The following is a 127,076-nucleotide window of genomic DNA, read 5'->3' on the forward strand; positions in this document are numbered from 1 at the left end:
GATTCATAGTGTTATGCTGCCCCCTTTCCCTATTAGTGGGAAAGACGAAGGAATGTGCTCTGAATTAAGGCTTCCTCCTGCCCTCTTGCTAGCTGGTGGACGTGGCTCCCACACGGGGACCAATGGAAACTTCCTTTTGTCATCAGGATTTATTTTTGGCAGTTTGTGCAATGCATCCAGGGGGGCGATGCTCAAAAGTCGTCATCAACAGAAACACCATCAAAGAAAAACATACAATAATATATAATATTAAAAAAAAAAGTAACCACATAATCTGGTATCAAGTCCACAAGGGAGCAGCAGAGGAACACAATAAATAAATATAATTATCACAGAAATACTTTATACAAGCAAAGAACAAAACATCTTAAACCCTAATCAACCATAAGAAAACATGTTTACACTTTATTTAACCCCTTGTTTACTAAGGTGTGTTAGAGTTTTTAATGTGCCTACGATTAGCGTGCACGCTAACCGTGTAGGCATCTATAGGGATATTGAAGGTGCATACATGGTTAACGTGCATTAGTAAACAGGGCCCTAAGCCACATGGCAATGCTGAATGGGCCATGTTGACGCTAGCGCAGCTCACAGTAAATAGGGCGGTTACTACTACTACTACTACTTAACATTTCTAAAGCACTACTAGGGGTACGCAGCGCTGTACAATTTAACATAGAGGGACAGTCCCTTCTCAAGGAGCTTACAATCTAATAGATAAGTGAACGGACAGTCCGATAGGGGCGGTCAAATTGGGGCGGTCTGGATTTAGTGAATGGTAAGAGTTAGGTGCCGAGTGCAGCATTGAAGAGGTGGGTTTTAAGCAAAGACTTGAAGATGGGCAGGGAGGGGGCTTGGCGTAAGGGCTCAGGAAGGTTGTTCCAAGCATAGGGTGAGGCGAGGCAGAATGAGCGGAGCCTGGAGTTGGAGAAGGGTACAGAGAGGAGGGATTTGTCCTGTGAACGGAGGTTACGGGCGGGAACATAGGGGGAGATGAGGGAGGAGAGGTAGTGAGGGGCAGCAGACTGAATGCATTTGAAGGAGAAGCTTGAATTGAATGCAGTATCTGATTGGAAGCCAGTTAAGTGACCTGAGGAGAGGGGTGATATGAGTAAATCGGTTTTGGCGGAATATGAGACGTGCCGCAGAGTTCTGAACAGATTGAAGGGGGGGGATAGATGGCTAAGTGGGAGGCCAGTGAGGAGTAAGTTGCAGTAGTCAAGACGAGAGGTAATGAGAGCATGGATGAGAGTTCAGGTGGTGTGTTCAGAGAGGAAAGGGCGACTTTTGCTGATGTTAAACAGGAAGAAGCGACAGGTCTTGGCTATCTGCTGGATAGGTGCAGAGAAGGAGAGGGAGGAGTCAAAGATGACTCCGAGGTTGCGGGCAGATGAGACGGGGAGGATGAGGGTGTTATCAACTGAGATAGAAAGTGGAGGAAGAGGAGACGTGGGTTTTGGTGGAAAGACGATGAGCTCGGTCTTGGACATGTTCACTTTCAGGTGGCGGTTGGACATCCAGGCAGCAATGTCGGATAGGCAGGCTGATACCTTAGCCTGGGTCTCTGCGGTGATGTCTGGTGTGGACAGATATAGCTGGGTGTCATCAGCAAAGAGATGATACTGGAAACCATGAGATGCGATCAGGGCACCCAGGGAAGAGGTGTAGATTGAGAAGAGAAGGGGTCCAAGGACCGATCCCTGGGGAACACCAACAGATAGGGGGATAGGGGTGGAGGAAGATCCATGAGAGTGAACTCTGAAGGTGCGGTGGGAGAGATAGGAGAAGAACCAGGAGAGGACAGAGCCCTGGAACCCAAATGAGGACAGTGTGGCAAGAAGTAAGTCATGATTCACAGTGTCAAAAGCGGCGGATAGATCAAGAAGGATGAGGATGGAGTAGTGGCCTCTGGATTTGGCAAGGAACAGGTCATTATAGACTTTAGAGAGAGCTGTTTCTGTCGAGTGAAGAGGGCGAAAACCAGATTGAAGTGGATCGAGGATGGTATGAGAGGAGAGAAAATCAAGGCAGCGACTGTGAACGGCACGCTCAAGTATTTTGGAGAGGAAGGGTAGGAGGGAGATGGGGCGGTAATTGGAGGGACCGGTAGGGTCAAGTGATGGTTTTTTGAGGAGAGGTGTGACTACGGCGTGCTTGAAGGTGTTAGGGACAGTTGCAGTGGAGAGAGAGAGAGGTTGAGGATATGACAGATGGAGGGGGTGACAGTATGAGAGATGATGTTAAGTAAGTTGGTGGGGATGGGATCAGAAGAGCAGGTGGTGGATTTCGATGAGGAAAGAAGGCGAGCGGTTTCCTCCTCGGTGATGACAGGAAAGGAGGAGAAAGAGGCCTGGGTTGGTTGGGTGAGGGAGAGGGTTGCAGGGTGAAGAAGAGATGGCTTGGTAGTGAACTCAAGGTTGATCTTTTGCACCTTGTCGCGGAAGTAATCAGCCAGTGATTGAGGAGAGAGCGAGGGTGGGGTGGGAGCGGAGGGCACTTTGAGGAGGGAGTTAAGGGTGGAGAAGAGACGACAGGGGTTGGAGCTGAGAGAATTGGTCAATTGGGTGTAGTAGTCCTGTTTGGCAAGGAAAAGGGAGGAGTGGAAGGAGGATAACATGAATTTGTAGTGAAGGAAATCTGAATGGGTGCGGGATTTCCTCCAGAGGCGCTCCGCAGATCGGGTGCAGGAGCGAAGGTGACGGATGCAAGGGGTCAGCCAGGGCTGGGGATTAGTACGCTTTGTGGGACGGGAGGTGGAAGGTGCGAGGGTGTCCAGAGGAGAAAGTGGCATTGTAAGCGGAGACAGCCTTGTCCACAGACTCGGAGGGCATGTTAGAGGGGAGGAGATTAGAAAAATTAGAGGATAGGGTGGGAGGGTCGATAGCCTGGAGATTCCTGGAGGTAGTGGTTAAAGTTGGACGGGGCTGAGGGGGGGGGGTGAAGAAGTATGAAGGTGATTAGGTGATGATCAGAGAGAGGAAGAGTTGAAACATGGAAATTGGAGGGAGAGCTGGAAGAGGAGAGGACGAAGTCAAGACAATGGCTATCACCTTATCATGCAAGAACTCTTCTAGCTGTTGAGAATCATTAAAAAAAAAAAAAACTAAACAGTCATTTTGATAAGTAATTAAACATTTGCAAGGAAGAGAAAAAGTAGGTCCAGTAGCCAAGACCTTACTTTTCAATTGCAAAAAAAGCTTTCCTCCTTCTCTGAATGGATTTAGCAACATCAGGAAATATACATTTATAAGGGGAGCCGCTTCTAAGGAAAATAAGCTCTTAAGATTTCCATCTTACACATGGCTGATTGCAAAACTACTATCGAAGTGGCCCTTTTACTAATTACATCCTGAGAGGACTCTAAATATTGTGATAAGTCTAGACTATCGGGGGAATTAAGAGGATCCAGGGCTCCCGCTTCCTTTTCAACTCTGGAGCTCTTTGGAAGATAATAGATACTAACAATCACAACTCTATCGCACTGTGGGAATTGTAATACTTCCTTATGATATTTCACAAACAGCTCCCTAGGAGGAACATAATGAGTAATAGAAAAATGTAACAAACGCAAATTAGAAGCCCTGGCCATATTCTCCGACTTTTCCAGCTGCATATGTAGACAATAATTGTCCTTAATAGCTGCAGTGGTGACTGATTGCATTAAGGGAAATGGGACTTGATATACTGCCTTTCTGAGGTTTTTGCAACTACATTCAAAGCGGTTTACATATATTCAGGGCAATGGAGGGTTAAGTGACTTTGCCCAGAGTCACAAGGAGCTGCAGTGGGAATTGAACCCAGTTCCCCAGAATCAGAGTCCGTTGCACTAGCCAGCGGCCTACTCCTCCACTAGCAAAATTCCATGTAGAAGCCCGCCCTTGCAGATCAGCAACGCGGCCGCGCAGGCTTCTGTTTCTGTGAGTCTGACGCCCTGCACATATATGCAGGACGTCAGACTCTGATCTGCAAGGGCGGGCTTCTACATGGAATGTTGCTAGTGGAATAGCAACATTAACGTTCCATGTACAATCTCAAGTAGGGAAAGGGAACTAGGACTTGATATACCGCCTTTCTGAGGTTTTTGCAACTACATTCAAAGCGGTTTACATATATTCAGGGCAATGGGGGGTTAAGTGACTTGCCCAGAGTCACAAGGAGCTGCAGTGGGAATTGAACTCAGTTCCCCAGGATCAAAGTCTACTACACTAACCACTAGGCTACTCCTCCACTAGCAACATTCCATGTAGAAGCCTGCCCTTGCAGATCACCAATGTGGCCGCGCAGGATTCTGTTTCTGTGAGTCTGACGTGCAGGACGTCAGACTCACAGAAACAGAAGCCTGCGCGGCCGCGTTGCTGATCTGCAAGGGCAGGCTTCTACATGGAATTTTGCTAGTGGAGGAGTAGGCCGGCGGCTAGTGCAACGGACTCTGATTCTGGGGAACTGGGTTCAATTCCCACTGCAGCTCCTTGTGACTCTGGGCAAGTCACTTAACCCTCCATTGCCCTGAATATATGTAAACCGCTTTGAATGTAGTTGCAAAAACCTCAGAAAGGCAGTATATCAAGTCCCATTTCCCTTAATGCAATCAGTCACCACTGCAGCTATTAAGGACAATTACGAGAAGCGACAGCCACTGGATGGAAGGAGAGAGCAAGGGTCAAAGAGAAGGGACAGCCGCTGGATAGAAGGATGGAGAGAGGGGAGAGACACTGGAAGGAAGGGTCAAAGGGACAGGTGATGGATAAAAGGAGGGCGAGAGGGAGCAGACACTGCAACAGGTGGGTGGGCATATTGCCTTCTATGTGCAATGGCTATGCCCTGAGCTCTTCCGCAGTGGCATGGTCCTCGGGGGAGGGGTGGAAAGGTATGGAGGAGATGGCACAGTTGACAAGGGTGGGTGAGGAAGGGAAAGGTCAACAGAGGGCGTAGGGCAATGCTCTTCCCTTGGCAGGTCCACCATCACCTCCTCCTCCTCTTGCCCTGGAAATAAGAAGAGCACATGTAAGGAATTCCATCCAACGGGCACATACCCGTGTTGTCCATCCTGAATTTGTGTCGTGACGGTGTGAAACCAATGGCCATCCTCTGCAGTCTTTCTCTCATGGGGGTCACGGGAGGGACAGAAGGGGCAGGACCAAGAAGTAAGGACAGCCTTGAAAGAAGGCATTCTGAAAGGGGGAGTCGGAGCAGTGCTAACCTGGGGCGCTTGAAAAGAGGGGTTTGGGAAGAAGGACCTCTTATTAAAAGAACCCCTACGCTAAGTAATCGTTTACAGACAATTGAAGAATATTGAATATTTGATAAGGTGGTGGGACAATGTCGTCATGGACTGGTGTGATGATTGATATCTTTAGATTCAGTCAGACACTGGAGAGTGGAGGAGTGGCCTAGTGGTTAGGGTGGTGGACTTTGGTCCTGAGGAACTGAGTTCAATTCCCACTTCAGGCACAGGCGGCTCCTTGTGACTCTGGGCAAGTCACTTAACCCTGCATTGCCCCATGTAAGCCGCATTGAGCCTGCCATGAGTGGGAAAGCGCAGGGTACAAATGTAACAAAAATAAAATAGATACTATTGGAGATTCTACATGGAATGTTGCTACTATTGGAGATTCTACATGGCATGTTGCTATTCCACTAGCAACATTCCATGTAGAAGGCTGCGCAGGCTTCTGTTTCTGCAAGTCTGACGTCCTGCACGTAACGTGCAGGACGTCAGACTCACAGAAGCAGAAGCCTGCACGGCCACATTGGTGATCTGCAAGGGCCGACTTCTAGTGGAATAGCAACATTCCATGTAGAATCTCAAATAGTAGCAACAGTGGAGGAGTGGCCTAGTGGTTAGGGTGGTGGACTTTGGTCCTGAGGAACTGAGTTGGATTCCCGGCACAGGCAGCTCCTTGTGACTCTGGGCAAGTCACTTAACCCTCCATTGCCCCATGTAAGCCACATTGAGCCTGCCATGAGTGGGAAAGCGCGGGGTACAAATGTAACAAAAATAAAATCAGGTTTGAGATTCTGAGCACCCACATTCACACTTTATTAAAACTTAATTATTAAAATGTATTTAAATAAGAATAATATTTTCTCCTTAATATTGTTATTCTGTATTTTCTTGTGAACATCATCCTTATTGCAACAAATGGCAAACAGAAACAAGCAGAACAAAACATTTTACATGATATCCAACCTACCCGTATACCCCCCCCCCCACCCCCACACACACACACACATACACACACTCATTTCCACACTCAGACCTCCAGACCTGGTGTACTCTTATCTCGATCCAGAGCACAAAAGAAAAAAAAACATAAGGTGTAAACAATCAACAATTCAATATCCCATACTGCTCTACGGCGTTCCATGTTATTCTGTATTTTAAATTCGTACCGTATTATGTATGTTGGAGAAGTAAGCCGCCTAGAACTTTTTGCGATAATGCGGTTTATACATTTGTAAATAAAATAAAGACCATCCTCGATGGAGATGGTCAATCAACAGGTCTCACATCTTTCGAAAACGATCCTGGTTCTCCCTTATAGTTCCTGTCAGCTTCTTTAACTTCATAATTCCTCACATCCCAGTCCACTCCTGTAGCGAGGGGCCTCATGATCACCATTCTTGGCTGCCAGCAGCAGTGCATGAATCAAGAGTGACCTCAAGAAATATACACGGCAGTCCTCCACCACACCAATTTCCATAAGACTTATCTAATTTAAAATTCCTCCCCAGTAAGTCCATACCACTTCACACTCCCATCACAAAAGACCATTTCACTCCACACTCCAATAGCTCTTGCATGGGGCTCTACCCATTTGATTTGTTACATTTATATCCCACATTTCCCCACCTATTTGTAGGCTCAATGGTGCTTACATAGTGCCAGAGAGGCGTTTGCAGACTCCGGTGATGTTGTGGTATGATAAGGTTCATGTGGTAGGATCACGTGAAGGAATCGTACAGCGGGAGAGTTGTGTGATGACCATTACGAACTTTAGTTTAGTTGTGTCGCAGAGATCAGGCATTTACGTTGGGTCAGGGTATGCCTTTTTGAACAGGTGGGTCTTAAGTGTTTTTCTGAAGTGTAAGTGGTCGCATGTAGTTTTTAAGGCTTTTGCTAATGCGTTCCATAGTTGTGCGCTGATGTAGGAAAAACTGGATGCGTAAGTTGATTTGTATTTTGCAGCTTGGGTAGTGGAGATTTAGGTACATTCGTGTTGATTCGGATGTGTTTCTAGTAGGTAGGTCAATCAAGTCTGTCATGTAGCCCGGTGCATCACCGTATATAATTTTGTGAACCATAGTTGAGATTTTGAAGGCAATGCGTTCTTTGATTGGGAGCCACTGTAGTTTTTCGCGGAGGGGTTTTGCGCTTTCGAATCGTGTTTTTCCGAAGATGAGTCTCGCTGCCGTGTTTGGAGCGGTCTGGAGTTTCTTTAAGGTTTGTTCTTTGCATCCCACATAAATTCCATTGCCATAGTCTGCATGGCTTAGTACCATTGATTGTATCAGGTTGCAAAATGTTTCCCTCAGGAAGAATTGTTTCATGCATTTGAGTTTCCACATTGAGTAGAACATTTTCTTTATTGTGGATTTTACTTGGCTCTCTAGTGTTAAGTTGCGGTCCAATGTCATGCCTAGGATTTTCAGGCTGTCTGAGACAGGGAGGGTGTATTCTAGGGTGTTGATGGTTGTGGGATTGTCTGTGGTGTGTTGGGATGAAAGGATGAGACAGTGAGTTTTTTCTTTGTTGGGTTTTAGTTGAAATGCATTTGCCCAAGAGTCCATGGTATTCAAGCCGGAAACATAAGTGAAGTGATATAAACTCAACACATCAACTTATATTATACTTGTTTGAACTGGTGGCAGTGGAGAATTATACGCTTGCCAAAGTATTTTCTTCCTGGTCTCCTCCTCTATCTGCTCACCAAGCCACTTTCTCGACTCCCCCCCGGTGATCCGGCCCCCCATCCTCAAACAAGGTGCCCTAAAATGCCATAAAGTATCAAGATCAACCCTAGGGGAATCTCCCTTAAAAAGAGCTGCCTGGTGTCAATGGTGAGTAGGAATTAAGACTGGGATAGGGAAGAGTGTGTAGGAGACAAGAGCTGGGGAGAGAGAGTGTTGAAGGGGGAATTTTTATGGGGGACAAGGATAGAGCATTGTGATGGAGGAAGATGTAACATAGTAGATGACAGCAGATAAAGATGCGTATAGTCCATCCAGTCTGCCCGACAAGATAAACTTTTATATGTATACCTGACCTTGATTTGACCTTGCCATTTTCAGGGCACAGACCGTAGAAGTCTGCCCAGCACTAGCTTTGCTTCCCAATTATCGACATTGCCATCCAATCTCCACTAAGCTTCTATGGATCCATTCCTTCCGAACAGGATTTCTTTGTGTTTATCTCACGCATTTTTTAATTACTTTGCCGTTTTCATCTCCACCACCTCCTGGTTCTCCCTTACATTTCCTGTCAGCTTCTTTTACTTCATAATTTCTCATGTCCCAGTCCACTCCTGTAGCAAGGGGCCCCTTTATGACTTTCACCGTTTTGGGGGAGAGAGATTATGGGGAAGTAGATTTTGTTTTAATTACATGAATGTGCCTCAACAGTCAGGCCAACTCCCCAAGGATGGCTGATTCAGTGGAGACAGATTCATGGCTTTCACATTGAAGGTTTTGTTTCTTTCTGCCATGATGGCCCCTGGTTGAAAAATTGTGAAGATCGCTGCTTTCCTTAGTACTAATCTTTTAATTTGCTCAGCAAACTCTTCAAACAGCGTCGCACCTTGTGATTCTAACACTATTTTGGTCCCAGTTCTCCAAGCTATCCACCAGGTGTTTATACATCTGACATTTTACTTAAAGGTCTTTCCATTTTCCGATTCTGGGGACCCAGTGACCTTTCCAGCCCTGCTGCACTGGGACCATCTGCCTGCTGCCTGAGCTTCTGAGCATTTTCGTAACAAGGCCACTAGGACTGGACTCCAGTGAGCTCTGGAAGTCATTAGGAAAACGACAGACCTGTTTTGTTGACAGGGGTCAAAGGGACAACGGAGAAAAGGGAAGAAAGGTTCATATACTGCCAAGTGGTATCGATTATTCTCAAGGACAAGACAGGTGTGTGGAATTCTCAGATCAAGGCCAGTGGGCAAATGTAGCTTTTCAGTCTGAGAACTGCTACTGTATAAAGTGGTAGGTGGAAAAAGAAAAGTTGGAAGGGTGTTGGCGGCTTACATAGTAACAGAGATTACAGAGTATTGATGAAGAAAAAATAAGTTAAGCATATCGGAATAATAAAAGAAATAAGTAGATAGAGATGGGCAAGAGTGAAGGGAGTAGGAGAGGTAAGAGCAAGGGTAGGTGAGTATTTGAGGAGGGGTAGAGGAGGTGGAAGGGGGATGGAACATGGGATAAGCATAGGGAAATTAGGTGGGAGAAGTGGTCTAGGTCGTTATCGTTGTCTCCTGGATATGTGATGGGTAGATGGGTTCATAGGATTAGTCTTGGTCATTAGGGTAGGCTTGCTTGAACAGATGGGTTGTTAGCGATTTCCGGAAAGGTAGATTGGTCTTCCAGGTTACGTCAGGCATTGCTCATTTATTTTCTATTTTATTTAATGAACTTGGATAATGTTTTGTTTTGGGATAGATATGATTAGTTAATGATGATGGCTATGTCTTTTGTATTTTTTCCTAGTGATTGCCTAGAATATGAATTTTGCATGGTATTGTACTTTATTAAGAATTTCCACTGGCGAAGGATTTGGATGCAAAATTGCAATGCAGAGAATGACAGTAGACTAATTTTTTGGCCGCCGTGTCTTCCCATGGTCTGAATAGAGTTTTTGATGCTTAAGAAGAATTTTAATATGTTTTTGTTCATCTAACTCCCTTGGTTTTTGTTGGGTTTGCTTTTAAATACGTATACAGTTATTGTGTACAATTAGTAGGGCATATCATTTAGATGCTGCTTGGCGCGTGGATAAATGGCTTTCATATAGTTTATTTTCAATTGATAAGCCTCACGGCTAATTTACATCTTTTGACATCACCACGCAGCCTGATGTTTGATCTTACGATGCCAGCGTTTTTGTGGCTTTACAATGGTTGGCGGTAGCAGCAGCTTTGCTCTAAACCGACATGGTGCTGTTTTTTTGCCAGTGAAAGCACAAGCATGCTCAAGTCTTATACTACTACTACTTAACATTTCTAGAGCGCTACTAGGGTTACGCAGCGCTGTACAAAATAAACAAAGAAGGACGGTCCCTGCTCAAAGGAGCTTACAATCTAAAGAACGAAATGTCAAGTTGGGCAGTCTAGATTTCCTGGGTAGAGGTGTAGAGGTTAGGTGCCGAAGGCGACGTTGAAGAGCTGGGCTTTAAGCAGAGATTTGAAGATGGGCAGGGAGGGGGCCTGGCATATGGCCTCGGGGAGTTTGTTCCACGCGTTGGGTGAGGCGAGACAGAAAGGGCGGAGCCTGGAGTTGGCAGTGGTGGAGAAGGGTACTGAAAGGAGGGATTTGTCTTGAGAGCGGAGGTTACAGGTAGGGACATAAGGGGAGATGAGGGTTGAGAGGTAAGGAGGGGCTGCAGATCGAGTACATTTGTGTATATATATATATATATATATATATATATATATATATATTTGTGTGTGTGTGTGTGTGAATTATATTTTGTGTCAGTGACAATATGATTTTGTGTGCCTTATAATTTTTTTTCTGTTAATAGTAATGGTGATACATGTTTCATAGTCATTTATGCTTCGTATTTTTCAGTTCTCAACGACTTTCCATAAGTACATAAGTATTGCCACAATGGAACAGACCAACGGTCCATCAAGCCCAGCATCCTGCTTCCAACAGTGGCCAATCCGGGTCACAAATACCTGGCAAGATCCCAAAAAAGTTCAATACATCCCAGAAATAAGCCCCGAAATAGGTTGAGAGACCAAAATGCTATTTGTCCTACGTAGACGTTGGGTGTTTGATTCCTACAATGTTGGACTCATATGTTTACTAAGTGGTCGGTGTTTTCTTTCTTTTTTTTTGTCTTTTCATCATTTTGAAATTGGAAGGTTGCAAGCTATTGCTATAAATACATTCCTCCCCGTGAACTCCGCTCACTGGACAAATCTCTCTTGTCGTCCCCCTTCTCCTCTACTGCTAACTCCACCCTTCGTTCCTTTTCCCTCGCTGCACCTTATGCCTGGAATAGATTTCCTGAGCCTGAACGTCTAGCTCCATCTCTACCTGTTTTCAAATCTATGCTAAAAACCCACCTTTTCACCACTGCTTTTGGCTCCTAACCACTACTCAATTTGCCCTCCCCTTGTTCCTTCTCTCCTCACCCAGTACTTCCCTTGTCCTTGTCTTGTCTATCTGTCTTATTTTTCGATTGTAAGCTCTTTTGAGCAGAAACTGTCTCTCTCTACGTTGGATGTTCAGCGCTGCGTGTGTCTGGTAGCGCTATACAAATGTTAATAATAATACTAAAATAGCCTTTTTTTTATAGTTACGTTCATGGCTTATTGCAAGATAAGCACACAAAAGACAAAATATGAGGAATGTTGAGGCAAATGATTGGTGACTGCTAAAGAAAGCTTGAACTTGGAATCGCTGTGTGCTATAAAAGGTCCGACAGCTTGGCTTGTGGACTCTTTGATGTCTCTTTTTCCTTTTTTTCAAAAAATGTATAAGATTGGATTAGTTGAAATAAATAAAATTTAGTTATTGTGACTGTTGAGTATTTTTTGAACAAATTAAAGCGTTATATCGTTATTGATTACCACGATGGTAGTATTCCTGATTTTTGAGAAACCCAATTAGTAGCAACGTTCCAGAACCCAAAACAGTAGCAACATTCTAGGCTACCAATCCCGGAGCAAGCAGTGGCTTCCCCCATGAACATCTCAATAACAGACTATGGACTTTTCCTCCAGGAACTTTTTTTTAATTCCAGATACGCTAACCGCTGTTACTACATCCTCCAGCAGCAAGTTCCTGAGCTTAACGATGCATGGAGTGAAAAAAATATTTCCTCCTACTTGTTTTATATGTATTTCCATGTAAGTTCAAAGTGTCTCATGTCTTTGTATTTTTTGAAAGAGTAAAAAAATTGATTCATTTCTACTTATTCTACACCACTCAAGATATTGTAGACCTCAATCATATCTCCTCTCAGCTGTCTGTTTTCTAAGCTGAAGAGCCCTAATCGCTGGAGTTCCATCCCCTTTTTTCATTTTGGTCGCTCTTCTTTTAACCTTTTCTAATTTCTCTATATCTTTTTTGAGATACGGTGACCAGAACTGAACGCACTACTCAAGGTGAGGTCACACCATGGAGGCATTATAGTACTCTTGGTCTTATTTACCATCCTTTTCCTAATAATTCCTAGCATCCGGTTTGCTTTTTTTTTTTTGGCCATTGTTGCACACTGAGCAGATTTCAGTGTATTGTCTACAATGACACCTAGATCGTTTTCTTGGGTGCTGACCCTTAAGGTGGACCCTAGCATCAGGTAACTATGATTTGGGTTATTCTTTCCAATCTGCATCACTTTGCATTTGTCCACATTAAATTTCATCTGCCATTTCGATGCCCGGTCTTCAAATTTCCTAACGTCTTCCTGCAATGCTTCAGTCTACAGGTGTTTAAACAACCTTGAATAGTTGTGTCACCTGCAAATTTAATCACCTCACTTGTCTTTCCAATTTCCCCATCATTTATAAATATGTTATAGCACTGGTCCCAGTACAGATCCCTGTGGCACTCCACTATTCACCCTCCTCCATTGACAGAAATGGCCATTTAACTCTCCCTTCTGTTTTCTGTCCAATAACCAATTCCTACTCTACAACAGAACACTGCCTCCTATCCCATGACTCTAATTTTCTCAGGAGTCTCTCATGAGGAACTTTATCAAAAGCTTTCTGAAAATCTAGATACACTACATCAACCGGATCACATTTATCAACATGTTTATTCACGCCTTCAAACAAATGAAGCAAATTGGTGAGGCAAGACTTCCCTTGGCTGAATCCATGCTGACTTTGTCCCATTAAACCATATTTGTCTATGTGTTCCATAATTTGTTTCTTTATAACAGCTTCCACTATTTTACCTGGCATTGACATCAGATTTACTGGTCTGTAATTTCTCGGAACCCTTTTTAAAAATTGGTGTTACATTGGCCACCCCCCAATCTTCAGGTTACAGATTGCTAACAGTAGATTAGCAATTTCATGTTCAAGTTCTTTCAGTACCTTAGGATGGATGGATGCCATCCGGTCCAGGTGATTTACTACTCTGTCAATTTGACTCAGTATGGCTTCCAGGTTCACATTTTTCAGTTCCTCTACATCGTCACCCTTGAAAGGTAGATCGCTTACATCTTCTTTCATAAAGACCAAAGCAAAGAATTCGTTCAGTCTCTCCACTATGGACTTGTCCTCCCTGAATGCCCCTTTTGTTCCTTCATCTACCACTCCCACGGATTCCCTCACAGTCTTTCTGCTTCCGATGTACTGTGAGTTTTTGCCCCGCAGCAAGTTTATCTTCATATTCTCTTTTAGCCTTCTTTATCAATGCTTTGCATCAGCTCCTTGTGACTCTGGGCAAGTCACATAACCCTCCATTGCCCCAGGTACAAATAAGTACCTGTATATAATATGTAAGCCGCATTGAGCCTGCCATGAGTGGGAAAGCGCGGGGTACAAATAAAATAAATGTCAGTACATATGTTGCTTCTTATTTTCTTCATTTGGGCCCTTTTTCCTTTCTTTGAAGGACGTTCTTTTGACTCTAATAGCCTCTTTCCCTCTTTCATGCTGTCGTTTTCTCTTCTTTCCATCTTTGTAAATATGTGGAATGCATCTGGTCTGGTCTTCCAAGATGGTATTTTTAAACAATGTTATATGAAACAAAAAAGCGAGGAGAATGAGTGAGGATACCAAGAAAAATGTTTATTCACATAAAAAATGACCCGACACAGCCGTGTTTCAGCCAAAAGGCCTGCCTCAGGGGTCTTTATAACCTCAGGTAATCTGATGTGAAGCGTGCACTCTGAGAAAAATGGTGTGGGTAAACCCTCTTGGGTCTCCTCTCCTCAAATTTTTAGATATTAACCAGGAACTAGCCTGTTATACTCCTCTCGTAATCGCAAACCGTTTTTACGAGAGGAGTATAACAGGCTAGCTCCTGGTTAATATCTAAAAATTTGACTAGAGGAGAGGAGACCCAAGAGGGTTTACCCACACCATTTTTCTCAGAGTGCACGCTTCACATCAGATTACCTGAGGTTATAAAGACCCCTGAGGCAGGCCTTTTGGCCGAAACACGGCCGTGTCGGGTCATTTTTTATGTGAATAAACATTTTTCTTGGTATCTTCACTCATTCTCACTTTTTTGTTTCATATCTCACGTTTCGTGAGGGATTTCACCTTCTTTTTGTTTTTCCTTCCATTTTTAAACAATGCCCACATCTGATCTTTGCAGCTCATCCTTTTAGCTTCTTTTTAACCATTTTCTCATAGTTGCCCTTACAAAAATGAAATGCTTCTACAGTAGAGTTCCTTTGTGGCTTCACTCCAGATATTAGCTCAAGCTTGATCATGTTACTTCCCCCTAGTGCTCCCTTATGTAACATTTATCCAGACAATACTGAGATAAATGAAATCACCTATTATTATACTGTTGCCCAATTTACCAGCTTTCCTAATTTCTACAAACATTTCTTCATCTTTCTATTTGTTCAATCCTGGCAGACGGTAGTAGAGCCCTACAAGAATACCCCTTCCCTTCACACATGGAATTTCTATCCATAAGGATTCCACACTGCTATTTGTTTTATGTAGAATGTATATTTTGTTTGACTCAAATCCCTCTTTAACATATAGCGCAAAGCCCCCCCCCCCTGCAATTTGATCCACTCTCATTGCAATATAATTTTTACCCTGATAACATTGTCTGAGATGCCTACCGTGTTTCCCCGAAAATAGGACCTACCCGAAAATAAGACCTACCAGGGTTTTCCTGCAAATTTAAAATATAAGACATCCCCCCAACAGTAAGACCTACCAAACTTTTTTTTTTAAGCAGGCCCGCCGAGAGCCACCCGAGGTCACCAGGCCCCCCCTCCGTCACTCCTGGAACTAACCTGAAGTTCCTTTCACCTTCGCAAGTTCGGATTCGAAGCAGCAGCGCAGCAGGGCAGACCTCTCCTTCCTTCCGTGTCCCACCCTCGCCTGACGTTACATTATGTCAGGCGAGGGCGGGACACAGAAGGAAGGAGAGGTCTGCCCTGCTGCGCTGCTGCTTCGAATCCAAACTTGCAAAGGTGAAAGGAGCTTCAGGTTAGTTCCGGGTGCGACCAATGTTTCCCAGAAAAGAAGACATCCCCCCCCCCAAAATAAGACCTAGCGCGTTTTGGGGAGGAAAAATAAATATAAGACAGTGTCTTATTTTCGGGGAAACACGGTATTATATCTACCTCAAGCAAACAGAAACCAATCTCCCATAAAAGAGCAGCAAGCGAGAGCCAAATGGGGTAGAAGTGACCAAGCCCACAAGTTCCAATTGCAGTTGAGAAGTTCCAAAATATGTATTCACACGTAGTACAACACGGGCCTTGTTTCAGCACGCTGGCCTTCGTCAGGTGTCCTGTATGAATGCCGAGCACTAAGCCTGAACACTCTCCACTATAAGACAGCAGACACCTTTGCCCAAAGGTCCTCAAAACATTCTCAGTACGCCACATACAGAAGTGAGTTCCCAAGTATACGTTACCCTGGAGGATCTGGATTTCAGCTTTCTACCTAACAGACTAAATTTGCTTCCAGAACCTCCCACCCACATTTTCCTACGTCATTGGTACCCACATGTACCAAGACAGCTGGCTCCTCGCCAGCACTATCTAAAATCCTATCTAGGGGACGTCTGATGTCTGCCACCTTTGCACCAGGCAGGCAAGTGACCAGACGATCCTCACATCCACCAGCCATCTAGTTATCTACATGCCTAATGATCGGATCACCAACTACAACAGCTGCCCTAATCCTTCCCGCCTGGGCAAAAACTCTTGGAGACACATCCTCGCTGTGAGAGGATATTGCATCCCCTTGGCGGGCAAGTCCTGGCTACAGGAGTACTTCCTACTTCATCAGGCTGATGCTCTCCTTTTAGGAGACCTCCCTCCTCCAAGGCAGCACAGGGGCTGCCAGACTAGAAGTGGGACTTCTCTACAACATCCCTGTAGGTCTCCTCTATGTACTTCTCAGTCTCCCTCAGCTCCTCCAAGTCTGCTACTCTAGCCTCAAGACAACAGAGTTGTTCTCTAAGAGCTATTTCCTCTTTGCACAAACAACAAATTTCAAAGGACAAATGTGACAATTCAACCATAGAATGCCACTTGTCCCTTGGCCAGGGCAAGATTACCACTATATTTTTTTACTTATTTATTGGCATTTATTAACTGCCTTTATGAAGAGATCCACCCAAGGCCCTTGGTAAACATACAGCAGCTGGCTGTGTGCGAGCATGGGGTCTGCACAGATATGGTCCTGTAGAGGGTTGGGAACTAGGAAAGTTGAGAAAATAATTTTCCATCATACCTCTGGTCCAAGCCAGACAGCCCAAGGGTGGACTTCCCTAAAGAGCGATGCAGGTGATGTATTCTAGGTATAAATCTAGACAGATTTAAGTGTTACAAAGCTTTCTCACACACTCGTCTGCTGCACATGCCTTCACTTTGAGTGACCCCTCCCTACCCCTCAGCAGTTCTGTCCATCACAATCATGTAAAGTTCTCGTACTTGCGGCCACACCCCCTTGTCCTCATCCCTCCCCCTACCCTCCACAAATGTACATCGGCTCTCTCCAAGGTGCCTTCACTTTGAGTGACCCCCCCACCCCTCAGCAGTTCTGTCCATCACAATCATGTAAAGTTCTCGTACTTGCGGCCACACCCCCTTGTCCTCATCCCTCCCCCTACCCTCCACAAATGTACATCGGCTCTCTCCAAGGTGCCTTCACTTTGAGTGACCCCCCCCCCACCGCTCAGCAGTCCTGTCCATCATCATCATGTAAAGTTCTCGCACTTGCGGTCACACCCCCTTGTCCTCATCCCTCCCCCTACCCTCCACAAATGTACATCGGCTCTCTCCAAGGTGCCTTCACTTTGTGTGACCCCCCCACCCCTCAGCAGTTCTGTCCATCATAATCATGTAAAGTTCTCGTACTTGCGGCCACACCCCCTTGTCCTCATCCCTCCCCCTACCCTCCACAAACGCACATCGGCTCTCTCCAAGGTCAAGTCGGTACCTCTTGAAGAGCTCACCCCTTCCGGAACCACCACCACAAGCAGAAACTTCACTTGTACGCAATAGATCGACCCCGGCTCACCCCCCTCCCTTTCTGCGACTACAGCCACCGTCCACTGCTCCCACCCCCAGAGCCTTCCCAGTGGTTCTCACATTAACCAAGATATACTGATAAATCCAAGCAAGGTGTTTTCAGAGCAACCAATAAATGCATATCCTCTTACTAATAAGCCCTTTTGTTAATAAACAACTATGCTTAGTTGCTTGAACTTGTTCGGTGTTTGGCGTTCCATTCCTGTCCTATGCCTTTCAATCCTTTATCTCAATAGATAAAAATCGATTTTTGATGATGCTTCCACCCATTTCAATAAAAGCGGATACGCAGATAACACACTGCAGCTTGGAAAATTCTTTGGACAGAGTGGTAAAATCGTTAGTCTCGCGCACACGTCGTATACCAAAAACGAAAACGGTTTATGTGGTATTTCGGTATTACACTCAAGCCTGACCACAGAGGGCACCTGAGCAGTGGGGAAGCAAAGATGTAACGCCAGAGATTAGCAGTGTATGAAATTACCATTACTATTTTATTTTTTTTGTTACATTTGTACCCCGCGCTTTCCCACTCATGGCAGGCTCAATGCGGCTTACATGGGGCAATGGAGGGTTAAGTGACTTACCCAGAGTCACAAGGAGCTGCCTGTGCCTGAAGTGGGAATCGAACTCAGTTCCTCAGGACCAAAGTCCACCACCCTAACCACTAGGCCACTCCTCCACTGTTGCTACTATTTGAGATTCTACATGGAATGTTGCTACATGGAATGTAGCAACATTCCATGTAGAAGTCGGCCCTTGCAGATCACCAATGTGGCCGCGCAGGCTTCTGCTTCTGTGAGTCTGACGTCCTGCACGTACGTGCAGGACGTCAGACTCACAGAAACAGGAGCCTGCGCAGTCTTCTACATGGAATGTTGCTAGTGGAATAGCAACATTCCATGTAGAATCTCCAATAGTAGCAACATTCCATGTTGATTCTCCAATAGCAGCAACATTCCAAGTAGAATCTCCAATAGTATCTATTTTATTTTGTTACATTTGTACCCCGCACTTTCCCACTCATGGCAGGCTCAATGTGGCTTACATGGGGCAATGGAGGGTTAAGTGACTTGCCCAGAGTCACAAGGAGCTGCCTGTGCCTGAAGTGGGAATCAAACTCAGTTCCTCAGTTCCCCAGGACCAAAGTCCACCACCCTAACCACTAGGCCACTCCTCCACTCTAGAGAAGCCGACAAAACAAGCAAAGCCTGGTTGGAACTTGAAGTCTATCTGTGCATACTCTTGGGTGACAAAGGACTTTATTAATAATACCACCAATTATATATATACTAGTAAAAAAAAAAGCCCGTTTGTCATTGAAATGAAACGGGCGCTAGCAAGGTAATCAGCTTCTGCCATTAATGTTTTTAAGGGAAGTTCCAGCGTCCCCCCTCCCTCACAATTCCAGGGTCCCCCCTCCCTCCCTCCCAGTTCCAGGGTCATCGTCCCTCCCTCCCTTCGAATTTTAAAAGTCATCCTGACCTCGTGCGGTAAAAAGCGTGCAGGCTCGGCCCTTACTTCAGTTTCCCCTTCTCTGTCTCTCAGCTCTGGTCCCGCCTTCATTTCCTGTTTCCGCAAGGGCAGGACCAGAGCCGAGAGACAGAGAAGGGGAAACTGAAGTAAGGGCCGAGCCTGCACGCTTTTTACCGCACGAGGTCAGGATGACTTTTAAAATTCGGAGGGAGGGGGCCTGGAACTGGGAGGGAGGGTGCGGGGACGACCCTGGAACTGGGAGGAGGGACGCTGGGAGGGAGGGGGGGACGGACGACGACCCTGGAACTCAAGAGGGAGGGAACGAACTTCCTGTGGGCGGGGCAGTGATCGCGAGTGCGATTACGAACCCTACACGGCTTCACTGCCACGCTGCCAGCTTCAGAACGCTGGAGGTGCAAATTATTATATATTTATATTGCTCAAGACCGACTGGCACATAACACCTTCAGGGGGTTTATCATTTGCTTTTGATGTTTATTGAATAGCATACATTTCCACTACAGCTGAAAATATTATCCCACCCTCAAACACCTTTTGCATAGCCAAACTGATACCATAATTAATGAAATTAACTTTGTCAACCAAGGACATGTACAGCTTGAACTCAAACCCAAAGCCCCTCATGTCAGACTTTACTTGCCGGCAGATAAGGACCGCAAGGCCTATCCTACCACTCTCGTGCAAGAAAACACACTTGCTTGGATCTCTAGTCGTAGGAGCCAGCTCAGTGGGTGCCGAGCACCCCTGACCTTGAGAAAGCTCCTTCGCCATGTCCAGGGAAGGGTCATTTATATTGCGTTTAGCACCCTCAGTCATCCTGAGATGTTAGTGTTACTTTTAGCCTCTTCATTTCTCCACTGGCGAGGATCCCTTTGAGCCCAATCCTAGGCTTTAACCGCACCCCTCCTTAACTCCCAAGATCTCGGATCACTCTGAACCAGAAAGTTTTGGATCACAGTAGAGGAGGTTGCTCCATGGATCTGCCGACCTCCTCTGCAAAGAAATACTCCCTTACATTTTATCTTCTAGCCTCATACCCTAAATCTTCATATAAGGGTTCTATTCATTTCGGGAATAACCCCTCCCCCTTCTTTCCCTGTACAAACCTATTTCCCATTCTCCTTCGTGTTCTACCCATTCAGTGTTTTTCCCCAAGGCTGCCAAGTCATCGTGACAGGTGGTGATTCTCTTTTCTGGTAAGCAGCTGCTGCTGTTGCCCTCTAATACTGTCATTTATTTAACTGGTTGTCACACCTCCTGCCTGCTGGCTTTGCCCTGCTGCAGGAAGATAGTAGATGACGGCAGAAAAAGACCTGCACGGTCCATCCAGTCTGCCCAAGAAATGTGCCACTTTTTTGTGCATACCTTACCTTGATTTGTACCTGTCTTTTTCAGGGCACAGACCGTACAAGTCTGCCCAGCACTATCCCCGCCTCCCAACCACCAGCCACTCCTCCCACCACCGGCTCTGGCACAGACCGTATAAGTCTGCCCAGCACTATCCCCGCCTCCCACCACCGGCTCTGCCTCCCACTACCAGCTCTGGCACAGATCGTACAAGTCTGCCCAGCACTATCCCCGCCTCCCAACCACCAGCCCTGCCTCCCACTACCGGCTCTGGCACAGATCGTATAAGTCTGCCCAGCACTATCCCCGCCCCCCCCCCCCCCCCCTAACACCAGCTCTGGCACAGACCGTATAAGTCTGCCCAGCACTATCCCCGCCTCCCAACCACCAGCCCTGCCTCCCACTACCGGCTCTGGCACAGATCGTACAAGTCTGCCCAGCACTATCCCCGCCTCCCAACCACCAGCCCCTGCCTCCCACTACCGGCTCTGGCACAGACCGTACAAGTCTGCCCAGCACTATCCCCGCCCCCCCCCCCCCCCCAACCACCAGCTCTGGCACAGACCGTATAAGTCTGCCCAGCACTATCCCCGCCTCCCAACCACCAGCCCTGCCTCCCACTACCGGCTCTGGCACAGATCGTACAAGTCTGCCCAGCACTATCCCCGCCTCCCAACCACCAGCCCTGCCTCCCACTACCGGCTCTGGCACAGACCGTACAAGTCTGCCCAGCACTATCCCCGCCCCCCCCCCCCCCCCCCCAACCACCAGCTCTGGCACAGACCGTATAAGTTTGCCCAGCACTATCCCCGCCTCCCAACCACCAGCCCCGCCTCCCACTACCGGCTCTGCTATCCGATGTAGCTACAGTTTATCTGAAGAAACTTACTTCTCAAAACCTGGACCAACACAGCCTTTATGCGACGGAGTTATTCTGGCATCTTTTCCTAACCTCCACCCAGAGGCAGGACAACACATTCAAAAGCTGAAGCGGATGCCAACTTCCGATTTATATGATTAAAACCAGGTGTGATGGAGTCAGAGGAAATGTAAGAACACACCAACAAACGTTAACCAAGAAAAGAAAATTCAGATTTAATGTAAATGGTACAGACTTCGCTGGTTGAATTGGATCACTCCTCTTAGCCACCAGTTTTACCTTCTTTTCCCCCTTGGCTGACACTGAAGAGTGGATTGGAAAGTACCAAACTAGTGCTAAGAGGAGGGGAGTGATGGGAGGCAAAGGTAACACCAAGGAGGGAGGGGGCGATTCATTACTTCCTCTCATTGGAAAAGGATGTAGACACGATGACAGGCATGGAGATACTTAATGTCATCTCTAGCTGTTAGAGGTCACCCTGCCCATACTTGTCCTAGAAATCCCTGGGTGCTGCTTGTACTGGATGTGGTGTTGGCAGTTCTGTAACTGGTCACCCAAACTGGTCATACAAGTCCCAGACAGCTTTCTGCCCTGGTTGAAAATGGGCAAACGCTGGCCCACATCGTATGGAAGAACTGTATCTAATCAAACACCCATCCTTACCTGCTCATTCTGGACTCAACTGGTCCCAAAAGCTGATCCCATACTCACTCTGCACCCTGTGGCAGCCGCGTTCTCCGCTCGATTTCTTGGTGCCAATTCGTCTCCACGGCCTGTGACTTGGGAGCAACCCTCCCTACTGCCACACCACAAGCCCCCTACCCTCCCGGTGCTGCCTTTGCCAAGCTCAGAAACAGAAAAAAAAATTGCAAATGCCACCTCTCTCCCCTCTTTTTATCCATATTCCCAGAACTTAAGGGTGATAATTAACAACAAAATCAAAACATCCTATAGAAAAAAATCCAGAGACACAACTTTTCATCTATTTACAGTGCTAAGTCAACTTGTGGAGGAGGTCACTCTAGGGTCAACCCTGACCCACTAGCCTCCATGACACGTTAAACAGACCTTCTCACTTGTTTATTTTTAATTCTTTATGTAAACCATAACTTGTTTTTCAGTCCCTTCTTTCCCCCCCCCCCCCCCCCCCCCCACATAGGCTCTTTCGTCTCATCAAAAACAATTTTAAAAAAAAAACCAAAACGAAAAGCAAAAATTCTCTAATTATAAACAACAAAACTCTTGGGTGTCCTCTCAAGTCATAGGCTAGTGAGAAACTCTCCCATCCCATCCCCTTATTAAGAGGATGATCTCTGCACGCCAATCAGCGACGATGGCGGAAGGGAGAAGATCTCCGAGTGCAATTCTTCACAAAGAAAACATTTCCTTCTTTCTATCAAGAGTAAAGTCAAATGGTCAGAGGAGATCTGTAGCTGTCATCGCTTGCCGTTGCTCTGGGAGGAGGACAGAAGTCCAGGCAGTTGGCAGAGGCCATAGAAAGAAGACACGTTAACAAAAGTCTTCTTAATGTTTCTTGTCCGTCCATCTTCCCTAATATCCTCCCCTTCTTTCCTGGGGGAGCGGTTTCTTCCCTCTTGTTGACGGGAGATGGTGGAGGTGTCGTGACCTTGGGTCAAATTGCATTTTCCCCCCCTCGACTCTGTTTCCTCCGGGAACGGAGGGTGTCAGGGTAGAGAACCCGAGTTCGACAGGGCGAGGGGCCACGGAGGCCTGCTGCTTATAGCTCCCCTTTCGTGCCAGGCTTGTGGGGCTCCACGTGGGGGCGGCCGGCTTCCTTACACTTCTGGCAGAAGAAGATGTCCGGCACGTGGGTCTTCTTGATCTTGGCGCATGAGAGGTGGATCCATGTGCTGCACTGGTTGCACTCGATCATGGGACGACCTGCAAATGGTTTCTCGCAGTAGCATGTGATCAGGTCCCAAGAGTCATCACCTGCAAAGAAATTTGGGGTCAGTACTATCGCAAAGACACATCGAGAGCTGCATCCCACCCCGACGACACCTACTAGGCGGAGAACAAAGGGTACGATATATGTACAAGCTGGCTAAGTACTGGACCACATGCCCTTATCGTTAGCTGGGTTCAAGCCACCAACTGCAACCATGGAAGGAAGATCAGGTACCAGGAAAGGTCTCCTTGCAGAATAAGGGGCCAGGTCCAAAGGAAAGTAAAGGTTGATGGCATTGTCTATTCTCATTCCCAAAGTAATGCTTAGTAATTCCCAGTCTACCCCTCCCTACTAACCTGATTCCACCATGATGTCCTCATCCATGACCCTCATCTCCCCCTCACTGGAGCTGCCGTCCCCATCCTGGCTGGTCTCTGTGCTCACGCAGTCTTTCTCCTCCGCCCCAGGCAGGTTCTGCATGAGGCTGCCCTGTAGTTCCAAGGCTCCAGCCCGGGCCCCAGAGGACAATAGCCTCAGGCCCTGCACCCCCTCCCGGTCCCCCTCTTCCTCCTCCTCTGCATCCTCAGAGTCCGTCTCGCTCGGTGATGACTTTGCTTCCTTCTCAACTTTTTTCAACTTCCTTTTCTTGCTCTTCTTGATGCGGGAACGCTTCTCTGGTGCAGCGTCATGGCTCTTCCTGGCGCCCTCCAGGCTTGGCTTGCGGCTCTTCCGCTCCTTCTTCCGGTCTGAGCGGGCCTTGTCAGAGAGGTCAAAGAGAGAATCCTTCAGTTTCATCTTCTCGAGAAGAGCGCTGTCTGACTTCAGCCGCCGGATGGCCGATTTTTTCTTGGATGACTTTGCCTTTTTCATGAAGGTCTCAATCGTGCGCAGATCTGAGTGGGCAGACTCCCATCCATCGCTGTCGGCAGCACTCTCTGTCTGGATAGGAGAGTTGGAGCCAGACGGGATCCAGGTGTTTTCCTGAGAGAAAGGAAATACAGTCAGTGTTTTAGGCAACTGACATTGGTGGTGGTGGGGGGTCTGGGTCAGTTACAGCCCCTCTACCAAAGCATGTGAATTCTGTATTACCAAGGAGATCTGGGTTCTACCCTCAGCTATGTAAGCAGGAGACCCTGGAGTCTATTCCCAAATCCACTTACTAACTCTGCTCAAGCAGGAGGGTCAGGGGTCCCATTCCTGGCTCCACCTTCTTATTTTTGCACTGTCCAATACAGAGAGCTCAATTCCATTGCCAGCTCTGCACTTCCCAAGAAGATCTAGGCTCCATTCCCATTCCTCCCTCCTCAGTGCTATACTGCCAAGTGGGAGACTTGACCACCACCCCTGGCTAAGCCTTCTGCCTCTTAATATATACACCGAGTTTTGTTTTGTTTTTTGTTACATTTGTACCCCGCGCTTTCCCACTCATGGCAGGCTCAATGAGTTCTGGATTTGAGTCCATTCAGCCGTTATCTGTTTGGGACAAATAGTTTCTACAAATCGGCTAGAATCAAGGGCGCATTTTGCTACCGTCTGACTAAAAAGCTCACTTCAAACCACACTATGACAACCATGAAGGTTGCAAAAGTCCCAGGCATCTAAAAGAGCAGCTCTAATCTAGATGCCCCTGTTTACGTGCACTAGTACTCATGGGTCTAACTGTACACTTGCCCGAGACAGTGCAAGAAATGTGCTCAGGCAGTAACAGTACATAAATGAAAGGAGGTGGTACACACGGGCAGGGCTCCCACTTACACATGCAACTTACAAGTATCTGTAACATAGTAGATGACGGCAGAAAAAGACATGCACAGTCCATCCAGTCTGCCCAACAAGATAAACTCATATGTGCTACCTTTTGTGTATACCTTACCTTGATTTGTATCTGTCATTTTCAGGGCACAGACTGTAGAAGTCTGCCCAGCACTAGCCCCGCCTCCCAACCACCAGCCCCGCCTCCCACCACCAGCTCTGCCACCCAATCTCTGCTAAGCTTCTGAGGATCCCTTCCTTCCAAACAGGATTCCTTTATGTTTATCCCACGCATGTTTGAATTCCGTTACCGTTTTCATCTCCACCACCTCCCGCGGGAGAGCATTCCAAGTATCCACCACTCTCACCGTGAAAAAAATACTTCCTAACATGTAAGTTCCTCTCGTCCCTCTCGTCCCTGTAACAATTAGGCGCTCACAGTTACACCAGGTCTCTGCCTGCTGACCTGCGGGCACTAGTATTCCATAAATTCCCAGTTGTGTCTACAGTCTCTGTCACTGGTATCCAATCGATCAATTTCTTTCAAAGTTCTCAAATAGATCAATTTCTGACGATCCAGTATTCAAAGATAACTTTTCTTATTTAATTCACAATATTCAATGTATATTGCTGACCTCAGCGCTGCTCATTGCTAATACTTAGCAATGTAACCAACAACCACCTCTTCGTCGGCTCACCCGATTAATTCTTGTACAGTCTTACTATTCACTCGTTAATACTGTTGTTTTAACTTATAATTACACCCCTGGGGTTTGTCACGAATAGTAAAAGCAGAGCTGGTGCTAATGAAGGCTTGGGGGGGGGGGGGGAGTTGAGACAGCTCGTCTTCGGGTGAAACATTGATGTCGGACATTAAAATCCCTGGACATTGAGCCTGCAAATAGGTGGGAAAATGTGGGGTACAAATGTGAAAAAATAAAGATGGGTATTTATAAGTTAAAATAACAGTATTAACTAGTGAATAGTAAGAATGTACAAGAATTAATGATGAAGAGGTGGGTGCTGGTTACATTGCTATGTCTAAGTATTATTAACTTTATACCTGGTACTTGCTCGAAACAAGATAATATTAAGTCCACTGTCAGCAAGTAAATCTCTCTGCTTGATATTTTATATCCTTCGAGGAAAAGACTTCAGATACTCAGTGGACCGCTTCGCTCAGCGTATATTTTGAAATATTTCTTTTCATGAGGTAAATCCGCTGGCGAATATCGTCATGAGTCAAAAAAAACCTTGTTATTCAAACTTTTAAGTCAAACTTTTTTAGTTGTATTTAATAATGTAAATAAATTGGTACTTAGCTGCTGTACGCTCTGAAACTAATGGGTACGTCCGACAGCGAGCTCCTGTTTCGCCGGTGCTTCCTAAGGAGCTGAACCCAAAGTCTTCTACAGCAATCCGATACCACCGTTGGCTTTCATTTTCATTAGTTTCACAGCGTACAGCAGCTAAGTACCCAGCATGGTGTACAACGGATTCTTTAAAAATAATGTGGGGAAACACATCAACCAATCAAAACGTGGGATGAGCACAGAACATCCTGAGCAGAAAGGGAGTGAGGGATACATTAGAGGACAGGCACAAGGAAATCTCTGCAGTAAGAAAATGAGGGATAAAGGCTGGGATGGACACGAAGAAATCTCAGTGAGAAAATCAATCCTGGGACAGGCAGAGGATCCTCGGCAGCAGAGAAAAAGAGGAGATATTCCTGTATGCCAATCCAAGATTACTCGGCGGTGAGGAAGTGAAGGGTAAGTTATATTACACGGAGTCTGCACTGCTGCAGCCAGAAGGGAGAAAGAAACAGACTAGACGGTCCTGGAGGTCGTATTCACATACTTCTCTTTTTTCTGCTGCTTGATAGACATTACTGGTTGTTGCTATACACATTTCAGGCTCTCCCCTCGTTAGAGCATAGGATTGCGACTATCTGAGAAGACCTCCTAAGCATGGACGCTGTCGGCACTCACCTCCTTTGCAGACGAGGGGATGTAGCCGGCATAAGCCAGGACAAAGCTGCAAAACTTGTTGAAGTCTTCGATTGTCCGCCGCCGTTTTTCTGGTGGCTTTGAGTAAAACAGGAAAAACATAAGGGCAGAGGATCAGAAAAAGGGGATCTCTTTACATCAAAATAAACTACTCATTTATAGTCGCTCCTACGATGTAAGTTTTCTCTATTTCAATATCTGACGCTCGAACGAGGATGGCCTCGATATTCAGGTCAACTTGATTCTTAAACAGAGTATAGGTATATCTTTTGAATATTATAGTTGTCTAAAAATCAATTACTTTTTTTAAAAGGGGGGGGGGGGGGGAGACAGGGCCAGGAAAAGATTCAAATTTGCTCCTTTATGAAATCTGTGGTTCAAAGATTAGGCAGAGCAGGGAGGGGACAGAATGGCAGGGAGGGTCACGGTGGCCAAGCTCCCGAATCCAAACATGGATGCCCACACACCCTGGGAGTGAGGAATGGAGGCACAGAATCAGCAACAAAACAAGGAGAGGCAAACTCGGCTGCTGCAAACAATATCCAACAACCAAGGAGCAGTGTGGAACTAGCAGGATAAGTAGATCAACACGTATTACATAAAATTTAAAATAAAAATGACTTGAAATCAGTTCAGCAGGGATACAAACCCCCAAGCACAATAAAAACGTATCAAAGGCCTGACACGTTTCGGTGCACTGCCTGCATCAGGGGCTTGTGATTTCCTACATGCTGGTCAAACAAAGGGGGTTAGAGGGGGAGGGGAAAAGGAGAGCAACCAAAATAAGTGATGTGATAGTAACATAGTAGATGACGGCAGAAAAAACCTGCACGGTCCATCTAGTCTGCCCAACAAGATAAACTCATATGTGCTACTTCTTGTGTATACCTTACCTTGATTTGTAATCTGCCATTTTCAGGACACAGACCGTAGAAGTCTTGCCCAGAACTAGCCCCACCACCCAAACACCAGCCCCGCCTCCCAATCTCGGCTAAGCTTCTGAGGATCCATTCCTTCTGCACAGAATTCCTTTATGTTTATCCCACGCATGCTTGAATTCTGCTACCGTTTTCATCTCCACCACCTCCCGCGGGAGGCCATTCCAAGTATCTACCACTCTCTCCATGAAAAAATACTTCCTGCCCCCCCTTCACTCTCATATCATGTCCTCTCGTTCTACCGCCCTCCCATCTCCGGAAAAGGTGATGTAACTTAAACCTCCAGGTTATAACTCACATAATATCTGATCCTGCCTCAATCAGGCTCAGCTGTCAATCGACGGCGTTTAAAGAGCTGTCCTGCTGCGGCTGACTTTATACATACTTCTGATGCTTGATTTGGAGGTGGTGGTTAGTTTAACAGGTAGGAAACAATTTGAAGCCACTTTCTAGAAAGCTAACTCCTTAGCTTAATTTATTTGTTAGGTTTTTAGCGGGGCTGTATTCTATTAATTACAGAAAGGGATCTCATGTATTTGTTCCAACAGTTATTTACATTTCCTTGTGCTGCATGACTCAGAATATTTTGTCACTGTTCCATTCTGAAATGATGCAACCCCCAAGAAAACATTTAAAATTATACAAAATTATAACCAAACAGTTGTTCTGGACTAGGTCCCTGGTTCCTCCAGTTGGTGAGACTGGCATTATACGGCCCTTTTAAGTTTTTCTAGCCTTTGGATTTCGAGAACTCAGGATTGCTCACATGGGGACCTGATGTAAGTGCTTTACTGGTGATTCCTATTGATTCTGCATCTCCATACAACTGTCTTGAAATAGGCGAGAGCCTGCGACCCCAAGCTCTTTTTCACTGGCTGGATAAACGTCATATCTAGAAAAACCACTCGAGATAACAAGAGTTGGATTCTTTTGAAGTGTAATCTTTTATACAACCGTAATAAAAAAAAGGTGGGGGGAGTCTTTTATAGAGTATGCGTATTTATTATGTTAATTTCTATAAGGCCATTTTTGGTTTTTTTTATAATGTGGCGGCTCATGTGAATTATAACCCAGAGGAGTAAGTTCCATCATATCACTTATTTAAAATTTGTTGCTTGCTTTTTCCCCTCCCCATCTTACTCCCGTTGTTGATGCTCCCAGACTCCCATTTGCCCTTGACCAACAGACCAGTCTTATCCAGAAAACCACAAGTCCCTGATGCAGACAATACAGTGAAACACGTTGGCCCTTTCATCAAGATTTACTACTGGGCTTTGGACTGTTGATTTATATACCTGCTGGACTTGTTGTTTCATATAATTTACATTTATGTAATAAAATTTGATGTACTTACCTTGCTGGTCTTATACTGCTCCTTCATTACTGGCATAGAAGACATTTATTCAGGAAACATGTAAAGGAATGTCTAATGAGCCACCCCAGTACTATGTGTGGGTTCAGGTAAAACTTGGATCCCATGGATCCACTGTGTGTAGGTGGTGACAACCCTGGAGTGAATGTTATTCCTGAGCTGGGCTCTGAGCAGGTCAGGGGAAAGAAGCATCGGTAATCTATGTCATAAAAACGGCCAAGGCTTCCACAGAAACACAACAACAACAAAAAAAGTCACATAAATATTATTATTTCCTACATTTTCCAACTACTCACCTGCGATTCTACTTTCAGATTTGGTGGCAGATCTGAAGGAAGGAATGAGAAAAGCACACTTTAAGAGTCAAGTACGAAGGGAACACACTCCTCATTTCTTTGTAAAAACATCAACTTCTACCATACAAATCTTACACACCAAAGCCTCACCCCCCCCCCCCCCCCTTTGTCCATACAAACACACTTCCATATGAATTACAAGGAGGAGAAAGACTGCAGAACAGAGGGATCGAGAGAGAGAGAAAAAGAGGGAGCAATGGAAGGATCAAAAAGGCATGAAGCGGTGTCCAGGATTTGGTGAGAGGGGAGATGGGGGGGGGGGGGCGCTGGGGAGAAACAGAGAAAACAAACCAAAAAAAAAAAAACTTAGCCCACTAATTAGGAGGAAAGGACAGAAGAATCGGACTGGCAGAAGGCTTCACTTTTTGAGTCCCTACAGTCAGGCCCTTTCTGATCCCGAGATGCGGGGGGCGGGGGGGGGGAGAGATCGTTGGCTGCAGAACTCACCCCCCCCCCCCTCTTCCCCCAAAGAGTCCTCCTTCGTGGCCGTTCTTTTAACTTCTGCCCGTCCACACGCATCTCTCTCCCCCCCCCCTTTCCTAACTCACCTTGTTTCTACTTCTCTCCCTCCCCCCTTCCCTTCCTAAGTCTTTTTCTCCCGTCTCTCCTCCCCCTCCCCACTTGGTCCCCCCCACCCTGCTCGCCCACTTTTCCCTCCAGTCGGTCTCTCACCCTCCGGGGCGGCCTCCGCCATGGCCTCCAACATCTCCTCCTCCGCCGCCGCCGCCCCTCCCGGCTTCCTCCCCGCTCCGCTCCTTTCCCCCTCCTCCCCAGACGGCCTTCCTCCCCCTGCGCGCCCCACTCCCCGCGCACGGTACCCTGGGAACTGTGGTACCGCCCTAATCCTCCTCGCTGTTACTACAGACGCCGGAAGCGTGCTCGTGAAACTACAACTCCCGGTAGGCAAGACGCGCGCCTCCCCACTCTTGCCGTCGGGGATTTGCGCCCTCGGAACTACAGTTCCCGAGAAGCATTAAGTCACGCATGCGCATTGCCGCCCCGAAAGAAGCCGAAAAGGCGCCGGCGCTTGAGCCAAGGAGGTTTACCGGGACCGGAGACGGCGTGAGCCTATCTGACCCATTGCGTGAGATGAAGCCAATAGACGGAGCGTTTCACCCCATCAGTTACATTGTTTTAGGTATGCTAAGATGGCGACAGCTACGGTGGGGAGAATGAAAACATCCCTCGCTGGACCGGCTTCAGCTTTGTGACGTCACACCATTTCCTGTCATCGATCTCCTTGACTTGGGCAAAGTAGTCCTTTGAACGGAAATCTTCCCCTTAAGGTTGTATTGACTATTGGCAGTTGTAGTTTTTAAGGTTAAAAAGGCTTTGCGTGTTCAGGAGGCCTTTTACAAAGCCGCCTAGCATTTTTAGCTTATGGTAAATATCAGCTGGCAATAAATGCTGAGACATCCATAGGAATATAATGGCTCTGCAGCTTTGTAAAGTACTACTACTACTTAGCATTTGTATAGCGCTACAAGGCGTACGCAGCGCTGCACAAACATAGAAGAAAGACAGTCCCTGCTCAAAGAGCTTACAATCTAATAGACAAAAATAAAGTAAGCAAATTAAATCAATTAATGTGTACAGGAAGGAGAGGAGGGTAGGTGGAGGCGAGTGGTTACGAGTCAAAAGCAATGTTAAAGAGGTGGGCTTGCCAAGGATGGGGCAAGACGTAGGGGCTCGGGAAGTCCATTCCAGGCGTAGGGTGCAGCGAGACAGAAGGCGCGAAGTCTGGAGTTGGCAGTAGTGGAGAAGAGAACAGATAAGAAGGATTTATCCATGGAGCGGAGTGCACGGGAAGGGGTGTAGGGAAGGACGAGTGTGGAGAGATACTGGGGAGCAGCAGAGTGAGTACATTTATAGGTTAGTAGAAGAAGTTTGAACAGGATGCGAAAACGGATAGGGAGCCAGTAAGCGACTTGAGGAGAGGGGTTAAGTATGAGTAAAGCGACACTGGCAGAAGACAAGACCCCTTTTCTTGGTATGGTGTGAATAGCTCTAAATGCCAGCTCAGCTCTTTGGCATAGGTACCAGACCAGGATTTACAAAAAGTGTTATGTCTGATGAGCTAGGTGTAGGCCAAGGGCAGGGGGTTGTGCCACCACATTTCCACTCTAAAGTCTGTAGCAAAAGTCCACTCACACACTGGCTCTGATTTTATAAAAATGTTTCAACTTTATCAACAGTGAAGTAAAAGAGCTTAACTAAAAAGTTCTCAATAGTCCCAATAAGGAAAAACACCAACTGTAAAAATATACTACAATCGTGGTACTTTCTCCACCATCGATCAAGATCCTGCTTTTCAGATTCTGTCCCATCCCACCCAGTAGAACTTGGGATTGCTATCTGTCTCACCATCCAAGCAGATGGCCCACTGGGCTTTTCCCCAGTAGCTGAACCAAACTGAGGATCTGACCTCCATTGTCTGTCCTCCTCCAGCTGTATAGTTCCCTTCACCCAGCTCCAGACTGAGTAGGTCACCTCTCTGCTCTTGGGGGTTGCTTTCTCAGGCCCCGATGTCTTCACACATCTGCCTCTGCTCCTGAGCAGAGACAACTATCCTTTTTCTCCATTGCCCATTTCTTGTTTCGGACAGGATACCCCCTTAGATCCATGGAGCCTGGTGGGGGTTTGGGCAACCAAAGACCTTGTGCTCAGCAGGTAGTTTTATCCCTTACCGTCCCCACTGCCCATTCACAACCAACTGCTAATCATCTGTATCATATTTGTCCATAACAGCTAAACATTCTCTCCAACCCCCCCTCCTCCCCCCCCCCCCCCCCCCCAATGAAAGATAGAAAGGAAGAGGTTGCTGGGAAAGGTAGGAGATAGAAAATGGGAGAGGTAGATTGGTGAAAAGTAAAAATGAGAAAGGTGAAGAAGAGGGTGAAACTTGAGTGTGCAAAGACAGAAAAGAAAGGCGCTAAAAGGGATAGATCAATATGTTAGAGTCAGGGGTACTGAGCAAATGGAATACGATAGGAGAAATGACAAATAGACAGCAGCCACTAGATAGTAGCAGATAGATAAAGTAGAAAAACGAAACAGAATATGATAGAAAAACAAAATGTCCAGACGACAAAGGTAAAGAAAAAAATGATGCTTTATTTCACAATGTGCCTGGTAGCAAACAGTGTTGGTGCTATTACTCAGTTGACAAGATCAGAATTTTATTTTTGGATGGTGACTTCCATGGAGAAATGGCTAAGATTTGATCTGCACCTGTTGTTGAAGTTGGCTGTTTGTATTTTACATTTAACTCATAAGAACTGGCATACTATGTCAGAATAAAGGGTCATCTACGCAACGTCACATATGTGCATGTCATCCATTCTGCCTACTGCTCTAACCATTAGAATACTCCTTCTCAGCATCGCAGGAACATATTTAGTTATACTAAGTGCTGCAATGTACTGAAAGGACAGTTTCAAGGCTAATTTTGACTTTTCTTTATTGATAAGAAACCCCTGTAGTTCTAGTGTTTGTATTGTGGTGTTTAGACAGTTGCTGGCTTCCTACTACATTTGGACTGAAATAAACCAGTCACCACAGTAGCAATTATAGGCCCAGTCAGTAGAGGCGGGCCACTACCATGGCACAGCATTTTGTGAAAATTTGTGGTTCTGAGAAGCCTAGAAGGGGCAAATCACAAGAACTTTCAGGGAGGTGAATTGGGAGTGTAGGCATCCTTGAGATCCAGGGAAGCCAGCCAACATTTCACTATATGAGCAGCACAACAATTCCCAAAGAATCAATTTAGATTTAGTACGGGCCAGAGCCCCCCCCCCCCCTTTCCTCCTATTTTTGAGTAGCAGGAAAACACCTTGACCTTTGCTGTGCATAGGTACCAGTTCCCACTACCAAAAAAAATAATCTTGCCAAAACTTAGTGGTTGCTTTTTTCAAACCTATGTGCAAAACGCTTCAGGGTTCCTGAGGTTCTTAACTTGAGGTCCCCTTTGAAATAGACATCAAGACAAATACAGTACATTTTCCCCTTCCTGCCAGCACAGTCTACTGTAAACAGGTCAACAGGAAGTCAGTTTCCCATCCCCTTCTCTTAAGCCATGCAAAGACGTCTTCACATAAAACAGCCCATCCACAAGCTGCTTGTTGTGAGAGCTCAACCTCGCTCTAAACCAACTTATTCAATCACTCTTTGAGCCCATTGGGCAAATGTTTGGAAGACTTCTTGATAACCTGCGGCAATGATAGCTATCAGAGAACTTCAAGCCCTCGTTCATTAACCCCACCCACAATGGGGCAATTCCCATACTTATGCTGTAGTTTTAACTAAGATTATGCTTAACTTACACATCAAAACCTTTGATTTCTGTAGATCAACAAAAGCCTTAAGGAAGCAATTTCTTGGCTATAAAGTTTTAAGTATTGGCGCTTGGAGCAATTTGTTTTTTATTTTTAAACAAGTTCCCTTGTTTGATTATCCTTGAGAAAAATTTTGAAGTTTTTGATCCACCTCAATTAGAGGTTTTTCTGTTAAATGAAGAAAAAGTAGCGTTTAGGCCTTATATGATAGCTGGATCTTTATGTAACTACTAGGAATAAATGCCCGTTTCTGAGGGCAATGAAACGGGCGCTAGCAAGGGGCCCCCTCCCTCCAAGCTACTTGCCTTGTTCGGTGTTCGCGTCGCTGTGTGTGGGGTTTTTTTTTTTGTTTTTTTTTTTTGCTGCGCCTCCGTGGCCATGCATGTGGCGTTTCGGTTTCGGGCCTCGAGTGTTATAGCTCCGCCCTCGACGTCATGACGTTTTGACGCGAGGGCGGTGCAGACACTCCAGGGCACACCGGATATCTCGGGCACCTCAACTTCCGTGGAGGCTTCAGAACGTTGGGGTTGCCTTTTAGATATATAGATCTGGCTTATTCTAGTGTTGGTAATTCACTCTGATATGAACAGTTTTGTTGTTTTCGCATAGTAGATAATGCAATGGAAAACATTCTAACTAAAACAAAAAAAAAACAACTTATCTTGCTAGTCTTCTGCCCTTCCCCCACCCCCCCAAAAAAATCCATTCCCATTCACTTGAATTTGTGCTACACACATTGTACTAGAAACAAGCCCTATAATATTACTTAAGAGGTAACTGTTCATTTTTTTTAAACCCAAACACTCAAAGTTCTTCAAATGACTTCACCCTATTACTATTATTAGGATTTATTTACCACCTTTTTGAAGGAATTCACTCAAGGCAGTGTACAGTAAGAATAGATCAAAACATGAGCAATAGACAATTACATAAGTACATAAGTAGTGCCATACTGGGAAAGACCAAAGGTCCATCTAGCCCAGCATCCTGTCACCGACAGTGGCCAATCCAGGTCAAGGGCACCTGGCACGCTCCCCAAACGTAAAAACATTCCAGACAAGTTATACCTAAAAATGCGGAATTTTTCCAAGTCCATTTAATAGCGGTCTATGGACTTGTCCTTTAGGAATCTATCTAACCCCTTTTTAAACTCCGTCAAGCTAACCGCCCGTACCACGTTCTCCGGCAACGAATTCCAGAGTCTAATTACACGTTGGGTAAAAATATTCAAAAACAATACAAAGTATGGCACAGTACACTATTTACAATGTCAACACAATACATAATAGAACATAAGTGATAGCAAAGGGTAAGAAAGTAGGAAGAGTTAGAAAATAAGGTGATTGATTTAAAGAAAGTTGCACGTGAGGTCAGAGAAATGGTTAAATGTTATCTCAGCAAGGGTAGGAGTGGATAAACATGTCCTGCTGCAGTATATGCAGCCTGAGTACTCCTTGTGCGTGTCAGTGAGACTAAAGTTAGTTACTTCTTCCAGTAAAGGCCTGGTTGAAGAGCCAAGCTTTCACCTGCTTCCTGAAGTAGGACATAGTCTTAGAGGATGTCAGATAGTATTGACTTCTGCTCCATCAGAGTGGGTAGCCATTGCTATCCATTAACAGCATCGATCAGCAAGCTCAGCTCCGTCCACAATTTTACCAAGCACCACTGCATGCGTTCTTCCTCATACCTGGACAGTGTATTTGATTTAGCCATACTACAGCCAGACACGGGGCAGCAACTGCTGCCCTGGGATTTGTAGTATGGAATGTTGCTACTATTTGGGGTTCCAGAATGTTGCTACTCTTTGACATTCTGCATGGACTCTTGCTTTTTGTTATGATTCCGGAATCTTGTTACTCTTTGGGGTTCTGGAATGTTGCCACGATTTGGGTTTCTGCCAGGTACTTGGGACCTGGCTTGGTCACTGTTTAGAAAACAGGATACTGGGCTAGATGGACCACGGATCTGACCCACTATAGCTACTCGTGTACAAAACCTTTGATTGTTAACAGTTATTACAGGTTACCAGAAGTGCAAGAGGACCTAGCAACCCTCATCGTGATAATCATCACAAGTGTGTGTGCATATTCCCTATCTGTCCACAGAAAAAGCAAAGTTGGTTATCAGTAACAGGGGTTTTGCCATGGAATGCCCTCTTTAGACTATAAGTCCAGCTTTGTGATGAACTGAAAGGGAACAGCAGGAGAAGAGAGAAAATGCCAGCATATGCTCAAGCATGCTGTTAAAGTTTCCTGAGCTTGGTGAGAATGTTGCAATACACCAGAAGCCATCACAGAAACTTTCCATTCTATGTTCGAAATTCTGCTTTATAAGATTATGGCCAAAGCATCCCATTAAGAGCCAACATTGCAAAAGCAGACCCCACCTTGTAGCTCAGGCTCAAGAGGAGATCAGGACCCATAGCACAAAAAGGCAGCTTCACACCCGTTTGGAAAGCTGGTGTTATGCTCCAGAATGACATGGCGGACTCCAGTTTAAGTCAAAGTTTGTGCACTGGTTTTGCAATCCTTATCTGTCCTATTACATCCATTCTATGGTGGAATTTTAAGGCACAGGGTTCATTGCTGTTACCTTTATGCCAGCTCAATTAAACAACACTTGAGAAATGTTAGCAGAAGGGCTGTGGAGTTGGTACACCAAACTTTAAAACTCAGATTTCTTTATTTGTTTCTACTATCTGACTCCTACTGATTTATGTTTTTAAAAAATTTTTAAACTGGAGTGAGAGTTGGTACATTTTTACCGATTCCAACTCCATGACTGACTCCATAGCCCCTGCCCTGGTTAGAAGCAGGCCCTGTTATCTCCGTCTAGTGCAGACAAAAGGCAAGTCTCTTCTATACCACAAACTGGTCTCTTTTATAACTAGAACACAAGCAGCTAGTTGTACACTTATCAGGAAGCTGTCACGTGACCACGGCCCTATCTTATACACCCCTTTAAAAAAATGACATGTTTCTTTTCCTCTAGAATTCTACTGAATTGAAAATGAATACATAACAGAAAATTTCAGTCTATAAAAAGTAAAAAAAAAAAAAAAGACAAAATCTCTAGAATCTTCAAAGAGTTTATTATTTAATTTAAAAAAAACCAACAACTTCTGCATCCCTGTGTCCCCCTAGAGAGAGAGACTACTCCAGGGATGCAGAGTCTATGGGGTTAGTACCAACTCCAAGTGTTGATCTCTCAGACCTCCCTTCCACCACAAAAGTCCCCAGCCCCTACAATATCATAAATCAAACTCGCATTGCATATCAGCATCTTCACCTCCATTTTATTAATCTCCTTGTACAACATTAAGGAAGATGATATTCACCAGGTTGGCAGCAGGAGAGGTTATGCCACAATCCGACTCACCGCTTCTTGAGGGGGAGAGGGAGCCAGGAGAGAACTGGCAGTTCCTATCATCCCCAAGAGAACATTAAAATTAAAGCATGGATGAAGGTAAGAAAGGAAACAGGAGATAACTTTACATTTGGAGGTGGGAAACCATGGCGGAGTGGGGGGAAGGGGGAGAATTAGGTTTGCTCAGGTGTCTTGCCAGCCCCTCTCTTACTCGTCTCTCCAGAAGGGCAATGGTGATGCTAAAATGGATTAATAAAAACAAAAACAAAAAACAAAAACAAATGCTTTATAATCTGAAAGTGCAGGTCCTTATGGATACAGGGGCTGCAGAACCCCTGCCGGGGTGGGATTTTCACATTCCATAGACGCTTTCATCACTGTAGGCGATGTACAGGAAGAAATCCTCCTCATGATGTTCCTACCAGGGAAGAAGTAGCAAGGGGTTATGCTTGGCTCAATGCTTCACATCTACTATTGTCCCCCCCCCCCCCCCTTTCCCCATCAGACATTGCCCTTCTAAACACTGTAGCCCTCCCCACCCCACTACATGTACCTGGTATAACTGTCCCATTGTTGCACTGGTGGGAGGGATAACGTTATTAACAAAAAAGAACAAGGCATCCTCTGCCCGGAGGTGAATTCTCTTCCGAATCAGGAAATAGAACTGTCCGACTGTAAGAAAGGAAAACAGGCTTAGGCATGGAGAAGTGGCATACAAAGGACAACTATTCCAAGGCATTACGTCACTGGGTAATGTTCATCTGAATTCTCTGGAAAACAAAAACAGAACAATGCTCTTCTCCTACACATATTCAGGATCTATACAAGGGACAGAGTAAGAAAAAGATGGGAGAGTGAGGTGGTGCAATGCCTATGGTTGGCACAAGCATCAGAAGTAAAAGGTAGAGTAGGATCCCCGTACTAACAGTGTGACTGGAAATGGAACCACACGACCAGATCACATTCCACAAATACCTGGCTACACACACGTCTAGTACCTGTTAAATCTGAGGGCACTAGGTATTTCTTCTTATCCAGGTCTCCGATCCGTGCCTTTGGAGCTTTCTCAACAATGACCTGTAGAAAAAACAGTAGGTTAATAACATTATTACAATGTGAACACCCTTCTCCTGACTTTCTACGTCATTATGCCCATATTACATATGAAACTCCTCAACTAAGCCAAATATCAGCTCTGAAAGTACTGCAGTATCAACAGGTAATGCAAACAATGCAGAGCCAAAAACCTACAATCTGACACATGTTCTCGAGGTGAGATCAGACAAATGTTTACAGCCAAGGATATGACTACAGTCTCATCATCATATTTTACACCGTTACTCAGGGATAATTAGGCACAAGATTTGCTACATCTCAAAGCTCTCTCTGTAATACAGCTACACCCCATGTTTCACCGCATAAGCAGGATAATCACATATCACTTCTTAGCTCTTGCAAACACAAGTGTATACGTATATAAAAACAGTACATCACCATGTACACACAGCTGCAAATACTAGTTACAATTACAATTTATTAAGTTTGCTAGACTATTTAACCTTCATTACGAATAAAATCAAAATAAAACAGAAAAAATATTAGAAACTGGAAATCACACACAGCCAAGAGCAGTCATGCTAGCCCCTAGCCACCCAGCGACTACTCAGTCAACCCCCACTGGGCAAAAGTCCGAAGGCAGTAACAAAATCTCAACTCTTCCAATATCACTGCACATCCGTGTGCAAAAAGCAACCCCACTGTGCGTCTAAGTACTAGGAGCATAGGAGCCGACTCTGTGGGTGCTTGAGCACCCCCAATATTGAGAAAATTTCTTGTATATGTCTAGGGAGGAGTTATTTCCACTGGGCATAGTACCCCCAATAATTTTGAAAAGTTGGCTCCCATGACCTGCACCCAAATTCCAGCCCCACCACTGCCCTTATCTCATTCTATAGCTGCCAGTATAGTTTTCCACAAGCAGCCACCATGGTCTCTAGGGAGAAACTCACTCAACCACACCAACCCATATGTAAGAAGCGATGGTGGTAGAGAAGAGGCGTGCTGGGACAAAATTATGCCTACTGATGGTTAAGGCCTTAATACAGCCTCAAAACGTACATGGGGGGGGGGGGGGGGGGGGGGTGGGGCTGACTTAGTTACCCATCAAACTGTGCAAAACCCTCAAGCCCAAAGGAAATGTCATAAAGAGAAAGAGGAAGGCAATCAGGACCAGAGCAGAGTACTGTGTGCCTTAAGCAAATCTTTAGCCATATGCTGTCATGAATTCGTTTTTAGGTCTCCCCTCCAGTTCCGATTAACCAAAAAAAACAATCATCCTACAACACTTCAACAAATACATATTTGAGCATCATACTTTTAGAACTTGATTATTCTATATGTAAACCAACCACCTACTCATCCCTCTAAACTGATTATATTATCCATATTATCATTTTTTTTTCTTTTTTCATTGTGTTATGTAAATTATTCCACAGACATATCTTCCTTAATTCTTACATAGTAATTTGTTAAACTTAAAACAAACCTCTTACTCTGTTCATAACTATATCTTTTGCAAGATAACGTAAGCCACATTGAGCCTGCAAATAGGTGGGAAAACGTGGGGTACAAATGTAGCAAATCAAACATATAAACGGCAAGTGACCGACTCGCCTGCAAATGCGCAGTACAGGCTTCCCTCTCTGTCCCGCCCTCGCGTCAAGACGTCACAGGGCAAAACAGAGAGGGAAATGGAGTCGGACTGTCGGATGCCGCCGCCTGGAAACGAACATTGTGCGAACCAACCTCCACGCCGCCACTCCCGCCCTCCGTATCGGGCCCCCTGCGCTGACCTGACGGCGCCTCTCACCTCCGTGTGGAAGCGCTGCACACGGAGGTGAGAGGCGCCGTCAGGTCAGTACGGGGGGAGGGGGCACGGAGGGGGGAGGGAGCGGAGGCAAGGAGGGTAGCTGGACATGGGGGGAGGGGGGAGGCCAAGGGAAAGAGGAGGGTAGCTGGACATGGGAGGGGGGAGAGGGCATGGTTGCTGGACATGGGGGGAGGGGGAGGCCAAGGGAAAGAGGAGGGTAGCTGGACATGGGAGGGGGGAGAGGGCATGGTTGCTGGACATGGGGGGAGGGGGAGGCCAAGGGAAAGAGGAGGGTAGCTGGACATGGGGGAGGCCAATGGACAGAGGAGGGTCGCTGGACGTGGGGGGGAGGGCAGGGGGAGAGGACATGGTTGCTGGGCAAAGAGGAGGGTAGCTGGACATGGGGGGGGGAGAGCAGGGCAGAGAGAAGGGTTGCTGGACATGGGGGGAGGGGGAGGCCAAGGGAAAGAGGAGGGTAGCTGGACATGGGAGGGGGGAGAGGGCATGGTTGCTGGACATGGGGGGAGGGGGAGGCCAAGGGAAAGAGGAGGGTAGCTGGACATGGGAGGGGGGAGAGGGCATGGTTGCTGGACATGGGGGGGAGGGGGAGGCCAAGGGAAAGAGGAGGGTAGCTGGACATGGGAGGGGGGAGAGGGCATGGTTGCTGGACATGGGGGGAGGGGGAGGCCAAGGGAAAGAGGAGGGTAGCTGGACATGGGAGGGGGGAGAGGGCATGGTTGCTGGACATGGGGGGAGGGGGAGGCCAAGGGAAAGAGGAAGGTTGCTGGATATTGGGGGGGGGGGGTCGGTGGACGGGGTGAGACCAGGGGAGAGAGGAGGGCTGCAATACTCCCCCGTTTTTACGGGCTTAACGGCTAGTAAATAAACAAATAAGCCTTGCAACTAGAAGAACGAGCAACTTCTTTTTAGTTAACACAGCTCTAAAGGCTGCCTTCACTTGATTTCTGTTCTCCTGTCATGACAATGTTTTCAAATGCCATCAATCAAGCCGTTGTTTTGCAGCGATCCCAGCCTTCCCCAGGCCCCCGACTCACCGGCACCCGGTCCGGGTACTTCTTGCGGATCTTCTCCCCCTCGGAGCGCCGCTTCTCGAAGGCATGCTCCTCCTTGTACACGAACTTCATGGCGTCCCCCTGGCTCGGTCTCCGCTTCCGGTGTCTCTGCCGCTCGTCTCGCACCGTCGCCTTTCACCCCCACACAAACAAGCTCCGACGGCGCCGCCCCCACTGCTCCGCATTCACCAAGCGCCAGCTACGCCGCCGGCGTACCCGCTTTCAAGCCGGGGCTCCGCGCCGACGGCGTACGCCAGTGGCGGCGCTACGCACTCCGCGTAACTTTGACAGTTGTGGGGCGGAGGGGGTTAGGCCCCGCCTCCGTTCCAATTTCAACGGCCGGAACGTTCAACCGTCGCCTTGCCTTTGGTTTAAACCTGTTGGAATCGACTCGAGCGTCATCATGGCAACCAAACAGTGGGAAATGAGCAGAAAACACATTTTTAGATTGAGAGAAAAAAAAAAAAATAGCCGCACCGAGCCTGCGCAGACGGCAGGTGACGTCACAGCGCCAACAAAAATAAGAGCGCGTCACAAACTTCATCTCTAATTCCCGCACCCCCCTCCCCCAACTTGTCTGCTCTGGGATCACAGTTATTATATAGTCGCAGTGGTGTTTTATGAACCATCCCCTTAAAATAGGAAAAGAACGTGGGGGGGGAGGGGCCGTAAACTAGTCCCTGCTGCAACGTCAGCGCGGAAGGATACGAGCTTGCTTTGACATGCACGTGACAAAAAAAAGCTCCGTTCAAGCAGGTGACTGATAGCGCTGTAGTTACGTGGATTTCGCTAGCGAGCACGTGACGTCTGCTTACTGGACAGGGAGCGACTGAGCAACATATGTTGCGCTGCCTGCTGGGAAGCCAGAACTTAAAGGCAAGGTTGCAGAGCAGTACTGGCACTCTGACAATAAGGCTCTAGCCGTCACCCCTGCAGCAGCTTACAGCCATGGTGCAAAAATGCACCCCCATTCCACTCCATATCTGCGGGGGGGGGGGGGGGGGGGGGGGGGGGGGGGGGGGGGGGGGGGGGGGGGGGGGGGGGGGGGGGGAGGGGGGGGGGGGAGGGGGAGAATGCCCCAGGCCCGCGTTGCAGTCCCAGCCACCCTCCAGCATCGACCATCTGCCACCGAGCCAGGGCCCCTGCATTTTGCCACCACAGCGCCATGTGAAAGCACTGCAGGAAGACCTCCTCCCTTCAGGCCTCATTCCCTCCCCCGCCCTTGTCTGACATAACTTCCACGAGGGTGGGCTACAAGGAGGCGATCTGCTTTCCTGGTGCGCTTTCACACATAAGTGAGAGGCGCTGTGATTTCAATGCAGGGGGCAGATGGAGGGGAGGGGGGGGGGGGGGGGGGAAGCAGCAGGGGGCAGGGTTCCAGGTCCAGCCCAGTCTCTCAGGGGCCCTGCTCCTCTCCCAATAGCACTTCTCAGCATGCGGGCTTGGTTTTTCCCATTTCTATTCAACGTATAGGCAGCAACTAAGCCAATACACTGAAACCAGGAGCGAAAGCCAAGTTACTCAGTTTCCAAATCAACACACGCTGCATTTTAGAAGTTTTACAATGTTTTTTAACAGAGGCCTGACTTAAAACTGCCCTACTTCTCTTCTCCTTAAACAGCCTTAGGGGCAACGCACAAGTTCCAGCATGATCGAAGTACAAGAAAAATCTCCTACTGCACTAGCATTTTTAAACAGATTGACCAAGCGGGTACATTTTCCTATCAGCCAGGGAGGACACAGCTTACAAACTATTATCCATCCGTTGCACAGGGCTTCTTAGAAGGCTAGGCGTGAGATCAACTGTGTCCACTCTGTACTTGCCTTAAAGACAAGGAAGTTGCATATAAAGTAACTGATAATGGAGAAGATGGTGAAACGTCAAAGCCTATCAGATACCAAAGCCAGGTCTAGGAAGTCCTACCTTAAAGACATTAGCATTAAAGCACATCTTCACAAGCGCTACAGTTTTAAATCAGTTCTCATTGGCCCATTACCAACTCAGACATGACTAGTTTACAATTATTTTGTACAAAAATCAATGGTACCAACTTAGCACAAGAGAAGTAAAGGCTAACCACAGACTAAAGCAACTTGGGAGGCATTGAGAAAATGCTTTATTGATTATTCAAAGGCCCCGACACAGTCCATGTTTCAACACATCAAGGCGACTGCCTCAGGGGTCACAACTGAAATTCACAAAGTTCACACACAGCTCCTTGCCTTAATGCTGTGTGATGTCTTTCTCCTTCATTTCTGTATGTGGAGAAAATTTGAATTGCACAGAGTGCACCTTTGATAGCAATTCCATTTAGCGTGTGTACTCTGTGAATTTCAGTTGTGACCTTGGTGCATCGAAATATAGACCGCCAGGTCCTTTGAATAATCAAAACGTTTTCTCAACAACACCTCCCAAGTTGGTTTAGTCTGTGGTCAGCCTTTACTTCTCTTGTGCTGTGTGGATTCGTCGTAGAGGCTTCTCCCATTTTGGTACCAACTTAGGTCTGCTAAAATAGCTCAGAAAGGTACTAATGCACACCTTAAAAATTGTAGAATGAGATGACAACAGTCTGCCAAAGTGCACCCTAACCACTTACTAAAAAATATTTAAAAAAATGTTTGAGGGGGTAGAGTGTGGACAGTTGTACACAGATCAGCACAGCTATATTACCACACCCAAACTGGTTAGTACAAGAATGGGTAGAAGATAGTGAGCACACACTAATCACATCAGTAGCTCATAGTCAATACAAAAAATAGAAAAAAAAAAGCCATTTTTACAGCTGCAGTAAAACGTGCAGAAGGGCATCCTAAAGATATTTTTTTTACCACAGCTTAGTAAAGGGCCCCTTAAGGTTTTCAGAGGGCAAGCCATTTAGACTGCTCAATCTTAACTTGATAGTCCTTGGCATGCCTAGGCACATCCTTCAACCACTGCATTCAAAATACTACTGTTAGATTCTTTTTGTCTTTATGGAAGCAGGATAGAATGTCTAAAGTTTATGTAGAATGCCAGTCGTTCCCAATTGAAACCAGGATTCTATTCAAATTATCTTAGATGCTGCATCATATCCCAAATAGTGATTACCCTGAATATCTAATATCCCACTTTGAATTTGTAGCTCCCTCTATAAGGAGAAGGACTATGAATTGTTTGCCATTTACCCTTCCTTTAGTTAAGGGTATTCAATGATTCAAGATATGCAACAGGCTTCTTGCTTACCAAGTCCTAAAGGCTGGCAGAGATATGACCCTTGTTCTATAATTAAGCTTGAATACACCCATTTTAGAAAGATGTTAAAAAAAACACTTTTCAATTGAATTTTTTTTCTTTTTTTTGAATCTTAGCATAAACTGCTTAAACCTTTGACATTAGCAGGTATATAAACTGTAACTGTTAAGTTTCCTATAGTTTTTTGGCTTATGGTGCAGGAAGTAGAAAAAGGGTTATTATAATATGCGTCTTCTCGTACACAGAATCGTTACACATGAAGGTAAGCATTGGTCAATTATTAAGCGTAGCTGCTTTAGCCCAGTCCATGCAGTGGTCAAACGTATTTGGTCTTCTCCACAAGTGGATGTGTTGCATGACGTGGTAAGCAATCACAATAGTTCCCAACCCAGTCAGGTTTTCAGGATAGCTATACCGAACGCACATGAGATAGATTTACACGTACTGCCTCCTCAGTACGCAAAACCATCTCATGCCTATTCATTACTGATATCCTGAAAACCCTTAAGTGTCTATGCCTAGCCAGAGGACTAGGTTAAGAACCACCGAGTTCAATCAGACCTTAACACAGCATCCTTCCCCTTCCCCAAACTACTAGCATCCAGCACACAACCACAGAGTATGCCATACAGTCCACTGTCACTCAACAGTAATCTAGCAGGTTAGAATGGTCTGGTCAAAGCATTTGTTTGCACTCCTGTAACTTAGCTGGGGGGGGGGGGGGGGGGAGGGTGCTGGAAGATAAATTAGTTACACAAAGACCACAATGAGAACATCAGCTCCCAGTAGGAATATGTTTAGCACCTGGAATCTGTGGCAACAGGTTTAATTAAACACTCAAAAAAAATAGAAGGTTAAAATGAAAAAAAAAAAATAATAATAATCCTCAAAACACAGCAGGTCGAATTTTCTTCTCTTCTACCCCTGCATTACAATTCCTAGCTGGAATGTGCAGTCAACAGCGAGAAGAGACTGAGTAAATTTCTACATTGTCAAATTCTTACACAATTAAAATGTTTTGACCACCCTCTGGACAACACCACAGCTGAAACCTGTATGAGTGACACTGGGTCACTACATCCTAAGGGGATCTTGTCAAGACCCATACTCGGCGATGCTTTTAGAAATAATAATAAAAAAAAAAAATCACAAGCCAAAATAAAAAGAAAAAATTAGAGCCACCAGGCAGGCCTCTAAAAAAGGACTTCTTTATACAAGAAAAAAACAAAAAACCAAAAAGTTCTCCTTAAAAACAAGTGATGTTTCTCAGTCCCCCCCTACTGAGGGCGCTGGAGAGTTCCTGCTTGTACTGTCTTGTCTTGCTCATGGTCACTAGCCCCCTTTCATACAGACAGCTGTATACACACCAGGGGGCACTGTGGTATAGATATCACCTCCACCCTCCCAAAAGTGCTCCAGTTGCCAAGGTCCTGCTGGCATGTCCAGGGCGCTGCAGTGTCCTGGATTTGATTTCTTTTATTGTTGTCCTGCTTCTTGAGTCCATTGATGGTTGCAAGATTTCTGCTTTCTTCTCCTCTCCCTGCCTCAGAGTCCAGGCAGGCCTTTTGGAAAAAGGCAGACAGGGGGTCAGGCAGAAGTTGCTGGAGGCAGGGTTGCACCCTAAAGAAAGGAGGGGGGACCACTGTCACCATAGTCGATGCTGGTGCAGGTTTCGGCTCAGCACAGATCTCACATCTGCAGTAAACCTGGAAACATAAGTTAATAAATCTATGACTACATGAATTGCACATGCTGGGAAAGAAGTGTGCTTTCTAACTGGCACACACTGTAATCTCTGACAATGGTCTGTTTATACAGTCAGCAGAAGAATGTAGATAAAGTAAAATCCAGACTAAGATCCTCCTGTCTTTCCCTCAACCCTGCTAGGATTTTGAATAGTACAGGACATGCCCTTTGTGTCTGTCTGCTCCAACAAAAGACAAGAACCTGTTTTATGCAGCTGAAAAAAAGAAACAACAAACTGGGAAGTACATTGCTGCCTGTCCTTTTCAATAGCTGTGCCAAAGCCCACTCCTTCACCCCTCACCAACACTGCTACACACTTCCCCTTCATACCTCAGGGCATCCAACATGGGTAACAGGTTCAGGAGGGCAGTGTCGCTGGGGTCACTGAACCAAGATTTTATTGGTATGGCATTATCTAGAAGGAAAGCAGAGACGGAGGGGTCAATGCAGGAGGTTACAGTATAAGGGAGGCCCCGCCCACACATCAGCTGTGTCTCCCTGCTCTTTATCTGTCTTTCCTGTGCACACTTGGAACAAGACACATATGGGCAGAAAGCATTCTCCTGTAACAGCTTTGCTTCCATTCTATCCTCCTAATTTAAAGGGACACCCCTAATCCTTGTTACCTCTATGAAAATCCTACGAGTTCTTCTTGATGTATGAGCTTCCAGATTCTGTCCCTAGATTTGACTATTGTAATAGAGCATATTTAGTTTGTACTCGGTCCAACATTAAGCGACTTCAATCACTCCAAAATGTTGTTATTCGTCTGCTTTGTCATGACCAGCACCCCCTTTACTGCAGAAATATCACTGGCTCCCTGTGGACCAGCACATCATCTTCAAACTCACTTTCAAGGCCTACCGAGTCGTATTCCCCCAGTACCTGACCTCTCACCATTCCTTATTCACCTGCCCGCCTTCTTCGCTCCTTAAAATGACGGTCGTCTACTTCTGCCCAGTCCTAAACGTGCTCATCCGGAATCAACCAGACGTCGTGCCTTTCTTCACTGCTCCGTCCCTATGGAATTCTCTTTCCCCTACCTGTTCATGTACAGCCTTCCTTTAAAAACTTTAAATCTCCCAAACATGAAAATCTAGAATCAAGCCTGCTTATTTAGGCATCTGGATGACTGGTTTTGTCATACTTCCACGCTGCTGGAATTTGAAAGGGCGTACTATGCACTACATAACTTTTATTCTTTACTAGTAAAAAAGGCCCGTTTCTGACACAAATGAAACGGGCGCTAGCAAGGTTTTCCTCGGAGTGTGTATGTTTGAGAGAGTGTGTGTGAAAGTTGTGAGAGAGTGAATGTGCGAGTGTGTGTGTGACAGAGAGAGACTGAGACTGGGTGCGAGTGTGTCTGTGAGAGAGTGTGTGTGTGTGTGTGAGAGTGAGAGTGTGTGCCAGGGGCCCCTCCCTCCCAGTTCTAGTGTCCCCCTTCCTCCGTGTTCCAGGGTCGTCGTCCCCCCTCCCTCCCTCTGTTCCTCCGAGTTCCAGGGTCGTCCCCCCGCTTTTTAAGTTTTTGTACAGGTGGTGCATTCCCCCCCTCCTCCCCTCCCCCAAGTTCCAGACCTCCCTCCCTCCCTCCGAATTCCAGACCCCTTGCAATAGTGGACAAAACCCAAACCCCCTAATTATAGGCATTGGAGAAACCATATACACTTATTAGCGACTTGAGAGGCCAGGAATACCAAGCGTTCGCTCAAGCAAAAGAAAAAGTTCTTGTTGATTTGGGAACCCTACCTGAAATCTTTTAATCCATGGGCCGGGGTTTGATCATTAATACCCTATAGACCCAAGCAGTCACAAGTGGCCATATGTTCCTAAAGTCCTGCATTATTGTTGGGATGGGGGAGGAGGGGGGAGACTCCTGTAGTTGCACTGTAGGCTGGGGAGGCTGTAAGAGTATTGGCTTTTGGTAGCCGCTATGAAGGAGACTGCATCTTGGAAGCGGGAGCAAGGAGCAAGGGGAGTGGTAGGATTATTACCTGGTTTATGTAATAATACAAATGATAAATACACTGTGCTGTTAGGTTTCATGGTTTACTGTGTTTAATAAAAATTGTTTATACATTATAACAACAACAAACAAACTTTAAATCTGGTCTGAAGGCCTGGCTTTTCACTCAGGCCTTTGCTCCACCATAAAAAGAAAAAAAAAATCCTGTTATCGTTCTTGAGGTAGTCCACTCTTGTTTCTGTACTTTTGCCAGCCCTCCCTTCTCCCCCTTTTGCCTGTCCCATCTCTTTTCTCTCCCTGTGTCCCAGTCTGGAAGTGTCTTTTGGTACGATTATCTTTCCTATCAAATTTGCAGTTCCTGTTTTAAACTCTCTCCTTCTTTGCGCATATCCAGCAGATAGCCAAGACCTGTCGCTTCTTCCTCTTTAACATCAGCAAAATTCGCCCTTTCCTCTCTGAACACACCACCCGAACTCTCGTCCACGCTCTCATTACCTCTCGCCTGGACTACTGCAACTTACTCCTCACCGGCCTCCCACTTAGCCATCTATCCCCCCTTCAGTCTGTTCAGAACTCTGCTGCACGTCTCATATTCCGCCAGAACCGATATACTCATATCACCCCTCTCCTCAGGTCACTTCACTGGCTTCCGATCAGATACCGCATTCAATTCAAGCTTCTCCTTCTTACCTACAAAAGCACTCAGTCTGCTGCCCCTCACTATCTTTCTACCCTCATCTCCCCTTACGTTCCCGCCCGTAACCTCCGCTCACAGGATAAATCCCTCCTCTCAGTACCCTTCTCCACCACCACCAACTCCAGGCTCCGCTCATTCTGCCTCGCCTCACCCTATGCTTGGAACAACCTTCCTGAACCCTTACGCCAAGCCCCCTCCCTGCCCGTCTTCAAGTCTTTGCTTAAAGCCCACCTCTTCAGTGCTGCGTTCGGCACCTAACCCTTACCGTTCAGTGAATCCAGACTGCCCCAATTTGACTGCCCCTATCGGACCGACCGTTCACTTGTCTATTAGATTGTAAGCTCTTTGAGCATGGACCGTCTCTCTTTGTTAAATTGTACAGCGCTGGGTAACCCTAGTAGCGCTCTAGAAATGTTAAGAAGTAGTAGTAGTAGTAGTAAACTGTTTTTGATTTTGGTAAACCGCCAACATCTGCCGGTTAGTCATGGCGGTATAGCAAATCTAATAAACTGTTGTAAAACTGCCTAGAAGAAAAATGTTTGATGGATGATATAATCAAATGTTACTAAACTTGATACCTGCATCAGAAAGGTGAACCTGAAATGCAGCAATCCTTCAGAGAGGGGACACCGCGGCTTCAAATGCAGAAAAGAGGGCCATCTCACCTGGATGACTCCTGTAGGCCCCGGGAGAATTGTCCAAAATGACAATGCTGGAGAGGTCGCCGTGGACAACCGAAAGGTCTTTGATGTAACTGCCCAGCTCCAAAGTGCAATGCTGTGGGGAAAGGGAAAAAAAATAGAAGAATGCGGGATGGAGGTGTTATTAATTGAACAGAAATACAGCCTGTAGGCAGAATAAGTTCACAGGAAAAGAACAGTTGGAGAAAGTGGGACGTCACACAAGCAGTCAGCGATAGGACAAGACATAACGTGAGAGGAATGTCCATGGCCCAATGGAGGATGATACTTTACACCGACGTTTGGCATCCCTGCTGCAGCCACGTCTCACCTCCCTCCCTCCTCAGGTCATCTACACCACCCACTCACCTGACGGTAATATCTCCTTGATAACACACCTCTGTTGTTGTCGAGTTTATCGGCCACAGCTGAGCCGTAAATTTCCATGCTGGCGGTGAACACCACAAGCTCGTACCACTGGCTGACCTGCAAAAGTGAAAAACCAAGACACGCATGCTCATTAGCAGCGGCAAAACTAGACTAACCACGGACTGACCCAAGTGTCAGGTGATATACAGAATCGAAGGGCAATCAGATCATCACTCTGTCGAACCTACCACCCCACTGGCTGAGCTCACGAGAGTCACTTTAACCTCCCCTATCCACTGCTGACACCTGAGCTCCCATTTTAACCCCCTGAAAGATCTTATTTTATTTATTTATGACATTTGTATACCGCATTACCCCAAAGAGTTCAGGTTCAACGTGACTTACAATCCAGACAATTTAGTGCGTACATAATATAGTTATAAATCTTCTGATAAAGGAAAAAATGTTGAGTAAATCTTCTATATATGGCCATATAAAACGTTAAAAAAATTAGTTTATGAATTATTTTACAAGGTTATATTGTGTAACAAACATCAAATTATAAGCAATTATAATTGAAATAGCTTTTCTCCATAAAAGTGGTTATTCCTGTCTTCCATTATCCTGCTACAGGAACTTTTTGAAAAGAAAAGGTTTTTAATAATTTCCAAAAGCAACTGTAATCGTGTATATACTTTACAGCCCTTGGAAGAAGATTCCACCAATTAGTACGCTGACAGGAGAAGTCAGCGGAGAGGACTGTTTTGTAAACAAATCTTTTTACAATTAGGATGATGGAGAAGCAGGAACTCTCTGGATCCAGGGATGGAATTAAGCGTAGGGAGGTCAAAGGGAGCATATAGTCAAGGGCAACGTTTCCTTGAGTGCGGAAGAAACAAAGTGAGGCAAACTCAAAGAGGCTGCGGCTAAGAAAGCAAATACAATGTTGGGCATTATTAGGAAAAGGAATTGAAAAAAAAATGAGGACGTTTTATAATTCCTTTGTATCGCTCCATGGTGCGACCGCACCTCGAATATTGTGTTCAATTCTGGTTGCCGCATCTCAAAAAAGATATAGTGGTCCAGAGAAGGGCAACGAAAATGATAAAGGGGATGGGATGACTTCCACGAGGAAAGGCTGAAGCGGCTAGGGCTCTTCAGCTTGGAGAAAAGGCGGCTGAAGGGAGATATGATAGAGGTCTATAAAATGATGAGTGGAGTTGAACGGGTAGATGTGAAGCCTCTGTTTACGCTTTCCAAAAATACTAGGACTAGGGGGCATGCGACAAAGCTACAAAGGGGTAAATTTAAAACGAATCAGAGAAAACTCAATGTGTAATTAAACTCTGGAATTCGTTGCCAGAGAATGTGGTAAAGGCAGTTAGCTTAGCGGAGTTTTAAAAAGGTTTGGACGGCTTCCTAAAGGAAAAGTCCATAGACCATTATTAAATTGGACTTGGGGAAAATCCACTATTTCTGGGATAAGAAGTATAAAATGTTTTGTACTTTTTTGGGATCTTGCCAGGTATTTGTGACCTGGATTGGCCACTGTTGGAAACAGGATGCTGGGCTCGATGAATTTGGTCTTTCTCAGTACGGCAATACTTGTGTACTTGTGTTCAATGAATCTTTAATTCTGACAAGCATAAAAACAACCCAATGCTTGTCAGAATTAAAGACTCAATTGAACATCCTCTCTGAGTTCGCCTCACTTTGTTTCTTCCGTACTCACATTCATGTGAGAGACTTTTCCTCCTCCTTCATTCTGTCCAGTGGCCTAGTGTGTGCAAATTTTTTTTCATGTGAGCAACAAGTTTTAAAAACCAACTATTTTTGAGCACCAGTATTAGCAATGCATTTCTATATATATATTTTATTTTTTATTTTTGTTACATTTGTACCCCGCGCTTTCCCACTCATGGCAGGCTCAATGCGGCGGGCAATGGAGGGTTAAGTGACTTGCCCAGAGTCACAAGGAGCTGCCTGTGCCTGAAGTGGGAATCAAACTTAGTTCCTCAGTTCCCCAGGACCAAAGTCCACCACCCTAACCACTAGGCCACCCCTCCACTGTTGCTACTATTTGAGATTCTACATGGAATGTTGCTATTCCACTAGAAGTCGGCCCTTGCAGATCACCAATGTGGCCACGCAGGCTTCTGCTTCTGTGAGTCTGACGTCCTGCACGTACGTGCAGGACGTCAGACTCACAGAAACAGAAGCCTGCGCAGCCTTCTACATGGAATGTTGCTATTGGAATAGCAACATTCCATGTCGAATCTCCAATAGTAGCAACATTCCACGTAGAATCTCCAATAGTAGCAACATTCCATGTCGAATCTCCAATAGTAGCAACATTCCACGTAGAATCTCCAATAGTAGCAACATTCCATGTAGAATCTCCAATAGTATCTATTTTATTTTTGTTACATTTGTACCCTGCGCTTTCCCACTCATGGCAGGCTCAATGCGGCGGGCAATGGAGGGTTAAGTGACTTGCCCAGAGTCACAAGCAGTTGCCTGTGCCGGGAATCGAACTCAGTTCCTCAGTTCCCCAGGACCAAAGTCCACCACCCTAACCACTAGGCCACTCCTCCCCCTAGATAGATAGATAGATAGACAGACAGACAGACAGAGAGAACAAAAAAAAACATTTTTTATGCAAGCATGTAAAATCTGTGAGCGATGCTCCTAAAACATACGAGCAATCGTTCATGTGCTCCGCTTAGAGGGAACATACCATAGATAATTCGGAATGCAAAGACATATAATTTGAAGGCAACCCTGGCTTTGATCAGAATCCAATATAATGAGTAAAGGAGTGGCGATGCCTTGTTAAATGAGATGTTACGTACAAGTCTTGCGGCAGTGTTTTGCGCAATTTGTAGTTTATGACCCTGTCCTTGTATCCTGCATACACTGCATTACAATAATCAAATTGGGATAGTACTAGGGTTTGGGCTAAGTTTCTGAAAATTTCTTTTGAGAAGAGGGGTCTAATGCTGTTCATAAAGTTTTAAAGACTTTATCACTAGAGATACTTGCAGATCAAGAAAGGTGTTGATCGATTGTAATACCTAGAATTGTCATGTTCTGTTCAAGCGGGAACTTCCATTGATCTAGAACAAATTCTTTGGTAAGGTAAGAAAGGAATGGATCAGTAAGGGCTAGGAATATGGGGGTTTTTTCCCCTATTTAGTTTCAGTTTGAAGGTTGGTGCCCACGATTCCATCAGGTCTAGTCCTGCTTTAACAACATTCAAAACTTTGCTTAAATCGTTATTGAAAATTACATAAACATCGTCTGCATAAAATGAAGACGTTGAAGCCATTTTCTTCTAGTTTGCTCCCAAGTGGGGCCATGATGATGTTAAAGAGGACAGGAGATAACGGAGAACCTTGTGGCACAGCACATACAGGAGTCCATGATGGGGAAACGAGACCTGTGAATTTCACCGGATATGCTCTTAACATGAGGAAACCTTTGAACCACTGAAGGACTCTTGCCACGTATTCCCATGTTGGGAAATATTCTCACTAATATATCGTGGTCTACCAAGTCAAAGGCACTGGATACATCAAACCGTAGGGCCTACTGCAAACTGAACAGCCACTTACCACTTCCAGAAAGAAGTCCACATGTGGCCTCTTATGTACAAAGAAACGGACAGGATGCTTGTCTATGACAACCTGAATAGAGAAATCAGGATGGGGAAGAAAAAAAAAAATAGGTCTGTAAAGGACAACGTTCACCCAGCCCAGTCTAGCCTGGAAGAGAAGCTAAGTTACCCAGTCTGGAGATTTTGGAACGGTCCTGGATTTGACCGCTCTATCCCGGTGCATTATGGGTCTTAGCAGCACCGATTTCAACGGGCAAGATCAGGCACTAAACATCCCAAAGCAGAGTGGGATTTGAAGTTCAAAACTAGGACTAGCTTAAGATGTCCAGTCTGGACTGGGTAACTTGGCATCTCTGAAAATAACAGTACATCGGTAATAGGTATAATAAGTACCTGTCCCCAGGAACTTACAATCTAAGTGAGTACATGAGGCAACGGGAGATACAGTGACTTGCCCAAGGTCACAAGGAGTGTGTGTGAAAAAAATGTAGGATTTGAATCCTGGTTTCCCTGGTTCTTAACCCTTTGCTTTAACCAGGCGTTCTCAACCCAGTCCACAGGGAACCCCAAACCAGTCTGGTTTTCAAGATCTCCACGATGACTAGGCATGAGATATTTGCATGCACTGCCTCCACGGTATCCAAACATCTCTCATGCCTAGTCATTGTGGAGATCTTGAAAACCAAACTGGTTTGGGGTTCCCCGAGGACCAAGTTGAAAAACCCTGCAAAGCCAATAGGCCACTTCTCACTAGATGAAGGCCAAAGAGGGCTACCTGGAGGCTGTATCTGAAGGTCAGATCACAATCCCGGTGACCCACTCGTCATATAAAGGGTCCAGACTGGGGAGGGAGGCAGGGGGAAACTGCTTCCCTCCCCAGTCTGGGGGCAAGCGATGAAGCTACAAAGTAGTAAATTTACAACGAAACGTAGAAATTGTTTCTTCACTCAACATGTAATTAAACTCTTGAATTCATTGCCAGAGAATGTGGTAAAGGCGGTTAGCTTAGCGGGGTTTTAAAAAGGTTTGGATGGCTTCCTAAAGGAAAAGTCCACAGACCATTATTAAACTGGACTTGGGGAAAATCCACTATTTCTGGGATAAGCAGTATAAAATGTTTTGTACTTTTTGGGGGATCTTGCCAGGTATTTGTGACCTGGATTGGCCACTGTTGGAAACAGGATGCTGGGCTTGATGGACCTTTGGTCTGTCCCAGTATGGCAATACTTATGTCACTGTTCTGACCTTTAAAATGAAGTCCGGCGGCGTGCCGGGTCGAACTGTGGGTCGCAGCACACCATCGTGGTGGGAGTGTATCAACGTCTCGTCCAGATCCAACACCAGAATCTTCCGCTTCACCTGAGCTGTGGAAGAGAATGGATATCACCCTGTCAGCAGTGATGTCCATACATAGTGTCCTTCTGAGGACTGTCACCAAGTAAAAAGCTGAAGGGGCTCTCTGATGACAGAGAGGGCTTAAGCTGCTTTTGGAGCCTTACTCGTCACACACATCCAGACCTAACCCCGTGGCTCGGAGTCATCCAGGCAGATGCAGTTCAGTATTTAAACACCATATGTTCCTATTTCAGTACCGAGACCTCACACACAGCTACGCCAGAGAACCTCAGGCCTTGCTCTGCCGAGACCCCCACCACACATTCTGCCAATGCACCTCAGTCTAGTCCTGCAGCCAACTCTGCTATTGCAGTCTTGAAATCCCTAACAGAGCTCTGCCGGTGCACCTCCCTTCTTGTCCTGCAGTATCCCCTGCTATTCCAGAACCAAGCGAAGAGGAATTCAGGAACACAGCTGGCAGCAAAACCCATTGAAGTGTGAGACCCGCCTCAACTCATTTGTGTGGCAGTTTGTGCAGACAAAATGGGGCTTTTGAAAAAAAAAAAAAATCAGTTCCATACTCTCACCATCCATTCCTCCAGGTCTCTCATGATACCTTCCCAACCACGGATCCACAACACAATGTAGTACTGTAGTTTCCATGTCTTGCATATATATATATATCTGTCCACGTAGAGACCATGTGCAAGAGCACCCTCCAGTGGTCCAAAGCAGAATGCAAGCAAGCATCCTTTTGCTATGCGCTGGATATTCACAAGGTGTCATTTTAAGAGCAACAATGGACTGTCACCTTCCACTACCCTTCCCCCCCCCAGTCCAAGACCACTACATCAACAGTCAGATCATGATGGGACTGGAAGACTGCCAGGTCAACTGAACCCCCCCCCCCCCCCCCCCCCCCCCCAAGCACTGAGGCCCCATCCCTCTCCCCGATCCTTTACTCACCAAGTCTGTTCCGGGAGACGGGAGAGAGCGGGAGGATGTCATAACGCACTGTCTGATACTGGATAACCTGTCACAAAGCAAGAGAAAGCAAAAGTGTCACATGCCTAACCCCTGGTACACGGACCCAGTGCAAACACAACAGCTGCTAAGGGACAGAGTGAGGAGGGAGGGTATCCTGCTTAAAACCCATAAAATGCCACACAAGGTCACAAAGGCTGGGAAGCAGAAACCTGGCGCTGGAATAGTACCTATGAGGCAGAGGGGAGCAGGGAAAGAGAGAAAACTAGCAGAGGGAGCAGAAATTTGACCGAAATCAGAAATCAAATAAACTGATTGGAGAGTGGAAAGGAGAAAAACATTTTTTAAAAGGAGGTAAATCGTTCGGCCCGGGGGAGGTGGGGGGGTCTTCAGAGTTCAGACCTCACGGGGTATTGATGGAGAAGAGGTGGTAAACTTCTACTAACCTATAAATGTACTCACTCTGCTGCTCCCCAGTATCTCTCCACACTCGTCCTTCCCTACACCCCTTCCCGTGCACTCCGCTCCATGGATAAATCCTTCTTATCTGTTCCCCTCTCCACTACTGCCAACTCCAGACTTCGCGCCTTCGGTCTCGCTGCACCCTACGCCTGGAATAAACTTCCTGAGCCCCTACGTCTTGCCCCATCCTTGGCCACCTTTAAGTCTAGACTGAAAGCCCACCTCTTTTGCTTTTGACTTGTAACCACTTGTAACCACTCGCCTCCACCTACCCTCCTCTCTTCCTTCCCGTTCACATTAATTGATTTGATTTGCTTACTTTATTTATTTTTTTTGTCTATTAGATTGTAAGCTCTTTGAGCAGGGACTGTCTTTCTTCTATGTTTGTGCAGCGCTGCGTACGTCTTGTAGCGCTATAAAAATGCGTAGTAGTAGTAATCTCAAGGAGTATCAACATTCCATCTAGAACCCCAAAGAATAGCAAGATTCTGGAATCCTAAAGAGTGACAAGATTCCATGCAGAATCTCAAAGAGTAGCAACATTCCATGTAGAACCCCCCAAAACAGCAAGATTCTGGAATCGTAAAGAGTGACAAGATTCCATGCAAGATTCGTAACCACTCGCCTCCACCTACCCTCCTCTTCTCCTTCCTGTACACATTAATTGATTTGATTACTTTATTTTTTGTCTATTAGATTGTAAGCTCTTTGATCAGGGACTGTCTTTCTTCTATGTTTGTGCAGCGCAGCGTACGCCTTGTAGCGCTATAGAAATGCTAAATAGTAGTAGTAGATAGTTGGATGTGAAATTATAGTGATTTGGCCACTACATGATGCATGACTACTAATGGTACGAGGGATGGGAGGGAAGAGGGGGAATCGGGGAGAAAAAATGTTATAAAAAATTATTAGGATGTTAATTTGTATTAAGTTGTTTACATAAAGCATGATATGTCTGCGGAATTATGCAGTGTATTGTACTGAACAGTTGTAATATGCTGAAGTTTCAATACAAAACAGTTTAAACATTAAAAAAAAATCGAGGTGGTGAAGGTACTTAATCCTGGGCAAGTTCTTAAATCTTGTGCACGCAGGGCCAGGGATGAGCACTGAATCAGTGAGGGTTCGTACACAGTATCAGAGTTCGAACTTCCACAGCAGGGGACCTTCCTTCCCTGTACTTTTGCTTCACAAGATCTAGTTAAGCTGCCTCTTCTGTTTGAAGGGTTAAGCGTGTTAACCAAATTGTGGGCTGGGGGTGAAAGAAGGAAAAGAAAAAAAAAAAGAGTGTTTCCACAACACTTCAAATTCCTAGTCACTTGTTTTGTTGTATTTCAATGGCAGGCACGTATAGATTATGTTCTGTCTGATATCTAGTGGTTTATTGCAATGTATTGTCTTACCTTTGAATATATCAAGCATTAAAAAATTCCTACAGTGAAACACTCTGCCTGGGCCTTGCACACTGTACCCCAACCAAGTAAGCATAAGCTTCGCTTGGCAGAAAGAGCCAGTGGGCAGAACTCAAGACCTCTGGCCCTCTGTGTATAGGCACACACAAGGTTTATTTTAACTATGCACCTGTTGCCTCTTATAATAGCCCCCGTGACACCCAATTAAACTCAAGACGAAACCTCTGCAAGGAAGCACCCTCACTCCCATGTCATACGACCAAACAGAGAACTCCACCCCCCCCCCCCCCCCCCCCCCACTTCAGAGTCAGCCTGCAGGGCGCCTTCCTCTTGCTAGATTTGCTCCTGCCTGCTCCCACCCCATTTCCTTCAGTGAGGGAAAAATCTTCATGCTTAGTCAACGGTGCTCCTGCCGAAACATCACAACAAATATGGGCACTTGGCTGGTACAAAAAGCTTTAACTTTTGTAAAAGACATTCTTTAAATGTTCAGGTTCTTCCCGAAACTAGATAGTCTGCAGGCTCTCATGTTTTTTGTATGTAACCAGTGAATGAACTACATAAGTAATGCCATACTGGGAAAAGACCAAAGGTCCATCGAGCCCAGCATCCTGTCCCCGGCAGCGGCCAATCCAGGTCAAGGGCACCTGGCAAGCTACCCAAACGTACAAACATTTTATACAAGATATTCCCGAAATTGTGGATTTTTCCCAAGTCCATTTAGTAGCGGTCTATGGACTTGTCCTTTAGGAAACCGTCCAACCCCTTTTTAAACTCTGCCAAGCTAACCGCCTTCACTACGTTCTCCGGCAACGAATTCCAGAGTTTAATTATGCGTTGGGTGAAGAAAATTTTTCTCCTATTTGTTTTAAATTTACTACACTGTAGTTTCATCGCATGCCCTCTAGTCCTAGTATTTTTGGAAAGCGTGAACAGACGTTTCACATCCACCTGTTCCACTCCACTCATTTTATATACCTCTATCATGTCTCCCCTCAGCCGTCTCTTCTCCAAGATAAAAAGCCCTAGCTTCCTTAGTCTTTCCTTATAAAGAGAAATTAGGTCTTACCTGATCATTTTCTTTCCGATAGTGCTTCCCACTATCCCAGAAGCTGTGGGATAGTTGTGTCCATCAACCAGCGGGAGACAGAGAATTGAAAACAGAGTTCAGACATCTCTCTTGGCATTCAGTTCAGATCCTCAGTATTTACGTAGGCAAGCAATAAGGAGAAATTCAGAATAAACATAACCATAAACAACTCACCAACCTACCATTAACCAGATGAGCAAACAAGTGCGGATCTCTCTCATCTCTGGACAACTTGCTCTCGGCAAGAAATATGCAGGAAGCACCATACAAGGTGACACAGTCAATATTTGACCCATTACTTCACACCGCCTAAACATCTGAGAAACCTCAGGCAAGCCAAAAGTAGAATGGGAAGGACTAATGGAAAGAAAATTATCAGGCAAGACCTAATTTCTCCTTCCAATATGTAGCTTCCCACTAGTCCAGAACATGTGGGATGTTCAAAAGCAATCCCTAGAGTGGGTGGGATCCTGGCGCTGCCACCCCAAGGACCAAAGCCCCAAAACTGACTTCCAAGGGCACCGCAACGTCCACCCTGTAGTGTGCTTGGCAAAGGTAGGCAGCGTCGACCACGTCGCCGCCTTGCAAATATCCACCGGAGACAGTAAGGTAGACTCCGCCCAGAATGAGTCCATAAGGCCTGAGGAGTCTGCTTCCCTGCAAGCAAATAAGTTGATGTGATATTTAGTCATCTAACAATCACAAGCCTCTGTTTACCAAAAAGCACAGTCTGTCTAATTTGCGAAACTCATTCATGACTTCCAGATATCTGAGGACTCTACACACATCAAGAAGCTTCAAGGAAGAATGCAGAGCCTCTTCATCCTCTCTGCAAATGGATGAAAGCTCCACAGATTGGCTGAGATGAAATGCTAATTCCACTTTTGGAAGAAAGGAAGAAACCGTGGGCAGGAAGACCCCCGTCTCTGAAAATCGAAGAAAAGGATCCTGAGAGAGCTTGAAGCTCTGAAACCCTACAGGCCGCAGCCAGCTATGAGACTTATTTGACCCCGGTGCAATACGATCATTTTCAACACGCAGCCTACCATGGCCCAAGGAGGGAAGACATACAATAGATGTGTCTCCGGCCAGGGCTGCAGTAGGGCATCGATACCAATTGAGCCCGGTTCTTTCCAATGGCTGAAGAACTTGGTGACAGAATGGGAGGAATGCCAAAGTGTCCACTGTCCAGAAGTCGAGAACCCCATTGGTCCAATATCAACTGAAAACCCTGACTGGATAGTTCCCATTCTCCCATGTCCAAGGAGCGCCTGCTGAGAAAGTCCACCTCCACATTTCAGGGACCCAGTGATACGAGCTGCCAACAAGTAGAGAAGAATTTTTTTCCTGTCCGTCATGAGAGATGCCACCTCCACTGCCATCAGAAGGCTGCAGACCCTGCCATCGCACTGTCAGAGAAAACAGACTGGGGCCTCTGCCAGAAAGGGAGCGAATCGCGTAAGGCATTCCGCACTACCCTGAGCGCTAAGCAATTTATCGATCACCGAGACTCCTGTTCCATCCAGGTGCCCTGTGCCAAATGGCATTTGCAATGAGTTCCTCAAACCGACTTGCTGGCGTCCGTTGTCACCACCTCCCATTGAGTTATCAGAAAGGGAGCTCTGATGATCAAATTCCTGGATGACAACCACAACTGCATACTCCATCTGGCAAAAAGCATCCAAGGAAGATGAAGGTCGTACTTCTGCAACATCAAAGATCAGCAGCTGAGAAGAGATTCCTTAATAGCCGCATGAGCCATTGCCCATGGCACCACTTCCATCGAACCTGTTATCACCCCAGAATCTGGACATAGTCTCAGACCCTGGGGTATCCCTTGACTAAGGAGATGAATCTGTTGATCCAGCTTCGACCTCCTGCACTCTGTGAGGAAGATCCTCTCCCGTGCTGTGTTGAATAGAATACCCAGATACTCTAGCATCTGCGATGGAGTTAGTTTGCTCTTCTCGGAACTGCACGATCCTTGAGAAGGCAGAGAGTTCCTCCGCAAGTACCTGCTTGTTTGAGAGCTGAAGAGATGTGCTCTCAGGGGGCAATCTGGTAGTCTCTGAAGCCAATGCAGAATGTAACAGAGACAGACTATTTGAAGAACCTACCGGTTGGAGATTACAAAGGGGCTACCTTTCTTGGTAAAACGTCAGCCTCTCCCCGACCGGCATGTCATCTGGAACGGTCACTTTTACAGCGGCTATGCTCTGCTGGAGCCAGTCAAAAGCTCGCCCCCCCTGCTGTGACTAGGCAGCCGTCTAGGCCTTAGGTGCACGCTGTTGAGTACGAGTGCACTGGGGCTGAACCTGCTGAGGCTGGCAAGAAGAAGGGTTTTACCTACGCTTCTGTGAGTAATAAGTGTTCATCTTCGCCTTGACAAAAAACCTCCTAGAGGAGGAGGAAGGTGAGGAAGGTGCCCGGCGGGAGAGAAAATCGATGGTATCAGAGTGCTTCTTGATGAGGTCAGCAACCTCATCCTCTTCCTTCTCTCCAACAGATTATCCTCCGGCACGTGGCATCTGCCAACCTATGCTGAACCGCCAGGTCCGAGTCAGAAACATGCAGCCATGAGAGTCTGTGCATCACTATACTCTGGGCAGAGATCCTAGAGGCCATATCAAGTGTTGAAGGCTTGACCAGCTGACAAACACATTCAGCTTGTTCCAGTGGAACAGAGTCTGCTAAATCAGACATACTGCATACCAAGGTCCGCAAGTACAGGCTTGTGTAGAGCTAGTATGATTGGATATGAGAGACGAGCATGGAGGCTTGATGCTTCTTCCGCCCAAAAGAATCTAGGGTTCTAGCTTCTCTGGCAGGGAGTGCCGAAGCATAGTCTCTAGAATTTCTGGCCCTTCTGAGTGCGGATTCTACCACTAGAGACAACTGGGGCCTATAAAACCCAGGAGAAGACTGAATTCGGTACATGGTGTCAATCTTCTTGGGGAGGAGAGGGACTGACAGAAGAGACACCCAGTTCTTCAACTAAATGTCCCATAAGATCTTGTGAAGCAGGATTGTCACGGTCTCTCTGGGAGGAGAGTCATAGTCCAGTACCTCAAAACATCTTAGCCCTGGGCTAGCCCTCCACTTTCAAAGGAATTGGGATGGTAGTCGCTATTTCTTTTACAACAGAGGGGAAGGAAAGGCTCAGGTGTCGACTTCCTTCTTTCCAGTGGAGGGGAGAGATTAGATGGGATGTCACAGGACTCCTCCTCTGAGTCCCATGAGCGCTCCTCATCAGTGTCAGACAAGATTTCCTTATAGGAGGGCCGAGACCGAGCTCACCTCAACGTACAGGTACCATGACTGTAAGAGGGGCATCAAGGTGTCTGCTCCAGCCTTGAGTCCAGCAAATCTTCCTCCACCAACGTCGAGGTTGTGCCAATAAGGGTGGAAGTCGACATCAAGACTGGAAACGGCATTGGAGACCTCACTGCAGGCTGATGGCCATGCGGGACTGTAGCAAGAGGCATGGATGACGCAAGCACCTCATATGCCGATGCACTGGGGTGCATGAATCCCACCAACAGCTCAGGGAGCAAGGGCCAGAGGCACTCATCAAGGGCCAACATCGGGAAAGGCTGGGGTGCCGGTACAGAAGCAGGCTGCTGAATCGTCAGGTCAAAGCAGGTGCCTGGTCCTGGTTGTGTGGAGACCCACACATCGGCACCTCCTGTATGAAAGGGGGAGTGAACCTCCCGGTGCTAATGATTCTTGGGGACCGGTGAAATCCTCAGTGCTCCCGGCACCATGCGTTGAGGAGGATCGACGCAGATGCTTCTTCTGTCTGCATAGTCTTCTTCACAGAGGCGTATCTGGACTTCGCCAACCCTCCGACGCCGTCACCTAACTTTGCTGGTGGGGGACCCCAACCCCTGCCAGCTGAGGTCCTCTCTTCCATTGCAGCAAAGCTTCCTTCAGTTTCAAATTTTGAGTCTGACGTCCTGCACGTTGTACGTGCAGGACGTCAGACTCAGAACAGGAAGCTTTGCTACAACGGAAGAGAGGACCTCGGCTGGCGGGGGTTGGGGTCCCCCACCAGCAAAGATAGGCGTCGGCAGGTTGGCAGCGCGATAGGGGGTGGAGAGGGTCGTCGGCAGGGGGGGTCCAGGGCCAAATCTACAGGGGCCCAGGCCCCCATGGCCCCACACAGATACGCCCCTGCTTCTTCATATGAAGACAGAGAATACAGTTTGCAGGGTATGAACAGGCCCCAAACACTTCAGACACCAAGAATGGGTGTCCTTGCCAGAGATGGTCCTGTTGCACTGAGTGCAGCGCTTGAACCCACTAAACCTTGGAAGATATGAAAGGAAAAAACAGCTGTGGCCAAATCAAACGACTCAATGGTGTTAAACAAAGGGAAGAGTACCAAAAAAAAAGAGAAAAGGGGAAAACCCGACTGGAGCTCAGGCCTAAACGCAGCCTAGCGAGCATAGTAAAACAAAGAAAACTTAGTAAAAAAAATGCAAAAATATCTGAAAAAGAAGGAATAAAATAAGGTAAACCCTGAGGAGTGGATAACGAACACGTCTTCTCCCCACCGCAGAAAAAAAAAATAGAGAACTGCTGGCCCCGCGCACTCGCGGTGGGCGGGAAGGTACATGCACAGTGGAGCGCATCTTGTGTTCAAAGACCTATTTTTAAGTGTATTACAAGCTCCGGACCAGCAACGCGAACCCTGTTACCCATCTATGAGAATTATAGGCCTGCTTGTCCTCGGAGAATGCCTATTATATCTACATTTATACTCTTAACTCTCCCATCTTATTTTTTTAGGCTTCTTGCATTTGTATATAGTCATTTCAAATTGTGTTTTTTCCTTGCATCTACAAGTTGCGTAGAACTGAAGGGGATAATGTGCATCCTTTACTCTCCTCTCCCCTTAAACTCTCCTAGCTGACTTTCACCATTGTTGAAATCTCTGTACTGGGATTCTCTAAATGTCCTGTTTCAATAGTATCCCTCAAGGATACTCCACACCAAGCCATGTGCCCCTGAGTGACTGTTGGCTTCCCCCCCCCCCAACACATTTTAGTTTAAAAGCTGTTCCCTCTCCTTTTTAAAGGTGCCAACAGCCTGGTTTCATCCTGGTTAAGGTGGAGTTCATCCTTTTTGGAATAGGCTCCCCCTTTCCCAGAATGCTGCCCAGTTTCTAACAAATCTTCATCCCTACAACACACAGAGTTCGGAGCCCTGCCTGTCTCTTGGGTCCTGCATGTGAAATGGGAAGCATTTCCGAAAATGCTAGCCTGGAGGATCTGGATTTCGGCTTTCTATCTAAGAGCCTAAATTTAGCTTCCAGATCCTCCCGTCCACATTTTCCCTTGTCATTGGTACCCACATAAGCCAAGACAGCTGGCTCCTCCCCAGCACTATCTAAAATCCTATCTAGGTGACGCGTGAGGTCTGCCACCTTTGCACCAGGCAGGCAAGTGACCAGATGGTACTTACGTCCACCAGACACCCAACTATCTACATGCCTAATGATCGAATCACCAACTACAACAGCTGTCCTAACCTTTCCCTCTAGGTAGAAGTTCCTAGAGAGGATATTGCATCCCCTGGTGGGCAGGTCCTGGTTTGGGCAAGTTCCTGGAAGAAAATGTCCATAGGCCTTTGAGGTAGCTTGGGCATAAGTAGCATGGGATCTATCTACTCTTCAGAATCCTGTAAGATGCCTGTGACCTGGATTGGCCATTGCTGAAATAAAGATACTGGGCTTGATAAACCTTTGCTCTGACCAAGCATTGTAGTTCTTAGGTTCTTTGACAAACCAAATTCATTGGCACTTTATAATTATTAAACAGATCTACATAAGACTTAGTGGCAGATAAAAGTGGAGTACACACAGCTATGGAACCCAATGTCAGGCCACAGAAGTAACAGGAAACAGTGGGCAAGAGTGACTAATAAAATAAAAGTGCTCTGAGAATTCATTTCTACATTCTTGGTAGAGAAAAAAAGGACAGTGAATACATGCCAGAGACAGAGGAAGGCTAGGGTGCCAAGAAGTAAGGATTACCCAGCATAAATAAAAATGTCTCTACCCAGGAATGAGCACATTACTCCAGGTGAGATTTCACTACAGTCTGGAGGAACAACAGTGAAACAACAATGACACAAGTGTTCCAGTGTCCTCCTCCTGGTGGTCACTGCCGTTTTGTTTATCCATGCAGACATTCCTTCTAGAGAATGACATGAGGCCAAGTTTGTTGCCACCCCATCCTTGTGGGTTCTGTCTCCGTCTCCACCCCATCCCCGTGGGTTCTGTTTCCGTCTCCACCCCATCCCATGGGCACTGTCCTCACCTGCAGAAGCCTTGAACACTTATGATTTTATACTTAAATCTTTTTATTAAAGTATAAAAAGGAATATGTTGTGCAACTGTTCACAAATAGAAAACAATAACGAACAGCTATAATAACCCCCCCACCACCACCACCACCATCGTCTACTACCCCAAGGAATCCTAATCCACACTGTTAAAATGTCCAGGGGTACAAAATACAACCTGTTCTGTATGCCCTAGCAGGAGAGAAATACACCCTATGAAGCACTGTCATGATTTTTTAAACTGTGGATGAATACTAAGTCATCAACAATCTCAGAATTCAGTCTAGCTCTCCTGTCTTCTACAGTACTTCCTGCAATAGAAGATGTGCTGGTAGCAGGAATGTACAGGTTCCCCCATGCAAATTTTGCTAGTTGTGGCCAGCATGTTTGCTCGTTTTTCCAAAACTTTAAAATGTCATTGTCTGCATCACTCAAACTTAAACAGTCCAGTTCATTAACAGACTTCAAGGTAGAAAATGACACGGTGACAAGGTCTGTCCCCGTCCCTGCGGTTACCATGGGACCCCATCCCCGTGTCATTCTCTAATTCCTTTTTCCTTTGTATGTAAAAATCTTATGCATACTACAGAGGATAGACACAGAAGCCCAGTTAAAATTCAACTGCTGCTCCTTGTGACCTTGAGCAGGTCATTTTAACCTCCATGAGATTGTGAACCCTCCAAGGTCAGGGAAATATCTACTGTACTTGAATTCAACTTTTAACAGGAATGAGCAAAAATGCAAATAAATAAAGGACTAAACAAAGTATAAGACTACCTTTTTCAGAGCAAAGGAAACTGTAAACCAAGGGTCATGGTATCCAGTTTGAAGGGGCAGGAAGCAACAGTAGAAAGGATGGAGGATGCATGGAACAGTCAAATAGACAAAAAACAAAACAAAAAACCACGAACTTCAAAAAGGTCTGGGGTGAACAAAGAGAAGCCTTAATTATGATGGCCTGAAGAGGAGTGGATCCTAAGGCAATGCAACAGGAACTAAGCCAGTACATTACACAAAATTTCTAGTCCTCGTCTATCAAACAGCAGAAATCCTGGGGCAAAAGACCACTTGCTAAAACCCTCCCTAAAGGAATCCACTCATCTCATGGGCTGGTGGAAGAGTAGCCTAGTAGTTGAGGAGTGGCCTAGTGGTTAGGGTGGTGGACTTTGGTCCTGAGGAACTGAGTTCGATTCCCGGCACAGGCAGCTCCTTGTGACTCTGGGCAAGTCACTTAACCCTCCATTGCCTGCTGCATTAAGCCTGCCATGAGTGGGAAAGAGCGGGGTACAAATGTAACAAAAAAATAGGAATGGTAGATTGAAGACTACCAGTGAGCGTTGAGGTAGGAATGCATTCTGTCGACAAATACTTTGATTTGGGTGAATTCTGTAGGGGTGTTGTAAGTTGGGTTGGCTCTATGCCTGGAACAGACTTCCTAAGTCAGTTCAACTTGCTCTTCTCCGGCCGTTTTCAAATCTCAGCTAAAAGTTGAGGCTGCTTTTAACTAACCTAGTGGTTAGTGCAGTGGACTTTGATCCTGGGGAACTAGGTTCGATTCTCCCATTGCAGCGCCTTGTGACTCTGGGCAAAGTCACTTAACCCTCCATTGCCCCAGGTCCAAATAAGCACCTGTATAACATAGTAACATAGTAGATGACGGAAGAAAAAGACCTGCATGGTCCATCCAGTCTGCCCAACAAGATAAACTCATATGTGCTACTTTTTGTGTATACCTTACCTTGATTTGTATCTGTCATTTTCAGGGCACAGACCGTATAAGTCTGCCCAGCAATATCCTTGCCTCTCAACCACCAGGCCCGCCTCCCACCACCGGCTCTGGCACAGACCGTATAAGTCTGCCCAGCACTATCCCCGCCTCCCACCACCAGCTCTGCCGCCTGATCTCAGCTAAGCTTCTGAGGATCCATTCCCTCGGAACAAGATTCCTTTATGTTTACCCCACGCATGTTTGAATTCCGTTAAAACATATATTACCTAAACCGCTTTGAATGTAGGGGTTAGACGGTTTCCTAAAGGACAAGTCCATAAACCGCTACTAAACGGACTTGGGGAAAAATCCACAATTCCAGGAATAACATGTATAGAATGTTTGTACGTTCGGGAAGCTTGCCAGGTGCCCTTGACCTGGATTGGCCGCTGTCGTGGACAGGATGCTGGCCTCGATGGACCCTTGGTCTTTTCCCAGTGTGGCGTTACTTATGTAGTTGCAAAAAACAACAGAAAGGTATACCAAGTCCCAATTCCAGGGCTCAGATTACTGAGCCTTTCCCAGAGCAGACCATGAAGTGCACGTGAGACGCTAGATTATGACATCACAAGAACAAAACACTAGGACCTTCGCACTGAAGCTTAGCCGGCGGTGGGAGGCAGGGCTGGTGGTTGGGAGGCGGGGATAGTGCTGGGCAGACTTATACGGTCTGTGCCAGAGCTGGTGGTGGGAGGTGGGGATAGTGCTGGGCAGACATATATGGTCTGTGCCAGAGCCAGTGGTTGGGAGGCGGGGATAGTGCTGGGCAGACTTATACGGTCTGTGCCAGAGCCGGTGGTGGCAGGCGGGGCTGGTGGTTGGGAGGCAGGGATAGTGCTGGGCAGACTTATACGGTCTGTGCCAGAGCCAGTGGTGGGAGGCGGGCCTGGTGGTTGGGAGGCGGGGATAGTGCTGGGCAGACTTATACGGTCTGTGCCAGAGCCAGTGGTGGGAGGCGGGCCTGGTGGTTGGGAGGCGGGGATAGTGCTGGGCAGACTTATACGGTCTGTGCCAGAGCCGGTGGTGGCAGGCGGGGCTGGTGGTTGGGAGGCAGGGATAGTGCTGGGCAGACTTATACGGTCTGTGCCAGAGCCGGTGGTGGGAGGCGGGCCTGGTGGTTGGGAGGTGGGGATAGCGCTGGGCAGACTTATACGGTCTGTGCCAGAGCCGGTGGTGGCAGGCGGGGCTGGTGGTTGGGAGGCGGGGATAGTGCTGGACAGACTTGTACGGTCTGTGCCAGGGCTGGTGGTTGGGAGGTGAGGATAGTGCTGGGCAGACTTATACGGTCTGTGGCAGGCGGGGCTGGTGGTTGGGAGGCGGGGATAGTGCTGGGCAGACTTATACGGTCTGTGCCAGAGCCGGTGGTGGCAGGCGGGGCTGGTGGTTGGGAGGCAGGGATAGTGCTGGGCAGACTTATACGGTCTGTGCCAGAGCCGGTGGTGGGAGGCGGGCCTGGTGGTTGGGAGGTGGGGATAGCGCTGGGCAGACTTATACGGTCTGTGCCAGAGCCGGTGGTGGCAGGCGGGGCTGGTGGTTGGGAGGCGGGGATAGTGCTGGACAGACTTGTACGGTCTGTGCCAGGGCTGGTGGTTGGGAGGTGAGGATAGTGCTGGGCAGACTTATACGGTCTGTGGCAGGCGGGGCTGGTGGTTGGGAGGCGGGGATAGTGCTGGACAGACTTGTACGGTCTGTGCCAGGGCTGGTGGTTGGGAGGTGAGGATAGTGCTGGGCAGACTTATACGGTCTGTGGCAGGCGGGCCTGGTGGTTGGGAGGCGGGGATAGTGCTGGCAGACTTATACGGTCTGTGCCAGAGCTGGTGGTGGGAGGTGGGGATAGTGCTGGGCAGACTTATATGGTCTGTGCCAGAGCCAGTGGTTGGGAGGCGGGGATAGTGCTGGGCAGACTTATACGGTCTGTGCCAGAGCCAGTGGTGGGAGGCGGGGCTGGTGGTTGAGAGGCGGGGATAGTGCTGGGCAGACTTATACGGTCTGTGCCAGAACCGGTGGTGGGAGGCGGGGCTGGTGGTTGGGAGGTGGGGATAGTGCTGGGCAGACTTATAGGGTCTGTGCCAGAGCCGGTGGTGGGAGGCGGGGATAGTGCTGGGCAGGCTTATACGGTCTGTGCCCTGAAGAGCACAGGTACAAATCAAAGTAGGGTATACACAAAAAGTAGCACATATGAGTTATCTTGTTGGGCAGACTGGATGGACCGTGCAGGTCTTTTTCTGCCGTCATCTACTATGTTACACTGTCACACACACACCCCCCCCCCCTTCTGTCCAGCGTTTGGCCTTTTCCTCTATGTCCCCCCCCCTACTCACGGTGCGGATCTGCCTCCTCAGGATGTAGAGCAGGAAGCTCCAGAGCTTTGTCGCGAAGGCCACGAAGGTCCGGAGCCCAAGCAGGCATTGCGTTTTCATCATCCCCACGAAGCCGCCGCGCTCCGCCAGCGTGCAGCGCCCGGAGCGAGCCCGGAGGCAGGGGGTACCCAGCGCCGCCGCCACCGCTCGCTCCTTCGCCGCCTTCTCGTCCTTCCACCGCTAGCACAGCCACACCGACGCTGCCATTACTGTCCTCTTCCCCAGCAGCGCTTCCGGGGGAAGAAAGAACCCGCTTCCGGACCCGGCGTGACAAAAGTCCCACCGCCGGCCGGCTAGCGCAAGGGGAGGAGCGCGAAATCTGTCACCCGGCTGCCCAAGGCGCGTGCGTTAGTGTTGGAGGGGTGGGACCGGTCTTTACGACGCGTGCGCGGCGGAGCGGCGAGGGTTGGACCCGTCCTCCTTACGTTCTTCTTCCGCGCCTGCGCGTAGCTTTTCATTCTCCTTCTTCCTAAGTTAAGGAGGTTAACCTCCTTGATTAAACCTCTTGCTTCTTCCTAGGCTGTAAAGGGAAAGGAGGCGTGGCTTCTCTGTAGTCCCTCCCCCCCTTACTGAGGTTAAGAGGGTGATATAGCGGCGCTACAGAGTGGAGGCGTGGCCTAGTGGTTAGAGTGATGATGGACTTTGGTCCTCCTGGGTTCATTCCCATTGGAGGCACAGGCAAGTCACTTAACCCTCCATTGCCCCAGGTACAAATAAGTACCTGCCATGAGCGGAGGTTCTAGCACTACCAAATGTTCCCGTCAAGTGTTTGAGGGACAAAGCAAACCAGTCTTGCTTTTAACCCCATTCTTTGTAGATATGCATTTTGCTTAGGTGATATAGAAATTGAACTACAGATCCCAGTGTACATTGTTGGGTTGGAGAGAAATCAGGACTAGATGCATGGAATCGGAGCTAGTTCTTAGTAGATAAGATGCTACCTGTGAGTAGCTTTAACTAACTACTAGCTGGAAAATACTACTACTACTTAGCATTTCTATAGCGCTACTAGTTAAAACATGGGGAAGGACAGTCCCTGCTCAAGAGAGCTTACAATCTAAAGGTAACAAACTATGTAGTCAGTGTATCATGAACGGGGAAGGTGGTTAGGCGCCAAAAGCAAGGGAGAAGAGATGGGTTTTGAGTAGGGACTTGAAGATGGGCAGGGAGGGCGCATGGCGTATGGGCTCGGGGAGTCTGTTCCAGGCTTTACAGATTTACAGAAAATCCTGTAAAGCTGGTGGTTTGGCTGCTAAGGTGTGCTCCACTTTGATTACAGCCTTCAGGGTTGGGGGGGGGCATAATCATTTACCTGTTGCTAATATGGCAGACCCCAGTTTTGTTTCCCTCCTCTTCCTAGTGATCTAGTTTTTCTTGAATTATATTAGATTCCGATATTCCCCCCCCCCCCTTTTTTTTTTTTTTTACAAAGAAGCTGCTAGCATGGATTTGTAAAAGGGGAGCTTTATTGGCATGACAATGTTATAAGTGTTACCAAAGTAATATATTTACTGGTAGCCAGAGACAAAGCAGTAAAATAAAGTTAAGTACAGACATGTTAATAACAAGAACAATTCCCCATTCAGGTCACGTTTCTTGTCTGGTGACAGGGTACCATTGGCATAGCCAATTTTGGGTGGGCCTGAATCCAAAATTTTCTCTGCCCCACCCTACCTCCAGCTCAAAATATAAATATTTTAGCTAACGAGGATCCCCAAGCTCTATCAGCTGAAGACTTTCTCTGAAGGTGGCCAGAATTCCCATTTACCAAGTTTGGCAGGCAACAGCAATGTCCCTAAGCCACTAACGCTAGCACCCCATGCATGCTTAGTTGTCGGTGGTTCAAGGATATCACTGACTGCAGAGCTTGATGGAAGACAGTTCTGGCTGTCTTTGGAGGATGTCCTCAGCTGGGGATCCCTACAAGCAAGGGGTCAGGACCGATGTTAGATATGAAAGGCCCAGGTCAGAAAATAAAAAATAAAGGAGGGCCTCTACTCCCGTCCGATTTCCCCACCTGCCATTACTATCACACCGACAGACCCTCACCAAATACAGAACAAGGGATCATGTAAAATATTCAAAATAAAATGCTTTTTTTTCTACCTTTGTTGTCTGGACGTTTTATTTTTCCATCCTGTTGGTTCCAGTTTTCCTTTTCTGCTTTCCTGTCTGCCTGCTAATTCTCTTTCAAGTGGCTGATATCCATTTGTCTATTCCCTCTTTCCCCTCTGAAAGTAAGTGCATACCTTCGCTTTCTATGCAGTATGGGGTTAATAGCAAAAAAAAAAAGCGCAACTGGGCCTTCAAGATTGAGATAAGTGTAGTCCTTTTTAATTCTAAAAGAGACCAGGCACGGGCCGTGTTTTGGCGTACAAACGCCTGCCTCAGGGGTTCATGCACCATGTCGGGCCTCTTTTAGAATGGGAGCTACAGGATGCGAAGACCCCAGGCTAAAGCTTCTCTCTGATGAGTCCCAAACGGGGAGAAAAAAAAGAGTCCATGGCCACCGCTGTCCTTCAGCGACACTGCGCAAAGGATCCGCCACCGTGCGTTCATCAGTCTGTCTCCTCCAGTCCCACCCCTCAGACATCCAAATCATCATCGGGGTCTTCTTCATCTACATCGTCCGCAGCATCTGGTTCATAATAAATCTTTGCCACCCCAGCGTGGGACTGCAGCAGGGAGCTCTTCCTGAGAGATGGGAAGGATTCTTTTAAAACTGGCCTAGAAACACAGAACTTTCAGAGCAGACATACAGCCACCTCTAGGGTGGAACAGCTGGATACCAATTTGAGGATTTTGATACATAAGAATGCATCTTCCCTTTGGAAGCAGTAACAGTATTACACTCTGGTTATTTGAGGGAAAGGGAAATGGGACTTGATATCCCGCCTTTCTGAGTTTTTTTTTTTTTTTGCAACTACATTCAAAGCGGTTTACATATATTCAGGCACTTATTTTGTACCAGGGGCAATGGAGGGTTAAGTGACTTGCCCAGAGTCACAAAGAGCTGCAGTGGGAATCGAACTCAGTTCCCCAGGATCAAAGTCCACTGCACTAACCACTAGGCTACTCCTCCACTAGCAACATTCCATGTAGAAGCCTGCCCTTGCAGATCAGCCTGCAGTTGCAGGACGTCAGACTCACAGAAACAGAAGCCTGCGCGGCCGCGTCGCTGATCTGCAAGGGCAGGCTTCTACATGGAATGTTGCTAGTGGAATAGCAACATTAACATTCCATGCAGAATCTCAAATAGTAGCAACATTCCATGTAGAATCTCAAATAGGAAAAGGGAAATGGGACTTGATAGACCGCCTTTCTGTGGTTTTTGCAACTACATTCAAAGCGGTTTACATATATTCAGGCACTTATTTTGTACCAGGGGCAATGGAGGGTTAAGTGACTTGCCCAGAGTCACAAGAAACTGCAGTGGGAATCAAACTCAGTTCCCCAGGATCAAAGTCTACTGCACTAACCACTAGGCTACTCCTCCACAGGGAGATCACGGTGCTTATTTTCAAAGCACATAGACTTACAAAGTTACATAGCGACATATTTTCAATACGCTTAAACTTACAAAGTTACTTTGAGGCGTATTTTCAAAGCACTTACACTTACAAAGTTCCTATACTATAGTAACCTATGGAACTTTGTAAGTCTAAGTGCTTTGAAAATGAGCCTCCACGTGACTTATCCTGGAGGTCAGAAGCAGAGTTTGGGATTAGAAACCGAGAGAGAAAATCATCTATACGCTCCATCTTTGCTTACACCCTATGCTGTCTATTAAAATGTTGTATTTCATATTGTGTTGACACTGTAAGCAGTATACTATGCCTTACTTTGTATTGCTGCTTGAATATTTTTACTGCTGTACTTGTCTATTGCTTATGTTTGACTTATTCTTGCTGAGTGAATTCCTTCAAAAAGGCGGTAAATAAATCCTTATAAATAAATACATTTCCCCGGGGCATATAAACAAGGGGAGGAACAAAGAGAGAAATGTATGAACAGACGGCGTGGATCTCGCTTACACTTCAGCACTCAAGTGGTAGGGAAGTAGGACCCTCTCCTTGGCACGTCGCTCCTCTTCTGACAGGCGAAGGTTAAAGGTCAGGTTAGCTGCTGGATCAGTCTGGAAAGCCATACAAAGGAAAACTTCAGAATTAGCAAGGTAGAGTTCTGGTGAGAAACTGTCCCCCCTAAGGCCTAAACTTTAAAAGGTTACTGCCTTCTCCCCATGTACAAGCACGGGTTGCACACGTAGGACCCAATCAGGACACAGGATGTTGTGTGACTCTGTTTGACCCCCCCCCCCCCCCCCCCCGAATTCCACTTACTGTACCACATCAGAGAATCCCCCCCCCCCAAAGGAACTCTACACACACGCTCAATGTCGTACCTCAGCTGCTGGCGTCTCTTCCTTCTCCCCTGCCAGCTTCATGAGTGGCTGATGCTGACCAAGAGATTTCAGAGCAAAGTGCTCCAGAATAGTGAAATATTCAGTCTGTGGTATAAGAGGAAAAACAGTGTCATTCAAGGACATAAAAAAATATGACAGAATGATAAAAAGCTATTAAAATTTTCAGCTGAGGCAATACTACCCCTTTACTGTCTCCCATCTAGCTGACATCAAGGACCGCCCCCTCCCCCAAAATCCACTTTTTATTAGCTGTTTCCTAGGCTGAGGCAGTGGGATGCATCTCACGCTTGAACTACCTCATGAATATCTGTCTGGTTATTAGGTGCCACACAAAATGTTGCGAGTGCCACCTACCCAGCCCAAGCAGCAGACATGCGAGCCAGGGAGGACTAAACACCATCCCAGCCATTCTTCATAGCAAAAAAGACTCACCGCCCTGACAATTTTCCTGCTCTTCCTGCGCTGCAGGACCACGGCCGTACCCTGGGCTTCACTGGAAGGGGCCTGCGTCACCGTGACAACTGTGCTAGCCAGGCAGCAAACACTGTCCACAACAGCCGGCTTGTGCAGGTCTCCATGGAGCAAGCCGATGATCTGTCTCACATTAAGGCCTGATGGGGAAGGGACGTCGAAAGGATTAGAAAAGACGAGTCACAGCAAGCCTCATCTGTTTGTAGCGCCAGACAAATCTCCATGAAGAGCTGGGAATTTAAATAAACAGTAGCGACAGACCACCGCTTTCTTCTGATGAAGCTTCCACAGATTTTTCCCACCTTGTGCATGCATGCTTTCCAGAATAATGCTTCACAGATTATGTATACAGCCCATCACTGGGGGCCAAAATACGAAGATAAAGTGACTCACCCCAAGCTCACACACACACACATGAAGTCAGAGACAGAGCACTGAGGAGAGCTACGGCCCAGTGACTGCTCAGGTTTAAAAAACACACAGAGTTAGCGACAGCCAGGGATTAAAACTGAGCCACGGTCCCTTATCTTACGCAGAGATACAGACCCTAGGCAGAGTGCAAAATGCAGGAAGAGAGAAGATGGAGGCAGTACCCAGCTGCGTGGTGGCAGACCTGTGCTTTTGGCTTGTCTCTGGAAGTGCTGGAATGTGTGACAGACAGCAGACACTGGATTGTGCAGCAGGATCCAACTCAGAGAGTCCAGTACCAGTGTGACTGGACTAGCGTCTGCTCCGATACACACACGCAGCTCCTTCAGTGTGAAAGGCGAGGCTGGGAGCACTGCTTCTCCGTTCCAGTTCAAGGGATCCATGAATCCATCGTGAAACACCAGCCTGATGAGAGCAAGTGTGAGGTTAGAGGAAATGAGGAGGGAGAGTTAGAGACGTCATGAAAGGTGAGAGGTCAGAGGTGAGAGGTCACAGAAGAAGAAATATCAAAGAAGGGAAGAAGCGATCCTTGAAATCAGAATTACAACACAACTAGATGAAGAACATAAGCATTGCCATACTGGGACAGATCGAAGGTCCATCAAGCCAAGCATCTTGTCTCCAACAGTGGCCAATCCAGGTCACAAGTACCTGGCAGGTTCCCAGAACAGTAAAACAGATTTTTTTTTTTTTTGCTGCTTATCCTAGAAATAAGGAGTAGATTTTCCCAAGTACACCTTAATAATGGCTTATGAATTTTTCTTTTAGGAAATTATCCAAACTTTTTTTAAACCCTGCTTTTACCACATTCTCTAGCAACGGATTCTAGAGGTTAATTACACATTGACTGAAGAAATCTCTTCTCCAATTTTACATTGACTATTTATTAGTTTCATTGTGTACCCCCTAGTCCTAGTATTTTTGGAAGGAGTAAACAAGCGATTCACGTCTATCCATTCCACTCCACTCAGTATTTTACCGACCTATATCATATCTCCCCTCAGTTATCTCTTCTCCAAGCTGAAGAGTCCAAGCCGCTTAGTAAACAGGGCCCTGTATATGGTGCCTGAAAATTCTGCGCAGGGGGGAAAAAAAACACGCCTAGGCGTATTCTGTATAGTACGCCTACATTTTATAGAATACGCTTAAATTTCCGCACAGTGTATAGAATTACACCGAGCACTTCTCCACGTGACCAAATCTAGTCGCGGCCATTTACTTGGCATAAATCCCGATGACTAAATTAGTCACAGAACTGGTGTATTCTATTAACGAAGCACACAGATTTTAGAAACACCCATGGCCACGCCCCTTTTCAACTATGCGACTTAGAATGTACACGCACCATGTTACAGAAGACGTTTAACAAGTTGTGCGTGTAAATCTTAATGCTAATTAGTGCTAATTGTTTAACGTCCAATTAACAGCGCTGATTAGCTAGTTAATTAAGTTACACGCATTGTTATAGAACATTCTTCAATTTCCGCGCAGAAATTAAAGCTTGATGTATAGAATTACGGGGTATATGCACGTACACTGTGTTCTGCTTATGCTTTTTAACCCATTAGTGCCCAATGTTCCCATAATAAGCCATATGGGAACAGCGGGCACTAAGCACCACCCTACTGGGAAAAGACCAAGGGTCCATCAAGCCCAGCATCCTGTCTCCGACAGTGGCCAATCTAGGCTTCAAGAACCCGGCAACCCCCCCCCCCACCAAAAAAATAATTTTTTAATAATGTTCAATGGAGTTTTCCTTCAGGAATTTGTCCAAACCCCCCTTAAACTCCGTAAGGCCAGCTGCTGTCACTACATTCTCCGGCAACGAGTTCCAGAGTCCAACTACATGCTGAGTAAAGAAAATCTTTCTCCTATTTGTTTTAAATCTACCATATTCTAGCTTCATCTTGTGTCCCCTGGTTCTAGTCTAATGGGTTAATGTTCTTTCAATGGAAGATACATATTAGAACACCCTCTCCTGGCTATTTTATTTTATTTACTATATCCTATTGTTTATAACATAACAAAGTATGTATGTATTTTTATTTTTTGTTACATTTGTACCCTGCGCCTTCCCACTCATGGCAGGCTCAATGCAGCTTACATGGGGCAATGTAGGGTTAAGTGACTTGCCCAGAGTCACAAGGAGCTGCCTGTGCCTGAAGTGGGAATGTATGTATGTATATTTCTCTGCTTTCAAACAATGTTTTCTCATTTTTATTTTGTATTTTTATGTTTTTGTGAATGTTTACACTTTTAGACTCCTGAGGCAGGCCCTCTTGCCGAAACACAGTGCCGTGTCAAGTCTTTTTATGAATAAACCTTGCGTTTGATTATCAACGTCTTCCTTGTGTCTCCTTGGAAGTGTCCTGTTGGCCACACTATTCCTTTGCTACTGTTCGCCCCTCATAGCGTTTCATGTTCCTCCACTCTGGTGGTTGATCTCTACCTAAATTGATATACATATTTAATAAGAAGAAAAAAAAAAAAGAAAACTCACCGCTCAGCTACCTCTGAGTCCATACCTGCTCGCAACTCATCCTTGGGGATATCAAAGTTTAGAATATGGATAGAGTCACCCCTGGAAAAGAAGCAAGGTGTAAATACAGGTGCAGTCATTTGTACCCCACGTTTTCCCACCTATTTGCAGGCTCTATGTGGCTTACATAGTACCGTCAAAGGCGCTTGCCCAGTCGGTTGATAACAAATACAAGGTTGTATAGTGATCGAATGAGGTATATGTGGAGGTATCGAAGCAGTGTGCAGTAGGTATTTTTCTGTCCCTGGAGGCCTCACAAACCGAAGCGATGGGAGGGTTAATGACTTGCCAAAGATCACAAGGAGACCCAGTGGGCTTTGAACCAGGCTCCCCTGGTTCTCAGCGAAAGCAAAACCAGAAGAACTATCCTCCACAGATCCAACACAGGCAAACTAAAACAGCGGAGACTACACAACCTCACATCAAAGGTGTCGCACAAAATCTTTATTGACTTCACAAATAATCGACACGAATTGTGTTTCGGCCTATATGTCCTGCATCAGAAGTCTAGATGATCAGTGAAGAACATGACGATCACCTAACAAACCACGTAGCGAACTGATAGTTAAACTCCTACTGACTACCATGTCATGCAAAAGAAAATGCTATGAGCAAAGTAGTTTGTGTTGCGTGACACGGTTGTCAATACAAACTTCAGTTTGCTACGTGGCTTGTTAGGTGATCGTCAACTGTTTTCTATTGAGAGTATTGATGATATAATTTGACATTCTTTACTGATCTTCTAGATTCCTGATGCAGGCCATATAGGCTGAAACACGATTCGTGTTGAGTCTTCGTGAAGCGTCAATAAAGATTTTGTTGGACACCTTTGACGTGAGGTTGTGTAGTCTCTTCCACTGTTTTGGTTTGCCTCCCCTGGTTCTCAGCCAACTGCTCTAACTATTAGGTTACTCCAGTACTCCTTCTTCCAGCCTGGGAGACACTATCCCTTAGCACGAAAGGATGTGGAAAAGAAACCAGCTTCAAGAGATCAAACAAAATACCAGGATAAGATGCTCCAAAACACAAACTTTATCCTGACCCTACACGGGCCGTGTTTCGGCTTTTACAAAAGCCTTCCTCAGGGGTCGATCAGTGAGTGCACAGTCGTATACTGATTGACAGTGGAGCACATAAATTGGTATCTCTAAATACAGGGAGGTATAATGCCTCGCACCAACAGGTTTGAGTTGCCCCCCAAAAAGCTAAGGACTATATCTTCCTGCATGCAATGATGTAGGACCAGGCATGGATCATCAGTTTAATCTGAAAATAATGGCCCCTCTTTGTTTTTCCTCTTCCTCTGTGTTCAAATCACTGCCAATAAACTGAGAATGCGAGCCAGTTGGGGACACGGGATAAAATGCAGAGATTTTATTTCCCATGGGAGCAATGAGGAGATAATCTGCCACTGCAATGTAGACTGTGATGCTGCTGTGCTGCTCATCATTGCATTGTTGCAATGCTCCACCAAATCCCGGGACAGTGACTATACCCATTCTCACTTATGTGCTGCAGCCGCCAGGAAACACTTCAGCAAGCTTCGTCCGCAGCAATTGATGTCATCTGTGAAAAAGGGAACAGGTTACACAGAGTAAACAGCACATGGGGTATTACACCAATGAATTTGATGCAGAGCTGCCAAATCAGCCAGTTCAAGAAAGAAGATTTTTGGCCACTTCTGGATTTCTATCTTATCCTGGTGAAACCTGCAGTGCTGATTTCATTTGGGAGAAATAGAGACTGCTAAAACCAAAATGCATTGATATTTGTGCTCCACTATTCTCCCGTCTGAAATCAGCATGGCAGGTACCAGAACGCATGAGAATGGCAATTGTCAGAAATCTAGGACAACTCGGCAACCTTTCTCTTGCAACTGGATCACTTGGTAGCTCTGTATAAAGGGGACACAAAAGTGATCACAGCAAGAGGTTACACAAAGCACCATGCTAACCCCATCTAGGGTCACCTGACTCCATCAGAACGTGCTAATTTAGTCCTGGTTTTACTCCAAACATACATGAATTCAAGACAAGCAGAACTTCAAGCACATGCATGCAGTGTGATTAAAAACTAGGATCCTTACAGCTGTCAAGTCATGCAGTTTCAGGTTTTTGGCTAACTCCATGTTAAACTTGCATCCCACCTTACTGCAGGTCCCACAGTGCACCCTGATACGATTATAAGAAATGGAGGAGGCCCTCAAATCTCCCTTTTGGAACTTGGTTATCTGACTGTTCTAGTCCCTTATCATATGCAGTCAGATGACATGCAATGTAACCCACGATTGCTATATTTCCACGATCCATGATGTCTTGTAAGCCACACTGAGCCTGCAAACTTTGCAAAGAGGTGGGAAAATGTGGGATACAAATGCAATAAATAAATAAATGGTACATATGAACACCGCTTATGTGAACTGGAAGTCAGGCTCGGTACAGCAGTGACAATACAGACCCCCGTGCCAGAAGTTACCGATTATTATCAGGCTCCCACCACCGCTCACCACCTCCTCCAGCATAGCTAACAATTGAAACAGCCAGCGGCGCGCTCTGATTACGTAATCGCGCCGCATTTTTCCTCTTTAGGGTTATTTCCGCCCCGCAAACACCTGTGGTAGCCAATTAGAACCGGAGCCGGCATGACGTCACAAAATTGAAACCACTTAGGTTGGTCTACGTTTCCCATTCCCCGCGCAGCCGTCGTTCTGCCTACACTAAAAACAAAGCAAAGAAACCTATGAGCTGCTGCGTCCACCTTGTCGTTCTTTATAGCATTTTTATTGAATCTCACTTATATTTTCAAACCTGCCAGCTTGTGTAGCATACGGATGCACACAGAGGAAGCATAATAACGGAATAACTTTTCATAGGTAGAGTAGTCATTTATTAGAAATCGTAATCAGTGTGTCCTTTGGAGGAGCTGGTTATAGGGACACTCTAGCATGCATTATATCGTGCAGAGATTTTTTTTCTCCTGGTAAAGGGTCACTAAAACAGACATCATGTTAGGAGAATCAGGTGCTGAGCATTCAGAGTTTCTATTTCTTTATGATACTTATATTCCACATTAAACATGAATTAGGTTGAAACCTGGGAGCATTTAAAATATTGTTTAGATCAAAGGAGCTAGATGGTTTGTGGGAACTTGCGCCTTTTGTTTTGTGGAATGCAGTGGTATATTATAAAAATGCACTTAATAGTGTTTATTGCTACTATTTAAAAGAAAGATATTCAATAATGAGGGCAAAGCTACTTTTATGCAGAAGTCCAGAGTCTGGCTAAATGTGACAACATTTTCCAGTTCTGTAATATATATTTATTTCTTCTTCAAGTTATTTTTCACCAACATTTTCTCAGTTATTACCCAAATGCAAAAACAAATATAATGTTAATTAATATGTTTTGGATGTTACTGAATTATTTTATTCTGTCTCACTTTCGAGTTTTGGCACAGTATAAGTCATCATAAGGACAAAATATAAGAAAACCAGTGGACTGCTTTAGGGGCTTATATTTAAACAAATTAGAAATTTGCATGAAGCAAAATATTTATTTAAGTTATTATTTTGACTTATGAAAACCACTTGTCTCTGAAACATGCTCAAAACAGAATAATCCATTTGTACAAAAGAGATGAGGTGAAGATGTGATTCCATGTGCCCGAATGAAAGGAGAGTTTAATTTTTCTTCCAATCTTTATAACACCAGGCTTCCCAAGGCAGATTAACCCAACAGTAAACAGGATATCCTCATTGACTTTTGGCCATGTATTCCTGTATTGTATAGAACAGTGTAGAAAAATGAGCAGAAAATACATCTTCCACCAGCTACAATAATCTTTTAAGTTGTTTTAGTGATATTCAGTTTTTATTTCATGATAGTTATGGAACTACTTATGGGAAGCTTTCAAATAAATAAAAAAAATCTGTCAAATAAGTTAAAAAAAATCTTTAGTCCTCTACCTTTTAAGGTTCTGCCTATCCAACTGGAACAGCTTTTGACGTTTTACAGATGAACCACGCATAGTCAGTTTGTTATTTCTAATATTTTTTTACTATTGTTGTCAATAGCATTTGTTATTGATTTGGGTGAACCAGTGTGGTGGCAATCTCTGTCTACTGGCTTCAACCTATATAATGGGCTAGATAGCCTCGTACCACCTCCTCAATCTAACCTGTTTGAGCTAGAGGGACCCAAGGAGGTTTAATGACAGAGTCAGCATGATGTGAAAAAGCGGAAGCGACCCCTCCTGCACAACCGCCACGCTAAGAGACTAGTCCTGACACATACAAGCTACAGGCTTCAGTGGTCATGGTGAACTTGGCAAAGTGACACTGGCAGGGACCAGGTACCTCCAAGGAGGTTTAATGACAGGAGTCGGCATGATCCTATCTGACCCATTATGTGAGATGAAGGCAGTGGACAGAGCTTGCTGCCATATTGGTCAGACCGTCAGAACAAAACAATTGCTATCGCTATTGAAAACAATAGCAAACTTGTGAGGTTTTGCATTCCCTCTGTTAGGAGGGGATCGGGATGGGGGGGGGGATGTAACGGGAGTTGGACAGGCGGATTTAAGGAGTTTTCAAGGAATCTGTGAAAGGGGGCAGATTATATTCAAAATGCATTTGTCAGTGCTCCAGAACTTGCTTTGTTATTTGCAATGCTGTATTGTGGATTTTTTTTGTTACATTTGTACCCCGCGCTTTCCCACTCATGGCAGGCTCAATGCGGTGGGCAATGGAGGGTTAAGTGACTTGCCCAGAGTCACAAGGATTTCAGTGCTGCACTGTCTATGTGCCTTTGTTTTGTTCTTATAATGACAATAAAGATATTTCTTTACAAAAAAAAAAAATAAAGGCACTTAGTGGGCACATTGGGCCCTCAGTGCCAACCGCTATAACTAGATATCTGTTTGGTGGTACAGTACAGTCTCGATTACCTGACCATTTGGCATATCCAACAGACCCCTCCCCCCGATGACATAATCGCTATGTCATTAAGAAGTGTATAGATTCTCTTCCTGTTTTCCTGCTTTACACGCTGCTGGTTAGTGTTAATAAACCATACTGTATTTTAAATATAGATACCTGGTGCCTGTTCTTCATGCATAAAATATGTTTTTTTGTGCATTTTTAAGGGGTTACCATTGTTTTCTGTACTATCCGATTTTTCACTTATCCAACAATAACTCAGTCCCATTTACGTCGGATAATTGAGACTGTACTGTACTTGAAAGTTACCTGGGTGTGAATTATATAAAGTACCAAACCTGGATAGCTAACTGAACATAATCAGAACAGCATTATATATGGCCAGAAGACCTGGTTAGCTATTCAGTTATGGCACTGTATATCTGTAGTGTGGGTGTAATTTCTGTCCCGGCACTAACCGGATGGCAGTCAGAGAGGATATTTAGTGGCTCAGGGTAAGAGGCACTGAATATCTGTTCTAGCTCCTGCTCAGCTGAATTGTGTAAAATTCCCAGTCTTCCCTCAGCCCAGAGGCTATAAATTCTCCTTTTGGAAATTGGTTAATGTGGAGCCTGAGCTTGGCCTCTAGGTGTCACTGTTGACCCATGATTTGGGCTCACTCACCCTTAGTAGCTTTTTGAGCAGTCTTTCTATCCTGGGTCCTGAGCAGCCTAGGGGCAAAAGTCAGGCCCTGTGCAGTGTGGGGAACCGGCTGGACCAGCTGTGTTTATTTTTATTACTTCCAGTGACAGACTAATTCAGTCCTGTTTTTACTCCTGTTCCAGGCATGGGCTGAAAAGTTCTAATTTTCTAATGAAGAACAAAGGAATGATAACTTCAGGCATGCAGCCTTGGTGGAAAAACAAAGTCACCAGACAACAAAGGTAGAAAAAATAATTTTATTTTCATTTTAGTGTCTGGAATATGTCCAATTTGAGAATTTACATTTGCTGTCTTATTTTGCTCTGGATATACTGGAGCTGTAACAGCTTACAGAAATGATTTATGATGAAAAAAAATCACGTTATTTTTTTCTCCTATACTAGTATAATATTTTCAATGATGTCTGCTTGTATGCGCTATGGCTGGTATAAGGGGTGTGGCAAATATGGGTGTGGCTATAATAGGGGTGGAGTCATATGTGGTGACTCCGCCCACAATGAGTACCTGCACCTTTTTTCCTACAAAAAAGCACTGTCTATATGTTACAACTTTCCCTTTACCCCTCACTACCAATTATAATGTTCTAGTACATATTGTGTTGTCATTGTAAGTAGTATACCATGCCATACTTTGTATTGTTGTTCGAATATTTTTACTGCTCTAATTGCCTCCTGCTCATGTTTGATCTATTCTTACTGTACACCGCCTTGAGTGAATTCCTTCAAAAAGGTGGTAAATAAATCCTAATAAATAAATAAATAAAATAAATTCATTGTTCATTTAATCATGACTTGATAATGAGTGTGACTCTTGGGCAGACTGATTTGTCATAGTAACATAGTAATGCTCAACATTTTGGATGTTACTTTAGTCACTTCTTCCCAGAGATGGTCACAAATGGTCTTTATCTGTCTTCGTTTTCTGAAAATTCTTTCCTCAGCTTTGCAGAGCCAGACAACAGATTTTAGGTGGGCCTAGACAAGAAGTGGGTGGGCACCAAGTGTTCTCCCTCCCACCAACCACCAAAAAAATATCTCCGCTGGTGGGAAAATGCTTCTTTCCACCTTGGCAGTCTGCAGCGGGCATGCGCTGAAAACTGAGAATGCGCAGATGCTGGTATCGTAGAGAGTAATGTTTTCATTACCATCAGGGGGACGTCTTCAGCTGGCCGAGCTTGGGATCCCCACCAGCTACCGCTAAACGTGTGCTACTGTTGGATGGGCCTGAGCCGTAAATGGGTGGGCCCCGGCCCACCCAGGCCCACCTGTGGCTACGCCACTGCAGCTTTGCCTTTTCTTTTTTAACCCATGCTCTTCCTGGAAGCCAGAAAAGAGTGGTGGGTGAAGAAACAGAAAAAGGAGCTAATCTTTTACCCCTCCTGAAACCTTACGTTACAGCCCCGGCATTGCATTTAGCTTCCTTGTCTTTTGCACACAATCCCTGCTTCTGCACAAAATAGCTAATAGCTTCATTAGCTCGGATTTCAATGTGCTGTGCGCTAGCCGAGATTGGGTGGCGGAACCAGTGGCTGGTGGTTGGGAGGCGGAGCTAGTGCTGGGCAGACTTCTATGGTCTGTGCCAGAGCCAGTGCTGGGAGGCGGGGCTGGTGGTTGGGAGGCGGGGATAGTGCTGGGCAGACTTCTACAGTCTGTGCCAGAGCCAGTGCTGGGAGGCGGGGCTGGTGGTTGGGAGGCGGGGATAGTGCTGGGCAGACTTATACGGTCTGTGCCCGGAAAAGGACAGGTACAAATCAAGGTAAGGTATACGCAAAAAGTAGCACATATGAGTTTATCTTGTTGGGCAGACTGGATGGACCGTGCAGGTCTTTTTCTGCCATCATCTACTATGTTACTATGTAGTGTCTACCCGAGGCTTTGCACACAGTTACCTCGTGCAGTAAAACTCATTTCTACATAGGACGCACCCAAAATTGGGCGCAAAAGCCGAGATAACCTATGTGCAAAACCTGATATGCTTTACTGCGTTGGCTCCTGACTCAGCAAAGTAGGTAAGCGGCGGGGAAGATATTAAATTAGATTTTCATGTCATAAATGTTGTTTAATCAGGTAAGGCAATAATCATGTCTTACTAATTACAATCTGACATGTAACAGCTTATAGAGCTCCTGCCAAGTCACTCTAGCTGGACTTTGTCCTTTGGATGTTGCTGGTGTTTCCTGTCGGAGACAGCCTAGGCCACATTATTACTAAAACATGGACTTCCAGCTAAGAATTCTGAAATTGTCAAACCTCTATTGAGTTTTACATGGCTAGTTGCTCAATAAACAGAACAATGTGCAATTCTGGTCACCACACCTCAAAAAATACAGTGGAATTAGAAAAGGTACAGAGAAGGGCGACAAAAATGATAAAGGGGATGAGACGACTTCCCTGTGAGGAAAGGCTAAAGCGGCTAGAGGTTATTCAGCTTGGAGAAAAGACAGCTAAGGGGAGATATGCTAGAGGTCTATAAAACAATGAGTGGAGTGGACCGGGTAGACGTGAATCGCTTGTTTACTGTTTCCAAAAATACTAGGGGGCACGCAATGAAGCTACAAAGTAGTACATTTACAACAAATCAGAGAAAATACTTTTTCACTCAATGTGTAATTAAACTGGAATTCATTGCCAGAAAATGTGGTAAAAGCAGTTAGCTTAGCGGGGTTTAAAAAAGGTTTGGATAACTTCCTAAAAGAAAAGTCCATATGCCATTATTAAGATGGACTTGGGGAAAATCCACTGCTTATTTCTAGGACAAGCAGCATAAAATGTATTGTACTGTTTTGGAATCTTTCTCACGTCTTTCTCATAGAAACATCTAATTTTGGACGTCCTTGACTGCCCATTGCAGAGACGTCCAAAATTTGGACGTCCTCTACTGCCCCGTCACTATACCTCCGACACCCCCTTGAAATTTGGCCATCCCTGCAACAGGGCAGTTGAGGACGTCCATCTTCCGATTTAAAGATGGGCGTCTCCAGCCCAGACCTGTCAAACAAGTGCGGGAGGATTGTGCTGAGCGCATGCTCAGGCACAATTCTCCCGCACTTCTGCCCCATGATCAGAGATAATTGTGCTGCTTAAATTTGCATGCATTATCTCTGATCATAGGTCTAATAGCGCCCCGCGCTGTTCCAGTGCTATTTTGGAGCGCTGTTTGGAACAGCGCGGGGCTTTTGATCATCTGCCTGTGAAAGTCCCAACTCATCAACAAGTTTAACTGAGCCCTGTCCTGCTTTTTCTAAGTAGCAGCTCCTGTTTTATGGAACTCTCTAAAGGCTGAACTTTGCTTGCTAACAAATGTGCCTTTGTTTTGAAAACAAATGAAGGTGTTCTTTTTTTCAGCAAGTGATGGCTACAGTTCTGGGTTGCCCTGGTTGAGTATTATGAGATTGTTTGGAAACAGCAGAAGGTATTTTGAACAGGTGCTTGTCACAACATTATATCTGGTTTATATTATTTGCATTTGTAATATGGATTCGCTTTTTTTTTTTAATTATTTTATGCTGTTTTGTCCACCAAGGGAAGCCTTGCCTCACCAATTTGCTTCATTTCTTTGAAGGCGTGAATAAACATTTGGTTAAAGGTGAGCCGGTTGATGTAGTGTATCTAGATCAGTGATGGCGAACCTATGGCACACGTGCCAGAAAGGGCACGCAGAGCCCTCTCTGTTGGCAGGCGCGCCGTCGCCTCAGCCAGAGTCGTCCTGCCGCTATGAACTGCTGGCACGATCGCGCTAGCAGTTCAAAGTTGTGTTGGAGCGGAGGAGAGACCCACCGGAAGTTCGTTCACCCACCGGAAGTTCGTTCCCTCCTCCCTTCAAGTTCCAGGCCCCCTCCCTCCGAATTTTAAAAGTAATCTATTTTACCTGGTCGGGGTTAGGGCGGCAGCATGCAGGCTCAGCTTGGTGCTCAGTTCAGTTTTCCCTTCTCTCTCTCTCTCTCTCTCTCAGCTCTGGTCTCTTGTGGAAACAGGAAATGAGGGCGGGACCAGAACTGAGAGAGAGAGAGAAGGAAAAACTGAAAACTGAACTAAGCACCTAGCCGAGCCTGCATGCTTTTTACCGCTGCTGCCGCCCTAACCCCAGGGGGGGGGGCCTGGAACTCGAAGGGAGGGAGGGGGGACCCTGGAACTGGGAGGGAGGGAGGGGGGACCCTGTTGGCACTTTGCGATAAATAATTAGATTTTGGGTTGCTGCTTGGGCACTCGGTCTCTGAAAGGTTCGCCATCACTGATCTAGATTATCAGAAATCTTTTGATAAAGCTCCTCATGAGAGACTCCTGAGAAAGTTAAAGAGTCGTGGGATAGGAGGCAAGATTCTGGTGTGAGTTAGGAATTGGTTATTGAACAGAAAAGAGAGGGTAGGGTTAAATGGTCCTTTCAATGGAAGAGGGTGAACTGTGCTATTTAACATATTTATAAATGATATGGAAATCGGAACAACGAATGAGGTGATTAAATTTGCAGATGATTCAAAACTGTTCAAGGTTGTGAAAGCATGTGTGGACTGTGAAATATGGCAGGAAGACCTTAGGAAATTGGAAGACTGGGCATCCAAATGGCAGATGAAATTTAATGTGGACAAATGCAAGGTGATGCACATTGGAAAGAATAATCCGAATCATAGTTACCTGATGCTAGGGTCCACCTTAGGGGTCAGCAGTCAAGAAAAAGATCTGGGTGTTGTCGTAGATAATACGCTGAAATCTTCTGCTCAGTGTGTGGCGACGGCCAAAATAGCAAACGGGATGCTAGGAATTGTTATTAGGGAAGGCATGGTGAAGACCGAAAATACTATAACGCCTTTGTTTCGCTCCATGGTGCGACCGCACCTTGAGTATTGCTCTCAGTTCTGGTCATCGTGTCTCAAAAAAGATATAGTGGAATGAGAAAAGGTTCAAAGAAGAGTGACCACAATGACATAAGGGATGGAACTCCTCTGGTATGAGGAAAGGCTAAAGAGGTTAGGGCTCTTCAGCTTGGAAAAGAGACGGCTGAGGGGAGATATGATTGAGATCTACAAAATCCTGAGTGGTGTAGAACGAGTACTCCTACTCCTAATCGTTTCTATAGCGCTACTAGATGTACGCAGTGCTGTACACATTACATGCAGGTACTTTATCTGTCCCTAGTGGGCTCACAATCTAAGTTTTGCCTGCATTAACCATTAGAATACTCCTCCACTCCGTCCTGGGTCTTATCTAAAACATGTAGCAACCAGGCAGATTGCGGACTGTGTTAATCTGATTGAGGCTTGGATCAAGTCACATTAGTTAAAGTTAAATACAGAAAAAAAAACAGATTTTTGTTGATAGGTCAAGCATCAGACATTTGGAATGATTAACATTTTAAAACCGAGCAATCCAAATTTTGCTTTCAAGACTAGTTTAAAAATTTTAGGAGCTATTTTCTCTAGTATGTTGTCTCCAGAAATAAAGATGTTAGAAAGAAGGCTTTCCTATAGTTAAGGAAGTTAAGAAAGATTAGAGTTTTTTTTTTTTTTTGAACCATCAGCTTTTAAATTAGTGGTTCAAAGTTTAATTTTAGGACAGTTGGCTTGAGTCATTTATCTGGCTTGAGTGAAATTTCTGTTGCACAAGTTGCAGATTATAGCAGGGACGTAGCCAGACTTCAGCGGGAGGGGGGTCCAGAGCCCGAGGTGAGGGGGCACATTTTAGCCCCCCCCCCCGGCGCCGCCGACACCCCCCACCGCCACCAGCACCACCACCAACAACTTTGACCCCCCCCGCCAACAACCCTCTCGACCCCCGCCCGTCCGCCGTCGCTGTCACCTACTTTTGCTGACGGGGGACCCCAACCCCCACCAGCCGAGGTCCTCTTCTTCTTTCGTTTGTTTCTGAGTCTGACGTCCCGCACGTACAATGTGCAGGACGTCAGACTCACAGAAACAGAACGAAGCCTTGCGATCTGCAGGGCTTCGTTCTGTTTCTGTGAGTCTGACGCGCAGGACGTCAGACTCAGAAACAAAATGAAGGAAGAAGACCGGCTGGTGGGGGTTGGGGTCCCCCGCCAGCAAAGGTAGCAGACGGCGACGGTGGGTTGGCGGCGGGAGGGGGTGGGGTTGAGAGGGTCGTCGGCAGGGGGATCCAGGGCCAAATCTACGGGGGCCCAGGCCCCCGTGGCCCCATAGTAGCTATGCCACTGTTATACAGAACACAGCTGCTTGAATTATATTTTTGGCACAAAAAGGCGAGAGGTTGGTTACCAGTGGAGGCAGATATTCAGTTTAAGCTGCGTAATGATTCTTAATATTCTATATTGAAATGCGCCCCCTTATAGATTACACCTAATTTGTTTTCCAATTTTGCGCAGAGCTGAAGTAGCATGGCGTGCTTTGTTACTGCAGCATCCGAGTCCAAAGGGTATTCATCTCAAACCCAATACAGGTTAGAATTACTACTACTACTACTATTTAGCATTTCTATAGCGCTACAAGGCATACGCAGCGCTGCACAAACATAGAAGAAAGACAGTCCCTGCTCAAAGAGCTTACAATCTAATAGACAAGAAATAAATAAAGTAAGCAAATCAAATCAATTAATGTGAACGGGAAGGAAGAGAGGAGGGTAGGTGGAGTATTGTGTATATACGAAACTTCTGAAAGCGGTACTGTTTTGAGACATTTTTGGCGAGCTAAGGTAACTACTGATTTCCTTGAATTATGGAGGTGGAGACAAGGACTGTCTGAATTTAAGAAAGCATGGGATATCTCAGGGAAAGGACACAGTGATTTGCTGGAGATGGGAATTCTTCTGGGAATTATCCGGAATCTTTTTTTTTTTTTAATCTTGTTATTAGCAAGTAGTACAAAACCGAGCTTAATCAGAAAGTCATCAATACAGAGAGAAAAAAACGAGCAAGGCAATAAAACACAAACACTGTTATAAAAGTTATTACAGCAAATCTCTGTTTAGCGACCCACCTGTGTTTTAGCTTACTAAAGAAACAGAAGACCCCCAGCAACTGGCTCCCTCTCCCCCCCCCCCCCATCTATTTCCCCTGTCCAGGAGATATGAAGCAGAGACATGAGGCACAGCGGCAGCCGCTCCTGGCAATGCTTCCACAAGCCACCATGCTCCTGAGAAGCCCTAACGGTCAGCCAGAGCAGAGACTCTCCGGCCCTCGCAATCAGCCATCTGCCGCATACTGGCATACCAGTGCTCTAAAGATGGGGCAAGTTGGCCAGCTCAATTACTTTCTTGGCCAGTATCAGAGCTAGCCAAGATGAACAAAAATGGTTGGAAAGACCCTGACTCAGTAAATCGATGTCTGATCCCATTAGCAGAACCATAAGACCACTGATAAGAGTCAGCCAGAACGTCTTTCATAGTAACATAGTAGATGACGGCAGAAAAAGACCTGCACGGTCCATCCAGTCTGCCCAACAAGATAATTTCACGTGTGCTACTTTTTGTGTATACCTGACCTTGATTTGTATCTGCCATTGTCAGGGCACAGACCGCATAAGTCTGCCCAGCACTATCCCTGCCTCCCACCACCGGCTCTGGCACAGACCGTATAAGTCTGCCCAGCACTAGCCCCGCCTCCCAACCACCAGCCCCGCCTCCCACCACCAGCTCTGGGACAGACCGTATAAGTCTGCCCAGCACTATCCCCGCCTCCCAACCACCAGCCTCACCTCCCAACCACTGGCTCTGGCACAGACCGTATAAGTCTGCCCAGCACTAGCCCCGCCTCCCAACCACCAGTCCCGCCTCCCACCACCGGCTCTGGCACAGACCGTATAAGTCTGCCCAGCACTAGCCCCGCCTCCCAACCACCAGCCCCGCCTCCCACCACCAGCTCTTTCAGAACGGCAATGACACTAGGCCAGAATTTCTGGAGCAATGGACATTAAAGTGTTGCACCTGAAGTTATTAAGGTTATATTTGACAATAATCCCCCCCCCCCCCCCCCCCCCATTCATAGAGAGGAATATTAGAGGTTAAATGGTAGCATAGTAAATAAGATGGAAAATGACTAAATGCAGTCTTTACCAGATGCAGGAAATGTTATTATTATTATTTATTGCATTTGTACCCCACATTATCCCACCTTTTCGCAGGCTCAATGTGGCTTACAGAGTGTCGTTATGATGAAGTCATTACATGATTATAAATACATAAGCTGAAAGTAAATGAATTAGATGCAAAGTGCTAGAAAGGTGTTGTGAGAGGCGTTTTTGATGCACCTGAGTAGTTTGAGGAATGATTTATTAAGGATGTCTTTCGTGGGCTTTGTTGAAGAGGTGTGTCTTCAAAGATTTGCGAAAGCTGGTTAGATTGTCCATATTTTTCAGGGCCATGGGTAATGCGTTCCAGATCTGTGTGCTTTTATACGCAAAAGTAGTAGCGTATGACTGTTTGTATTTAATTCCTTTGCAGCTGGGGAAGTTCAGATTGAGGAATTTGCGGGCCGATCTTTTGGCGTTTCTAGGTGGTAGGTCCACTAGGTTTAACATGTAGAGTGGGGCGTCTGCGTGGATGATTTTGTGGCCATAAACAAGTTTGGAAGAGAACAGGAAGTTGAATGCGATGCATGCAGATGTCTGAGCACATAGATGACGCATGGAATAATGTATGGTAGTTCCGCATTCCTATGTTAGATTTTTACTGGAAACACTAGAAGTTTTGGAAAGTACCATGAACCCCTGAACTTGCAGATGTAAGCAGAATGTAATCTAGCCAATGATTTTTCAAAGTTTGTGTCCTGTGATTTGTGATGTACCCAGCTGATCTATGACTTAATGCATTCTTAATAAAAGAGCAGAGGACCATTGGGGGGAGAAAAGAAATAAAATAAGTTGATGACGGACCCTGTCGGTCAAAGCTGCTGTGACTGTTTGTTGGCGTTATGTTTAAGCCAAATGTTGTTTGTAACCTGGATACATTGTCATCAATAAAAATGTTGAAATATAAAAGAGCAGAGGACCCGAGGGATTTGGGGACAGTTCTGGGTGGCCTCACTGCCATTATGAGAGAACCAGGGCTTTTTTCGAGGGGGTACTGTTCTATAGACTAAAATCTTGCTTTGTATTTGGGGAGCAGGGGACAGGGTTCAGACTGACTTTGGAAGCAACCAGTCAACAAGTTCAAGAGCCCCCCCCCCCCCCCCCCCCCACTGGCTCATCAAGGACCATCGGAGGGCCTGAGGTTCCTGAAGTACAGCTTTAGATAACGAAGATGCATCCCATGAGTATTTCCCTACAAATGTCCTTCCCTGTAAGCCTGCAAATATCTTTCTACACAGTATCTGTCTCTATCAGACATGCCAGCAAAGAGCTTGCTGTGTTCTCCTGACACTTAGGTTTGACATTCACTGTTGTGCTATGATGGTTCCTACCTTTATTTTGGGTGCAGTCATCTGTTGCAGGTGAACAAAAAGCACAAACTGTTTTCTTATTCCCTGACTACAATTCATCCTGTTGCTCTGGTCAGTGGCGTAACGAGGGCGGCTGCTACCTGGGGCAGTTCGCCGCAGCGCACCCCCCCCTCGGTGCATCAACCCCCGCCCCTTGGCTCATCACCCAAGCCCCCCCCCCCCGCGTGCATTCTTGCCTGCCGTGTGCACGCCGCTGGGGGGGGGTGTTGGTTCCGCTGGTTCCCTGCTCCCTCTGCCCCGGAACAGGAAGTAACCTGTTCCGCGGCAGAGGGAGCAAGGAACCAGTGGAGCCGACACCCCCCCAGCAGTGTACATCCGGGGCGGACTGCCCCCAGTGCCCCGCCCTTGCTATGCCACTGGCTCTGGTCAGGCTGCCTTCTCTTTTCCGTGCAGCCTGCTTATTTCTTTAACGCGGCTGTTAAAACAATTGCTTGACTTTTTTTCCCCACCACTTCTCTTTGCCCCCCCCCCCCCCCAAGTACTCTCTTGGGGCCATGGTCTGCAGATCAGGCATGCCGCTGTTAGGGCTTGTTTTACTAAGTTGTGCTAAAAAAAACGACCCGTGCTAGTGTAAGAGCGTGTTTTGGTCCCGTGCAGATCCATTTTTCAGCGCACCTGTAAAAAAAAAATGCCTTTTTAAAATTTTGGCTGAAAATGAACGCGCGGCAAAATGAAAACTGGCACACATGTTCGTTTTGGGTCTGAGACCTTATCGTCACCCATCGACTTAGCGGCAAGGTCTCACGCGTTAACTGGGCGGTAATGGCCTATACATGTAGAACACCGGTTACACTGCCCAGTTAGTGCCACACCCCAGAAAATAAAAATTATTTTCTGGCACGCATAAAAAATGAAATTACCGCCAGGGCCATGCAGTAGCCGGGCAGTAATTCCAAAATTGACGCGTGCAGGTACCTAGGCGTCTTAGTTAAAGGGCCCCTTAGAAAATACATGTATTTCCTCAGGTTTACATGCTAAACCTTGTGGACCTGGCCTCCAAGAGAGTACTTGGGGGGGGGGGGGGGGGGGCAAAGAGAAGTGGTAAGATCCTCCCGCAAATATCTCAACCTGCACTTCCCCAGTTGCAAAGGACTGAATTACAAACTGACACACGCCACCACCTTCTCCTACTTGAGCACGCAGCTGTGGAATGATCTTCCTACAGACCTGAAAGCTATTGACGAAGTAATTAACTTCCGCGAATCTCTGAAAACTAATCTCTTCCAAAGGCATACAAAGAAAATACATAGCCTACAAACCACTTCAACAGCTCACACAATGACCACACCTCACCTCTAACTGACCTAACTCTTCCCTGTCTATCCTCAATTACCCAATCTTTAAACAGCAATAATTGTACTCTTAACAACATTCAAACTATAAGAAATGTACCTGTTAACACGAAATGATTGTCATAACCAGTGGCGTAGGAAGGGGGGGGGGCGTTGGGGCGGTCCGCCCTGGGTGCACGCGCTGGGGGGGGGGGTGTCGGCTCGCTGGTTCGCTGCTCTTTCTGCCCCGGAACAGGTTACTTCCTGTTCCGGGGCAGAGAAAGCAGGGAAGCAGCTGAGCCGACGCAGCTCCCAGTGACGTGCACTGGGGGCGGATCGGCCCTCCCGCCTGCCCCCCGCCCCCCCCCCCCCCCCCGCTGAAAGGTAGGGTGCGTTTCGGGGGGGGGTGCGCTCCGGAGGGGGGGCACTGTGCCCTGCACCCGGGGGGGGGGCGCAGCGGCGACCTGCCCCAGGTGTCAGGCACCCTCGCTACGGCACTGGTCATTACCACACTCTGTAAGCCACTTTGAGCCTACAAATAGGTGGGAAAAGGTGGGATACAAATGCAATAAATAAAAGGAAGAGGTGCCCCCTAGTGGAGGGTAATTGTATGGTTTCTTTCTTTCCTGCTTTACACCAGTTGTGTGTGCATTATTTAGTTGTCAGGCTCGCTGGGTCACTGCTCTTCTTTTTCCCTCTTCTCTTAGCATTGCCTAAATGGACATAATGGAAGGGAATTGCTTTAGCACATCAGACGACCCCTGAACGCAAACACAAAAAGGTGGCGAGAGTGAGCTCAGGTCAGGCTCAAGCTTTCAGAAGCCCACCGTGCTGGTTCTCAGTACCCCCTGCAAAGAGGCAAAAAAAATAATAGAGGAAAACTAAGGAGTTAGGATGCAAAAAGCACTTAGCAGGTGCTGATCTCCATAATCCAGGTTATCTGCACAAGTGCTGCTGACTGGGATATTCAGAGGCACTATTATCCCCCTCCCCCGCAGCGATCATGCAGCAGGAGCAGGAGGAGGAAGAGAACTGCTGCATGTCACGTCACTTGAACCGCAGTGGCCTAGTGGTTAGGGTGGTGGACTTTGGTCCTGGGGAACTGAGGAACTGAGTTCGATTCCCACTTCAGGCACAGGCAGCTCCTTGTGACTCTGGGCAAGTCACTTAACCCTCCATTGCCCCGTGTAAGCCGCATTGAGCCTGCCATGAGTGGGAAAGCGCAGGGTACAAATGTAACTACAATAAAATAGATACTATTGGAGATTCTACATGGAATGTTGCTACTGTTGGAGATTCTACATGGAATGTTGCTACTGTTGGAGATTCTACATGGAATATTGGAGATTCTACATGGAATGTTGCTATTCCACTAGCAACATTCCATGTAGAAGAAGGCTGCGCAGGCTTCTGTTTCTGTGAGTCTGACGTCCTGCACGTACGTGCAGGACGTCAGACTCACAGAAGCAGAAGCCTGCGCGGCCACATTGGTGATCTGCAAGGGCCGACTTCAAGTGGAATAGCAACATTCCATGTAGAATCTCAAATAGTAGCAACAGTGGAGGAGTGGCCTAGTGGTTGGGGTGGTGGACTTTGGTCCTGGGGAACTGAGGAACTGAGTTCAATTCCCACTTCAGGCACAGGCAGCTCCTTGTGACTCTGGGCAAGTCACTTAACCCTCCATTGCCCCATGTAAGCCGCATTGAGCCTGCCATGAGTGGGAAAGCGCAGGGTACAAATGTAACAAAAATAAAATAAAAAAATAAATAGTTGTGTGTACGCCAGTAAAGGAGGAGGAGGGGCAGGGACAAGATGAGAGTGTCGTGGAGGAGGAGACAGAGCGAGTGAGTGTAGTATGGTGGGGGGTGGGGGGAGAAGAACAAGGTGACAGCCATGTGGCTGGAGGGAAGGGACAGAGCAAGGTGTGTGTGCGCACGCCCTAGGGAATGAGGAAGAAGGGGAGGGGACAGCGCAAAGGGAGTGTGCCATGAGGAAGGGGGGAGGGGCAGAAAGATGAGAATGTACTATGTAGGAGGTCAACCGAATTTTGGTTATGGCACCAAAACTGGTCCAAAATCCATTTTCTGTCTTGTTTTGGTTTCAGCCAAAAGGCTACAGCCATGGTTTCAGTTTTGCCTGAAACTGACCATGTGTTTTCAGCGAAAGCTGAACATTTGTGCTTTGTCCTGTTTTGTCTCCCTCCCTCACCCTCCTCTCCGACCAGGAATTGCCTTTTCCCCCCTGCCCACCTTGGGCCTATCTTGGCATTCTAGGGGTGTAGTCACTCTTTCCCCATGCTGGCTCTGCTCTCAAAATGGCTGCCATAATCTCAAGTGGAATCTTGTGAGACTGCTGCAAGAGGTGACAGCAGCCATTCTGAGAGGAGAGCAAACGTGGGCAAGAGTGACTGGGGATCACTCCTGCCCTGACTACACCAAAAGATATTGTGACATATGTTTTCACTTGTGGGTGTGTGTAATACAATTGCAAGTCATGCATAGTAATTTATATAGCTGAATGCAAAGAAGCCCATGGAAATTGAATGGCTGCCTTTGCATTCAGCACACAGCTACTCGGTAGCACCACTTTTAAGAGGAGCCCCCTAAGTTTGGGATAAGCTCCTTAGGTCTCTGTGGAGATATATCAACTGCCACTCAACCATTGTTTTAAAAAAAAAAAAAAAAAAACACTGCAGCTTTAACAGAACAGTGCGTTTTAAGCCTGTAAAGTGTATTGGGTATTTCCTGAAGTGTATGTCGCTAGTTTGGCCAGCAGGTGATGCACGTTTAGGTTTTGAAGGTACTGCAGAACCAAGGATGTTTTTTTCCTTTGTTTAAGCCTTTTGGAAAGGTAGTATACTTTCAAACTTTTTGTTCTGGGCTCCGATTGGCCCAGGAGCTCAATTCCATTTGGAGTGTACTGGCTTTTGCCCCAGTTTCAGGAAGGGGGAAGAGAAAGAAAGATCTTTGCTGAAACCCTGTGATCGGTTATATTTGATCATCTGCGAGTAGCATATTTCCTGATCGCCCCAGGTACTTTTTAGAAAGTAAACAAATGTTTAGATAACTGAAATATGGATCAATTATAAAACTACCTGGCATGCTTTGCTGATTGCACTTTTTCTGGTCATTGTTCAATATAAGACTATAAAGAATTTTCAGTTTATTGCCCATGTCTGTCTGGACTGATAAGAATCCTGATGGTTTGTGTATTGGGCCTGTGGCTCCAATAACCTCGAAATCACTGGAGATAATTTTTTCGCCCAGAGGTGGTCGAGACCCAGTTGGTGGGAGGATAGTGCTTGTAGAGCACAAGCAGCAGGTGTAGGCAGACCTGAGCTGTGCTGGGGATAGTCCCTCGAAGTGGCCACAGAGTAACCCCAGGTGGGTGGCTAGGCTTTTCATGACACGTTTAGTTTTCATTAGCTGAGATCCATGAGTGTGGAGGCTATTTTTGCTTGGATGTAAAATATGGGCTGGATTTTTTTTTAAGTTATATATACATTCTGAATTGGATACTTGGCGATTCTAAAGAATTTCCAGGCGCTGTTGAGTATGATAAAGATAGTGTTTTAATCAAAATTGTGGTGTGCAGAAGCTGGATTCTATGAGAGAGGAACCTGCAGTGATTGTTTAAGCACAAGTACTGATCACCCTATAGCAGGGGCATAGCCAGACTTCAGTGGGGGGGGGGGGGGGGAGGGCCTAGATCTGAGGTGAGGGGGCACATTAGCCCCCCCCCCGCCACCACCTTGAATGACCCTCAACCCCCCTCCCCCACCTACCTTTGCTGGTGACAGCAGGGGAGAGTTGTACGTGCAGGACATCAGACTCAAACAGAATGAAGGAAGAAGAGGACCTCAGCTGGCGGGGGTTGGGGTCCCCCACTAGCAAAGGTAGGCGACAGGAGGTTCCAGGGTCAAATCTACGGGGGCCAAGGCCCCCGTGGCCCCACATAGCTACACCCCTGCCCTATAGTGTTATTAGGGAAATGAAGTTGTGTTAGAAAATTTGAGAACTGTATTGCTTTTAATTGTAATTTTTCAGAGCACATAGTCCTGGCATTCAGTAGCATTGATGTAAGATTTTATTCTTGATTGTGCATCAGGCTGGTATAATGTCCGCAGTGTAGACCAATGTCTGGACTCCTTTACCCTAGCTTAGTAAGAATCTAAATCAGGTTTGCCCTTAAATCAGTTTTATGACGACTTATAACATGAAACATCTCACTACCACCTTCTCTTATTTGTGCACAGTTTGGGTAAGCATAAAAGCTGTAAATCACTTTTTTTTTTTAAACACATTCTCACAGTTAGTGTCAGAGAGGATATTTAACTACCTCCGCATTGTCTTAGGAACCTAAACGTGCCAGACTTCGGAGAAGTCAAGTGCTTGTTAAAATGGCTTTATTGTCATCCTGTGTCTGCTAGTCCTGGGACTGGAGCGCCAAAAGTGCCTGTGGATTTAGCAGAGGGCTAACGACTGCAAGCTGACAGTCCCCAGTAGGTTCCATTGGTTCACCTTTATGCAACCAACATTGAGTTTTTGTCTCTTCCAACACATCCAGTAGAAGGTTCAAGGTATCTACCACCCTTCCCCTCATTAGCCCTTGTTCCAGCTTCAAAATATATTTACTGTAGATTATGGTTTTATATACCTTTGAACAAGTACAAAGAACTTCAATTCCAACTGATGTTGGGCTTTAGACAACAGAATATGGATATCAGTTCTCCAACAGAAGTAAATCATTCCTCTTAGAGAAAGCCATAAATCTGTTTGGATACACATTTCTCTCTCTACAGCAAGAGATCTAAGGTTGTTAACTGGGTAATCATTTTTATGTATAAATTTTATAAGTATTGTTAACATTGAATATTTTTAGAAGCCAGGTACAAATTGTTAAACCTGAAGTGCCGTTTCTGTCATGCACAGATCATAGCCTTGGTCCTCATGATCTGCCAACGGGTCAGATTATCCCTAATGAAAATGCATAAGATTTGTTTACAATGGAGGTGAGACATACCCCTAATGAATATGCATATGCATGAGATTAATATCCTGAAAACCTGTGTCAAAACTTTACAGGTTTTAGCCATTAAGATTCTTCATGTTTCCATATTGCCCAGGACCATCTAACTTATTGCAGATTTTTGATATTTAAATACATGGGGGGGGGGGAAAAAAAACACGACAACTTTCCCTCCCCTCCTTGAAATAAATGGATTACATATTAACATTTCCTTTAATAAACCTAAGGCCAGAGCAGACATGCCTTGCTCTTCAACCTGTGTAGATTGTTTGCCCTGCTAATACTTTTGCAAACATGAGCTGTTTGGCTAAAAACAAAAAAAAAAAAATAAAAAAAAAAAGTTTAACACATCCAGTGCCACTCACCCCTGCTCTAACTCTGGTCAAATAGTTTGAGCAGCTTTGACTGTCTCCCTCTGGTAAACTCCTGCCATCAAATGTAAATTCACTTTCTTCCTTAGTAGGAATCCCAATCCTTTTCCCACTAGAGGTAGAAATGTCATTTCCAGTCTGTTGACCTTGCCCCCAACCTTGGGTCAACAAAAGCTCCTTGTGGTATTTGAGCACAAACAGGACCAACCAGTTTGCCTTCCTTACAGGAAATTTCACACTACCTCAGCTCGTTGGGGGCCCCAAAGGTTTTGTAGACCAACTCAATGCTTCCATTGCAGAAGTTACTTTTATAACAGTGCAGACTACCTGCTGTTCTCCTGAATGCCCAGTAGGAGATGCTATAGAGAATGTACAGAAGTGTTACATGTACCAAAGAAAGAAGGGTAAAAAAAAAAAAAAAAAAAAATACGAAAAGCAGAGGCAAAAGTAACTCAATTTACTTTATTATGTACAAAAATTACCCCAGTCAAACAGTAGTAAAAATTCTACATTTCCTAACATTTAAATAGAAAGTCTACATTCTAACAAATGAGCATCAGAACCCTTCCCCCCCCCCCCCCCAAAGATAATTTTAAAAATTCACTCAATTTAGCTGGATCCAAAACTTCTGTGTATAGTGCCACAGGAAGGGACAGTGATGTAAAGAAAGGAGAACTGAATGTTTGGGATGCTGTGAAGGCAGGAGCGGAGTCACAGCTATGTGGGAAGAATGATGCTTACATGGCTGGTTAAGACTCTTGATTATCAAAGTTCTGATGGGAACTAGGCCACTGCAGCAGACCTGGGCTAGAGGATACAGCTCAATGTATGGGGGGAGGGAATCCTTGAGTAATCAAACATAAACGGCAAGTGACCGACTCACTCGCAAATGCGCAGTAGAGACTTCCTTCTCTGTCCCGCCCCCGCGTCAATACGTGATGACGAGGGCGGGACAGAGAGGAAAACTGCGCCGCCGAGGTTGATACCGCTCCCCCCGCCTGCCTGAGATCGCCGCTACCGTTCCTCCCCCCACCCGGGCCCTCTCTCTGCTACTAAACTTACACATCCATTCGCGGGAACGCAGCATGCACATCAGCTGAGCTGCCGTCGGCCTTCCTTCCCTGCCTGTGTCCCGCCCTCGCTGACGTTACATCACAGGAGGGCGGGACACAGGCAGAGAAGGAAGGGCCGACGGCAGCTCAGCTGATGTGCGTGCTGCGTTCCAGCGAATGAATGTGTAAGTTTAGTAGCGGAGAGAAGGCCCAGGCCGGGTGGAGGGATGGCGGCAACGGGGAAGGAAAACCCCAATACCAGCCCGTTTTTACGGGCTCAACGGCTAGTACAAAATTAAAAAGACTCAGGGCTAGATACTTCCAACTAGGCCGGAAAAAAAAAAAAAAAAAAAGAGGGCAAAGTTACTGGTGTGTCAAAAAGCAGGATCAGACTCCCCAAATGGGAGCAGAATGGAGGGATTGTGAGAACTGTAAGATCCCATTTGCTTCAGAATAGGGCTTGCTCAATCCCCCCCTCCCCGTGCTTTTTGGCTCTGTAAACCTAATCATAGGTTTTTTTTTACATTAGGGACGGGGACCAGCAAATACCGGGAGCTAGAGTCAAGCCTATGTCTAGAATTTCATGTTGAGGAATTAACAGGTGACAAACAGACCACCTAGAGCAGCTTTCCCAGATCCCATTGCAGAGGCTCGTTGACGGCTTCAAACATTTTGGGCCGATTACAATTTTCAGCACCCCCACGAGCTAGGCTACTTCTCCCTTCCTGCTCTTTTGAATGCTGGGTGTTCAAGGTCTAATTCTTGACAGCTGTAGTCTGAAATGCAGTGAAGCAAGTCAATAAATGCCCTCGAATATTTCTGTGCAGCCCCGTTACCTCCCTCTTCAGAGTTTATGCCCTGCAAAGTTGATTTAAACAAAAGATTCAAGTATACTCCCGACTCCCACACTCCATTTACAGAACCCTGGTGATATTCAAACCCATTTTTTTTTACACCCCCCTCCCCCCCCACAAAATAGCTACATGTTCATTCTGTGGCAACATGTCTGTCTGGCAGCTCCAAATGAAGGTAGGGGTGAAGTTAGAAGCTGCTTTGGCTCAACACCAGAAAAAAGAGATGTTACGGGCTGTAGCAAAAGAGATAGTTGTGCTCATCAGAAGTTAAAGAAAAACAAAATTCCCCCTGCTGCAGCTCGAGATGTCAGGCGAGACTTGGTTGCTCCTCAGTTTGTGGGTTGAGCGAGACGAGACCACGATTCTCCCACCCCTGTTTTGCCTCCTTATACGTATTCCTTGGTGGTGCTGGGGGCCTTCGATTTGGCAGGCTTTGGGTACTGCCGTCCGCTATACCCCGATTTCTTGGTGCAGGAGCAAGTTAGCAGAGCACCTCCTAGGATGGCGAGAAGAGATCCAGCCCAGCCAATGAAGACACCAGCTCCAAATTCATACCTAAGGGAAGACCACACAGTCTACAATTAAGCAGTTTACAACCATACATACAAAGTGATCATTTTATATCAAAATATTATATTATGTGTCGAGTGAAGGCATGTCAACAAGTTATACTCATGTCCTTGTTGGACGGCATAATTAACAGAACTGCAATAACGCTTCAGACAGATGTCATCTCAGAAGGGTTGGTAATGGTTCACATTATCCGGCTACCTTGAGAAGGCGACCAGCCCATAACAAAGTGGGCCACAAGCCACAGCCTGTGAATTTCTCATAGTTCACCGCCCAGCCAGTCACTGCCCTTAATCACTTCTAGCTTGCCCGCACATGACAAACTTCACCTATGAAGCATTAAACATCGCCAGCTGTTCTAGCCCATTACTGGGACAAGAGACCTCACATTTAACTTAGAGCAGATCCAACCCCACAAGCATAATGGGAGAGCATGTGTCCCCAGCCGATCATACATGCAAGGTTTTCATATGTTTAAGTGACATAACTACCATACTGGGTCAGTCCAAAAGGTCCATCAAGCCCAGCATCTTCTCTGCCAGTGACCAACCCAGCTGCCCAAGTACCTGGTGTGTACTTCTGTCCCTTAGCCGCCCCCCCCCCCCCCCCCCCCCCCCAGGGAGGGAAAACACTCCTAGCCTTGTGGACTGGAAAATAAGAGGTACAATCAGACTTAGCTGTAGGCGCACCAGTATAATATTATGGTTCATCACTAAGCCAAAAATACAAAGTAAATGTACTCTCTGGAGCAGGTTGTCCGCCACGCCAGACGCAAATCCTGAATTACAAAGACTGCTCAGCGCACACTGTTCCAGACATTACATATATACTGTCATAAGTTTTGCTTCTCCCAAATTATGTGATTTCTCTCAAACTAGAAATCAGAAAGTAGCCTATGCCATATATGGGTATATCAGTCTCAATGTTATGTGCACCCTTGGTGGCCATTGGCTAATTAGCTACCAGTTCTGCATGCATAGGCAGAATACCCTTGTGTCCCTCAGTACAAATGAAACATTCTGGACATGTTAGGCTCACTGTGTCCTCAGCCTGTCAGCAACTGCCAAGGTCATCTTATATGAAAGGCATGATCTCAGCTCCTGAGAAAAAGCACTGTATGATGCTAACTTGTTAGGCCAAGTTGTGGGAACCAAACTGAGCAAAGTACAGGCCTGAAGCCTTAGTAACAGGCTTAGCATAGGAAGGACTATACACTGGCCATCTACTTTATAGGAGATCCCGCCATGCTGCCTTCCCCAGGGTAATAGGTGACCTTTCAGGAGCAGGGTTGAAGCCACTGCCAAGCAACTTTCTATGCTGCTGTGTTTTACATGCCCGATCTACCTCGCCACCGCTGCATGTTTTAGTATCTGCAGTTCAGATGCTCAAGTGGACACCAGGAGTCACCCAGGCACTTGAGTGAATAGTCTAGCCTGCTTGTCCCCCACCCCTCCATATAAACCTGAACTTCCCCAGCTGTAAAGGACTTAAATATAAACAGGCATACGCCACTACCTTCTCGTACAGAAGTACACAGCTATGGAACGGAACGCACTACCCACAGCCTTGAAAACCATGGACAATCTAACCAACTTCCGCAAATCTTTGAAGACACATCTCTTCAACAAAGCCTACAAAAAGAACCCTTAACAACTCAATTCACTACCCATCCCACTCAAGTATTAAAATACACCTCTTAAACCACCCTAACACTTACTTCTCTAATCCCTCACACATCTTCTGATTATTACTGATTGCATCTAAGATTCTGTCATGACTATGTCATAACACTCTGTAAGCCACATTGAGCCTGCAAATAGGTGGGATAATGTGGGGTACAAATGCAATAAATAAACAAACAACCTCTGGTGCTGTTTATATGGGGGGTGGGGTGGGAGGTAAAAGGTTGGCGCTTTGCTTCCCCCCCCCCCCATAAAGCACAAGACCTCTGATACTGTTTATATGGGGGGGGGGGGGGGGGGGTAAAAGGTTGGTGCTTTGCTTCCTGGTAGCAGCAGTCTCTTCCCCCCCCCCCCACACACACACATTGAATGCATGGAAATTCAGGGCATATTAAGACCTAAACATCTAGATTTTCAGTAAAAGCAGAATGACAATTATCTAGTGGCAGTATTTAGCTCTCTGTATACCTCAAATGCTTAATTTAGGCCTGGGGCAAAGCTGTTCTAAACCAGACTGTAGGCAGTGTATGTTCAGGCTGTTGCCGAGCTGTATAGAAGAGATATCTACAACCAGGCAACCCCCCCCCCCCCCCCCCCCCCATTTAGACACTGGGGCTGTATTCTAGGAAGGAATCTAGACAACCAAGTTCTCTATAGACTGTTAAGTCTAACCAGATATCAATAACCCCCACCACCGATGGAGGAGTGGCCTAGTGGTTAGACCACCACTCTTGACATCCAGATGTGCCTGGTTCAAATCCCACTACTGCTCCTCGTGATCTTGGGCAAGTCACTTAACCCTCCATTGTCTCAGGTACAAACTTAAAATTGTGAGCTCTCAAATACTCAACTGTACCTGAAAGTAACTCACCTTGAGCTACTACTGAAACAGGTGTGAACAAAGTCCAAATAAATCCATAAACTGGTCAGAACAGCTCCTAGCCGGTTGTAGGGCTTTTAAGTGCCTAACTATGGATATTCAGCAGGCAATAACATTATCCGCTGCTGAATATTCAAGTCAGTCATAGCCACGAACTGGCTACATCATGCAACACAGCTGGCTAGACACATTCAGTGCCAAACCAGCTATGATGAGCCGTGAAAAGAGGCCTGTTATTTAAAGCAGCCTCTCTTTTTGACTGCCAAAAAGTTTAACTGGTTAGTGCAGAATATCAGTATAGCTGGTAACATTTTAGCCAAAATAAACATGGATAGGTTTATTAGATGCTGGTGGCTGGATTCAGCCCAGTTTTGAATATCCATGTTTAACGCTGCCAGCTGAACATCAGGTCCAGCCTGCCTACCTTTAAGTACATAACACGAGTAGCCATACTGGGTCAGACCAATGGTCCATCTAGCCCAGTATCCTGTTCCAAACAGTGGCCGATCCAGGTCACAAGTACCCGGCAGAATCTCAAGAGCAGCAAGATTCCAGAACCCCAAAGAGTAACAAGATTCCGGAATCATAATAAATAGCCAGATTCCATGTAGAATATCAATGAGCAGCAACATTCTGGAACCCCTACGAACATAAGAGTAGCCCTACTGGGTCAGACCAATGGGCCATCTAGCCCAGTATCCTGTTCCCAACAGTGGCTGATCCAGGTCACAATTACCCGGCAGAATCTCAAGAGCAGCAAGATTCCAGAACCCCAAAGAAAATTCCGGAATCATAATTAATAGCAAGATTCCATGTAGAATATCAAAGAGCAGCAACATTCTGGAACCCCTACGAACATAAGAGTAGCCATACTGGGTCAGACCAATGGGCCATCTAGCCGTATCCTGTTCCCAACAGTGGCCGATCCAGGTCACAATTACCCGGCAGAATCGCAAGAGCAGCAAGATTCCAGAACCCCAAAGAGTAACAAGATTCCGGAGTCATAATAAATAGCAAAATTCCATGCAGAATGTCAAAGAGCAGCAACATTCTGGAACCTCTACGAACATAAGAGTAGCCCTATTGGGTCAGACCAATGGGCCATCTAGCCCAGTATCCTGTTCCCAACTACTACAGCCAGGTCACAAGTACCTGGCAGAACCCCAAGTGTCCAAAGGTTATGCCAGGGTTACGTGTGGCACCCGAGTGCAGCAGGAATTCACATCCTTCCAGTATCCAAGAGTTGTGCGTTAAGCGAAAGCCCAACCCATGTCCTGCCCCTATATAGCTGCTATATAAGTTAAGTGGGTATTGGCAGAATAGGGTTTTGGCACCCTGCCAGCATTTCAAATTAAACAAACTACCCGCTTCAGATTTTATATGGCCGTTGACCTGTTTTATCTCTGCCTACTGGTCGTCACTTTAGCCTACTCTTTTGAATTGATCTGCTTTCTTTAAAAAAATAATAAATTCCTCTAAGAGGTTTAAGCTTTGCAGTTCTGAGATTATGGAACTTGAAGCCAACTGAACTCAGATTAGAACAAGATTACTTAAAATGTAAACAGAGGCAATCGTATTTGTTTAAACATTAAGCATTTTAGATATAGTTTTTGTAAACCATTTTGAGCTAACGGTCAGATACAAAATTTGGATGTTATACACACCCAGGTGGTAATATTCTAGGTATTTAGTTAGATGTGCCTGTGGCTGCCTCAAGTTACTAATCATAACCCCAAGCTTAGAAAGACCAGTGCGTTTTCTCTAGCGAGAAAGGTGCCAGTACTCCATTCGCAGTGGGGTGATCACTGAGGGACCCACCCCACAATAGCCAGGCCCCCTGCAATCATTCACTGAATCTATGACAAGGTAGAATTGGTGTGTAGAGCCTGAGCTCTTATTAAAACTTGGGGATCATGGGTCAATTTTAGCAAACAATGGAAAAGGTGCCGGTACTCAGTACCCCCAAGTACCCCCTCAAAAAAAGCCCTGAGTATACTGGGGCATGAAATGTTGATCCTTCAGTGCCCGCCCAAACTGGATCTCCTACTCCACCCCCCCCCCCCCCCCCACTTGAGTTGCTCTGTTCCTTCATGTGAAAGAGGAAGCCAGGGCTAGCTCCGTCTCAGACTTCCACCCAACACGGCATCTGCTGAACACACCAGACAGGAGGAACTATACAAAAGATTAGGGCACCGTTAGGACAGACCCTCCCCAGGCTCAGCTACTCACTTGCTGTTAACAGGTGTGTAGGGATTGTAGAAGTCCTGGATGATTTGGTGGCCATACCATGAACAGGCAATCAGTGCACACAGGCCTGGAGAAAGAAAGAAACACCCATTAGAAGATTAAATAAATGCTTCACTATTGCCATCAGTGCTTACTCCAGTGCCTTACGGTTTGACACAACGGTCCTTTTTTAAGACCCAACTTTATGTTGCTATTTCAAGCCTTCTGTTTTTCAACCCAAATGTAAAATTAGACCATCAGTCTTTCCCTAAGACATACAACTCCTGATGCAGGCCGCCAGGCCGAAACACAACGTTTGTGTCGAGTCATTTCTAAGGAAACATTAATAAACTGTGTTGATTTTATTAATTATTTGTTTGGTCCCAGTTCTTTGGACAAGCCTGGTTTACTTTTCCTACTTCTTTTCTCTCTCATAAATGCAATAGAGCCAGGGATTATAGCCTCCCCCCCCCCACACACACACACAGTTTAGGGCACAACATGGAGGGGGAAGGAAAGAAGCTCTATTATGCATACATCCTGTCAGCACTGGGACAGTCAACAAGAGGTAGGATCCGACTCCTGTGGGTATGCTCAGGGCAGCCATGACAGAGCTGGGCCCAGGCCGTTGCCCCTACCCAGGGGTGTGCTGGTAAATTTTTTAACAACGGGCTCTCTCTCCGGGCATAGCCAGCCCTGAAATTTAGGGGGGGGAGGGGATACATGCCTCCCCTCCCTTGTGTGGGCACGCTAGGCATACCTTTGCCGAGCCCCACCAGCCAATAAATGGACTGCCACCATTCTCTGCTGCTTGTTTCTGGCTCTGAGCAGCATGATGGAACCTTCTTGCGCTTGCATGAAAAGTCCCAGCCTGATGCTCAGAATCAGAAACAAGAAACAAGGAGCAGGGAGCAGCAGCAGTATATTTACTTGGCTGGTGGGGCCAGCATCACTGCCAGCAAAGTAAAAGAGAATTCAGGATGGGGCCCAAGCCCACATTTTGGGAGTCAGTTGTTAAAGTAGCCATGGGGAGGCCTACTTTAACAACCGGCTCCCAAAATTCTTAAAAACTCAACAAACGGCTCTCGCGAGCCCGTGAGAGCCCGCTCCAGCATACCACGGCCCCTACCCCAGCCCCCGCCACCCCCTTGCCTTCCTGCATCAGCTCCTCCCTTGGTCTCTCACTGCTCCTGTGCTGGGACCCAGGTTATTGCAAAACACACTGGACCAGGAGAGAGAGACCCCAGTGCTGGGCCTCCCTTGGAGGTCAGGCCCAGGTAATGCTGCCGCCCCGCCCCCCCCCCCCCCCCCCCCCCCCGACAGTCCTGGTGCCATTCTGTAGTCAGGTTATAAAGTGACAGGCAGAGCAGGGCAGCCTGCGAGTCTGGACATGCGACACTGAGCGAGAAGATCCGTGGGAGTGGCAGTAGAAGTTTGCTCAGTTCCCAGAAAACAGAGGATACTCAAGAGTTACGATAGCGACAAGGTGAAAACCTTCCACTCGTCTCCGCAGCAGCAGTAAAGAGACTTCCCCACCCCCCTCAAAGTGATGTTCTGCCCCCCCCCCCATTCCAAGGCAAACTCACCTCCAATGAGGAAGAGGAAGCCTCCCACCATGGCAATCCGCGATTTCTTCACCTTGTCCTCTCCTCCACACTTTGTACACTTCATGCCCATGGCAGACACCGCCATGCCAAGCACACCGAACACAATGGAGACCACCATCAGAGCTCGTGTGGCCTGCAGAGCAGCTGCAGGATAAAAAAAAAAAAAGAAAAAAAAGGAATATTTAAAGAAATCAGTCTGCTCACCTGCAAAGAAAGTCCAACTCTCATTTGAATACAAACACCGTACAAAACTTGACCAAGGGTAGGACTGGAACCAAATAAGCTTCCACCTCCTCCTAAATTCATACTTCCAACAAGGGGTCAAGTCGTAAGTCTGCAAGCTAGATTGCAGAGCTGCCAAGGTTCCAAGAGGGAAAGTTCCTGGCTTTGGCCTACCCTATCCTGGTGCACTATGGGACCTGTAGTATGGATTTCTATGGGTACAATTGGACTACAAATCCCCTGCTGGATTTGGGGTGTAAGTTTCAAACCAGGAATGTCTAAGAAGTCTCCACTCCTGGAACTGGGTAACTTGGCTGCTTTGATATTATGAAACTCAGAACGAATCCAAGCACGAGTTCTCATATGTTCTTTTCCCCTTATCTGGGGAGGGGCCAGCACTTGGGCTCCCATGCACAAAAGCTCTGGCGCTAGAGTGAACAGTGCTGCCGCCCAGTGGCGTAGCAAGGGAGGGGCGGTCCGCCTCGGGTGCACGCAGCAGCCGCGCGCCTGTCGGCTCCGCTGTTTCCCTGCTCCCTCTGCCCCGGGGTTACTTCCTGTTCCGGGGCAGAGGGATCCAGTGGAGCCGACAGGCACGCGTGCGGCTGCTCTCTGCACCCTCCAGCAGCCAAGAATACACCTTTGGGGGGGGGAGGGGGGTGCAGCAGCGATCCACCCTGAGTGGCAGCCGACCTAGGATCGCCACTGCCCCCCCCCCCCCATAGCCCTCCAATGCTCAGAGCTAATGGTATTCAAATTATACATGTGTTATGAGAGAGGATGAATGTGCCTGGCACATATGCCCAAGAGTTTTTGCAGTAACCACAGTTTGTGAGCATATGCCAGGCAAACCTGGAAGCGAAGCACATATCGGCACTGTTCTGCGCCTTTAAATAAGCTTTAAAGGTTTCTTCACTTGAAAGCAGGGACAGCCTGACCATTCAGGCAACCAGGCAGTGCCCGAGGACCCAAAGGCTCTGCCCGGATGCCCGCTGCACACCACAGCTCTCTCCGGTGCGACCTTTAAAGGCACACTGCTTGGGGGGGGGGGGGGGGGAGAATATGTTCTTTCCTGGCTGCCATTATTTCCCTCTGCCCAGCACCGCCATCCTTTAAAAACGGCAGCCAAGACTCTGTAGAAGTCTCGCAAGGCTGTTGAGTCTTGGCCGCCATTTTGAAAACACTGCGGGGGGGGGGGGGGGGGAATAGCAGCAGCACAGTGAGCACAAAAGAAACATGCCCCCCTGCTCCCCGCAGAGACCACTAGACCTAGGGCAGCGGCCAGGTGGGGGGGGGGGGGGGCCCAGCTCACTGTCTGCCCCTGTGAAAATCTTATTTCAGCACAGAAAAAACAGATACCTCGTTGCTTTCACTTTTGTGCTACCTCAAACTTTCACACATTTATTTCTCGGTACTGGTGCTTAGAGGCTTGCATGGGGCTTCCTTCTGCTCCCATAAGGAATCAAAACCAGCAGATTGTAAACAAAAGTCATTTAAAAAAATCCTCTTCAACCCCCCTCCCCCCAATGCCAGTTCTGAGCTGCAATAGGTTTCTGAGCATTGGGAGGGCATAGCAAACATACATTATGTTTGGCACACACATCGTTTCCTGCACTAAAGACCTCTGAACACCTCCCTCCCCCCCCCCCCCCCCCCCCCCCCCCCCCCCCCCCACTGGAATTGTTCAAAGTCCCTGGATGTTGCCTTCTGTCACAAAAGGCAGTTAAGTTTACAGCTCATTGAGCAGGGTAATTTGCTTTCTCAATTGCTAAAGCCAGGGTGGGGCCAGCCTGTGGCCTTGGGAAAGCCACATTACTGGTCCTAGGTGTATTTAGAAAAGGATTACTTCAGCCTAACCCAAGCACAAAAAAAAACAAAACCTTGATATGTGATAACTAGCATGGGATGGGATTTAAGACCTAACTATTTTCTCTGTGTAAAAGTTTATACTGAAGGTAAATGGAGGGTTACTGTGACAAGGACCAATGCTGGGAACTGAACCCTGGTTCCCCCCCCCCCCCCCGATTCTCATACCCCAGAAATGCCAGCAATATAGAGAGAGGGGACTGAGACTTGGGGAAACCAGGGTTGAAGCCCCTCTCTATATTTCTGGCATTTTCTGGGGAAACCAGGGTTCAGTCCCCAGAAATATAGAGTAAAGTACTGAGACTCGGGGGGGGGGGGGGGGGGAGAACCAGGATTTAGTTCCCAGAAAATGCCAGAAATGAGAGGGAACTGAATCCTGGTCCCCCCCCCCTCCCACACTCTATATTTCTGGGGACTTAAACCCTGGTTTCCTCGAGTCTCACTCCCCAGAAAATACCAGAAATATAGAGACAGGGGACTGAGACTCGAGGAAACCAGGGTTTAAGTCCCCAGAAATATAGAGTGTGGGACTGAGAATCGGGGGGGGGGGGGGGGGGACCAGGGTTCAGTTCCCTCTCTATATGTCTGGCATTTTCTCGGAACTAAACCCTGGTTCCCCCCCCCCCCCCATCTATACTTCTAGCACTTTCAGGGCACTCATCTAGGTGTATGAAAAGTCCCCCCTGAGCTTTGAACCTGGGGCATCTGGAGCCAAACAGCCTGGCCCACAGCCAATACTCTCTTCCACCTCATCACTGCCAGGAGCAAGAGAGGAATGAGCTGGACAGGTGACAATTCCCAGCCGGCCGTTTCAAACTAGCCAATGAGCTACTATGTCTGTGTGACTGGAAACCCCAGCGATGCACCTTCTTCCCGATATGAAAAACACCTGTCAGGCCACACCCCAGAGCCCTCTGGCGCTGCCAAGGCACAGGTGCAGCCCTCCAGGAAGTGTGCCAGGGCAGAGCTGGAGTTTCACTGAAACTAGGGGGTGGAAAGAAGCCACCGAAGTGTACAAAAGACACTGATTGAAAGGATCCCAATGTGGCAGGCATCCATGAACTTTGTAAAACAGAAGTTTTGTTCTAGAAGCAAAAAACATCTGTTATTCCCCACACCCCCCCCCCAAAAAAAAAAGAGAATCTTACTACGTTTTAGAAATTTCTCCCCAGGTTCTCCTAAAATATTCAGCCTCTTAAACACTAAATTGAAGCTCAGGAACAAAAACCAAAATGCTTTCTCTGAACTAAACATTCGATCTATTGAAAAACAAATAAAATTGCTCTACAATTCTTCCTTCAGCGCACCTGTGCCGACTACTGAAAAATATTAAAAGCACACAACCAGAAAGCATTCGACCCAATTAAAAGGTGAGCAGGGCTGCTTTATCTTATCCACTGTATTTTAGTATAAACACCAGTTCCCAGTCCTTGATAATGTGCAGATAATCGCTTAACCACAGCAAAGTCCGATAACCCTTTTGAGTCACAGGAAGAAAGACACAGCAAGCATTTATCTGGAGGCAATGTGGGAATTTTATAAACATGCTCCTTCTGATATTAAGTGCTATTTAACTGGCTAATTGACTATATTCAGCCATGATATTGGGCGATACAAATAAATTAGTGTCATTCTCTGTGGAATATTCACAGGTTAGCACATAGCGGCTGACTGACTATATTGCGTGATCAGTGGTATTCTCTGGTCAGCTGCGCCCCCCCCCCCTCCTATCCATGTGCAGCGTCGTCCCCCTAAAGTGCATCGCCTCAAACCATCCCACCCCCAGGTGCATTGTTCATATCTCCTGGGGTGCTGGGAGCAGCCGCGTGGCTGTAGGCTCCGCCGGTTCCCTGCTTCCTCTGATGTTACTTCCTGTGCCAGGGCAGAGGGACAGGAAGTAACATCAGCGGGGGCAGGGAACCGGCAGAGCCGACAGCTGCTCCCTGCTTCCTCTGATGTTACTTCCTGTTCCATGGCAGAGGGAGCATGGAACCAGCAGAGCCGACAGCTGCTCCTTGCACCCCCCTGCACTGTGCACCCGGGACAGACTGCCCCCACCACCCCGCCCTTGGTACGCCGCTGCGCGTGTTAATAGTTTAAATCGGGCAAATCAGACCACATAAGTAACAGTTACTCAAGTAGGCTGTTTCCAGTGACCAGCATCAAATATCCTGGATTTTTTTTCGGCTGGGTTTAACTGAATATTCACATAGCCGGTTAAAGTTAAACAGCCTGGAATCAAATTTCTGGGGGTCAGCACCACCTGCGACACTTATGCAGGCTGCCTCTCATCGACTTGGGGCCCAGGACAACATTTATGTGCCATCATAAAAAACAAACACACACCTAGAACTGTATCTAACAGCAAGCTAGATTTGCCATATGCGTCTTATTTATTGGGATTTATTAACTGCCTTTATGACGAGATCCACCCAAGGCAGAGTAGCCAGTAAAGTTTAACATGAAGCTTAAAATGTAAACAGCATAATAGTAAAAGTGACCAGACATAAAACAAATACGACCAATAAGGTAAACTTGAGAACTGCAATAGGACGACCATGAAACAGTATCAAAAATATACATTTAACAGCACTGAAATTCAAATAGAAGATATATTTGAACGTCTGTATCCTATCACCCCTGTTTCTCCTTTCTTCCAGGGTATACATGTTAAGGAGAGACTTGCTGACCTGAACATGTGTACCCTGGAAGAAAGGAGAGCGACGGGGGTGATATGATACAGACGTTCAAATATTTGAAAGGTATTAATCCGCAAACGAACCTTTTCCGGAGACGGGAAGGCGGTAGAACTAGAGGACATGAAATGAGGTTGAAGGGGGGAAGACTCAAGAAAAATGTCAGGAAGTATTTTTCACGGAGGGAGTGGTGGATACTTGGAATGCCCTCCCGCGGGAGGTGGAGATGAAAACGGTAACGGAATTCAAAAATGCGTGGGATAAACAAAGGAATCCTGTTTAGAAGGAATGGATCCTCAGAAGCTTAGCGGAGATTGGATGGCAGCACCGGTGGTTGGGTGGTGGGGCTAGTGCTGGGCAGACTTCTACATGGCAAGGATAAATCAAGGTCAGGTATACATATAAAGTAGCACAGACTAGTTTCTTGTTGGGCGGACTGGATGGACTGTACAGGTCTTTATCCGCCGTCATCTACTATGTTACTATAATGTCAGCAAAATACCAACACACACCTAACACATTAGAACATTCAAACAAACAGCTACAATACAGCTTACCATATAACTGATAGGCCAAATGCAGATTTATAGATGGGGACAAGATGTGTGGTACAGAATCAGTTTGGGTAAATAAATGGGTGGTTAAACTGAAGGAAAGTTCTTTGTACAGTTTAAACAAGAACTAAGGAACTGGTCTAAGTTACAGTGGGTGTAGAAAGCTAGTCCAGGTGCAGAATTCATGTATAGTCCAGGGTTTCCAGAACTGTGCACCGGGACGAACTCACAGGGGTGCAGATGAGAGTTCACACGTCAAGCTCACCTTCCTCTCTTCACCACCTGCCCGCTGCAGGCGGTGATGTAAGTGCTGCCTTTGGCCTGCGCCCCCCCCCCCCCGAAACCTTCTTTGTACAGCATCCCACCTACGCAGGAACAGGAAGTGGTTGTACAAAGGAGGCTTCCAGGGCAGGCTGAAGGCATCGCCACACTGGGACAGAACAAAGGTCCATCTAGCCCAGCACCCTGTCTCCGACAGTGGCCAATCCAGGTCACAATCACCCGGACAAGATCCACGGAGCAAAGCATTTTGTACTGCTTGTCCCAGGAATAGTGGATTTTTCCCTACGTCCATTTAATAACATTCTATGGCCTTTTCCTTCAGGAAGCTGTCCAAACTTCTCTTAAGCTCTGCTAAGCTAACCGCCTTAACCACATTCTCCGGCAACGATTTCCAGAGTCGAATTACGCTCTAAGAAAAATTCTCTCTTATTTGTTTTAAACTTACTGCACTCCAGCTTCATCGCATGCCCCCTTGTTGCTGAAGTTGAGGCTTGTTCTTGCCCCTTATGTTGCCTCCCTCCTGTGTTCAGCTCCGGGCTCTTCATCCTCTCCACAGGAAGAATGGATTACAAGGGGGCATGGGGGGAAGAGGGTGAAATATTGACATGTGTGGCAGGGCGGGGGTGCCGTGAAAAATTGCTCACACACTAAGGGTGCCGTGAACCAAAAAAGTTTCAATCATCCTACGTGTTAAAGGGATTGGGAGAAGAGCCAGGCTTTCACCTGCTTCCTGAAGTAGAGATAGTCTCTCTTGGAGGGAATTCCAGGGGGGGGGCTACTCCTGAGAAGGCATCACATCCTACAGTTTCTTTTGATAAGGATAATGATGCTCCTTGAGAGATCCTTCGATGTCTCAAGTGTGTAAAAGGGTTAACCTATTAAGTACCGTACCCTGGCCCATTTTGTCTGAGGGCCTTGAAAATCAAAGTTTCAAGTTTAGCCCTGTATGGTACTGGCAGCCACTGTAGTTTTTTGCATGAAGGGTGTGATGTGGTCACACCGCTTGCAGCCTTCTTAATTAGTTGGAGCTGATGCAAACTTTAGTTTGAGCTGCTCTCAAAAAAAAAAAAAAAAAAAAAATTTACCAGGGCATATTTTATTAGCAACCTCTGCTCAGCCAAACTACACCTGTGTACCCAAGCACAGGTCAGGTGCATGTTACACACACATCTGATGCCAAATTCTGGAAAACAATGTGTAACTTTGTGGAAGAGTTGTGGCCTAGTGGTTAGAGCACCGGTCTTGTAATCCAGAGGTGGCCGGTTCAAATCTCACTGCTGCTCCCTGTGATCTTGGGAGAGTCACTTAACCCTCCATTGCCTCAGGTACAAACTTAGATTATGAGCCCTCCTGGGACAGAGAAATATCCAGAGTACTTGAATGTAACACACCTTGAGCTACTACTGAAAAAGGTGCGAGTAAAAACCTAAATAGACTTTACATGCAAAAAGGCTTTTTTTTGTGAATAAAAAGTGTTGCTCTTAACATGTCTACAGGGTGCCCACCACTCAAATCACCCCGACAGTGGGATCAAGTTCAAATAGATGTACACTTCAAAACAATTTCCACTTTAGCCCTAGTGTTTAAGTGAATACCAGTCCTAAGGGGTGGGAGCTGGTCTCTTACTGATCAAGTGACAACCAAATACATAATCAGGCCTTCAAGAAAGCTGCCCTTCCCCAGGTATGCAGGAATCAACAGCATCGCCTGACAATTAGTCAGTCAGTCGTCCCCACCCAAAAGTTCTTTGGATTAGACCACTTAAGAGCCATTTGCCAAAGTCTGAGTCTTCCCTTACCAGCGCCCTTGCTAGGGTACACAATGAGCTTAAAAAAAACAAAAACGCTTTCAGTCCATTTTTGAAGAGAGGTTGTCACTGCTTGTTGGAAACTAGCCCAGGAGATGCTTGACCTGGGTCAGCATGCCTCCAACTCCACCCTTTTCATTGGTTTCCCAGGCCAAGAACAGGGCCTGCACTGGCTTGTTCAGCCAGTCTTAAGCCAGGTCCTATATAGCTCCTGCCCCAGCAGAAACCCTTTTGCAATCAGCCACAGATCTTAATCCTTTTAGTGTCGACCCCTGAATTTCCAAGTTATTTAAAACACAGGCCCCTGTAACTTGCCCCTCCTCCCTAGATTAGGACCAGGCAGTCCCTTCAAACTCCCCCCCCCCACCCCAATCAACCTTCTCCCACCCAGTTATCCCATCTGGGCCCTCCATACAGCTTGTTCTGATACCCTCTAGGTCTGTTCTAGAGCAGACTCCCCAAAATACTGGGCCAGTCCAAATGAGTTTTAGTTTGGTTCCTCTTCGGAGCAAAACTGATTTAATGGTGCATCTTGGTGGGCATCCCCCCTCCCTATGGTACATCTGAAATGCATGACCCATACCCATCTGCCTACACCCCTCTCCCCAAAAAAAGGCACATTTGTTTTGTGTGTGTCATGTTTTAAAATTGTGCCGATTCAAACCTAATGCAAAAGTCGGAACTGCTCTCATCCTGCCCTTAAGTTCCTAGGCTTGAACTTTAAAAGGAAAAAAACTCTCTGATTTGGCTGTGGAGATGCATCAAGTAGGTGTGGGGGTGGGGAAGAAACCTGTCACATGAAACTAATCCCCAGTTACTAGAAGTCTTTTTAGTTTGCTCATTACAGTTGGAGCCAAAATGAAACTAGATCTCTTTAAATCCAGTTTACTACTGGATGTACCTACCAGTCCCGCAACAAGGCACTTGAGGTCTGATCACTATAAAGTGGAGGAGGGAGGATCTTAAGGATTTTTTTTTTTAAGTGTGGGACTTGTTAGTGTAAATTGTTTAATGCTGGTAAAAAAAAAACCAAACAAAACTTTGCTTTCAAGGCATTTCACCTTGGCCTACCTCCTTACTTGGCTTCCCTACTGTACCCTACAGTCCCGTCCACATCCTCCAATCATTAAATGGCCACAGAATGGTCTTCCCAATAGCCGGTAACACGGCTTTCCTTTAATCAGCGCACTCGCAAGACAGAGGATAACCAAGGATTTTACAGCCAGGCCATTGCTTTAAGATTCTCCTGTTAAGTAATACATAACATCAGATATCCATCAAGACCCCTGAGGCAGGCCTCCGGGCCGAAACACGTGTCGGGGTCATATTTTAAGGCAACCCCAATAAAGACTTCATTGTTATCCTCCCTGGATCCACCTCACTGGCTTCTTTGTACCTCTCACAGAACGCTCTTTCCTGGGCTATGACAAGCCCAACACAGCAAACTCAAAATTGCCTTTTGTTAGGCTTACTTCGGAATAAATTTACTTTGAGGATTCAAAGGGAGATATCACGGCTTTGATTCAAGTTGGTGATTAAAGCCTGGTTCTTTAGTCAGGCCTTTAGCAAGGTCACTTGAAGAGGGTGCGCGACTGCCACTTGCTTCCCTAAGCCTCTCTCCCCCCCCCCCCCCCCCCACTTGCCTTTAGTACTTGCTCCCAATTTCCCTCTAGTATAAAAGTCTACTTTCCTAGCCATCCTATGGAAGTTTTTCCTAGGCTTCCTTTTATTTTTAACATGTCAACCGCTCATTTCTGCTCGTCAGTTGTAACAGTATATCAAATCGAAATAATTTCTCATTTTAAGTGCTTGTATGGTATTTAGTAGGTCAGGTAGGGAGTTTTCTGGATGGGGGGGGGGGGAAGAGGTAGAATTTAATCAGAACTCAGGAAAAGAACAAGGGAGGAGGGGGGGGGAACAGGACAGAATGAAGGCGGGTGAAGGAAAATCTGGGCCTTTTGTAATGAATAGCCAGAAGGTGTGTTACAGGAAGAAGTCAAACCAACCGGTTCAGTTACTGGAAACCGCACCCGAAGACAGGGCAGCGACAGGTCTACCAAACATCGCCATATAAATGATGTGAAAAAGCATTAAAAAAAAAATTCTCAGGCCAAGAGGGGCAACTGCTGCTGAAATTCTCGACTGTACCCGACAGCAGGGGAGGAAAGTAGGTGGATGACTGAGCTAATTATTGTTGTGGAACCTTAGGTTTTACCAGGTAGTTCAAACTTATGACTTTTGATTCATTTGACTCACTGGCAGTGCATGGAGGTCCATGCATGCTCCCCAAGCCCTAGCTGATCACAAGAAAAGGGGGGGGGGGGGGAAGAGAATCTGGGTGAGGTATTTGGTTTTGAGTGCTAGCTACATAACTGCTTAGGGCAGGCAGATTTTTGGTCGATCGGTGTGTGTTTTAAGTGTAATTTTCAGCTCTGGTGTGCAATCTTTGTTCTTACAATAAAGCTGTGGCCCTTTATTACTATATCTTCATTTATTTGTTACATTTGTATCCCACCTTTTCCCCCAACTATTTGTAGGCTCAATGTGGCTTACATAGTACCGGAGAGGCGTTTGCAGACTCCGGTGAGAACAAATACAAAGTGATGTTACGGTAAGATAAAAGTTCATGTGGCATGGCCACACATTGGTGAAACGGGCATCGGAAGAGTTGAGTATCGTCCATTACGTACTTTAGTTTTGTTGTGTTACAGGGATCAGGCATTTACGTTGGGTTTGTCCTATTTCTTATGCTATTATGGGTTGTTTTTTTTAATAGTCATTGGTAAGGGAGGGGGGGGGTTAGAGAATCTTTAGCGACAGTGGAAAGGGGTAATCACAGATAATTAAGTGGGGATCTGCGATTACCCCTTCCCACCCAAGGTAGCTTACAAGATGCTTTAGAAACGGTCTCAGCTGGCGTTATGGCTCAGAGAGAGCCTTCAAGCCCGGCCCAGCTTCCTGGGTTCCCCTCACCCAGTCAGAACTGCTGCTCTCTCCAGAAGACTACGTGCACTACTATAGTCAGGCCAGTAGGTGTTGCTGTTGAGCAATGGTTTGACTCCCCTCTCTTTCAGGGTCTGAATGTTACCACAACCTTCCCTGTCAGAATCTGACCTGGATGGGCCCCTTGGTGCCTGTTTAAGGAACATACCTGTTTGCAATTTCACACACCAGCCTCACCACACCCACTGCAAGAATATCGGGTCTGGAAGGCCGCTCAAATATATTCTGTCCCCCCCCCCTCTTGCCTTTAAATCACTTTTGAGACTTATACCCCCTGTTTCTTCCTCAGAGACTTGTTTTTAGAGAAGGCATGGCTTAAAACTTCACATTTCAGGAAAACTGCAGCCTTCAGCCCTGCTAGTTCCAAAAAGCAAAGCTTTTTTGTTTGTTTGTTTTTTTTTAAGAGGGCTTAGAATCCCCAAACAAAACAGACAATTCTCTTTGCTGCTCTAACAACACTAGAATTTAGTAAACCAAAGAAAAAAATTGAACTAATATTATGGATGAACACAACTTGCAGTGATTTTAATGCCTTTATGATCTGAGGGAAGGAGGGTGCGCTGGCTTGCTAGTAGAATCTTGTGAACTAGGAAGCCATGGCTGTGTGAAACAAACAAGCCTCCTGGTCCCTGCAATAGGCCATGTCCAAAGGATAGTGTTACATCGGCTTCTCGGATATTAAAAATTAACTCGAAGGCCACCTTTCTGCCTCTTCCCAAGATCAAATTTACAGGAATCCTGAAGAGAGACACTTCCTGGTTTCAAAACCTTCAGTTCAACTGCGCAGGCTGAAATTTAAAAATTTATTATTTCTAACCCACCCTTATCCGGGCACAAAGAAACGTTTAAAAAAAAAAAAAAAAGTACACAGTGTCAGATTGCTAAGGTGAAGGGGTGAGTGAGCCAAAAGTGCCAGTTTCCTTCCCCTCCCCCCACCAGCTTTCATAATCATAAGTTTTCCTGACTAAAAACACATTCGGGGCTTTTTGGGGTTTTTTTTCATTAGCTTTTAGAAATCTACTAAAAACGGAAGGGGGAGGGGAAAGAGGAGGCACAGTCTTTGTTGTGTCTCTCTGTGGGTGGCTATCGAGTGCCCTTATTGTGAATCAGGAATGGGCTCCCACACCCATACCCTACATAAGTATTGCCATATTGGAACAGACCAAAGGTCTATCAAGCCCAGCACCCTGTTTCCAACAGTGGCCAATGCAGGTCACAAGTACCTGGTAGAAACCCAAAGAGTAGCAACATTCCATGCAGAACCCCAAAGAACAGCAAGATTTCATTCCGAATCCCAAGTTAATTAAGTGTTGCCATACTGGGACAGACCAAAGGTCCATCAAGCCCAGTCCAGGTCACAAATATCTGGCAAGATCCCCAAAATGTACAAGCTTATCCCAGAAATAGTGGATTTTCCCCAAGTCCAATTTAATAATGGTCTATGGGCTTTTCCTTTAGGAAGCCGTCCAAACCTTTTTTTTTAAACTCTGCTAAGCTAACCCTCCTGGTCCTTGAAGTGTCAAGGAGCAGAAGATGGGAGGGCGGACAGCCATGCCCTAGATACCAGGCCATCCAACAGGGGACCCACAAGACCACACCACACAGCTCTCAATAAGGGTTCAGCACTGGTTACTCCGAGCTACTCAAGAAACTAATACAGCCCCACTCAAACCCTCCTCCCTCACACCCTTTTTCAGGGCCACAGTTCGTTTCTAAGATCTAGAGTCACAGCAGCATTACGACCTCGCCCATTACTTTATGGTACAAAGACAGAGATCGGTGGGGGGGGGGGGGGGGCGTGGGAGGAGCTTCAAAGGCTGCTGACATAGTTGGGCGGGAAGAGAAGGGGCGATACCTAAGCACATAGCTCTGTATCAGTCCCCCACCCCAGAGTGCTGATTTCACGCTCCCCCACCCCTAAACTCATCGTAAGCAAGTTGGGGGAAAGGGACTTGCCTTGTACAGCGCTATATACATCTACGGCACTTAAATCTCATCACAACATCTGCCCACGAAAGCCCTGCGATTTTTTACTGTTCCTCCGGAAACTTAGTCGACGTTAGATCGTACTAAAGTTTGGCTCCGCATCCCGATCAGAGGCTCATAATGCAACCTACAATCATGCCCAAGGGAGCCCTGGCCAGGTCTCTCCCCCCTCCCCCTCCAAGGGACAGAGCCACGCTTTGTTATATAGTAACCTCAATGGTGGCCAACAGCAAAAAAACAGTCACCCAAGTCGCCTCCCCCTTACGGGGAATATACTTACAGTCCAGTTGTAGGATGGAGTCGTAGACCTTGCAGGAGATCTGACCCGTACTCAGCGTGGTGCAGGCCATCCACAGCCCCTGGTATATGGCCACGGCAGTGATGATATTGTCATTAGCATATGAGGACATACGCCACTGGGGCATGATGGTGGCCACAATCAGAGCGATCCAGCCCAACAAGGCCAGCACGAAGCCCAACATCTGGAGCCCGGAGTTAGCCATCGCCACAAAAGGGGGGGGGGGGGGTTATAGGGTGACACCAAGCAGCTCCCCCTCCAAAAAATTTAAAACAAAAACAAACAGGTGTTGGGAAGGTGGATTACAAGATACAATCCTTCGCCACTTTAGTAGATAAAATATAGCTTCAGGATGGGGGTAGGGGAAAGGAAATCTTTTTTTTTTTAATCCCAAAATATGCAAACCCCCCCAAACTAAGACGATCAGCAGCTCTTCCTCCCCCAAGTTACAGGCTGGTTATAGCAATTTTTTTAAAAGTTGCAAACAAAAAGGTTTAAAGCAAGTGCCAAGATTTCAAAATAAGCGTCCCCCGATAGTTCCTTCACCAGCGACTCCCTTTGTCCGTCTGTATTGCGTCTACCTGTACCGACTACCACACCTGAGGCTCTCTTTATACTCCGCCCACTGCGCTCAGGGCCACGCCCCCTTTGTCCTTTCGCTCTGCCTCTTGGCCCCGCCCCCGAAAGAAGGTGAAGGCGGGATGAGGAGTTTCATGACGTCAGGAGGAGCTGCTGAGTGATAGTGAGTGAGTGGAAGTGTGAATAAACAAAAACCCGGGGAAGAGAAAGGAGCCTAGATGGGGGGGGGGGGGGGGGGGGGATGAACCCATAGCCTAATGGTTAAGAGCCTACAACTAGGAATCCTTACCCCAAGTGACTATTGCTTCAAAAGTCCAGAGTTTACAAGGGGCCCAAACAGGCAGTCTAGAATTCTGCATCAAAGCCTAGAACCCTATTTCATTTGCCTAGAACCAGAGCCCAGATCTGCGTCCTGGTTTTTACTGTGCTCTGGCCATGCCCTTAAGCTCCACACCTTTCCCTGCTACCCGGGGGGGGGGGGGGCATGAACCCATAGCCTAATGGTTAAGAGCCTACAACTAAGAATCCTTACCCCAAGTGACTATTGCTTCAAAAGTCCAGAGTTTACAAGGGGCCCAAACAGGCAGTCTAGAATTCTGCATCAAAGCCTAGAACCCTATTTCATTTGCCTAGAACCAGAGCCCAGATCTGCGTCCTGGTTTTTACTGTGCTCTGGCCATGCCCTTAAGCTCCACACCTTTCCCTGCTACCTGGGGGGGGGGGGGGGGGGGGGGAGGAAATGAACCCATAGCCTAATGGTTAAGAGGCTACAACTAAGAATCCTTACCCCAAGTGACTATTGCTTCAAAAGCCCGGCGTGTACAAGGGGCCCAAACAGGCAGTCTAGAACTCTGCGTCAGAGCCTAGAACCCTATTTCATTTGCCCGGAACCAGAGCCCAGATCTGCGTCCTGGTTTGTACTGTGCTCTGGCCATGCCTTTAAGCTCCACACCTTTCCCTGCCACTCTAAAGCTGTCAGCCCCTGCGGTCAGGAAGGATACACCAAATCAAACCAGTCAGATTTTCAGGATATTTACAATGCATGAGATAGATTTGCATACAATGGAGGTAGTACTTACACATTGTGCCTGAAAACCTGACTGGCTGGGTGTGTCCTAGGTTGAGAATCCCTTACCTAAGCTCATCATTGGTACTTTTTCATGCCACATTCTCCAGGTTCCCATCAGCTCACAGACTGACGTTTATTTTTCTTTCCTTTCCCTTTCCACCCACTGAGTCAGCATTACTTCATACTTGTTTTCATCAATGCATCAAGACACTTCCACATCTTTCCCTGTGACCATTTCAAAACACGTCATTTTATTGTTATATCTGTGATTAATCTGTCTTTTAAGTATTTCATTGTCAACTTTTGATGTTAATGGTGAATGAATTTAAAATGTTATGTTTGTTTTTGATATGTTTTGTATTATTAATGTATAATATGTTTGGATAAGCCATATGGTATTTATCTGCCATCATTTTCCATGTTTCTTTGTTTACATTACATAGACTTGAATTCCTGAGGGGATAATTTGCGGCACCATTTTTTTGAATCTGGGGGTTTATGGCCGCATGTAAAACGAAAATCTGCCATGTGTGGGAAAGCGCCGGGTACAAATGTAACAAAAAAAAAATCCCCAAAGCTAAAATTAAATCCTCACAACTACCCCCTCTAGGCTGCCTCAGACCCGGTCATACATTTTTTTTTTGCTTTAAAATCGCCTCTTCTATGCTTTGCGGTGGAATACGAAATTGACTCATTACCATCCATCTTAATATACTGTGCTCCTATCACTTAACCCTCCATTGCCTCAGGTACAAACTTAGCCCTCTTTTACTAAGGCGCAGGGCCGCCGAGAGACTGGGCTGGGCCCGGGGCCCTGCCCCCGCCACCCCCCCGAGGTCATCACCGTTGCTTCCCCCTCCACCCTCCCCTTGCAGGTCGCCGCCACCGCTCCCCCCTCCACCTGCCCCCCTCCGTCCGCCACCGGGCCAGGCCCCCTGCATTGAAATCATAGCGCCTCTCACCTCCGTGTGAAAACGCTGCAGGCAGCAGGGCAGCAGATTGCCTCTCTTCGGCCCTCCTTCCCTCCTTGTGTCCCGCCCTCGCATATGTAGTTTTCAAGGCTTTTTTGTAATGCGTTCCACAGCTGTGTGCTTATGTAGGAAAAACTGGATGCGTAGGTTGATTTGTGCTTGAGTCCTTTGCAGCTTGGGTAGATTTAGGTACGTTCGCGCTGATTCGGATGTGTTTCTAGTTGGTAGGTCAATCAAGTCTGTCATGTACCCCGGGGCTTCACCATAGATAATTTTGTGAACCAGAGTGCAGATTTTGAAAGCGATTTGTTCTTTGATTGGGAGCCAGTGTAGGTTTTCGCGGAGGGGTTTTGCGCTTTTGAATCGTGTTTTTCTGAAGATAAGTCTAGCTGCTGTGTTTTGAGCGGACTGAAGTTCCTTTAAAGTTTGTTCTTTGCATCCCGCATAAATTCCATTGCAGTAGTCTACATGGCTTAGTACCATTGATTGTATCAGGTTGCGAAGTGTTTCCCTCGGGAAGAATTGTTTCACGCGCTTGAGTTTCCACATTGAGTGGAACATTTTCTTTGTTGTGGTATTATTAGGAAAGAAATGGAAAACAAAAATGAGGGTGTTATAATGCCTTTGTATCGCTCCATGGTGCGACCGCACCTCGAATATTGTGTTCAATTCTGGTCGCCATATCTCAAAAAAAAAAATAATGGAATTAGAAAAGGTGCAGAGAAGGGCGACAAAAATGATAAAGGGGATGGGACAACTTCCCTATGAGGTAAGGCTAAAGCGGCCAGGGCTCTTCAGCTTGGAGAAAAGGCAGCTGAGGGGAGATATGATAGAGGTCTATAAAATAATGAGTGGAGTTGAACGGGTAGATGTGAAGCGTCTGTTTGTGCTTTCCAAAAATACTAGGACTAGGGGGCATGCGATGAAGCTACAATGTAGTAAATTTAAAACGACTTGGAGAAAATGTTTCTTCACTCAACGTGTAATTAAACTCTGGAATTCGTTGCCAGAGAATGTCGTAAAGGCGGTTAGCTTAGCAGAGTTTAAAAAGGTTAAAGGAAAAGTCCATAGACCATTATTAAATGGACTTGGGGAAAATCCACTATTTCTGGGATAAGCAGTATAAAATGTTTTGTACATTTTGGGGATCTTGCCGGGTGTTTGTGACCTGGATTGGCCACTGTTGGAAACAGGATGCTGGGCTCGATGGACCTCAAGTCGCTTCACTGGCTCCCTATCCGCTTCCGCATACGGTTCAAACTTCTCCTTTTGACCTACAAGTGCATCCACTCCGCAGCTCCTCAGTACCTTTCCACTCTCATCTCTCCCTACACTCCTCCCCGTGAACTCCGTTCACTGGGTAAATGTCTCCTGTCGTCCCCCTTCTCCCCCACTGCTAACTCCCGGCTCCGTTCCTTCTATCTCGCTGCTCCCTATGCCTGGAATAGACTCCCTGAGCCGGTACGTCAGGCTCAGTCTCTGGCTGTCTTCAAGTCTAGGCTTAAAGCCCACCTCTTTGCTACTGCTTTCGACTCCTAACCATGACTCTCTTACTCAACACCCTCACTTATCACCCCTACCACTGCAATTTCCCCACCCCTAGCTGTCTGTTCGTCTGTCCAATTTAGATTGTAAGCTCTGTTGAGCAGGGACTGTCTTTTCATGTTCATTTGTACAGCGCTGCGTAAGTCTAGTAGCGCTATAGAAATGTTTAATAGTAGTAGTAGTAGTACCTTTGGTCTTTCCCAGTATGGCAATACTTATGTACTTATGATGTCACTTGTTTTTTTTCCCGAAAGAGCTTATGAGAACTATGTGTCATCTATCATTGCAGCACTGGGAAGAGTGAGCTGAGTTATACACACTCTCTCTGTCTGTCTGTCTGTCCGTCTGTCTGTTGCGGCCTCTGGGGTGAGAAAATGAAGCTGGCACAAGCAACGCAAAAGATGGGATGAAAAACCCAGGTGGAGGTGTGACATGGGGGCCACTGTGTATGGTGGGGGCTGGGGAGACATGCTGATAAATCTTTCTCATGTGGACACGCCTATCATGAAGCCAGCATGGAAATGTTTTATTTATCTTGTCTGTGAGTCTTGACTCTATTGTAAGCTCCAGGGAGCAGGGACAGTCATTTTATATGTGACTGTAAAGTGTTGCATAAGTCTTACAGCACCACTGAAATGAAAGGTTGGGAACATTTTCGTTCTCACAGCTTTCATTTGCCTCAGTGGGGTAAGGGGGATGCCCAGAGGGGATCCAGTGAGCAGTATTTGTCGTCCCCCCCCCCCCGCATCCCATCCAAGGATTTGTCCTTCTACTTGTTCTAAGGACTACAAACCCCAGCATGCTATGGGACTGAACCTCTCGCCAGAACCTGTTGAGCTGGTGCGTTCAGTGTGATGCCAGCTCTCAGAGGAGTGGGAGGGGGCAGAAGGAGACGCTGTAGAAGTTCTTACAGAGGAGGCTTTGACCTGCCTTGCATACAGTAAGCAGAGAACAACTTATCAAGGAGCGAGGCTGTGCTGTGGCTCATCATCCTGGTGGGTACAGGTGAAATTACTTTACATCTACAGGTCTGCCTCCTCGTGACCTCACTTCCTCCAACACCTGCTTTTGCCATATATGGAACTACAGCCCCTTAAGCCCTCCCCCTGCATTAGCTCAGGGTTTCACTGCTTTCCTTGCTGTCCTCTCCCACAGGGGTGAGTCACTGTCCCTGGGTGCTGCATCCTATTGTCATTACATGATCATGTCACCAGAGAGAGAGAGAGTGGCTGCTTCAAGGCACCATAGAAGCACCAGGAAAAGGAAGCAGAGTGATCCTGTGGTTTCCCGTTTTTTTAAATTTTATTTTGGTTTTGAGGCTTGGCCCTGCACCTTCGTAATTCCAGTGAGTCAGATGCAGTGAGATCTGGGCTATGACCTTTCCAGGGCCGGTACAACCATTAGGCAAGACCAGGCGGTTGCCTAGGGCAGCAAAGAAAAGCTACAGTCAAAGCAAAACAACAGACCCTGACAGCCAGACAAACTGAAAAAACCATCAGTGGGTACCTTTACAGGCTGAGAGGAGGAACAGTTTTCAAACTGCCCATTTACCTGGGTAAATGACGTTTGGAAATTTATTTATTAGGATTTATTTACCGCCTTCTGGAAGGAATTCACTCAAGGCAGTGTACAGTAAGACTAGATCAAAACATGAGCAATAGACAATTACAGCAGTAAAAATATTTCAATAACAATACGAAGTATGAAGTGAAGAGGCATAATCAAACAGGGCGCCCAAGTTTTCATGAGGGCGTCCTCGCAGGACGGCCCCGCGAAGGGGCGGGGAAACCCGTGTTATCGAAACAGGATGGGTTTCGATAATACGGTCGGGGACCGCCAAATCTCAACATTTAGGTCGACTTAGAGATGGTCGACCTAAATGTTGAGATGGTCGACCTTAAAGATGGTCGTTCCCGGTTTTCGGCCATAATGGAAACCGAGGACGCCCATCTCAAAAATGACCAAAACCAAGCCCTTTGGTCATGGGAGGAGCCAGAATTCGTAGTGCACTGGTCCCCCTGACATGCCAGGACACCAACCGGGCACCCTAGGGGGCACTGCAGTGGACTTCACAAATTGCTCCCAGGTGCATAGCTCCCTTACGTTGGGTGCTGAGCCCCCCAGAACCCTCCCCCCCAAAACCCACTCCCCACAACTGTACACCACTACCATAGCCCTAAGGGGTGAAGGGGGGCACCTACATGTGGGTACAGTGGGTTTTGAGGGCGGTTTGGAGGGCTCCCATTTACCACCACAAGTGTAATAGGTAGGGGGGATCGGCCTGGCTCCACCTGCCTGAAGTGCACTGCACCCACTAAAACTGCTCCAGGGACCTGTATACTGCTGTCATAGAGCTGGGTATGACATTTGAGGCTGGCATAGAGGCTGGCACAAAAAAATTTTTACGTTTTTTTTTAGGGTGGGAGGGGGTTGGTGACCACTGGGGGAGTAATGGGAGGTCATCCCCATTCCCTCCGGTGGTCATCTGGTCAGTTCGGGCACCTTTTCAAGGCTTGGTCGCAAGAAAATATGGACCAAGTAAGGTCGGCCAAGTGCTCCTCAGGGACACCCTTCT

General features: G+C 46.5%; 5 protein-coding genes across 9 annotated transcripts; all 5 read right to left on the bottom strand.

Annotated features, from left to right (window-relative positions):
- Window positions 1-22,295: 22,295 nt before the first annotated feature.
- Window positions 22,296-30,229, bottom strand: PHF23 (PHD finger protein 23). The gene is made up of 5 exons (XM_030187670.1): window positions 30,152-30,229; window positions 29,420-29,451; window positions 26,796-26,891; window positions 23,409-24,033; window positions 22,296-23,096 (listed from the first exon to the last, which is right to left on the bottom strand). The coding sequence occupies exons 1-5, from the start codon at window positions 30,183-30,185 to the stop codon at window positions 22,882-22,884; spliced, it is 1,002 nt and encodes a 333-aa protein (XP_030043530.1). The 5' UTR covers window positions 30,186-30,229; the 3' UTR covers window positions 22,296-22,881.
- Window positions 30,230-37,083: 6,854 nt separating this feature from the next.
- On the bottom strand, window positions 37,084-41,360 carry GABARAP (GABA type A receptor-associated protein). The gene is made up of 4 exons (XM_030188283.1): window positions 41,104-41,360; window positions 38,178-38,256; window positions 37,733-37,851; window positions 37,084-37,597 (listed from the first exon to the last, which is right to left on the bottom strand). Exons 1-4 carry the CDS (start codon window positions 41,191-41,193, stop codon window positions 37,532-37,534), a joined length of 354 nt encoding a protein of 117 aa, XP_030044143.1. The 5' UTR covers window positions 41,194-41,360; the 3' UTR covers window positions 37,084-37,531.
- A 3,785-nt stretch (window positions 41,361-45,145) lies between these two features.
- On the bottom strand, window positions 45,146-69,465 carry CTDNEP1 (CTD nuclear envelope phosphatase 1). Of its 3 annotated transcripts, XM_030188287.1 has the most exons (8): window positions 69,145-69,440; window positions 55,726-55,792; window positions 54,670-54,788; window positions 53,423-53,494; window positions 49,809-49,925; window positions 49,425-49,536; window positions 46,430-46,514; window positions 45,146-46,059 (listed from the first exon to the last, which is right to left on the bottom strand). In XM_030188287.1, the coding sequence occupies exons 1-8, from the start codon at window positions 69,244-69,246 to the stop codon at window positions 45,999-46,001; spliced, it is 735 nt and encodes a 244-aa protein (XP_030044147.1). In that variant the 5' UTR covers window positions 69,247-69,440; the 3' UTR covers window positions 45,146-45,998. The 3 variants fall into 3 exon arrangements, with proteins under 3 accessions (XP_030044147.1, XP_030044148.1, XP_030044149.1); XM_030188288.1 differs by lacking the exon at window positions 46,430-46,514 and having other exon boundaries at window positions 49,838-49,925; window positions 69,145-69,465; XM_030188289.1 differs by lacking the exon at window positions 46,430-46,514 and having other exon boundaries at window positions 69,145-69,456.
- A 1,838-nt stretch (window positions 69,466-71,303) lies between these two features.
- Window positions 71,304-86,579, bottom strand: ELP5 (elongator acetyltransferase complex subunit 5). Of its 3 annotated transcripts, none has more exons than XM_030188285.1 (8): window positions 86,551-86,579; window positions 78,551-78,611; window positions 77,007-77,087; window positions 74,691-74,911; window positions 74,039-74,217; window positions 73,586-73,690; window positions 73,218-73,318; window positions 71,304-71,877 (listed from the first exon to the last, which is right to left on the bottom strand). In XM_030188285.1, exons 3-8 carry the CDS (start codon window positions 77,027-77,029, stop codon window positions 71,769-71,771), a joined length of 738 nt encoding a protein of 245 aa, XP_030044145.1. In that variant the 5' UTR covers window positions 77,030-77,087; window positions 78,551-78,611; window positions 86,551-86,579; the 3' UTR covers window positions 71,304-71,768. The 3 variants fall into 3 exon arrangements, with proteins under 3 accessions (XP_030044145.1, XP_030044144.1, XP_030044146.1); XM_030188284.1 differs by lacking the exon at window positions 86,551-86,579 and adding an exon at window positions 79,521-79,587; XM_030188286.1 differs by lacking the exon at window positions 86,551-86,579 and having other exon boundaries at window positions 78,541-78,992.
- Window positions 86,580-100,698: 14,119 nt separating this feature from the next.
- CLDN7 (claudin 7) lies at window positions 100,699-120,925 on the bottom strand. Its single transcript, XM_030187695.1, has 4 exons — window positions 120,320-120,925; window positions 107,606-107,770; window positions 106,023-106,107; window positions 100,699-101,216 (listed from the first exon to the last, which is right to left on the bottom strand). The coding sequence occupies exons 1-4, from the start codon at window positions 120,540-120,542 to the stop codon at window positions 101,048-101,050; spliced, it is 642 nt and encodes a 213-aa protein (XP_030043555.1). The 5' UTR covers window positions 120,543-120,925; the 3' UTR covers window positions 100,699-101,047.
- Between the last annotated feature and the right edge of the window lie 6,151 nt (window positions 120,926-127,076).

The sequence above is a fragment of the Microcaecilia unicolor genome, chromosome 14 (genome assembly GCF_901765095.1).
Source record: "Microcaecilia unicolor chromosome 14, aMicUni1.1, whole genome shotgun sequence".
NCBI lineage: Eukaryota > Metazoa > Chordata > Amphibia > Gymnophiona > Siphonopidae > Microcaecilia > Microcaecilia unicolor.

Excerpts from the sequence above, each read along its gene's own strand:
- GABARAP (XM_030188283.1), bottom strand. The coding sequence starts at position 41,193 with ATGAAGTTCGTGTACAAGGAGGAGCATGCCTTCGAGAAGCGGCGCTCC. Across the intron at positions 38,257-41,103 it reads AGTACCCGGACCGGGTGCCG|GTCATTGTTGAGAAAGCTCC; the intron begins GTGAGTCGGGGG and ends TTTTTTCTACAG. Across the intron at positions 37,852-38,177 it reads AGTGCCCTCAGATTTAACAG|TCGGACAGTTCTATTTCCTG; the intron begins GTACTAGACGTG and ends CCTTTCTTACAG.
- CLDN7 (XM_030187695.1), bottom strand. The coding sequence starts at position 120,542 with ATGGCTAACTCCGGGCTCCAGATGTTGGGCTTCGTGCTGGCCTTGTTG. Across the intron at positions 107,771-120,319 it reads CTCCATCCTACAACTGGACT|CTGCTCTGCAGGCCACACGA; the intron begins GTAAGTATATTC and ends TTTATCCTGCAG. Across the intron at positions 101,217-106,022 it reads TACACACCTGTTAACAGCAA|GTATGAATTTGGAGCTGGTG; the intron begins GTGAGTAGCTGA and ends GTCTTCCCTTAG.
- PHF23 (XM_030187670.1), bottom strand. The coding sequence starts at position 30,185 with ATGTTGGAGGCCATGGCGGAGGCCGCCCCGGAGG. Across the intron at positions 24,034-26,795 it reads TCCCCTCGTCTGCAAAGGAG|GAAAACACCTGGATCCCGTC; the intron begins GTGAGTGCCGAC and ends CCTTTCTCTCAG. Across the intron at positions 23,097-23,408 it reads GGACATCATGGTGGAATCAG|GTGATGACTCTTGGGACCTG; the intron begins GTTAGTAGGGAG and ends ATTTCTTTGCAG.
- ELP5 (XM_030188284.1), bottom strand. The coding sequence starts at position 79,566 with ATGCTGGAGGAGGTGGTGAGCGGTGGTGGGAGCCTGATAATAATCG. Across the intron at positions 74,218-74,690 it reads GAGACAAGCCAAAAGCACAG|GCCTTAATGTGAGACAGATC; the intron begins GTCTGCCACCAC and ends CTTCCCCATCAG. Across the intron at positions 71,878-73,217 it reads TACCACTTGAGTGCTGAAGT|GAAGAGCTCCCTGCTGCAGT; the intron begins GTAAGCGAGATC and ends CCCATCTCTCAG.
- CTDNEP1 (XM_030188287.1), bottom strand. The coding sequence starts at position 69,246 with ATGATGAAAACGCAATGCCTGCTTGGGCTCCGGACCTTCGTGGCCTTC. Across the intron at positions 54,789-55,725 it reads CGTCTCCCGGAACAGACTTG|CTCAGGTGAAGCGGAAGATT; the intron begins GTGAGTAAAGGA and ends TCTCTTCCACAG. Across the intron at positions 46,060-46,429 it reads CCCATGTTGGATGCCCTGAG|GTTTACTGCAGATGTGAGAT; the intron begins GTATGAAGGGGA and ends TTATGTTTCCAG.